At 50.2% G+C, this 142,318-nt stretch overlaps 1 protein-coding gene across 2 annotated transcripts; it reads right to left on the bottom strand.

Annotated features, from left to right (window-relative positions):
- Positions 1-64,507: 64,507 nt before the first annotated feature.
- NFATC2 (nuclear factor of activated T cells 2) lies at positions 64,508-135,280 on the bottom strand. Of its 2 annotated transcripts, XM_066330951.1 has the most exons (10): positions 134,223-135,216; positions 132,782-132,950; positions 120,333-120,535; positions 117,679-117,851; positions 105,958-106,098; positions 94,827-94,882; positions 94,258-94,384; positions 92,101-92,784; positions 69,137-69,224; positions 64,508-64,850 (listed from the first exon to the last, which is right to left on the bottom strand). In XM_066330951.1, the coding sequence occupies exons 1-9, from the start codon at positions 135,128-135,130 to the stop codon at positions 69,181-69,183; spliced, it is 2,505 nt and encodes an 834-aa protein (XP_066187048.1). In that variant the 5' UTR covers positions 135,131-135,216; the 3' UTR covers positions 64,508-64,850; positions 69,137-69,180. The 2 variants fall into 2 exon arrangements, with proteins under 2 accessions (XP_066187048.1, XP_066187049.1); XM_066330952.1 differs by lacking the exon at positions 69,137-69,224 and having other exon boundaries at positions 134,223-135,280.
- Between the last annotated feature and the right edge of the window lie 7,038 nt (positions 135,281-142,318).

Raw genomic sequence — 142,318 nt, 5'->3', positions numbered from 1 at the left:
GGAAATAGTTTTGTTTCTCATCTCCCTCTTCTTCTGCCTGTAGGTAAATTCTCTGGAGGTTCTGTTTGACACTTTGTGGATCTCGATTGAACGGCTCTTCAGGGTATTTGTGTTAAACACACAACTCGTTCAGAGGCTCCGTGAGGTTTGAAGAGCACAGAGGAAATCAGATGGGAGGATACACTGAGTGCTTTTTGTTTTAAAAAACGCAGTGCTATGGTAGGAACAGTTCTCATTTTGCCTTTGGAGATTGAGATTTAAACCAGTGATTCGCTGGTTCTGTCTGGAACTTTTCCCTCCAGGAGACAGGAGGCTGAAGGAATCGTGTCCCCTGAGGATTGGTTCTCCAGATCTGTGATTGTGGAGACAAAACCCTGTGGATTTGGGTGACTTTCATTGTCTGGGCTCAGAGGCACCAGATGACACAGGAATCTTGGCTTCTCCTGGTTCTGGTGTCCCTGTGTCACCTCTGGAGCCACCATCAGCTCCTTTCCTGCCCTGAGGTGAACCTGTGCACACTCACAGATGTTCTCTTGGGGTTTCTCTCACACTCCCATTGTGATCTGGGGGGTGGAACGAGCTGGGAGCTGAAACACTGAATTTGTCTCCACAAACATGAAGGGAACAGCTTCATTTTTCCTTTTCTTTGCCTGGTGCATGTTCTGAATTGGAAAAGCGAGAGCTGGGGAAATTTCAATTAAATCTGAAGCGAGCCAATACATTAATTAAAAAGGAGTGCTGATGGTCTTAATTAGCAATGTATGAACACGCTGCGAGCAGCAGAAGTCCTCCTGAGTCTCTGGTCTGATTCACCTGTACTTAGCACTAATTAATGAGACATTGCAGTCATTAGTGCTTTTTGGGATTTCTCGATAGGGAAGTTAAGTGTGTGGACTTAGAGCCAGGATAAGGTCTGGGGGCTCTCAGAATTATTTCCCTGATGATGAAGAGGTGCTGAGCTTTTTTTTCCCCTCTGGTAGGGTGAGGTGGCTGCACCAGATGATTTTTTAAAAAGGATGTTCACATGGAGAGATGTTTGGAAGGCATCTGCTAAACACACATCTGTCATGGCAGAAGAGCAGCCGTTTGTCAGCAGTGGCTATAAAATTATTAACTTTGATCTGTCTGGACAAGAGCTGGGGTGTGTTAAAAGATGGATTTTATGCCAATTAAGACCTTCCACCCTCAGACACTTTAATAAAATTGAGAAGCCACTCGAGCATTCTCCAGAGCACCTTTTTGATTTGTACCAAGTGCTTCATTTAATGACCCCTAATGAGGCAGATGCTGAGTTTCAGTTTAGGTGGAGCTGGTGCAGACCTCATCTCTCAGAAATCATCTCATCTCATCTCATCTCTCCATCATCTCAGAAACCAAAATAAACTCTGGGCTGTGCTGTACTTCTGTTATCATGACACGAGGGTTCAAGGCTGATGTTGGAGCTGGTTTGGTCTGGTTTGACCTCTCTCTTACTCCATTTAACTTTCCACCGAGTTTCTATTTGAAGCAGGACCAGCTGTGGATGGTGCTGGCTCCAAAACTCAGGTTTAGCTCCACGTGCTCTGCAGGGGCCTCCAAATCAGAATTATGTCAGAGGCTCTGTGTGCTCCTGGCATCTCCAGGGATGTTTTCCTTCCTCCTGTCCCCGGGGGAGTTCGGGAGGTCCTGGCTGGTCTGGGGAGTGATTCCTGCCCCTCTCCTGTGCTCCTCAGGGAGGGGAATGTTCTCCAGGCAGCCCAACCCCTGGGGAACTTCCCGGAGCAATTCCAGCTCTGCTCTCACCCTGGGCTCGGCAGGAGGATGGGAAGAGCAAAGCCTGGCCGAGGGGCTCTGAAGGGAAGCCCTCTGCTGCAGGAGGTTTCTCTGGGGATAAAGGGAAGGCAGCACTCTGGAATGTTCCTCAGTCTGACACATCAAAGGTCTCCCTGGGCTGTAAAGAGCTGCACATGAACTCCTCCAGCACCTCTGTCTGCAGGTGGGTACAGAGCTCGGAATCTGTGAGCCAGCTGTGGCTCCATCCCCCTGCAAAAGCTGATGTTATTGCACAGTTATTGCACATACACACCCCAGATCTGTGCTCAATGGGCACTGGGAAGGTCTTGTTCTTGTCTCGCAGAGTTTCCTGAGCTTTCCAGGAACCCCCTGAAGCCTTTGGTTCAATGGCTGTCTGCTCCTCACATCTTCACCAGCAATGATGAAAATCGTTCAGAAAGGGGTTAGAAACAAATATTCTGTTTTCCAGCTGCACCGTGTTATTGGATCTGGCTTGATTCTGGGAATTTAGCAGCACCGAAGAGATAAAACCATCCCCACAGAGGATTCTGCCTGGAAAACACAAACCTCAAAAGCAAGAACATGAATAAAAGTGTGTCTTCAGCACGGAGGGTATTTGCAAACACAGAATAAATGCTGCTTTTCAGGGCACCAGCTCTCGCAGCAGCATTTGTGTTTTCATTCCCATCCATCTGCTGAAGGCTCTGTCCCTGTGTCAGAGCCTCCCAAAACTTCTGGGTCCTCGAGTCCTTCAGTTCCAGCTGGTCCTGGATGTGAAACCTCGAAGGTGTGTCACACAAGGTGCTGCTCTGGGGCAGGGAAGGGTTTTTCTGTGGCATCTCCAGCGTGGAGCAGGTGAGGATTGAGGGGTGCAGCTCTGTGCTGAGCCCCGCTGTCAGGGCAGGGGCTCTGGGTGCTCCCCTGGGCGGTTCCTGGCTGCAAACAGGAGAAATGATGAACCTCAGGGGGTCTCTGATGGGAGCTCACAGTGCTGGGCTGGAGCTCTCGAGGTGGACATAAAGGCACAGATATTTAACTTCTCATTTTTATTTGGCCTAAGGAACTTCTTGGACAGAAGCGGATGTTGTGTTTGAGTTCATTAATGGAATAGGCTCTGGGTTTGCTCAGTTGCAAGAGGCTGCCTGCAGGATTTTCGTGCTGCTGGCCCTGAGCTCTGGGGCTCCCAGCAGTGGGAGAAGGTTCTGAGGTGGCTCTGGCAGAGCTGGATGGAGCTGGCTGTCGGTGGCACTGTTGGGGGTATCCATTGCAGCCCCATCTGTTGTTTGCAGAGCTCTGAGCAGGGGAGCTCTGGGGTCTCCAGGCACGAGAAGGAGAACCATATGGTTCTTGGTTGGCAAAATCCTCCTGCACACACGAGTCTGATGAGGAGAGCTCGGGTTATCTGGAGACTTGTCAGGAGATGTGTCATCCTGGGGCGTCCCACCTCGGTGGGGCTGAGCCAAGTGACTGCAGGGAGAGGCTCTGTGCGGGGGAAAACCTGCAGAAACCCACAGCCCAGCCTAAAGAGCAGCCCTGAAACCAGAGCTGTGATGGGACCAGCAGTGAGCCAACCTTGGAGCTGGGTTCCTGGCAGCTCAGACCAGCCCCAGGGCCACAGCACTGACCATTTCCACGTGAATTCCTGCCTCTTTCTGCAGCTCCAGCCCTGACCTGAGGGCCGTGGCTGTCACACGCTCTGCTGAAGAGGAGGGAAGATTTCCTCCCTCCAAGGTCAAAGAGGAGGGAGGATTTCTCACCTCCAGGTTCAATGGTGGCAAGTCCAGCCCGGAGGTGTGTAGGTGCTCGAGGCATCCTGGGGAGCCTTTCGGGGAGCAGCCCCTGTCCCCTGGAGCAGCCAGCCCTTGTTTGGGACCAGAGCTGTCAAAGCTCCTGTCTTCCAGCAATAACAAAGGCGTGTGCTCAGCAACAACTTGTCTGGGCCAAGCGCCAGCTGAGGAGTTCTAGGAACTGTGACAACAAAGTGTTGGGGCTCCTCGGGGGAAAAAAAACCATCTCCTGCAAATGAACAAGCTGATTTCAAGCTTTAAATGGGGAAGAGCTGAATGCTGAGGAATCCATTATTGATGAGCTTGGTGCCTCTGAGGCACAACTCGGTGGGTTTTGAACGCCTGCTCGGGCTCTTCCCAGGCCACGAGCCACATCCTGCTCTCATCTGAGAGATTTCCCACCTCTGCTGCTTGATCCGTGGGCCCTTTCACCACTCACCTGCAAATTCTCCAAAGCCCCTTGTGTGAGCCTGATGCCATTTAAAAACGGGCAGCTCCTGTAAATAACACCTGATTTTTTTTTTTATTTTAAAGGAACCTTCAGCTAGATGCGTGTTTTCAGAACCAGATTTATTAAAATAGACGTTCTGCACACAAACTGAGCAGAGAGAAGGCTGGTAGCAAACTTCTTAGTGCCCTGTTTGATGAGTTTTGTGTCTTGTCAGGGCTTCAATCACTGAAATGTGGAACACAGGGAATATTGTGGATTGTGCAAGGCAGGGAATGGTTCTGGATGCTGTGCACAGCTGGAACCAGGAGCCATCAGCACAGCTGGACGTGCAGAAAGAAGCGCCAGCAGAGGATTTCTGCTGTGCTTTGTGCAGGTGTGCAGCTGCCTGCCCCTGCCCTTGGCTCACTGAGGGCTTCTCAGCTCCTTCTCTGGGTTTGGCAGCGTTGGGTGCCCGGCATTTTTTGGGGAAAAATCCCCAAAATTGGGTCCTGGCATTGCAGGAGCCCCCTGGGACCTCTGAGCTGCTGCAGGGACAGGACAGAGGGGCTGGGTCTGTCCCTGCCACAGCAGCCAGGGGCTTCAGGTGCTGCCCACGGACCTTTCTGAGCCTTTCCTGGACCTCATCTGTGAGCAAACTCTGCTTTTTAGTCTGCAAAAGAGGATTTCACACCTTGATCCCAGCTGAAGCAGGATCAAGCCCAGCTGAATGCCTAAAACAGCCCCTGCTCTGATAACCCCTATTCTGCTGAGCTGCCCTTGGGGAGCATTCCAGGGCCCAGGTCCATCGTGCAATGTTTGAAAAGTTAATAAATTCTAGTGCAAACCAGTGCTGCTGAAAGCCTCAGTAAATATTAAGACTCCACTTTCATGAATAACTCCTGGCTGGGATATTAGTTCTAATTCGAGAAACCACCCCTTTCATCTCCTACCTAAACAGTTCTTTATATTTGGATCAAGGTTATGTTTTACTACACACTGCACAAATGTTTGAGGAGATAGAGTTTCTTCACCCAGAAGCTGACAGGTTTCTCCATAAACTCAGCCTTGCTGGGTTCACAGAAAAATATTTATCTGCTGAAGGAGAGAACTTGAGTGATCACAGTCACTGCCATGGGCACCATTAATAACCACTGCTTTAATATGGCAGAGAATTAATTGTTAAATAGAAGCAGAGGTAGGGAGGAGAGGGAACCTGACTCATTGTGAATCTCAAGGTGAGAGCAGTTTGAAGCCACTGGAGGGAATATTACAGGTTGTGACACCTTTAAGGCTGTGTCCACTCTGGTTTTTCCCTCTAGTTGTGCATCACCAGAGTTTCCTCTGGAGCCATGAGAGAACCAGATCTGCCCAGGGCTGATCAGCCACACACAAATTCAGCAAATGGGATTGTTTTCCCCTTCACACCCGTATTGAGCGCATTGATCCCCAAGAAAATTAGGTTTCGGGAAGTTCAAGTGTGGTTTAATGTCCCGGAGTGAGATGGATGTTTTCCTGCGGCCCCACCGCTCAGTGACCACCGTGGGCAGATTTCCCCTGCAGCAGGAACAGCCCGTGCTGCAGTCAGGGCCGCAGTGACCCTGCGGTGGCTGGCAGCCGCACAAATCCTGTTTGCCTTCTCTGAAAAGCCATAAAGGCTCTGGCAGGGACAGGGAGCTGTAAAGAGCAGTGCAGGGGTGGGTGAAAGCAGGATCTAAGACAAGTGGGCAGCTTGGAGATGTTTAGATGCAGGTTATTTGTTGCAGTCACTTCTCTGTGTTTGAGGGCTCCTTTTCAGAGGCAGGGCACAGTGCAGCTGCGATTAAAAACTTGAGTTCACGCTGAATTCCTGCCTAAAACCGGAGCTTTTTGATGCTCATTGCTGTGACACAAACCTGAGGGTTGGTAAATGCCCCTGGCCTGTGCCACAGACACACAGAGCTGGAATAAACTGGTGTGCATGAGCAGAAAGCTTTGTTCTAAAATCTCCTGATCTCCTATAAAACACTGTCCCATCGGGATCATGCCTCCAAACTCTCCGGGCTGTCTGCAGAGGGCAGGGGCCAGGACTTTTCTCTGCCCACCTCTAGGGAACAGCTCAGTAAAACATCTGCTCAGGCTCAAAGAGCCACCCCCAGCTTCTGTAAAATAAAAGTTTTGCTCCTCTGAAATGCAGGAGTAGGGCTGGATTTCTCCTTCCTGGAGGGCTGAAGTTCAGGGTACATTTTATTCAGGGTATATATGATATTTATATGTATTATTTGTATATATTACAATCTCCAGTTCTTCTGAAAGGCTGCTTCTTCCTGCCACCCTCCCCTCGGCAGGAAAAATGTCCACTGCATGGCACAGGCTGCAAATTCTGAGTCTGCTCCTTGTCATCCATTTCTCTGCACGTCTGGCCTCCAAAGTGTGAACTTTCAGCTTTGCTCCTCTTGTTTAACCTGAGTTTTTCCCCCTGGAGAAGAGAACCTGAAGGCAGTTGTGACTTAGATGAGTCACATTTAATTAAAGCCCTGAAGAGATGTGTTCTTACATGGTTAACTGCCCACTTTATTGGGCACTTAATTTAAATCCCTGGAGAACCATGAGAAACTTGATTTAGTGGTGTTTTGGGTTTTTTTTTTTCCTTCAAAGCTTTGTAATGATTGTGACTTGGGACTCCTTGTTCTTGTTTCTTCTTTTAATTAAGGGCTGAAAGCACACATTGTCGTATAACATCTGGTTCTCTGGAATTTGGGCTGGTATTTTGCACTTTTTTCAGCCATAAATAATTTAATGTCTCTTTAACATTGCCAGCTCTGAGCGTTTCTGCACCAAATTTTATCACCAACACTTCGAAGAGAAACTTCAATAAAACTTTTACATTTATGCCCAGAAAACTTCTGTCCCTCACTCGCTGCAAGTGTCAAACAACAGTGCTTAGGGATTGCAGCCTCAATTCTCTATTTCTTCATTACAGAATTTCATATTCTGTGCCTTTTACTACCTTCTCCAGAGCAGCTGTCAAATCTCAGCCTCCAGGTCCCTGCTGGAACGCCAGAAACCTAGATTTAAGATTTACATTTTCCCTCCTGAGGAGATGTTGTTTATTGATGATTAATCAGTTTGTGACACTTTGGGGAAGTTTTTTTCTTTGCTTGTGGCTGCAGCCTCATGAAGCCTCAGCCTCTGAGGGAAAGGATTCGGTGTGTTCTGGGGAGGTGTGAAATGTGTGCTCGTGTCAGCTCAAAGATCACCCAGAGGGAAAACGCCGGGATCTGCTCCCAGCTGGGAAATGAAACCCAAATCAGGGATCAGTAGCAGGATTTCCACACTTCTGTCCCAGGAAGCAGCTCCCCAGCAATGAAGAGATGAAATGAAGCTTGGAGAAGATGCTGGTTGTGTTCTATGAACACTTGGGGTTAAATCCAACCCTCTGACACTGCATTTACCGCTGCAGACAGTAATGCACTGGTATCTTGGCATTATTTTTATTATTTTATGGGCTTACAGAGCACCACCAGAGCTGGTTTGCAGGCAGCAGATGGGTTTTTTCCCCCTTTGTCATTGTCACTAGAAAGCTGAACGCTCATGGAAATAATTTGGATCTGCACCTAACTAATATTTGCCCGGGGAAATGGAAATGTGCTCAGTTTCCAAACATATCGGAAATGGGAATTAAATTCTAGCGCTTGTCACGTCATTCTGGCCTCAGAAAAGCTCTGTCTATAAGTAATTATTTGTGTTTCTGTGATGGGTGGGCTCATTTCTAAGAACCTGGCAGGTGTTTGATTGGAATTGATTTCACGTGCGAGACTTTTGCCTGGTTTAATTCTCCCTTTGTGTCCTCATTCTTTATAAATTGGCAAACTGAAAAGGCAAAAAAAAAGGAAAATCTGATCAGGAGCCAGGAATGTACCAATCCTCATGTGCTTTTTTCTGTCTGCAGCAGCAATGGTGGAGCAAAGGATGGTCAGGGACAATGAGGGGGGGAAAGCTGCAAGAAATTGGATTAGAGCACCCAGGACACGGAGAGCCCCAGCAGCTCCCAGTGCTCTGCCTTGGGATGGAAAGAGGTGCTGAAACAACCTCCAGTCTTCAGGGTGTTGATCAGTTTAATGAGATCTTTTGGTGCTGGGAGCTATAATTTATTTGTGAGTCTTGAAGGAAATAAGCCACAGCAAACAGCTTTGTGCAGGAATTGTGGTGCTGCTGGTGCTCAGCTGATGAGAAAACCACCAGAAAACGGGGAAGAAGCTTGGGCAGGCCTCCAGAGGAATTGCAGGAGAGCTCCAGGCCCTGGGAATTGCAGCTCAGTGTTCAGTGACTCTGCTTAGATGGGGAAGAATTGGGACTGGCGAAGAGGAGGGCAGAGCTCTGCCTGAGATGCTGGAGGATGTAAAAAGCCGAGAGCATTTGGCACCAAACAGGAGGCAGAGGATGCTGTCTTTGTGCCTGGCAACTTCTTAATAGCAGCTCATGGGGATGTGGAGCTGCAGAAAGCAGCAAAACCCGAGTGAGGAGCAGTAAAGAAAAATCATCCCTCATCCTGAAAGTCTGGAAATCCCCAGACAAACCACCAGGTTCATTTCTTTCAGCTGAAAAGGAGACTAAATCAGTCAAAATGTATCGGATATCTTTATGAGAAAAACCACACAATGGAATTTCCCGAAGTTTTTCCAGCCATTTATTTGCTCACAGGACACCCAAGTGGTGCCCAGCACGAGTGGGACACATCTGCCTGGTCATTTTCTAGTGGCGTGGCACAAAGAGCTGTGAAAACCAGGGAAATGAGCCCCCTGCTTAAACCCTGGGTGTTCTGGGAGAAGAGAAGGTCTCCTGGGTGGTGAGCAAATGTTTCTGAGCCTTCTGGGGGCCAGAAGAACACACCGGGGAGGACAAATGATATTCCATCTTCCTGAGACTGAATTCCTTTTCTAAAAGTGGTTGCTAATGCTCTCTCGCTGTGATATTTTAAGACCTACTCAAATGAATAACTGCTATACTGAAGAGCCTTAATTACTGGAAGCTAATCCAATAATGAGTCAATGAGTGACCTGTTCCATGAGATGGTGAAGTTCAAGATGGTGAAAGATCTTGTTGGGTTGTTTTTTGTTTTTTTTTTTTTTTTTTCTTCCTAAACACAAATTACTGAAGGTTGATTTCATGCAAATGAAAAAAATCCCCAACAAATTAATGCCAGCGAGGCCTAATTTATGGATTTTTCCCATCTGTTAAGATATAGCTTAGATATATATATAAATATCTATGTGATTATACAGAAGCAGAGAGCTGAAAGCACCGAGTGATTTGTGAGGTGCAGCTCCTCCTGATGAAACCCCAGGCCATGGATTTGCTCCTGGACGTGTTTTGGCAGACGCTGTGACACCTTTTGCAGAGCTCTGTGTCCCCAGGGGCTGGCGTGATCAATGCCCATGGATTATCATCCTTCTCAGCTTTTGACACCTGCACTTTTCACTGCAATAGGGAAGGTAATTGTGGCCTCACAGGAGCTGTGTTAGTCACAAACCACTAAAAGCCAATGTTGTACCTAAACTGGGACAAATCCTTTTGGATAATAAATCGTGTTCCTGTCCCAGCACTGGAGTGCAGGAGCTGCTGTCCCCTCTCCTGTGGTGGGCTTGGGGCTGCTTTAGGGCAGGTCTGCTCAGCCAGAGCAGCTTTGGTGTTTGTGAAAATAAAACCTGCAGCTCTTGGGTTTTATTTTATTTTATTTTATTTTATTTTATTTTATTTTATTTTATTTTATTATTTATAATGCTGGGCCTTTCCCATCTCCCCTCAGAAGGAATCTCTGCCTTGGGGTGTTCTCAGCACCCCCTTTATCCAGAATTACTGTCACAGACCCCAGTCCATTTGTGTTTGTGTCACTCCCAGCTGCACCTTCTCTCCCTTTCAGCTGTCAGTTATCCACCAGTTTGAGCACGTTTAACACTCTCCATCTTCACTCTGGAGAATGAACCTTTTCCAAATAATTACTCCCACTCATCTCCAGAGCAATCGATGGAGCGAATAAACCCGGAGCCTGCCAGGGCTTTAATTCAGCCCCATTTCACAGAAAACGTTTTGGGAGGGAAATGAACGGACCCAAAAGCAGGACTGAGCTGGTGCTGTGGCAGCAGGGACCTTCCTTGTGAAGCTGTTTGTGTCAGCACAGAAATTTGGGGATGCTCCACGCGTGAGCTGCTCCTCAGCCCTGCTCCTTTTTAAGGCTGAGTGGGAAAAGGAGGGAGGCACCAGGGGCCTTTGCTGCTCTCCCCACGCCAGGGATGACTTCTCTGAAGGGTTATCAAAGAGGGTGGATCATGGTTGACATGGAGAATTTCCCCTTTCTGATGTTTTCCTCCCCTGGTGCCACATGGACACGTTTTCCCCTTGGACTGCCCGAGGCAGCTCCTCATCCCCAATAAACACGTGGAGGAGAAAACCTGGAAAGAAAAACATCCTCCTGCAACTACAGCTCCTCTCTGCTTCCTCGCAGGAGAGTTTGGTGCAGTTTGGTTGCCGAATGTGGCAGCTCAACTCCATCAGATGAATTATTAATGCTCTGCAGGCTGCTGCTTTCAAGTGGCTGAGGCGAGGCAGCTTCGGTGGGGCGTGTGTAACTTCAGCTCTCAGCGGCAAAAAATAGACTGCAGGCCTCAGAGGAATGGGAAAAGCTTACCAGACTATTTCTGTCAGCACAGTTTTAGTCCCATTATGTGTTATTTTGTCAGAGTGGATGGGGTGGATTGTTATTTTGGACCTAGTGGGTGCTCTGCCTGAAAAACCACTGCTGTTTCCTTTCTATATGTCACAAGCTGCCGGGAGTTTGGAGCGCCACATTTCCACATTCCATATTTCCAGGGCTGGATCCATGGCCAGGGGGAGAAAACCAGGATGCTGCGCCTCTGCTCCAGGTCCCTTTGCATCCTGAGCAACCACAGCTCCTGGGGACGGGATTTGTCCTTCATTAACACCTCAAGGTCAGACAGGTTGAAAATCCGCCTTTCTCTTGATTAACCTTTTCTCACTGCTGGTATTTAATTGGATTAATTAATCTGAGCACACAAGGCCTCCCCAAACCTTCTGCAGCCCCTGTGCTGCTCCCCTGGGCCAGGGGCTGCCTGGGGGCCCTGGGCTGGTTTTCCCAGAGCTTTTCCCAGAGCTCTTAGTCACTGATCCAAGAGAATAAATCCAGAGTCAAGAGGGATCATTCTCTTGCAGGGTCTTTAGAAGTGTCCAAGGGTCCTCACACAGGGTTTATGTGTTTTGGGGGCTCTTCCCTGCGCAGGATAAAGGCTTCTTTGCCCCCTTTGCTGCCTCACTGCTGCTCACTTGGGTCAGGTTTTGCCCAGTTCTTTATTTTTGCCCAGTTCTTTACTCAGCATCATTTCTTAGGCTGAGGGGTTTGTTACCAGCACCAAGCTGGGATAGAAATGAATTAACACACATTTCCTGGGCTCCCATAAGTACGTGGAAATGCATTTGGCAAAGCCAGTGGGCAAAGCACTTTCTAGTTTTTTTTTGCCTTTCACATGGGATTTGTTGCATTTTGCGTGTGAATAAAAAAAATCAATATTTGGGGATTTGTTCTGTTGGCAGCGTTTTGTGGGTGATGCTGAACACACTGACCTTGTCACACTCAGGTCCCACTGGCCCTGGAGATTATTTGAATGCTCTTTTTTCCCTTTATGCCAGGTTTTATTTTCTGCCATGCTCAACATGCTGGTCTCAAACATTTCCCTCCTCCTCTGAGGTAGACGGTGGCAGAAAACATCTCAGTTTGTTTTGTCTTTGGTGTGTTTTATTCCCTTCCTGCCCGGGCTCTCAGATTTATGGGGTCTGGAAGGAAAATTCCCTGCCCATGCTGTGCTTTGCCAGAGCCTTGCCCTTCTCTTGGTGCAGTGCATCATCCCCCTGCAGGTTTTGTGACATCTGGTGGCTGACATATTTTGAGAGATTTCAAAAATTCCACATGAATCATTTTATTTGCTTCCTCGTAATTTTGGATGTGCCATCTTGTCAGCGGTGCTAACATTTAAGCTCTCTTTTAATTTACACTATTAAGCCAGAAGGAAAACAATCAAATACAGCAACCCAACGTGGATTGTCTTTATTTTCAGCTCCTGTGTTTTGCTGATAAATTCCCTCACAAGCCATTCCAGGCAAGACATGACCTTTTTCTTTCCCTGTGCTTATTAAATGCAACAAATAATAGAAGTTCACGAACCCCCCAAAATACTGCTAGGAGTAATTTTATTTTAATAATAAACAACTTTGCTGTGAATGGAGGGGCACGGAGAACAGGAATCTCATTTTGCTCATTTTTGAGGAAGCTCTGCACCAATTTGAGTTATTTGCTCTGATTTAACAGTAACCTGTCTCCCCCCAAGCAAAGACAACTGTGATAAAAATGAGCAAACAACTTATTTGTTTCCACTTCCCGTGTTTTTATTGTCAGCTCCACCTCCCACTTTTGTTCTCTCTGAATTTCAAGGCTTCACATCTGGTCCTGTGTTAATTGCCCCTAAAAAAAATTAAAAATATCTGTCTTTATTGGAGGAATCACAAATCTTGTAATCTGCCGTAGCTGCTAATTAAATTACAGCTGACTTTTGATGATACAGAAATAAACATTTCCTTTTGCATTTTATTCTCTCTTTTCCAAAGGAGCCGTGGAGATTCTGTCCTTGCAGAGGCAGAGCCCGACTGCAAATGCCAGGGAATAATTTTACATTAAAATGATTTCTTTCAAGGCAAAAAATATCTTCAAAGCGAAGGTGCAGAGAGAATTTGGAAAGGGATGTAGCAGCTGACTTGGGTTGGGTTGGTTTGTTTTGAGGGGTTTTGAGGGTTTTTTGTTGGTTGGTTGGTTTTTTTCTCTTCTTTTTGGTAAGAATGAAAATTTTCTCTTTCAAAATTTTCCTTTATTTCCATGGTTTCATGAGCCTGGCTTTCTTCTGTTGGGCTTGCTGCTCCTGGGAGATGTTTAGAGCCGGATCAATATTAGAATTCAATATTCAATATTAGAATATCATTATTCAATATTCCTTTGAACTTCGGGGTCTGAGATGAGAACTCTGGCTCTGGTTCCCAGTGCCTCTGCAGAATCAAAACCTGACACGGGTTTTGCTGGTTACTGAGATCGATCTGGGGAAGTTTTTGTTCCTCTCCAAGTGATGACCTGAAGGTTCTGAGCTTTTTCTTCACGCCACATTCAGTTCATGGATCTATAACTATTATTATTATTATTATTATTATTATTATTATTATTCAGGGAAAACCTTTCCCACAACCATAACAACATTTGACCACGGTATTTTTTCCTCTCTCTACAAGAACATTTGCTGAAAAATACATTGTTTAACCCCCTGACTCGGTGTAAATCACAGTTTTAACCCACTTTCTTGGTGTGGAGAATGGTGGCTGGCCTGAACTTGGCCTTTCACCTGTGTGGAATGAGGTGGGAGCTCTCAGGTGAGCCCTGAAGGAGGTGAAGGGGCTGATCCCTGCAGGAATTCAGGGATTCGTTTCTCCAGGCTCCGTGTGGGAGCAGAAGTTTGTTGCAGCTCGTTGACTGCAGAGGACAAGTTTGGACCGTGGTGTTTGGAGTCCTCCTCGCCAAGGTTCTCCCTCCTTCTGAGAGAGCTGGGGGAAAATCCCTTTGGCCAAAGTGGTCCCTGGGAACTGGAGCCCTGGGAATTCACTGCTGAGTCCCTGGGGATTTGCTCTGACCCCCAAGTGCCAACTTCCATCTGGAGGAGTGTGAGGGTTATCCAGGAGCAAACCCGTCATTGCACGAAGAGGGAATTGCTGCTGTCCATTATTTTAATTCTCCAGCCAGGGGGCAGCTCCCAGCTCAGCTTTGTCTCTCCCCTGTGGCCCAGATGAGGATTTCTGGGGCTGAGGAGGGCAGAGGTGAGGCTGTGCCCTCAGGGGTTATTGTCCCCAGTAACCAGAGAACGTGGGGCTCTGCTGATGAGCTCTTTTCACTGTTTTAAGCTGATGTTTTATTTTTATCCAGACCTTACCAGGATCTTGTGGCAGTGCAAGTGCCTTTTGAAAGTCCTGTGATCTCCCCGCTACGTCCCAGCACTGTACTTCATGGCAATTTAAATGGCACAACAGATTCTGCTCACCCTTTCTGACTTTCTCTGAGAGAAATGTATCAAATTCCAGCCCAGAAGAATTCTGTCTTTTGAGATCCATCGATTTATCCCTCATTATGTAGCTTGGAAAAGCTCTTCAGCAACCCTTGGGATGAAAATCTCTTGAATCTATAGAGAAATGATTTTGCTGTTGCTTCACATGCTTGACTTCAGTTGGCTTTAAGCATCAGTGGAAGCTGCAGCTGCTTGAGAAATGAGGATGCAGGATTTTGAGGTCACATACCTGTGCTCTGCTTTTTCCCTGCCATTTCTCAGTAAAACATTCACATCATTCCCTGCCTGATCCACGGGAGGAGTTCGTGGCCCTGAATGCACAAGCGGTGTGTGGGTAAAAAATGAAAAGCCGTTTATGGACACGCAGGGCACAGAGACGAGGAGCCTCATCCTGTGCCAACGCTGTGCCCTCGGGTGGGGCCCTGAGAGTCCCAACTCAGCCCCACAAACCTGGGAATCAGCTGGAATTTGGGTGTTCACTGCCCTGTCATCGCTGCTGTTTGTCACGACACACATCCATTTAGGCTCACAATAAAGAAAACCAGATGAGTGAAGGTGCAGAAAACAGAATTTGAAAAAAAAAAAAAAAAAAATTGAAGTGAAAAATGAGATTACAAAAAGCTGGTTTTGCCAACTTCCCAGGCAACTGGAATATGAAATGGTCTAACATCTCCATGTATTAAATGAGATTAAGAGCGGGGTTGGAAATGGAATCAATATAGATTTCAGGGGATGAAAGGATTATGTGATGAATGAAAAACAAAACTAAAGGTGCCAAGTAAATAAAATACTTCCAAAAACCAGACTGAAAGTTACCTCGCTGTGGCCTTTCTGCCAGAGGATTTTCTCTTTGGCTGACTAATTGTATCCGTTAATTACATTTAATGGTGGTGGGAAACGCACCGTGTTATTTGTTTGAAGTTTAGCCCAGGATTAAGGCAGCTGCAGGAGTCCAGGAGAGCTGGGGACATTATCAGGTCCTTTTTTATCATCTGCATGTCTCTGGGCATTACCTGGTGCAGGTGAGAGGTCAGTCCAGCCCCGGTCAGGGACGTGGGGCTGGTGACAAATGGCACCAGGGGGTGAAGGCCACCAGTGTCAGAGGGGGGGTGCTCACAGTGGAGTGGGCATGGAGCTCTGGGGACAGAACTGTGCTCACCTGTGCAAGTTCTGCTGCACACCTGTGTGTGTACTGTGCACACCTGTGTGTGTGTGTATGTCCTGTACACCTGTGTGTGTGTGTACTGTGCATGTCCTGCACACCTGTGTGTGTGTACCTGTGCACACCTCTGTGTGTGTGTGTGTGCACTGTCCATGTCCTGCACACCTGTGTGTGTGTACCTGTGCATGCCCTGCACACCTGTGTGTGTGTCTGTGTGTACTGTACATGTCCTCCACACCTGTGTGTGTGTGTGTGTACATGCCCTGCACACCTCTGTGTGTGTGTGTGTACCTGTGCACACCTGTGTGTGTGTGTGTACCTGTGCACACCTGTGTGTGTGTGTATGTCCTGCACACCTGTGTGTGTGTGTGTGTGTGTGTACCTGTGCATGCCCTGCACACCTGTGTGTGTCTGTGTGTACTGTACATGTCCTGCACACCTGTGTGTGTGTGTATGTCCTGCACACCTGTGTGTGTGTGTATGTCCTGCACACCTCTGTGTGTGTACCTGTGCATGTCCTGCACACCTGTGTGTGTACCTGTACCTGTCTGAGGGGGACTCACGTGCACTCACACACCTGAGGAGCGGAAATGTAACTTTCTGTGCTCTCCTGGGATCCAGCTCCAGCTCCTGGTCACGACCTGTCCTTCCACCCCCTCCCTGAGCTCTGCGCTGATGTTCCTCTGCTCCTCACCTCACCTGGGCTCTGCCCAGGGGTTTGCCTCTGGCAGCTCTTCCCTCATTTTCCCTTCCTCTGTGCAGTTATTTCCCGTCCCTGTGGGGAGCACCGACCCCAAATCTGACCCCACCCGCTCTGGGATGCCCGCACCAGGCAGGTGAGCTCCTGTAGCCCTGTGGGAACAGCGTTCCCTGGAAAGGAGGGTCTCAGCTGCCTCACAAACACCCCCTGTGCTCCCACGAGGAGAAGGGGGACAAGGGAGGATTTTCCATGACCCTTTCAAGGAATGAAGCCCTGGAAAGGCTGAGGGCACCTGGTCCCTGGAGGAGCTGCTCCTGAGGGAGCTGAGCAGGAGCAAAACTCTGGCATTTAGACAAGAAAAAATGTGTTTCAAACCCTTAAAGGGTTTTGTGTGGCATCTCTGCAGGCACAGGGAAAGGTGGACACAGGAGCCATACCCCAAGATTTCTGTGTTCCCCCGAGGTTCCCCCAGTGCAGGAGAGCTGCAGGCAGCGATCCCTGTGCCTGCTGCGGGGTTTGCAGGGGGCTCACACCGTGCCCGAGGATGATGGAAGGATGGATGGATGGATGGATGGAGGGATGGATGGATGGATGGATGGATGGATGGATGGATGGATGGATGGATGGATGGAGGGATGGATGGATGGATGGATGGATGGATGGATGGATGGATGGATGGATGGACGGATGATGGATGGAGGGATGGATGGATGGATGGATGGAGGGATGGATGGATGGATGGATGGATGGATGGATGGATGGATGGATGGATGGATGGATGGAGGGATGGATGGATGGAGGGATGGAGGGATGGATGGAGGGATGGAGGGATGGATGGATGGATGGATGGATGGATGGATAAATGGATGGATGGAGGGATGGATGGGTGGAGGGACGGACGGATGGATGGATGGACGGATGGAGTCTCAGTTCTAGGGGTTAGTTTTGGTCGTGGGCTTATTAAGGAGATTTTCTGGCTCATTTCTCTTGCTCAGAGTTGCCCGGCTCCAGGCAGGGTGAGAGGCAGCTCTCAGCAGTGCCAGGTTTTGATGGCAGGGACTGCCGAGCTGGGCACGAGATTTCCTTCTACAAATGGCTCAGAGGGAGGGAGGATTTACTCTTGTAATGTGCTCAGAGGGGGAGAGAAAAGAGCAAATGATTAAACAAGGACTGCAAAGTCTCTTCTGTTTGATCCTGACACAGGCTGGGGCAGCCTTGGTGTGAAATTGCCCCCTTTAGGTCTTTTCCTGTGCCGTTTGCCAGGATTTCTGATCCTCCTCTTCACGGGTGGTGGCTGTGCGTGCCAAAAACATCTTTAGTGGAATTACCCACTGCTTCTGCATCGTGCCAATGAAAGCTGTGCCCATTCTTTGTGCCCCACTCTGATGCCAAGGCCTGTGTGAGCCTTGAATTCGACGGGGAAGAAAAGATCAACAATGGAATACTCCTTCTGCTCGGGATTCAGGGACATCCGAGTTTCCTTTGGCTCCTCTTTCTAAAAACAGAGCAGCTGCCTGCTCCTCCCTTTCCTACTCCTCCTCTCCTCAGCTTGGCTGCTTTCCTCTTCCCTATTTTGGAATGGAGATCAGGCTGACTCAGAGTGAAGTTTGTCAGATCCCGAGGAAAATAACTCACAACTGCCCGGCGCCGCTGTGATTGCTGCTGGGTAATGGCTCAGGGAGAGCTGGGACAGGAGAGAGCAGAGATACTGCAGGGGAGAGCTGCTGGCACTCACCTCAGCCTTTGCCTCACCTCGGAGACCAAGTTCAAATTAAATTAAATCCACCCAACCCTCATAAATCCTCTTGCACAGTTTCAGCGTGAGCCGCCCTGGAATGTTTGAGGCACCTGCCTTGAGAAGATTCTTTTGGCTGTGCAGCCCGAGGAGATGAGACTCGTGGGGTTTGGATGGATGCTGCTGTTGGATCAGCAGAGATGTTGGTATCAAAGGCTGCGAGTCAAAACATCCTGAGAAATCTGTCTGGTTATGGAGGGCTTGGCTTCGGCTCCTGCTCGGAACCCAAAGGCTTTGAAAAAACAGGAACTTTCTGTGTGACAGGAGCCAGGATAGAGAAGGGCACTGTGACCTCCAGCCCTCTACAGGAGATCTGTGATGGTTCTGAAAATATGAAAACAATGATGGCTTATCTGGACCCGTGGGGTTGGCAGAGGCCGCAGGGAGAAATATAATTTGCCTTTCAATCTGCAATCACGTGCGATTGCTTGTCTTTGCTTTGAGCAGAACGTATAGCTCGTTGTCATGGCACTCATTAAATGCTGCTTTTCTCTCGGCTTTGCACCATTTTTTCCCAGAGTTGTGTTTTATTCATTCTTTATCATTCTTGATCAGTAAGTGCAGTCTAAAATGTCACCTGTGGTTGCTGCCCTTTATTTTCCCAAGGCATCCCAAACTGTGTGGCTTGTTCAGTGACCTGTAACAAAGTCCTGTTAAAAAAACAGCAGGAAAACCAGGAAGGTCTATGGTTCAAACCTGCTGAATGTGGTGGAGTTATCCAGGATATCCAACCAAATCCAGCCTGGACATCCCCGTCTTCTTCATTTTCACTGGCAGCTTTGAAACCCTGAATTGTAGGAATTTATTTTTTGTGTGCCTGCGGTGTTTGGGGAGTTTGGGGAGCAGCAGGGACGGGGGTGTGGCCCTGGTTTGTGCCTGAGGTGTTTTGGTTTTCTGAAATTTTATAAGGGAATTTTCTGTAAACAAGAGAAATGTTTTTGTAGCTGTAACTTTTTTTTTCATCCCTTTTCCCAGGAGGGATTTCTCCTTGATGTCCCTATGCTCTGAGCAATGGGAGTGAAGAGGTTGGTCTTTGTGTCACCAATCAGATTGGGCTGTGTGAAATGGTATAAAAGGGGGACACATCCCAAAAATAAAGGAGTCATTTTCAGCCCTCTGAACTCGGAGTCTGTGTCACTGCGGTGCCCAGGGCAGGCTGTGAGCAGGGCTGGGCACTGCCCGTGAGCTCACTCCAGCAGCAGACACCCAAATGTCACAGCCTGGGGCTGCCAGAGGTGACAGAGCCCACAGCGGTGACTTACTTACCAGAGTAAGTACTTACTACAGGGAGTAACCTTGGTGTAGTGCTAACTGCCTGTAGGACAGTGACAGTGACCTTTCTGTGAGCCAACTCTGTGTAACACAGTGTGAGTAACCTTTGTGTAGTGCTAACTCTGTGTAATTCAATGTAACCTCTGTGTAGCACTAACTCCCTGTAGCACAATGTGAGTAACGTTTGTGTAGTGCTAACTCTGTGTAACTCAATGTAAGCTTTCTGTAGAGCTAACTCCATGTAGCACAGTGTGAGTAACCTTTGTGTAGAGCTAACTCTGTGTAACTCAATGCAGCATTTCTGTAGAGCTAACTCCATGTAGTACAGGATGAGTAACCTTTGTGTAGAGCTAACTCTGTGTAACTCAATGTAACCTCTGTGTAGCACTAACTCCCTGTAGCAGAGGGTGAGTAACCTCTGTGTAGCGCTCTCTCTGTAACTCAGTGTAACCTTTGTGTAGTGCTAACTCCCTGTGGCACGGGGTGAGTAACCTCTGTGTAGAGCTAACTCTGTGTAACTCAATGTAACCTTTCTGTGAGCTAACTCTGTGTAGCACAGTGTGAGTAACCTTTGTATAGCGCTAAGTCTGTGTAGCACAGGATGAGTAACCTTTGTGTAGCACTAACTCCCTGTAGCACAGGGTGAGTAACCTCTGTGTAACGCTCTCTGTGTAACTCAATGTAACCTTTGTGTAGTGCTAACTCCCTGTAGCACAGGGTGAGTAACCTTTGTGTAGCGCTAACTCTGTGTAACTCAATGTAACCTCTGTGTAGCACTAACTCCCTGTAGCACAGGGTGAGTAACCTTTGTGTAGCGCTAACTCTGTGTAACTCAATGTAACCTCTGTGTAGCACTAACTCCCTGTAGCACAGGGTGAGTAACCTCTGTGTAGCCCTAACTCCCTGAAGCATGGTGTGAGTAACCTCTGTGTAGCCCTAACTCCCTGTAGCACAGGGTGAGTAACCTCTGTGTAGCGCTCTCTCTGTAACTCAGTGTAACCTTTGTGTAGTGCTAACTCCCTGTGGCACGGGGTGAGTAACCTTTGTGTAGCACTAACTCCATGTACCACAGTGTGTGTAGCACTAACTCCCTGTAGCACAGTGTGAGTAACCTCTGTGTAGCCCTAACTCCCTGTAGCAGGGGATGAGTAGGGGAGCTCCCCGCAGGGCTGTGCCCGTCCCCAGCCGTGTGCCATGTCCCCAGCCAAGGTTTCTCTGTTCCTGGTGTCCCCAGGCCGGGTCCCGAAGGCAGCGGTGGCTGTAACCCCCCAGGCTCCTGCCTTCATCCCGAAAAATCCCTTCACAAAGATCAGCCGGAGCCGTCACCTGCAGCACACGTTGTGTGTGGGATGGGGACCCAGAAGGACACCGGCGGGAATTCGGTGATTATCACCGCTGGCATTCGGGAGAATTGCCAGGCAAATAAATAATGGAGAGAAATGTCACTTAGTCAGCTTTAAACCTAACGACAGCGTCCTCATTATTCTATTGACTCAGTGAGAGGGAAGAGCTGCGTGAGGGGAGGAAATGGAGAACTGAAGACGATCAAAGCGGCTCAGAAGCATCCTAAACTCCCCGGTGGTACCAGTTTAGGGCTGGAGAGGCCGGGAGGGGACCCGTGGGGGCTCAGAGGGGATTCAGCAGCGTCATCACAGCACTCGCACTGATCTGGTTTGAGAAGAGGAAATGTTGTTTCTCTCAGCCCAAAGCCGCCCTGGGCAGTTCCCTGTGGTACCCAGGCCCCTGGGGAACCGCCCCGTCCCTGCAGCCCTGGGACGCTCCTCTGCTGCTCAGGGCTGAGGGGCTGCATTAAAGCCACCAGACACCCCCTGACCACCAGCGCTGCTGGTTCTTAGAGAGGAGACCAAACCTGGGGCTGTGTTGGAGTTCTGGAAAGTCAGAGTTCAGATTTTAGTCTATAGTAATATGTGCGGCAAGATGGAGGATTTGGGGCATTGTCTGAGTCCTTCTTCACCTTCTTCTTCACCTTCCTCTTCCTTCTTCTTCTTCCTTCTTCTTCCTTCTTCGTCACCTTCTTCTTCACCTTCTTCTTCCTTCTTCTTCTTTCTTCTTTCTTCTTCCTTCTTCTTCACCTTCTTCTCCATGGCTTTGGGTGGGTTTCTGTAATTGGGTGAAAACGGTCCCCATTTTGGGCCTTGGGTGGTCATTATTGGGTCAGAAATACAAATAATAGAGGTGTCACCTCGTTTTTGAGTAATTAGCACTTAAATAACCTGGGGAAGAATCAGAATCACTCCGTTTCACCTCATTTCTCAGACTGCTGGTTAGAGCTCATGGCTGGTGAGTCTGTAAATGGATAAGAAACAATAAACACCCAAGCCCAAACTCGATCCTTCATTTCCAGAGTCTCTCTCCCAACCCCAGCACAGAGAAGAAGCAGCCAGACCCAGCACAGGGCTGTGTTTTGTGTACCAAACCCCGAGTTTTTGGGCTGGTTTCTCTGGGTTTTGAGCCCTGCAGCGTGACCCTGGGGACAGCAGAACCTCCCTCTGCCATTTCTGAGGCTCTGGTGGCCCAGAGGGGGCTGGCGGCTCTGGGGTCTGGCACAGGATCCTTTGCAGTGCCAGGGTTTGGCCTTGCCCTGCTGCCCTCCCTGCAGTGCCTCTTTGGCAGTTCCATTTCTCAAACCCTGAGAAAATGCTGAGCTCTGGAGCTATCTGCTGTAATAATTATTATTTTTTTTTTTGCTATCTCCCTTTCCTTCCACTGCTGATTTGTGACTCCTTTCTCCAGCGATTTATTTTCTGAGCCCTAGCAATCAGTGGGAGAACCTCTAGGAAAAAAAATGAGGACAGTTATTGTGCCGAGCCATTATTTGTCTAAAAATACATTTTAATACTTAAAAAAAAAAAATAAAAACAATAAATGGCACTAGACATTTTCCTTTGAAGTGTGCTTGTCCTTGGGAAACCCCCCACCATTTCCAGGAGCCTGTTTTCCCTCTGACAGCGTGTGCTGAGTTAAAGTGAGGACAGGAACATCTGAGCAGCTCTCTTTGTGCTGCTTTTGCTCCGTTATTTCCACTGGGCTGGAGGGAAAAGGCTCGGGACCTGGTGCTTGAAATCCCACTGAGGTCTTGTCACAGCTGCGTGGGGTCATTTGGGGTCAAACAAAGGGAATCATTTTCTCCCGTTCTTTTATATACAATGACTTGTCATTATTAAGAAACAAATAAAACAAGTATCTCCTTAAAAAAAAAAAAAAAAAAAAAACCAAAAAAACAAACAAAAAAAACCAAACAAAAAAAACAAACAAAAAAACCAACCAAAACCAACAACAACAACAAAAAACCACGGGGAAAAAAAAAAAAAAAGGCAAAAAAACCCCCCAAAACCTGTCCATTTTTTTTTTTTTTTTTTTGTGGTCAGTGTTTTTTCTCTCCAGTCGGTGCTGAGCTGTCACTGCTCTCACAGCCTGGGTGAGCTTTAATTCTGGACTTTACTGTGGGTGCTGTTGACTTTGTGAAGCAGAGTAAAACAATCGCTGTCACTGTGGCCTGGCTTAGAGCAGCTCACAGCAGGACTGGGAATTCAAGGAGTGGCTTTTTTGGCTTTCCCCATGAATCAAATCTGAGGACGATGGCACTGTTCTTTCAGTGCAGCCGCGTTCTCTGAACGTTGGTGGATTTGTGAATTAAAGGTTTTGCCATAGGGAAAATCATTCCAAAGGTGCCATTCCAAGAATTCCAATTGCTGTCCATTATCTCTGGGGAGGAAACCCGGTGTGGTCCCTGCAGGTGAGATCCCTGCAGGGGGAGGTTGGTTGTGCACAAAGTGAAAATCTCCTCGTGGTAAAATTCCAGAGTGAACCAATCCTGTCTAGTTGACATTTCCTCTGTTGTTTTTCCTGCACAAAAAGGATGTTCTCGCTGTTCCAGCGTTTAGGCTTTAATGGTGTTGCTATTTTAGCACCTGGGAATGGAACAGCGGGATGTCAAATACTCAGGAAATGGGAAAAATGGGATCAGCCCTGGTTTGTGCTGAACCAGATCCTGCAGAGCAGCAGCACCAGCATCCACCTGCTTGTCCCTGTGCCTGGATCGTGTGTGGGGTGCTGGGGCTTCCCGCTGCCTCTGGTGAGGTCTGGGGTGAAATGTGGGCCACCTGAACCCCGCAGAGGGGGGCACCTCTGGCTGCTGGGACAAACTGCCCTGATCCACCCACGGCAGTGTGCTCAGGCAGGTGACCCTCTCCTGCGGGGCTGGGTGTGGGGAACAGCAGCAGAACGAGTTGAGGAGCCCAGTTGGGTGCTGATGAGCCCCAGCTCAGATAGATGAGGCCTGAAGAGTTGTTTCCAGGTGCTGTTGTGTTGGCAGAGCTGGGGGGTCTGTGCCAAGTGCAGGTGACAGCACCTGAGTGCACACTGCAGGACACTGCCCTTATAAACCCCTCCTGCAGCTGATTCTCAGGCTCTAACCCCTCCAACTTCACCCCTTCCATCTGGCAGGAGCTCTCTGAGGCCGCCCTTTCCTGCTGCCTGCGGAGGGTATGAAGGGAAATGTCACTGCAGAGGTGGGACAGCTCCGTGCTCTGTGTGTCCCCTCCGCGAGGGCTCGGCCTCCAGCTCAGGTGTCACTCCCCAGATGTGCCTCTGAGATGATTCTCCTGAAATGAGACACATACAAAAGGGAAATGTTTATTTTCTGCTCCGTTTTTGGGCCCAAGGGACCCTGGGCACTGCCATCCTTTGTCTCCCCCACCACAACAACAGCTCCGACAATCGAGAATTTTCTCCCTCTCTCACCCTATTAAACTGCACAGATCTCGTTGTTGTTTTGGTTTGCTTCATTTCATGGTGGTTTTTTTTTTTCTTTTCTTTTTTTCCCTGTCTTGAAAATTCCATTTATAGAGTGGCTGGCACAATTCTGCTGCCACTTCTCACGATCTAGCTGAGCTGATGGCAAATTCACAGCTCTGAAAGCACACTGAGAGGATGGAGAACTAAATACTCATCATGGGTACTTGGTATCTCTTAACCCCAAAGAACCCGGCTGACAAATTCTGATTTTTGTGTGAATTACGGGGGGGAGCACCTTGCTGGGCAGGGAAAGTGGCAGAAAATCAAAGCTGCAGTTCAGAGCCGACGTCCTAATGTGGGATCTCAGATTGCAATTTCTGCTCACACACGTGGTCATTTTTATCCCCACGGAGCATCTGATGGAAGCAAGAGTTGCTGTAATTGGATTCTCTTCCCCTTCCTGGTACTGGTCATGAATTTAATTGAAATTCTGGTCTTTTTAATAATTATGGAGAAATCATCCTTCCCCCTCCCCTCATTATTTATGCTTCTAATGTGAACACAATGTTCATGTAAAAAATTGAATTTAAACCCCCTCTTTCTGGAGCATGTCCGAGTTAATCAGTTTAAACCCTCCTTTCAAGCTGAGCAGCAGAAAACACTCTGCCCTTTAAGGGTAAAGCTCTGTCCAGCACTGAAGGGTTAAACAACTTCAAGGCTCTCAGACAAGTGGAAGAACTGAGGGAAAGAAAAGTATTGGAGGGCTGGAACTTGATGGTCCTTGAGGTCCCTTTGAACCCAACTCATCCTGTGATTGTGTGACCCCCAAACCAGCAGCACGGACCTCCAGGGAAAACATTGAAACTGATTCCTGTTTTATTGTGCCGCTGAGTTTGAGCTGGAGAGGCCAAAAAGTGTCTGTGCTGGGCAGACTGGGGCTGGGGACTCATCTCATGTGTGAACACACGGGGAAGGAGCGCGGAATGGGAACGTTCAGCCGGGAGAGGCGGCAAAAAAACCCCAGAAAACAACAAAAATAAAAGATAAGAGAGAAAGGGGGAAAAAAAGCCCAAGTGAAACAGGAATTTCTCTTTTTTTGTGTCGCCGGCCAAACGGCAGAGTCACCTGTTCAGGTGTGACAGAGCTGAATGATCTCATGCCCTGGAGGGATCACACGGCCCCTGGGGCTGAGCAAAGCCCAAATCCTGCTGTGCCAATTGGGGAATGCCAATCAGCGGAGCAATTAACGGGGCCGCGGCAATTAACGGGGCCGCGGCAATTAACGGGGCCGCGCTGCCGCAACAGAACTCACAGAGCCCCTGCGGCTGCGGCTCGGGAATGGCATCTCTGTGGGGAGAGAAGAGGGATTTCAGCCCCAGAACTGGGCTGGTCCCGGGATGAGCCCTCCTGGTGATCCCTTCTGGTGATCCCTTCTGGTGATCCATTGTGGTGATCCCATCCCGGTGATCCCTCCTGGTGATCCATTCTGGTGATCCCTCCTGGTGATGATCCCTCCAGGTGATCCATTCTGGTGATCCATTCTGGTGATCCCTCCTGGTGATCTCTCCAGGTGATGATCCCTCCTGGTGATCCATTGTGGTGATCCCATCCCGGTGATCCCTCCCGGTGATCCATTCTGGTGATCCCTCCCGGTGATGATCCCTCCCGGTGATGATCCCTCCTGGTGATGATCCCTCCTGCTGGGCATGGCTCTGAGGCCGCTGCTGGGGAAAGGCCAATGCCCCTGACCCAAACCTCTAAACACAACCGAACCCCTGCTCATCTACATTTTCTTTCATCAGAAAATCGTGGCTTTTCGGGAAGGCGCCCCTCTGAAGCTCAGAATGCTGTGGTTAATCCTGTTACAGACATCCCCCAGCAGCTTTCCCTTTCCCCTGTGGCCCCAGGGCAGGGGCTGGGGCTGCTGAGGCACACGAGCAGCTCTTTATTTTCCCTCCAGATGTGGCTGGAGGTGCCTCACGGGGACTGTCACCAGCAATAGCCCCAAGGCTGAGCTCTGGGAACAGCCCTGCTCTGCCTGTCCCAGACAGGGCTGGGGGCTTCTACAGCCCCTTTTTGGTGTGTCTGGTAGGGGCTGAGTGTGCCACAGCCTCCGCCTGCGGCTGCTGCATTTCGGGCTAAAGTTTGGGCTGCATTTTGGGCTAAAGCTCCAAGACAAGGAGTCAGAAAAACGGCAGCCAACGTGCCCAAAGTGGTCCTTGCCAGAGCACAGGCTGTGACCGTGTGATCCAGCACTCGCCAGGGGTTGGGGCTGAATCAAATAAGAACTGGTGACTCATCCCTTCGTCTTCAACTCTGAATGAACCTGAGCATGAAATTAAAACACGAGTAGCTTCCCCCACCCCGCTTTAATTATTTCCACATTTCTCTGTAAATCCTGATTCCTGTAAACTCAGGCTGGAGAGTCTCTCACCACAGAGAAACCTGTGCTCAGGATGCATCTGAAAGCAGAAAATCCATAAAACTCTGTAAGGAAGTTTGTTCCCAGGAGGATTCTGCTCCGTGTGGGGCCAATGTCCCCTTTCTTCTTCCACTGTGTGAAATATTTAATCCTACAAGTGCTGAGAAGTCCTTTTTTTGTAAGGACTAAAACCATGTGGGTTATTTTACCTGATATTATTAGAAGCTGGTCAGGACTTGCCCATCATTTTTAATAAATCTGCAAAAAAAAAAAAATCTCCAAGCCAAGAATTATTCAGGCAATATTTCTTCTGCTTTCATCAACTCTGTTTTCTCGATGAGTTGGGCTGAAGGGGCTGGGGGATGATGCAGTGACTGCAGGGCTGGTGCAGAAGTGCCATCGTTTCCCTGGGCTCCTCCCTGCCCGTGCTGCTCCTGCAGCTGGAGTTTATTTCTGGAATAGTTTGGGATGGGATGAGCTCTGTGTGACCAGGGGCCACCGCTGCAGCTGCTGACTGTGACCTCGAGCAGAGGGACTCAGACCAACACACATTTTGTGTCTTGCTGCCATTGCCCACTTTCCTTCCCCTGGCTCAGGGAGTGCTCAGGGGTCAAACAAAACCCCCCTGTCCCAAACCCCAGCCCCTGGGTGGAGGTTGAGCTGTACCCAAGGACCCTGCCCAGGAGTTTGGGTGCCCAATTGAGGGCTCAAGCCTCTCTCCACACACTCCCCATGGCCCTTCATGGTGGACACGCCACAGGGCCGCAGCCACACCCTTCCCTGGGCCTCCTTTGGTCCCCAAACATCTGCTGATGTTCTGCAGAGGTGTGCATTATCTGTGCATTATTTCCCTGCACACCTCAGCTCTGCTGTAGGATTTATACCAGAGCCTCCTCCTCTGCAGTGCCCAGTGCATGGGATAGTTCCCTCCCATGAAATGCTCTCTTGGCACTTCTTTTGATCCCAAATCTCATCTGAGAATCTCTTTTATTACCTGTTTAATTTCCTTTTTTTTCTCTTCCCCCCTCTCAGCCTGTTTTGACCATTCTGCTGACTTTGTGACTCCGTTATTTAAGCACGAAGAACATCTTGGGTAGAGTTTTATGAAAGCCGTGCCTTGGCATGCCTATTAACAAAAAAAAAAAAAAAAACCCAAAACTCCCAAACAAGATTTGTATGTGATACGGCAGCACAAAGATTACACTGCATCTGGATTTCAATTAAAGAGTAAGAACATCAAAATGAACAGGAGGCAGAGAGTGCCAGAGGGGGCAGAAGGAAAAGGCAGCACTGAGAGGAGAGTGGGAAGTTTGTAATGAGAGCACAACCTGATCCTTGCGAACACGATTTGTTATTTCTCCTCCGGCGTTGCCCAATTTAATAAAATCTGGGAGAATTTGCAGCTCTCCACGGCCGCTGGTTCTTAATGAAAAAAGATGAAAGAGATCCGAGATCTCTGTGTTTGCGACCTCTGAAAGGGAACCTCTGTGCCTCAGAAACTCTGCCTCTGCATAAAAACGCCTGGGAAAGGGGATTCTGAAAGAAATCCCCATAAAGTTTATTCTCGTTTTATTGGCTGCTAAACCTAATAGTCCCTGTATGCTCTTGGCTTCACGTTGACGTTGGAGAGCAGAGTTTTTCCAGGCATCTGTCTTCATTTCTGGCTGTCACCGTGTGCTGTGGGCAGCCCAGGGTCCTGTCCCCTGCTGCAGCAGCTCTGCCTGGCTGGGGTTTGTGTCTGAGCCCTGAGATGCTCCTCGGGGGTCTCACAGAGCTCCTGCACAGCTTCCAGGTTAGCCCAGAGCTCACCAAAGGGGTTCCTTTAAGCCCCTGAGATGCTGCTCACAGAGCTCCTGCTCAGCTTCCAGGTGACCCCAGAGCCATTGGTGTCCCTTTAAACCCCGTGAGATGCTCCTCAGGGGTCCCACAGAGCATCTGCACAGCTTCCAGGTGACCCCAAAGCCCACCAAAGGGGTTCCTTTAAACCCCTGAGATGCTCCTCAGGGGTCTCACAGAACAGCTATACAGCTTCCAGGTGACCCCAGAGCCATTGGTGTCCCTTTAAACCCCTGAGATGCTCTTGAGGGGTCCCACAGAGCTCTGCACAGCTTCCAGGTGACTCCAAAGCCACTGGTGTCCCTCTAAACCCCTGAGATGATCCTCAGGGGTCTCACAGAGCTCCTGCTCAGCTTCCAGGTGAGCCCAGAGCTCACCAAAAGGGTTCCTTCAAATCCCTCGTGGTTTGGAGAAGCCAACCTGGGGCACAGGACTCTGCACAGACAATTTCCTGTCCCTTGGAGGCTGGGAGACGTTTACACCCCGCTGTAACAAACCCAAAGAGCAGGGCACAGTTTGTTGAGCCAGAGGCAAATGTAAATGACGAAAGGCTGCTGTGTAAAACTGCATTAAACACGTCCCGTTACATGATGCAAACCACATCATGGAGCTGCTTAAACATAACGCTCCTTTCATCCCTCTCATTCCTTGGTGATTTAAATTTCTATCTTTTATGAGACAGGAAAATAATAAAATATTAATTGCACTTGTGAACACTAATGTCCTGTTATCAATACAAAAACCAGAGATAAGATAACGTCTCCAGGAGGGATGTAGATCTCTAAATTGTAGATCTAAATGTAAATGTAAAATGTAGGTGTCTGTAGCCAGGAAGGGAGAATCTCTTTGCACCCTGGGCTGACCCAGGGCTGAGCCCACCTTGGTGTTTGCAGTTCTCCAGGATGTTCTCCAGGATGTTTTCCAGGATGTTTTCCAGGATGTTTTCCAGGATGATCTCCAGGATGTTTTCCAGGATGTTCTCCAGGATGATCTCCAGGATGTTCTCCAGGATGTTCTCCAGGAGGTTCTCTAGGATGTTCTCCAGGATGTTCTCCAGGATGTTCTCCAGGATCTTCTCCAGGATCTTCTCCAGGAACCTCCAGGAGGGTCTCCAGGATGTTCTCCAGGATGTTTTCCAGGATGTTCTCCAGGATGTTCTCCAGGATCTTCTCCAGGAACCTCCAGGAGGGTCTCCAGGATGTTTTCCAGGATGTTCTCCAGGATGTTCTCCAGGATGTTCTCCAGGATGTTCTCCAGGAGGTTCTCCAGGATGCTTTCCAGGAGGTTCTCCAGGATGTTCTCCAGGAGGTTCTCCAGGATGTTCTCCAGGATGTTCTCCAGGATGTTCTCCAGGATGTTCTCCAGGATGTTCTGCTCAGCTCTGGGTGCAGAGATCAGCCCTGAGGGCTCCTGGGCACTGCCAGACACCCACTGGAGCACCCCTGGGCCCGCTTTGGGAAGGGTGAACGCTGCTGGGGCTCTCTGGGAGGGGCTTGGGGTGGTTTTTCTCTCGCTGCTGCTTTTCCCCTCTCTGCAGGCGGAGCAGAGCACTCCTGTGCCAGTCCTGCACAGCCAGCCCTGGCTCAGCCCTCGCTGCAGCCTTCACCAGCTGCAGAGGGAGAGACACCTCCAAGAGCACAAACAGTAGGTGGGTTTGTTCTGACTTGCTGCTTAAAAACGGAGTTGGGAAGGAAATTGATTTCCCATCTCCCTCTCCCAAAATAAAATAAAATAAAATAAAGTTTTTGCTGTGGTGTAAAAAGGTCGGAGCTGTGCTGGAGTGAGGCTGAAGCCTTGCAAAGGCTGGAGGGAGAGCAGCTGCTCTGCAAAGGGCACCTTCCCTGGGCTGCTGGTCAACCCTCTGGGGGAAAGGAGCCTGGATGTGCCCAGACACCCCACAGCAGCCAAGGCACAACCCCGGAATTCTCTGAAACTCCTCCCAGGTCTAAAATATTTCCAGGTAATCCCTTCTCAAACCCTGATCCATTACTCTGGTTTATGAGAAATTGGCATTTTCTGAGGGCTGGGTTGATGTTTTTTCCCAAGTAGACCGAAGGCAATCAAATCCTGTCGTCACGCCAGAGCAGAGAGACTCGTCTTGAAGGAAGATCTATTATTTGTGGAGAGAAAAGTCTTCCCATTTATTCTCCACTATTTATGGTGCTCTCATATCCTGCGCCTTGTTAGTGTGGGTTCAGTGGAAACCATCAGCCAGCTCCAGTGATAAACTATTGATCTCAAAGCAGAGCAGGGCACAGCCAAAGCAGCATAAAACACAACTCACAGCGCCAATTAAAAATATTTACTGCGCTGCACTTCCTATATGGAGTTTAAACACAGCTTCTTCATCTTCTTGGGGTTCTGCTTTGCATAAATTTGATTACGATTTGCAGTTCCCGAAGGCAGGGAGCAGCGATGGCTGGGATGTGCTGGGAGGGATTGGGAGGCACCACAGCTCTGTTGGTTTGTCTGTTCTGACCCCACACTCTCCTTTGGCAGCGTTTGGGGACTTTGGTAAATACACAGAATTTCCTGGCTGGAAGGGACCCTCCGGGGTCACTGATCCCTCCCTGTGCCCCAGGGCATTGTCCAAATTCCTGGAGCTGTGGAATTCCTGAATTCCTGGGAATTGCAGAGGGGAGCACCAGAGGTGCATCCACTTACCCCCTTCTGGGACAAACCCTCCTGAGGAAATTCTTGTCAAGGGAACGGGCTCAGAAATGAAGAATTCATTCGATCACAGCCACCCGTGGCCCTGGCAGCTGCTCTTTGGAAGGAGGGTGGAGAGGAGGGTTCTCCTCTTCCCTCTCCAGTGTTCCACCCTGCAGGAAGGTGATGGGATCTCAGCTGCTCAGAGCCCTGACCTGAGCAGGGGGGTTTAACACAAATCTCTGCCAAATTCTGGATTCACACCCCCTTGCGTTTGAGGAGCTCTTCAAGGTTCTGTCCAAAATGTCAGAACCGTTTCCAAGAAGTGTTCAGCTGGAGGCGTTTTCTGACCTCGGATGGCACAAATCACAGCACAAACTTCCTGGAAGTTTTAGCAGCAGCTGAAGGAGCCCGAGGGCAGCGCTGCTCACAGCCTTGGGCTGCATCTAGAGCAGACCTGGAAAAAAACCAGATTTCCCCTCGCTTGAATCCCTTTGTGTTTTGTGCATGCAAATCTCCTTTTCCTCAGCATGACTGTGCTTTAAGCTGGTGTAAACCCTGCCCGGCCCTTTGCTCAGCTGCTCCCTGTTCCCCAGAGGGTCACACAGGATCCCCAGCTCCTCTCCTCCTCGCTTTGTGGGGCTGGGAACACCCAGCAGGGAGCCAGGGACACCGTGGGCAATCCACGGGGAACCTGCTGCCTCTGGGACACCTTTGTCCCCTTGTCCCCCTGAGATGTTCCGAGGGGTCCAGGGAGGAATGTTCCGGGGGTGATTTTGCCCAGCTCCTCTCTCAGGATTTTGGTGCACTTCCCATGATCATCATTAGACTCGTGTGGCTGCTCAACCCCTACGTGCTCCACATTTGTGTTTTTCCTCCCACCTTCTCAAAAAATAGATATTTCGGCGATCTGCAGCATCCCATTTGTTGCTGTGGAGACGGTTGTGATGTTGCCAATGGAGATGAGACTTCCCCGAGAAGCTCCAAAGAAGGACAGGGCCATGAAGTGGGGCTCTGCTCCTCTCCTGCCCCATCCCTGCCCCATCCCTGCCCCATCCCTGCCCCATCCCTGCCCCATCCCTGCCCTTCCCTCCTCCCCCTGCTGCACCTTGAACTCCGAGTGATGCTCAGATCCCTCTTCTCTCCCAACCCGAGCCCGTTTGGGCATCACTCTGTACCTGTGGCAGATGCAAATGGCCTCTCATTAGAGGAAGGCCACGGGGCTGCTGTAATGATTTGTGGATTCTTGCCACGCTCCTTTTACAACTCCACGGACGCCCTTTGGGCTGTAATTGTGTGGGAAGGCTGCACCCCAGGCACAAGCGGGGCTAAATTGTCTCATATTCCCGGGAAATGGCAGTAATTTCCTGCCTCTCTGCGTGGGCAATCCCAGAGCAAAGTGACAGGCTGGAGGGAGGCGAGGGAAGAGGGATGGGCAGAGTGACAAGCCAGTATTGCTCCTGCTGCTCCTGCTCCGTGTCTGCTGGGAGCACCGACGCTGTCCTCACCCTGCTGCTTCCCCTCGGAGCTCCTGGTGGGAAGGGCTGGGCTCCTGGCCACAGAGGAGCAGGAGAAGGGAGGGGTCGGATGGTGGCAGGGACCTGGGTGCTTCTGCCCAGCAAAAGCTTCTCCCACCAGGGAAGGAAGGTGCCAGGGAAGGATGGAGCCCAGGGAAGGAAGGAGCCCAGGGAAGGAAGGAGCCCAGGGAAGGAAGGAGCCCAGGGAAGGATGGAGCAGGGAAGGATGGAGCCCAGGGAAGGAAGGTGCCAGGGAAGGAAGGTGCCCAGGGAAGGAAGGAGCCCAGGGAAGGAAGGTGCCAGGGAAGGATGGAGCAGGGAAGGATGGAGCCCAGGGAAGGAAGGAGCCCAGGGAAGGAAGGTGCCAGGGAAGGAAGGAGCCCAGGGAAGGAAGGAGCCCAGGGAAGGAAGGAGCAGGGAAGGAAGGAGCCCAGGGAAGGAAGGAGCCCAGGGAAGGAAGGAGCCCAGGGAAGGAAGGAGCCCAGGGAAGGAAGGTGCCAGGGAAGGAAGGTGCCAGGGAAGGAAGGTGCCAGGGAAGGAAGGAGCCCAGGGAAGGAAGGAGCAGGGAAGGAAGGAGCCCAGGGAAGGAAGGAGCCCAGGGAAGGAAGGAGCCCAGGGAAGGAAGGAGCCCAGGGAAGGATGGAGCCCAGGGAAGGAAGGTGCCCCGGGAAGGAAGGAGCAGGGAAGGAAGGAGCCCAGGGAAGGATGGAGCAGGGAAGGATGGAGCCCAGGGAAGGAAGGTGCCAGGGAAGGAAGGAGCCCAGGGAAGGAAGGAGCCCAGGGAAGGAAGGAGCAGGGAAGGAAGGTGCCAGGGAAGGATGGAGCAGGGAAGGAAGGAGCCCAGGGAAGGAAGGAGCCCAGGGAAGGAAGGTGCCCCGGGAAGGAAGGAGCAGGGAAGGAAGGTGCCAGGGAAGGATGGAGCAGGGAAGGAAGGTGCCAGGGAAGGAAGGTGCCCAGGGAAGGAAGGAGCCCAGGGAAGGAAGGAGCCCAGGGAAGGAAGGAGCAGGGAAGGAAGGTGCCAGGGAAGGAAGGAGCCCAGGGAAGGAAGGTGCCAGGGAAGGATGGAGCCCAGGGAAGGAAGGAGCAGTGCCCTGGTGATGCTCATGGGTCATGCTCAGCCACCAGCTGCTCTGGGAAGGAAAATCCCAGCTCCAAGGAGCATCCTGAGCAATGCAGCTTTTCCCCTGTGTGAAGTTTTACAGGAAATTCCCAAAGGAAGGAGCTCTTTGGCCCCGAGGAGGAGGAGGAGGAGTGCTCGGGGAATTCAGTGCTGGTTCTCCCTGGCAGCCTCTCAGGCTGCCTCAGAAGGGGTTTGTGCTGGGATGGAAATTGGCTTTCAGCTGATTGCACCAAAACTATGAATCAACTGCAGCCCATTTTTAATAATGAAAAACCGAGACATAATCAGAAATATATTCACAGTGCTACAGCTTGCAGTGATTTTATGCAGCAACTGGTGCCTGCAGCCTCTTTTTGGACTCATATTCTCTATCATGCCTTTTTATTTATTTTTTTTTTAAGTTTAAGCATCAGAGAAGAATCCAATATTGAGAGCAGTGGAGTTGGCAAGAGATGGAGCTGGATGCAGGGATTAACAGTGCTGGTTTCTGTGGCCTGGTGGGGAGAGTTTCCTCTCCCAGCCCCAGGTGATCAGCAGACACCAGAATTTGGCCAGACAGGACGTGCTCCCCACATCACCCTCCAAAGTGGTGCAGAAACCCTCCGTGCAGAGAAGGGGAAGTACATTTTACCTCTCCTGAGTGCAGGAAGACGCCGTGCAGCACTGACAGGAGCGTGAGTTACTATGGTGATGAGGGCGACAAACCAGATGGAAATAAATATGTGTATAATGCCTCTGAGGTAGGATCTGACAAAAAAAAGTGGTGACCTGTTTGGCTGGGACTTGGTGGGGGTTGGAGTGTGCTCCCTTGGACACATCCTGGGAGTCACAATGATGGATGAGAGGCCGTGGTTTCTGTCAGAGCAGCGTCTGAAGGCTGAATTCCAGATTTCTGCCCCGTTCCCTGCGGGCCTTGCCGTGCTTCCAGCTCAAACATCTCCCCACCCTGCCCTTGTCTCCTGCCTGCAGACAGACTTTGGGCTTTGCTCAGACACACAAAGGACAGGGAAATGAATTTCGGGTTCCTCACAGCCCCCAGGGGCTGGATGCTCCAGGTTCAAACATTTTCTGGGGGAGAAAAAAAAGAAGGGGGATTCCTTTTTCCCTCTGCTTTCTCCAGCTCTCCCTGCCCACAGGTCACTGGGCGGTTTCCAGCTAACCCTCAGCAATGGCTCAGGACTCGTGTTTGCTCCCAAGGTGTGAGCACGGAGGTTTTCAGAGCAGTGGCACGTGTGTGTTTGGGCTGCTGCTGGTTCAAAGGGGACCTCCCGAATGAGAAGGTCAAGGTCCAGTCTCTGATGAGGGGAATTTCTTTTCCTCCCAGCCCATTCTCATTTCTCTGCCATTCCTCAGCAGGAGCTGCTGCAGGGATCCTCTGTGCTGCGGAGAAGGTGGGAAAAGCTGCTTTTGTCAGGAAAACAGGAGTGATGAGGCAAAGGGTGAACCAGGAGCTGTTCTCTCCCCGGCCAGAGCAGGATCTGAGTGTGGTGATGGGAACGAGTGCTGAGCCTTCACAGCACCCTCTGCCCTCATCCCCACAGCTCCTCGGTTTTCTCCAGGAGAAAACAACCGTCTGTGGAAAAGTGGATGGCTTTAAGGGATCACAGCAGCTCCCCAAGTGCCCAGCTCCCAAAGTGCTGCTCCACGGGCAGCAGCTGAAAAGGCAAATTTTCATCTGTGCGTAAAATCTGAGTTTTATTTCCCCGTTCAGAGGTTTGTTCTCCCAGAAAAGCTCCTGTTGGGCTGCACAACCAGCATTTTCCGGGAGGGTTTCAGCCTCTCTGCAGGTGCCAGCAGGGCTGGTTCTGCCCCTGTGTGCTGCCAGGGGGATCTCACCGCCCTGGGGACACCTCCAGAGGGGGGCCACGGAGCCAGGGAGGGTCTGGCTGGACACAGAACCCATCAGGAGTTCAGGAATTCATCAGGAATCCAGGAATTCCTCGGGAATTCAGTTTAGCCCCCCAGGGCAGAGCCTGGCTGGATCAGGGTGTTCATCCGGCTGCTGGGGCTGGGCACAGTCGGTGTTTGGGCTCACCCAGAGCCGCTGTGGCCAGAGCCAATTCCCTGATTTATCCCTGCGCTGGCACTGCTCGGGCAGATGAATCAGAGGAAGATTTGCATTCCCTAAATTTAGCCCGTGCGGCTCTGTAGCCAGCCCTGTGTGCCTGGTGGCATTTGCATTCGCTCACATTCAGCTCCGGGAGGTGCAGAACGTTTTGGGTGGAGCAGGACCCCTCGTGGCCACTCCATCCAAATCCGGATCCGAACCCCCCAAAACCCCTCAGCCTCCTTTGGGGTTTGCTGGCAGGGGAAGGCTGCTCCAGTTACAGCAACAAAGTTTATAAAGGGCATTAAAACACCCCAATTACAGAGTTCACACCTCAGTTACCCCCACGAGGAGCTGCTCTGGTGTAATGGCACCAGGCTGAACCCACAAACCAACCCAACCAGCGGAGTTCCCTTTTAAACCTCTCTAAAGCTGCGTTTCCAAACTGTCCCTCAGCCTTCGTTCCCATCTCTTCCATGAAATGTAATCGCTGGGTTTTTGTATTTATTAATTACCATTAAAGGTGACACAGGGTCTCTCCCGTGGGGTCCCCCCGGGGCTGGAGCTGTCCTGGGCACCCTGCCATGGGCACAGCGTGTCCTGCCATGGGATTTGGGTTCCAGAGCCCCCTGCTCCCTGCTGCTCTGCACTGGGGGAGCCAGAACTGCCAAACCCCGGGGCTCTCACATCCCCATGTATCTCAATCCCCGTGTATCTCACATCCCCATTTATCTCACATCCCCATTTATCTCACATCCCCGTGTATCTCACATCCCCATGTATCTCACATCCCCATTTATCTCACATCCCCATGGATCTCACATCCCCGTGTATCTCACATCCCCGTGTATCTCACATCCCCGTGTATCTCAATCCCCGTGTATCTCACATCCCCGTGTATCTCACATCCCCATGGATCTCAATCCCCGTGTATCTCAATCCCCGTGTATCTCACATCCCCATGGATCTCACATCCCCGTGTATCTCACATCCCCGTGTATCTCACATCCCCATGGATCTCACATCCCCATTTACCTCACCATCTGATTTCAGCCAGCCCCGAGAGCCAAAGGAAGCTCACGGGGCTCTGAGTTGTTTTGGAGGAAATTAATTCCCTTTTTCCATCCCCGTTGGCCGCTGTGAGCTGAAGTTATTCAAGCAAAGGCAGAAGAAGTGGCAGTGGTTGGGCGCAGCAGGAATTGACCCCACTAAAACCAGAGTTAGCCTTTCAAACTGGGGATGTCACTCTGTCAGCTCTGGTGGCTTTTGCTGCTCTTGTGTCCCTGTCCCCTCCGGGGCTGGGGACTGGCAGGGCTCTTGGCACACATCTGGGAAGCATCGCTGTCCTGCCACCGAGGGCCCGGGCCCTAAAGAAGATGTTCCTGAAGCTTGAAATCCCATTTGCAATGCAAACGGCACGATTTGTTCTGCCTTTATAGGGAATTAATTTGCGATGCTGGCTGCTTTGTCCCGATTGTGCGTGTGAATAATGCTGCAGTTGGGTGGCTCAGCGTGGCAAAGATCTGAGTCACAAACACGGCAGGGGGAAATTAAAAATACACCGCGGTGAGCGGAGCAGCTCTTCAACTTCCTCACTCTTTTTTTTTTTTTTTTTTTTCCATCAGCCACCTTCAAATTATCGGGCCACGGAGGAGCCTCTGCCAGGCTCTGAGGGATTGATGCTGGTTTGCTCAGTTCCAGGCAGATTTTTAATTACAATTAATCAGAGGTGACCTAAGGGGTTAAATTAACTTCCCCAAGGGGATCAGGAGCTCTCCTGAGTGGACAGGGACAGGGACAGGGACAGGGACAGGGCAGTCTGTGCCAGGCTGGGGCAGGTTCTCTCTCCTGCATGGACAAAGCTCCTCCTGTCTGCTCCTTCACCAAAGTTGTCATTTCATGACAGATTTCCTTCTGGACATGTGGAAAACTCTCCACCGGAGCAGTGGGTCCTCAGTCCAGACAGAGGAAAACCAGCCCAGGTGATCTCACAAGTCAGCATCTAACCTGCTGAAAGGTGCCCTTCTTTTTTTTTTTTTTTTTTTTTTTTTTTTTTTTTTTTTTTTTTTTTTTTTTTTTTTTTTTTTTAATTCCCTACTACTTGTGTGGGTTTCCTCCTTTAATGCTACTTAAAATTACTACTTAAAATACTACTTACTTACCTCCTTAGAGTTTTGTTTTAGACTCTGTGCTGCCTCAGCCTGACAGGAGAAACACCTCGAGGCTTTCCTGTGATTCAGCTGAATAACAGTGTGATAAACGTTTGAAAAGTTGTTCTCAAAAGGGTGCAAAGGCAATCAATTCCGTCTGCTCGTGCAGGAGGGGGCTGGTATCAGCTGATTTCAGAGATCTGCATCTTTCAGCAGCTGTAACAAGAACATGTTCTGGTCTGTGACCTTCCCAAACTGGAGCCTCTCTGCCTCAATTGGCATTCCCAGGATTTTCTGACGAGATTTTTGGGAAGTGCGGAGAGGTTTGACTTCCTCTGCACACAGAGATTCTGCTTTCGCTGGCTCCCTGCAAACAGAGGCTTCAGAACAGTCACATCCCCTAATTATTTAACTTTCATTAAATCCCTGGCTCCTTCTGCAGGATCTGCCACGGATAAAATTCTGGGAGCGAGGAAAAGGATAAACCCATCTAAACCCATCTTTTCCTGCCCGGTGCTGCAGCCTGGGCTGTGCTGCTGCCTCCTGCCCCTCAGCCCGGCTCCTGTGCAGTGCCCAGGGGAGCTGAGGCAGCTCCAGCAGCCCAACACTGAGCCCAGAACCAAACCTGGTGAGCAGAACAAAACCTGCTCCAGCAGAACAAAACCTGGTGAGCAGAAAGGCAGCGCTGATGAGGAATTGTCCTCCAGCTCCCAGCAGAGGCCGGTGCCTCCTGCGCTGATGTGCCTGAGGTGGCTGGAGGCAGAGTTATTGTGATGTCTGACCTAAACCTCACTTCTCACACCTAAAGCCGCCTTTATTCCCGCCGCAGAGGTTTTAGCGGGAGGAACGGAAGACAAATCGCTGTCATAAAAGGCTCATCTGCCTCCCATCACGCTGACATTTCAGGGTGGCACACGTTAAAGCTCTCCTGGGCGATCCAGAGACAGCAGGAGGTAGAAATTCATAACGAATGAGAGTTTTGGTGATTGAGGCACCCAGGGGAGAACCAGCTCCTGAATCCTCCCTGTGTCAGGGCCAGGGGATGTTTGCCCAGAGCAGCCTTCAGCCTCTGCCTCCTCCAGAGAAAAAGGGAAGTGTTTATATCAAAGAGCACAATAAGGAGTTTACAATGAGAAATTGTGAAGCAGATATGTTTTATTACACATATTACATATGTTTTATTTTAATCCACAAACCAGGAGTACCTGGTCAGGACAAGGTCCAGCTTTAAATAACCCACAGCTCCCAGGTTTAAATTAATCACAAATTGATCCTACAACCCCCACAGCTCCCAGGTTTAAATACAACTGACCCCAAAATCCCACAGCTCCCAGGTTTAAATTAATCACAAATTGATCCTACGACCCCACAGCTCCCAGGTTTAAATACAACTGACCCCAAAACCCCACAGCTCCCAGGTTTAAATTAATCACAAATTGACCCCCACAGCTCCCAGGTTTAAATTCTCATTGAGCCCACAACCCCACATCTCCAGGTTTCAATGAATCCCAAATTGAGCCCACAACCCCACAGCTCCCCACCCGCCCATTCCCCGCCTTCTCCCTTTCCATATTCTAATTTTTAGCTCCCACTCCTCCTGATGTTATGAACTGGGCTCTCGGGAGGAAGGCCAACGTCTTCCTCAGGGTGATCTTCCCTCCCGGGCAGGTGCAGTGGAGGTTTGGCTGTTTTCCAGGTCACTTTGCTCTTGCCAAAGATGAAGAGCTTGATTTTGCTGGATTGAAGCCACCAAGTTTTCTGCTTTATTAATTTTTGACAAATACTTGGGTCTTGATTTGCCGAGTTCCAACATTATACCTCTCACCTGTAGGACTTCCACTCAGTAACTAATAACCAGGCTTAATGGCTGATCTTCTCTGTGTCCTCAGTACAGGCTGCTTCTTTACTCCTATAAAATCCCCAAAAGCTGTATTTTTATATCTATAAATGTCCCCGTGTCAATTCTGCCTCAGTGTGTGGTGCTCCTGGCAGGGAGAACTCCACAGGCAGAGAACTCACCTGGCCCAGGTGAGCTGGGGCCTCTGGGCTGCACTGGAATGAAATTGGTAAGGAGTTTGTTTTCTTTGAATTAGGAAATCCAATCCCTCCCATCCTGGTCCCTGGAATCTTTGAGGAGCAGCACTTTTAGGGAGTGAGAATTCCCCAGCTCCTGGTTGTTGGTCGGGAGGGGACAGGCAGAGAGTGCTCCTTGTCCCCAGGATGGGACACTGAGGCGTTCCCACGGCTGCAGGAGAACTTAGCACAGAGCAAAACGTGTCACATGGGGGTGACACACCTGCCCTGGCACCTGCAGCCCACAGCCCACAGGGTGGTTTAGATATTCCTGACTCCTGATTACATTCCTCACTCTGGACCGGCTCAGAGACTCCTGCTGAGGGATGAGAGGCGTGCAACGGGAATTATTTTGTGCTTCAAGAGGTTTTTACTGGAGGAATTGCCACTGGAACTGTGTGACAGGGGCGATGCTGGCAGGGTTTGGCAGGTTTTTGCAGGTTTTTGCAGGTTTTGCAGGTTTTTGCAGGTTTTTACAGGTTTTTGCAGGTTTAACAGCTTTGACCAACAAAAATGTCCCCAAACCCAATTTTCCTGAGCCCTGATCCTCTGGGGGCTGTCCGAGGGAGGAGGAGCTGTCCTGGAGCTCTGCACGGAAACGCTGCAGCTCCTGGGGAGTTTGCAGAGCTCCTGTTTTCCAGGTTGCTTTTCTCACCCAGAACATCATTTTCTGAGCTCTGAAAGGGTTTGATTCCCAGCTAAGGGATGTTCTGGGAATTGTTCATCCCCCTGGGGGTGGATCCCTTGCCCTGCCAGCAGAGTTTGCTGCAGTGGGGGGGAATTATTTGGTTGGAGGCAGGAGAGGTTCTCTTCTGCCCTTTTTTCCGTGTCGGGGTCAGTTTGGATCCCAGCAGTCTGATATTTCAGTATAAATCTGAAATATAAGTATGGGAAATGTCTAACTCTGAAGCACGTGGACATGGTGTGGTTTGGACACAGGATGGCTTCAGATAAATAACATTTGTGTTCTCCAGAGGAAGACATTTTTAGAATTTTATTAATGTCTTTGTCCATCAAAGTTTAGAAGTTATTTTTATAGGGAAACTGTCCTATGCTAAATGTTTGAGGCTTTCACAGTAAGTAACAGTGTGCATATTGCTACTGCTATTTAAAACCTAATTGCTAAGATTTATTGGGGAGCTGTAAATCTTAAAGACCAGATTTGTTCTGTCTCACCGTGCAAGTTTCATTAAATCTGTGATCACAATCTCATCCAATAAAGAAACTTTTCTCCACTGATCCCAAGCACACCTTTTAAGACAATTAACTTGGCTCAGCGTTCTGATTTGATCTTAAACAGGAACATATTCTTTGAAAACGATTTATTGCCTCCATTTCAATCAATGCTGCTGTTAAAAGAGCACTGGGAGAGGAAAGCACAGATGTCATGCGAGGTAAAGAGTGAAACAAGGCGGTGAATTTAATAGGAAAATGCAGGAATGAGGATTGGCAGTGGCAGGCTGAGCCAAGGCCTGGGTGCTGGTGCAGACACGGAGGGTTTGGGTGTTCGATCACAGCAGGACACGGATCACAGCGGGCTCAGGGAGGAGGGAAAGGGGAAGGAAATCTCCCGGAGAGCTCCGTGTGCTGCCCTCCGCTCAAAAGCCTGCTCAGGGCTGAGGGTGGGAGCAGAGCTCCCCTGGCAGCCTGGCACAGCTCCCTGAGCTGGAGGTGACAGTCCCTGCTGCTGGCCCTGCCCCTTGCTGCCAGCCCTGGCCCCACCTGGCCCTGCTGGGGACCCCCAGCTCCTGCCTCCTCCCTCCCAGGGCAGGTGTGACCCCAAACCCACTGCGGCTCCACCATCGCTTGGAAAAAACCTCAGAGATCATTCAGCCCTGAGGAGCAGCAAGAGAGGAAGGTGAAAAGGAGAGAGAGGAGGAAAAACCAGCCAGGAGCAGCAGCAGCAGCAGCCCAGATGTGTCCCCAGGGCGCTGGGGGTCCCACCCCAAAGGGAGGGCAGTGCCAGGCTGGGGCTGTGCTGTGTCTCTGCTGCTGGCAGCCTGACAGGCAGAGGAGGATGATGATGATGATGATGATGATGATGATTATTATTCCCTGAGCTGAGGAATCATCCTACTCTTGAGAAAACCTGTAATAACTGGGAGCAGCACGTGGAGCTGCTGGAGCCGGGGATGAAAAGCCCCTCTCGGAGCAGGGAGCCGCTGTTGGATTTATTGCTAACAATTCCTGCCAGGGCCATCCTTTGCCATCCCTGTCCCCGGGTTTTCCTTCTCCAGCTCTTCTCCCTGCTGCCCACAGCCCCTGAGGCACCCAGGGCACCTCGAGGTGAGGATTTGGCTTCCCTGGCCACGCTGGAGCTCCTCCAAAGCCACCCAAAGCCAACACCACCAAAGCCCAGGCGGTCTGTGGATTCCAAACACGGACAGCTGGCAGTCGTGGACTTCCAGACTCAAAGAGCCTCGTGTTTGCTCGGATTTTACCTCCAGCTAATCAGTTAATTGGAGTGAAGTGCTCTGAGAGGCACACAGCCCTCTTCTCCTGATGAAGAGAGCTCTGTGCCAGCGGCCACCCGCAGCTCCCGGCCCCTGGAATGACAAACTGAGGGGACACAGCAGCACAGTGTGACACGGAGGGGGTTCAGCGCAGACACTGGGCAGGAATTGTTCCCTGGGAAGGTGGGCAGCCCTGGGAGGGAATTCCCGGAGAAGCCCCTGGATCCTGGCAGTGCCCAGGGCTGGCTTGGAGCAGCCTGGGGCAGTGGGAAATGTCCCTGCCATGGCAGAGGTGACACTGGGACAGGTTTGATGTGGCCTGCAGCCCAAAGCACTGCTCTGTGCCACGCCCTGCGGATCCCTCTCGGGCTGGCTTATTTATGAAGATGGAATTAATTCAGAAATATGAAAAGAATGGGAACAGGCACAAATACGCCGATTGATGCATTTAGCTCTCCTCCCACCATTTCTGATTTCCCTCTTCTTCCTCTCCCCCCATCCCCTTGAGCAATTCAGAACCGCTGCGTTTCAGTAACAGCTCAAACTCCAGTGAGTTCTTCCAGAGCAGCCTCCTAAATCCTCTTGTGGCTCTTCCCAGATGTACAACTGCTTTTTAAGTGCAGTACAGCAGTTTATCCTCCTTTAACCACTCACCTCACCGGCTTTGATCTCGGAAGGCTGAGATTTCAATACTAAATAAGATTATAAACCTTTGTTTTTAAGAGGTTTCACAAGCCCCCCAACGTTTGCAGGGAGATCTCCAGCTCTGGGAGGTTGAGTTGGCTTTGGTGAGCTCAGGTCTGTGCTCACACCACTGAGATTTTGCTCTGCTGGTCCTGGGCACAACAATCCAAGGGGTTTTCCCAGTGGTCAGAGGTCCTTTGTTTTTTCATGGTCCAAGGTAAAATTCTGCCCAGTGTGGATGTTATTGAGACAGTTTTTGGTGTTGGTTTTTTTTTTAAAGCAGAAAAGGAGGTTTGCTGTTTTTAATTTGTTTTTCCTGATCTGTCTCAGAACGAGATGAAATCCCAGACCTTGCTGAAAGTTGCCAAGAAAGTTGCCCAATAAGTTCTTTCAGAGCTGGTTCTTCCATAAAACTTTATTTCTAGAATTCTGGTTTTGGGGTTTTTTGGTTTGGTTTGGTTTTTTTGTTGTTTTTTTTTCAGCTTGAATCCTGGCGGGATGTTTTAGGCAGCTGCATTTTAATCTTGAGCATTAATTAACTTGCTATAGTACAAAGCAGCAGAAGCATGGATGACAATACTAATGAAAGTAATAAAACCAGATTAATGGCTAGATCCAAAGAAACAGAACCCTCTGCCTCCCCGCAGACACGGACATTAATCAGATTTCCTTTGTTTCTCTCCCAGGGTGGGCAGTTTCTCCCACCCCACAAATCTCTGCAAGTGCCAAAGTGTTTTGATATCTCATGCCTGGTTCCAGTTAGAGCTGCAGGCAGAAACTGGTGAATGCAGTGAAATATTGTCAGAAATATTTGGGATCTGACAGGGAAAGTGAGAAACCAGCAGCATCCATGGGGTTTGGATTTCTTGAGGTGACTGAAGAAGAGGAGCTGCTTTGCTCCTTGGTAATTTACACCCAGTGAAGTTCTGAGGTTGCTTTGCTTGGGTAGGAGAGACAAATAGAAATTTTCAGTATTTAGCCAACAAATTTAAATCCACAGAAATGGACCCAAAGTGGTGAATTAGGGACAGGGATCTGCTGGTTCATGGGATAATTCCCACAGGAGCAGCTCCATCCCAACCCCTCCCTGGGCTCCAGGACAGGGATTTGTTGGTTCATGGGATCATTCCCAGAAGAACAGCCCCATCCCAACCCCTCCCTGGGCTCCAGGACCGGGATCTGCTGGTTCATGGGATCATTCCCACAGGAGCAGCCCCTCCCTGGGCTCCAGGACAGGGATTTGTTGGTTCATGGGATCATTCCCACAGGAGCAGCCCCACCTCAGCCCCTCCCTGGGCTCCAGGACAGGGATTTTCCCCACGGAAACAGCCCCAGGACCATCTCCAGCCCTGCTGGGGCTTGGCTCAGAGTGTCCCATGCCGGCGGCTGGTGCAGCTCTGCTCCAGATGTTTCTGTCACCTGCTGGCTGCACATCTGGCCCTGACCCTCCAAGCCTGGCAGGAGCAAACCCAACCCCTGCTGGTCCTGCAGGAGCAAATCTCATCCCCAGGTAACGAACCTGGCCAAGGACACGAGAACCTGCACCACCGACTGAGCTTTAATAGCGGTGACATTTGAGCTCCCAATTAATGAATGAATAAACGAGCTGCCAGCCTGCAGCAGGGCTGTCCTTTGTCACCCAAGGGGCCACCTGGGGTCTGTGGCCTTTCTGCAGAAGCCTCGGGATCCACAGGGAATGAAGCCCTCTTGGGAGGGAAGAGAAACTGTTGGGGAAGATGAATCAGGGAAACCTTATAAATATAATTGCTTAGCAAAGATTCTGAAAATATGAAACCTGTAATGGGGATAGAAATGAAAGGTGACTTTGAGTTGTAGGATACTGAGTCTTAGTTACTATAGAACCTGAAAACAATGGTCTGGCTGCAGGAGAATCCCTTTGGATTGAACAATCCCTTTCTGCTGGCTGAGGGACCCAAAGGTCAATGCAGCAAAACAGAAGTTTAAAGAGTAGTTTTTAGAGTTTAAAACATAACACAGAATGGTGATATAGCAGTTCTTACAGGCTGTGTGTAGATTCTATAGGATTTTGTGTCTGGTGTTGGTTGGTCACTGAAAATTAGAATATTCATCACAAAAGGAGATAGAATGGATTGTAACAAGGACCTCGCTCTCTTACCTCTTCCTCCTCCCCTTCCTCTTCCCCCTGCTCTCACTCCCCTGCTCTCTCCCCTGCCCTTTGCTCTCTCTCAGCTCTCCCCCTGCTGTTCTCTCTCCCTCTCTCTTTGGGATCCCCTCCAGCCCAGGCTGGTGGCTGAAGGCAGGACCTTTTTACCCAGACCCTGCAATAACCCCACATGTTCTGGAATATCCAGGTGGGCAGAATTCCTTGTCCCAGCCGTCTGTGGATTCACCTACAAGAAACATCTCAGAAATCCCTATTTCATGTCAGAGCCCGGCACAAAACCTCCTCAGAGCACACAGAGAAATAATTCGTGCGGTTAGCAGCCGGCTGGACTGTTTTTAGTTGACTGGCTGGATGTATTTGCCGGCTTTGAAAAGGATGCCAAAGCTCCCCCTGAATGCAGGGAGCTGATTTCCCCCTGCTGACGCTTTCCATGTGCCGGGCAGTTGGAGAGGTTTTTCCCTGAGTTACAGAAGGAGAAGGTTCCCCTCTGGTGGCTGCCAGGGAAAATGGCATTTTCTGCCTTCACTTCCCGAGGTGCGGAGAAACACAAATGAGTTATAGAATTATAATTTCTATAATCAATTATCTAATAGCCTCCAGCCCAGCACAGAGCCTCGGCAGCCTCTGCCCTGTCTGCTCCAGGGAAAGGGAACTATTGGAAAGGAATTGACTGAAGTTATTTAAATGACAACTAAAAGTCACGGTCTATATCAATAGTCAGAAACATTCGAGGTGAAGAACAGATTTAAAGCTGGTTTGCATTTGCTCTTTTAAAGGGCTTTCTTAGCAAATGTTGACTTTTATGTGCTGGATTTATTTTGCTCTATAAAGTCCGCTCTCGGAGAGGAGAGCTGATAGACAAATGTTCAATCCATTCTCCGTTCAGAGCAGCAGCTTTTCTGGTTTTATTAGGACAGAAACGCTGGAGAGCATCTGTTACTCACAGGACACCTGCTTCCGCTTCCAGCTGGTGTCAAACTGCTTTTGGGCGAAACCTGAAATCCAATTTAAGAGCTTTAAAAAACAGCAGCTTAAAATTATTAGCTGAAAGCTGTCTTGGAATCCTTTGGATGCATGAGGAGGAGAAGCCATAAGCTCACGCAGGCACAAGCTCCAATTAAAATGAGACTTTTTTGGGGCAAGGGGATTTTCCCCGAGGTCAGTAAACCCAAGGGTTTGTCTCCCATCACTGTGTGTGCCAGAGGTTTGGAGCCCAGGGCACTCGGCCTCTCACACCTCATTTGGGTGGACAAACGGCAAGAGGAGGAAGAAGAGGGGAAGTTTTCTTGCTTTTTCAGCTCCTGATTGGTTTCTCATTGAGCACAGATGGGCTGAAACTGAAATACGCTGAATTTCCTTTTCTCCCTGTTCCTTCTCCAGGCAAAGCTCATTTACTCATTTAACTGTCCAGCTTCTTGGAGAATTACTCCCTTGACTTCCCTTACAGTATCAGCAGCACCGAGGCACTCTTTGAGAGTATGTAAATACTTTATACAAAATTTAAAATAGCCGCTGTTTTATTCATGCCTCAGTCTAAGCTGTTCTTATTTCATATTTCCTCTTTAAATTTGCATATTCTTAAGCACCCTGAGAGGATTTCAGCAGGAATTTCCTTATGGAAAGGGCGTTCAGGCCTTGGAACTGCCCAGGGAGGTTTGGATCCCCATCCCTGGAGGTGTCCCAGGAATTCCTGGAGGTGGCACTCAGAGCTCTGGGCTGGGGACAAGGTGGGGATCAGGAACAGCTTGGATTGGATGGGCTGGGAGGGTTTTTCCAACCGAAATGATTCTGAGAGCTTTATTTGAATAATAAAGAGCTTCACTTGGATATATTTTTTCTATGATATATTGAAAAATATAAATAATAAAATAACAACTGGAATAGTCTGCCCAGGGAGGTGCTGCAGTCACATCCCTGGGTGTGTTTAGGACAGACTGGATGTGACACCTTAGTTGAGGTGTTGGGGCTGGGCTGGACTCGATGATCTTGGAGGACTCTTCCAACCAGTGATTCTGTGATTTATTTCACAAACAATTGCAGAGGTCTCAGATCCTCACTGGAAATGGAGAGCAGCAGCAACTGGTGAGTTCTTCCCTTCTGCCACAAACAGCCTCCCCACCCGCTCCTCCTGCCCAGCATCCTCTTCAAAAACCTTTTTTTGGGGGGTAAAAGATGTATTTAAGCCATCCAGCTTGGAAATTTGGGGCTACCCTTAATGCTTTGTATGAGGTGAACCCGTGTTGTGCCTTGTCACCGTGCCCAGGGACACACGAGGTGTGACTGGGGCTCCTCGGGGTGAAACGAGCTGCAGAACACAAACTGCTGCTCTGCTCCCGCTGAAGCAATAATTTATGCTTCCAATTAGGCTCTGGTTTACAAGAATGATGAATATTCACATTTGAAATAGCCGAGGAATATTGAAAATGTCTGACAGCTTGATTTGTGCCAGCTCTGGGGGTTTTTGGGGGGGATGTTTTCCTCGAGGTGCTGAGTGTTCTCAGCATCTTCTGCCCATCCCTGGAGGTGCCCAAGGCCGGGCTGGACCTGGGGCACTGGATCTGTCCCTGGCAGGGGTTGGGATGGGATCCCTTCCAACATGTGAGCTCCTTCAAAAGGGTTGAGCCATCTCTAAAAACATTTTCTGTTGGCCCAATCCCGCGGACTCCGAGCCCCAGGCGGCTCTGGAGGGACAGGCTGGGAGCTGATGGATTCCTCACCTAAACGGATGGGACAGAGCAAAGGGGAGCGTGAGGAAGTGTCCCTATCCCTGCTCCATGGGCCGGGAATGGCCGGCAGCTCCTCATTCAAAGGCACACAATGGACGGGTGGGTGCCAGATGCTGGAGATGCCAGAGATGGGATTTAAACCCAGATGTCCCCAGCGCCAGCTCAGCACTAACCTCGTGGTTCTCCATCCTCCCAAAAGCTCTTTCTGATTCATCCAGGACACTTGGCCTGCCCTAGAGACGCCTCAGAGAACTCCACGAGTTCCTGGTGTAAAAATGCCTTCTGCTGTCCTGTTTATCTCCTTAGGAAAGGAGGAGTTCATCCATCTGTGAGGTAAGAGAAGAGCAAAACAACAACTACAGAGACTTTTCAGAAGTTGCTGTTCTGTTGTGCCTGAGATCATTTGCCAGTAACAGCTGAGAATTCTTTGTTAGGAGGAGTAAATCTGGTCCCACCCAACCCTGCAGAGATTTCAGGTACTCTGCTGTAATATTCTATTCCTCACTTTCCCTTCGTTTTTGATGCATTTTTAAACATTGCAGATCGAGGTAATTGTATTGTTTTGAGATTGATAAAAGCCCTTCCTCACACCAGAATAAATGGAGCCTCTCTGGTGGATACAATTGATCTGGTGTTCAGCAGAGGGACACAGAAAGGAAGCCACTACCTCAAAAAAACACAAAAAAAGGGAAAGGAGGGGGGAATCTGAGTCCTGAAGACTGTGAGCTTTGGAGCATAAATTACAATGGGAGTTTATGGAGCCCTTTGGATTAAACCAAAAGCCAGCCCCATTAAACCCAATGGAGCATTCCTAATCTGACATGTTGACAAGGACAACCCTGCCTCTTCCAAAAGGGAGTTTCAACTGGATCCAGATTTATCCAATGTTCCCAACAGGGGCTGGGCTGCCTCCAAAGGAAGTGAGCCAGGCCAAGCAGTAAACAAGATGCACATGAAGCAGTTTGTGCCACGAGGAAAACTTCCAGGGAATATGCAGAGAGGAGAGGGGGAGCCAGCAGAATCACAGCCCAACATGTCTCTCTGTCTCCTCGTTATTACATCCCGTTCCTACTCCTTTGGACAACCTAAATGAGGGTTTCCTCCCCGCCAGAGCCTTCTGCTCATCTCCTCATCTTTTCTTCATTTTTTCATCATTTTGTCACCCTGGGACCAAGCTCTCAGATTTCAAGGAGACCCTGGGATTGGTGTCCTGGAGAATTGGGGTTGTTCAGCCTGGAGAGGAGAAGCTCTGGGGTCACCCCACGCAGAACCCACAAAAGGGATGGACAGAGACTATTTACAAGGGCCTAGAGAGACAGGACAGCATTTCGAAACTCAGAAATCTGTTCCAGAGTTGTGTGTTGCCTTTCACATTGAAATTTTGTGTCTCACATCAGACGCCAGCCGTGCTCTTTGTCCCTGAGCTGTGTCGTTTGCAGTGACAACTGGATGATAATGGCCACGTTCTGCTGGAGTGTGACACTTGAAAGGAATACTCAAAGGGAATTAAATGTGAAAAAAAAGATTACTGCTGCCCCTTGCAGCAGGGAGAGCTCTTGTGAAGAGATAGCACAGGACAAGGCTGCAGGATGGGAACTGCTCATAAAGCAGAGAAGTGACAGTCAGTGATTTGATGGTGTATTCCCCCAGCCACGTGGACTTTAGCGGCACTTTCAGGCACTGCCAAGGACGGGTTTTTATCCCACGTACACAAATAGCTGTATGTATAGATCTCCACGTACACGGGTAGATAGATGTGTGTAAAACCCCACAAACCCCAGCTGCTTGGCCTGTCTGCTGGAGATTTATCCTGACCAGGTTACGGTGCATTTGCCACGCGCTCCAAGGGGTTTTTGTTTGCTTGTGCTTTTTGTAGGTACTCCAAAAGCAGCTGGATTTGGGGATTGAAGCAGATGCAAAAATCTGAGGTTGGCCAGAGCACGACTTGGGAGTGAGAGGTGTGAAACACGGAGCAGGACCCCTGCAGCAGCTCTGGGGAGATGCCTTCTGACCTCAGCCTTGGCAGGAAACTCCCACTTGAGGCTTTGGCTCTCCTTCCAAGGGGGAATGTTTAGGCCAAGAAGGACCTGGGATCTCCCAGTCCCTGAGGAACCAACAGAAGCAGGTTGTACTGAACCTTTACTGGAGAGGTGGTTTTTAGCAGGATGAGAACAAGTGGTGCAGGTTTGGGTGTCCCGGGAGAGCAGGGAAACAGGGAGATCCTGCTGGGCTGGGGACAATGGAGGGATGGATGGAGGGAGGGAGGGATGTTGGGAGGGATGTTGGGAGGGATGGATGGATGGATAGAGGGATGGAGGGATGGAGGGATGGAGGGATGGATGGAAGGAGTGAAGGATGGAAGGAATGAGGGATGGAGGGATGGAAGGAGTGAAGGAGGGATGGAAGGATGGATGGAAGGAGTGAAGGATGGAAGGAGGGATGGAAGGGGTGGAGGAGGGATGGAAGGAGGGATGGAAGGAGTGAAGGAGGGATGGAAGGATGGATGGAAGGAGTGAAGGATGGAGGGAGGGATGGAAGGAGGTGACTCAGCAGTGTCTGACTCATCGGGGCTTCCCCGGGCTCAGCAGGGCTGGGGGTGGATGGACGGGATCAGCTCCCTGACCCTCAGGAACAGGAACAGCCTCCCTCCCGCGGGGCTGGGACACCCACAGGTGACAAGCAGGGCAGGGATGTCCCCTCCTACAGGACACTGGTGACGGTGGCTGCTGGGAGCTGCGTTTGCTCCCCGGTTGCAGGTTCCCTGCAGAGCCTGGGAGCGGCTCTGCTCTCCTGGCATCACCCTCCGCTTCCACCCACCCCTGAAAATCATCTCTGGCCCCAGTTGGAGCTGTGAGCTGCACCACATGCTCCAAATGAAGTGCTAATTAAATACTTGTACTTAATGCAGACAGCATTTCTTTGAGGAGGCTGTAATGCACTGCAGATGTCCCGAATCCCTCGCGGAGCAGCACGGGGAACAACGTGCTCCCTGTGTCCCCCTCCGAGGTCAGGACGGGACACAGGTGGGGGTGACTGGTGGGTTCTGCTGCTGGAACAGCCCCTGACCGACCCAAATGCCCAAATTTGTCCTCCCACAGGGATCCTGGGATGGGGAATCCTGCAGGTGCTTCCCTCGGGTGCACACTTGGACACGTGGGAGCTGCTGAGCCAGGTGGGCACCCAGGGCCTAAAGAAAAGAGGGGTCAAAAACCCAAAAAAAACCCCAAAAAAACCTCCTAAGGGAAAAAAAATCCAAAATCCTAAAGAAAGCAGGTGAGACCTGGGGGCTGCTGCCCCACGGGGCCTCGGTGTCCTGCTGACAGCGGGTTCGTGGCTGGGGCAGCCCCAGTGCAGACAGAGCTGCACACCAAAGGCACTGGGAGCCTTGGCCTTGAGCACTAAAACCCTTTCTGGCAGCAGGAGAAAGGCTGAAAGGCCAGCTCTGGAGGAGCTGCGTGGCTCTGCTCAAGTCCTTGCCACGGAAATCCTGTTTGTTCCTCCTGTCCCAGGGTCAGCAGGCGCGGGGCTGGGGCGAAGAGCCCCGTTCCCCGGGGTTTGGAGTGTGTTGATCCGTGTGTCCAAGGCCATCTCCAGCCCAGGCTGCCTGGAGCAGCTGCTCCCCACCAGGGCTCTGCTGGGCTGGCTCCAGCTCCAGCTCCAGCTCTGTCCTCAGGGAAGGGCTGGAGCAAAACTGGGAATCTTTGTGCAGAGCCAGGCTGGCCTCAGTGAGACAAACACGGGGCTGTGTGTGCTCAGGGCTTCACTCCCAGCCCGGATTCTGCTTATTGTGCCCTCTTACACCAGTTATTCGTGTTATTTAATGCTTTATTCTTATTTATTGTCCTTACTGAGTGAAGGCAGCGTGTTTCCTTGCTGGGAGAAGGAGCAGTGCCCAAAGTCTGCAGGTGAAAGAGGCCAAGAGTCTGAAAGCTGCTCCTCTGGACATCCACGGACCATTTCCTCATCTCTTTCAAGACCAATGCTGGGAGTGCTTTTCAGGGTTCTGTGCTCTCCTGGCAGAAAAAGGAGGTAGAAATCCAAGATGCTGCAGGAATAAGAGGAAGGGGGAAGAGAGAGCAGATGGTGAGGTGGAGATCTTCCCTTAACCGAATATTGCACATTGAGGACGTGAATTCCATTGCCTGTTGCTATTTATTGTGACCACACAGAATTATTTAAAGTATTTAAATGGCTGTAGATTCGGAGATGAGTCATGAAGCAGAGCAGATCTTTTATCTGTGGCCGTGCTGCTGAATGGTTTCTTAGCAAGACCCTTATCTCCAGACCTTCTCTGTTTTAATGACATTGCCATTCTCAGGTCATTTTGTTATAGAGAGAAGGACAAAATCAATGAAACTGATGCTCCTGAGGCTCTCTGTTATTACAGGCTCAATATTGCAGAGAAATTCCAAATTTTCACTGGCCAGAGAGGACTAACTGAGAGAGAGGGTTACCTCCTCACTCTGCTTTCGTGGGACATTTCCAGGGGGGAATTTTTACTGCTCTTGGTGAGCAGCAAAATTTGAGTTCAGGTCTCATTTTACACATCTTTGGCCAAGAGTGTCATCGGTGTGACAGTCCCTGCAGGTTTCCTGTGTCTGGGAGTGCAGGGGAGTGTTCCCAGGGCTAAGACCTTCCATAAAAAAGAATCCTGCAAAGTTCAATTCTGCACGTGGAAGCGGATTTGATTTTCCAATCAAATTTCAAGTTCATTTCTCCTAATATTTCTGGCTGGGACAGAGCAGAACGGGCTGAGATTAGTGCTGTAAATAGGATCATTGAGATGGGATGTCTCCTGACACGAACTGTTCTCTCCTGCCCAGAGGCCAGGCAGCCCCTCAGCCCTGCTGGAACCCTTTGGCGTGCTGCTGGGGCGGTTTCCTCTGCCCCCAAAAGAAGAGAGAGTTTGAGAGAAGACAGATCCTTGTCCCCAGGACGCTGCTGGAGCCAGGGACTTCGAACAGAGGCTGCTTTTGGACGAGGGATGCTGCGGCTTGTTCATGCTGGAGAGGGAACTGACTCATCACTTCATCAATCCCGCTCCTCTGCCAGCGCAGCACAAAACCTCTTTTCTCATCTCACTCTCTCTCTCTTCTCCTTTAGAGGGGTTTGGAGCTGCTCAGTCTCCCCCGGCCCAGCCTGGTGACATTCCCTGGGGGATGGAGCCCTGAGCATCCTCTCGCGGCCAGGGCAGGGACCGACCCCAGCTCCTCACACCCAGGAGGAGCCCAGGGCAGTGTTTTGGGAGCAGGGGCAGCAGCAGAAGGCTCTGGCCATGGAATTGCCGCGGCAGCCCGGGGGCCCAGCCCTGACCAGCGTGCGGGGGATTTTGGGGAGCGTGCCAGGGCTGCTGGGAGAGCTGCAAGTGCTCCTCACATCTGCCTCTCATTTCCATCAGGGCTCCTGGGGAAAAGCCAACTCATCTCCAGCGCTCAGGGAGGGGTTTTTTTTTTGGTTTGTTTGTTTTCAAGGGGCTGCTTTGAGCCAACTTCGGTACCACAGAATTAGTTTTAATATATTTTTTTTTCCTCCCCCTGAATTATAAGTACTTTTGGATACGGAGTATTTCCCAGGGATCTTAGGGGGAATTATTGTTCACCATTATTGGTTTGTAGTGGTATCTGTGTGTTAGGAAGGACCAAGAGCTCCCTGCACCAGGGAAATCCAGTGATCCCCTCGATACCAGGGCTGCTCCTGGGAGGAGCTGCCTCTGCTCCATCCCCTGCAGCCAGGGAACACAGAAAGTTCTCCTTCTGTGAGCACCAGAGGAGGAGTTGTCCCAGGTTTTATATGAAACTTCTGGCACTTTGCTGGGGCTGGTGTCACATCCTCCTCCCTTTGTGCTCTGGTGGCAGATGAGGAATTGGCTCTGGAGATCCGTGGAAAGTCACTGTTCCATCAGGAGCTTCAAAGGGGCTGGGGAAGGATCCATCTGTGACCCAGCCACCTCAGGCTTCAGGGGACAAGTCTGGTACCAGGAAGAGGAGCAGCAGAAGGGTTTGGATCACGGAGTTTTCACTCCTCCGTGGCAGTTTCTCTGTGAGCTGCAGTCACAGAAACACTGGCCTGGAACTAACCCAGCCTGCAGGAAGGCTTCTGCTATTTCTTACTGCCCTGTGTTTATCCAGGGCTCCTTTTGCTATTTAACACGGTTTGAAAATCAATCTTTAAGCGGAGCACACGGTTCCTGCTGCAAACTGCTGAGCCCTGGAACAAGAGTGAGGGGCACATGCATCCCACTGCCAGGGAAACCACACACCAGGGCACTGAGAGCCCTGCCCAGCCACACCTCGGGCCCTTCCCCCTGGATTTCATCAGAATCAGTGCAAAATCAGTGTAAAATCCCCGCAGTCACCCGGGTTGTGTGTCACACACCCTCACCCACCCTGCCCTCGGGACTCCTGCCACCCCAGGGGGTTGTTTTTGGAATTTTACTCCGTTTTACTGTGGATATATGTGACCTTTCAGACTGCTGAGCTTACACTCTTCTTTTTTTTTTATTTTATTTTTTAGTTATAATTATTCTGTAGCTGGTGATTTATATTTCCTACAGCTGGTGGGTTTTTTGGCTAAAGCTGCAGGCTGCAGTGATGAAAACCCAGGAGCCCCAGCCCTGCTCTGCCAGCAGGTGTGACAGGCATTGGTTTGGCCTGTCAGAGAACTGCGTTAAATCTGTGCAAATAATGACAGAGAACTGCTTTAAATGTGTGCAAATAATGACTGTGTGCTTGTAGGGCAAAGCTCACCCCTCTCTCTGCTGCGTGGCAGAAGCTGAAAGAGCCTTTAGTGGACAGGTTAAAATCCATCATTCCTTTCTGCTTCACTGTCTTTTTGCCATCCAAGGTGGGAACTGCAGGGTCACCTCCTCTCTGCCCTGCAGGGAAAGTGGAACACTCAGAATTTTGCGTCTCTGCCTGTTTCAGTCTTTGTGGGATGTTTTATGGGGCTGGGATAATTTGGCCTGTCTCCTGTGGAGTGTGTGTGTGGTGGCATGAGCAATATAAGACAAGCAATTTTTAGCTTTTTAAGGATCTCAATAGAAATTCGACGTTTTTCATTGAAATCTCTTTCCTTCCTCCGTGCTTGGCTTTCCCAAAACGGGTTCTTTTTTTTTTTAAAAAAAACCCCTCTTTTTTAAGGCAGGAAGGAAAAGCGTTGAGCTTGTGTCTGGCCCATTCTGTTTGAACAGAGCCCTGTGTGTTACCCCCAGCACACAAAGGGGCTCTGTCCAGCCCCAGCTGGCTGAGAGGCTCCTTGTTCAGGGGCTGCATCCCTCGTGCACATCGCTGAGAACCGGGGCACGGAGCAGGGAACGGCCCGTGGTGGGAGGAAGGGCTGGGCTCCTCTCTGTGCGACAAGGAGCAGAGGGAGATGTGCCAGCCTGCCTCTGGTGACAGTGTCCCAGGGATAGACCAGGGCTCCTCAGCTGCTCTGGACACTGGAGTCCCCTTTGGGAGAGGGGATTTGGGAGCTCAGTCCAACGCTCAGACATTTCTTAGACAGTAAAATGGGTAAAAAGGAAATAAAGCTCCTGCTGCACCTGCTCATGGGAAGCCTCAGGACCTTCAGCAGGCCAGGAAGGCACAGGAACAGTTTAGATCCCACAGGAACAGTTTAGATCCCACAGGAACAGTTTAGATCCCACAGGAACCATTCCACATCCCACTTGGCTCATTTTGTCCCCTCAAAACAAATGCCAAACACGTCAGGAGGGATGCAGGGCTGGATGGGGACTGTGATTTTGGGCTCAGCAATTCCTCCTCCTGCAGGGTCTCAGACCTCCCCTCAGCCTCTGCTGGGGCTCGGCGAAGGAGCAGCAGCAGCTCTGGCTGTCCCCAGGAGCCCAAAGGCTGGGCTGAGCTGCAGGAGCATCCTGAGCTGTGTCTGCTGCTGCCTCAGCCATCTGCAGAGTCCACGGCAATGTTTGCTCAGCAGCCAGCTCCTGAGGAAACCCCAAGAGTCTTTGTGCTGGTGGTTTGTGTCAGAGGAGGCACTGGCAGCGCTGGGGAGGAGAAGCTGTGCTCCTCGCTGTGTCCAGCTGCTGCTCTCCCCTCACCCTCACTGACTCACGCTTTTTGCCATCACAATCGCTCTGTTTTCATAAACAAAATGAACTGCGCTGTGTTGGTTCATTAGGGGGCTCCGAAGTCTCTCAGCAACCAGGAAATAGATTTGGTGGGATGAGCTCCTCTCGCTGTTCCCCCTCTTGTCTTTTAACAGCTAAGTTAGGGAAAAAGCTTTGGGGAAACGCTCTCGGGGGGTCAGGCTGTGTGTGCAGCACCTCCAGAGAGGGTCACTGGCTGTCAGCTGTGTCTGTGCAGCTCAGGGCTCGCGCTCTGGGGAGGGACAAAATGGCAAATTTTCAAATTCGCACAGGGATGTTCTGGAGGAAGTTCAGATGGCACAGGGAGGAACTGGAGGAAGAGGGACAGGGAAAGAAGGAGGCTTGAAACGAGGTGAGCAGGGCACAGGGAGGGTCCTGGCCAGTGCCAGCTGTGCCCTGGGGTCTGCCATGGCCAGTGTTGGGGTTCCCATGGCCTGTGTCACCCCTGTCCCCCCAGGTTTGCCATGGCCAGTGTCACCCCTGTCCCCCAGGTTTGCCATGGCCAGTGTTGGGTTTGCCATGGCCAGTGTCACCCCTGTGCCCGGGCTCTGTCCCCGGGCACTGCTGAGCTCAGCTCCCTGCAGATGGCAGTGCCACCCTGTGCTGCAGCACCCCGGGGACCTCCATCCTCCCTCTGCCTCTGTGTGTCTGACAGCAGAGTGCCTTTGTTCCAGTGGCTGGAATTTGGGCTGTGCAATAAAGAGGTACCTCTGGCGGGCAGCTCCTGGCAGCTTCTGCCACCACCTCCCTTCCCCAGGGCTTGAGGGTGAGTGATCCCTCACCACCTCAGCACTTTTGGGGGCAGTTTTGGGGGCAGTTTTGGGGCAGTTTTGGGGGCAGTTTTGGGGGCAGTTTTGGGGCAGTTTTGGAGCAGTTTTGGGGGCAGTTTTGGGGGCAGTTTTGGGGACAGTTTTGGGGACAGTTTTGGGGCAGTTTGGGGCAGTTTTTGGGGCAGTTTTGGGGGCAGTTTTGGGGGCACTTTTGGGGCAGTTTTGGGGGCAGTTTTGGGGGCAGTTTTGGGGGCAGTTTTGGGGGCAGTTTTGGAGCAGTTTTGGGGGCAGTTTTGGGGGCAGTTTTGGGGGCAGTTTTGGAGCAGTTTTGGGGGCAGTTTTGGGGGCAGTTTTGGGGGCAGTTTTGGGGGCAGTTTTGGGGGTAGTTTTGGGGCAGTTTTGGGGGCAGTTTTGGGGGCAGTTTTGGAGCAGTTTTGGGGGCAGTTTTGGGGGCAGTTTTGGGGGCAGTTTTGGGGCAGTTTTGGGGCAGTTTTGGAGCAGTTTTGGGGTCCGTTTTGGGGCAGTTTTTGGGGCAGTTTTAGGGCAGTTTTTGGGCCATTTTTGGGGCAGTTTTGGGGCAGTTTTGGGGGCAGTTTTGGGGGCAGTTTTGGAGCAGTTTTGGGGCAGTTTTGGGGGCAGTTTTGGGGCAGTTTTGAGGGCAGTTTTGGGGGCAGTTTGGGGGCAGTTTTGGGGGCAGTTTTGGGGGCAGTTTTGGGGGCAGTTTTGGAGCAGTTTTGGGGGCAGTTTTGGGGGCAGTTTTGGAGCAGTTTTGCCCTTGGGCTCAGTAGGAGCTCAAATCCTCTGCTGTGGCTTTGCCTGCCCTAAATAAAGTTAAGTTCAGAGGAGCAGCCAGCGCAGACAGGGCACAGGGAGGATGAGGATGATGTTGGTGTTCCTCTCCCCTGAGCAGCTCCCTTGGTGGAGCGTGGCCACCTGAGCAAGCCAGTGATGATGTATGGGGAGAAAAATCTGCTCTGGGGCTCCTTCAATGGACTAAATCACCTTTGTGCCTCAGCACAAGCAGAAGCAGCTGTAAATGGAGTATTTACACGGCGGAGCACGAGAGTGCTCACACCAGACCCAGATGTTCATTAGCAACTGGGATTTTTTCTCCCTGAAAACTGGGAAGAAAAAAAAAAAAAAAAAAAGTCAGCTGCGTTGAAAAGGGTTACAAAAGGGCGAGTTAAGTCCACCAAATCCAGGAAATTTCCCGTGAAGACGAAAAATCTGGGGTCTTGTTGAAGTCCTTTAATTCGGCCCCGAGACATAAATGAAAGCCAGGGGATCAGGTCAGGTGCTCTCAGCCCCTGCCTGTGGAATTTCCAGGTTCAGTCACTTCAGTTTTCCTGTTGCTGAATAAAGCTGCGATGCCGTGTGCCATATATTTGCTGATCATAAAGCGTTCTCTCCCAGCCAGGAACAGCTCCTTTGTTGGCTCAGCCAGTCTGGTCCATGAGGCTCCCAGCCTTTGTGCAGGGCTTGGAGTTAAGAACTTCCACATGGGCCCTGCTCTGAGGCTTTTGGGAATAAGCAAAGCACTTGCTCCACGGCCAACAAATGCACGGGGATATGGTTTGAATTCTCCGGGTCGAAATGCGAAGGATAATGTTGATTTTGTGAAGGTAAATGTCTTTAATTGGAGGCTGCATAAACCGGGCTCTGGCTGCGCCGTGATGGGCTCTGGGCAAGGCGCCAGCACAGCAGTATGGAAATGGCTCTTTTAGCGTCTCCAGCAGAGAAATGCAGAATTCAGATTTACATTTTTTAAAAAAAGTGAACTGGAGTCCGTCCCCAGTCTCTACAGAAGCATCTACTGCTGCAGAAGGACTTTTGCACGGAGGGGAACTCTGCTCTGTGAAGGCCAAGGCTCTGCAGGAGCTGCTGCTGTGGATGGTTGGGGGCTTGGTGGTGGGAATGGGAAATGAAAAGAGGGAAAAGGGAGGAAATGAAGAAGTCTCAGCGTGACTCAGCCTCATGCACAGCACCTGGGTGGGATCCTGAGCCAGAGGGGAGCTGGGCAGCTCATTAACGATGAATTAATGAGCTCCATTTGCTCCATACTCTGCGATCCTTTCCCACAACCCATTCCTGAGCATTTCGGAGGGTGACAAGGACAAAAAGAAAATATGAATCTCGTCAGCCCCCTGACATTCATTTATCAAAGGTGTTTAAGAACAGACCAGACACTCTTGCAGCAGATGATGCCCTTTCATTTATTGCTAATCTACCATAGTACAGGCAATATATAAAAATACTTTACAGATAGCAAAAAAAATCATTACATTGGAGGTTAACAACGTTGTTGCAGGAATGTGAGTGATATAAACCCCTTTTCAATTGTGAGAGTTGGGTTTTTGACGAAGCAATTTGATTCAAAAGACATCTCTTAGGATGGAGTGAGTGACAAGTGCTCACCCTGTGTCTGTTAAAATATGGCTTTACCTGAACATCCAGGGCAGGGAGGGCTGGATTTGGGGGAGAATCACTCGATAATCACACACTCAGATAAAAATGTGAGTGCCAGCAGTGCTCAGGTGCTCTGTGCCCAGGTGCCACCAGCACACAGAGCAGAGCCCACCCTGCAGCAGCTGCTGCTTCCAACAGCACATCTGGGGGCTCCTGGGCTCTACAAACATTTACTGTTCATTTCTGACACTCCAACATTCCCCTCTGACATCCAGAGTCCTTCTGGAGCCTTCTGCCCGAGGTTATTGGGTGAGGTACAGAAGGAAACTCGACCCTCCCAGGGAACTCTTTGCATTCCAGATCACCTTTTACAGCACCTTCAGGTGACGGTCCCTGCAATGTGCAGGTGCTAATCGATATTTTTGTACTCCTGAAACAATTCAAATGGCCAAAGAAACCTGAAACAGCCCCGAGTGGGCTGGACCCTGGCTGGAGGCTGCAGAAGCTGGTGTCAGCCGTGACCCGTGTGGGTTTAATGCAGCAGACACTAGAGACACAGAGGCCAATCTGGTGTCAAACGTTCCAAGGGTGGATCATCCCGTCTGAACTGAGATGAACAGAGAATTCCAACCTCCCCCTGTGATGGCAGAGGGCTGCCTCCCAGCTGAGAAACCACTGCGATGAAATGAGGAAAAGGGTGGATTTCTGGAGATTTTGACCATTTACCCCATCGAGACCCAGCAGTGGCAGCTCTTCCTATTGCACAGGAACGTGGAACACAAATAAGGAGCACTCAGAAGTGCAGCTAAACTGGAACATCAGCTGCTTTAAAGTGGTGCAAAAATGATGGGGATCTGAATCAGTTTAAGGCTTGAAATGAAGACAGTCGTTTTCTGGAGTCCCATCTGGCAGATCATTGTTCCCTATTAAGTAGCAATTTGGAAAGAAACGCAGGGGGAAAAGTCAGATTGAAATATTTAGAACCATATTTCTTAAGCGTTTAAAGCTGTCTTTGAAGTCTTTGGGAAATTTATCAAATACATCTTTTTTTTTTTTTAGGACAACAATAATTCAACAACAATTGCATAGAAAAGTAAAGGCATTCAGCAAATGAAAACTGATCCTTTATAAATACAAAACCGTAATCCCAAAGTTGCTGCGTATTTGGTCAGATAAAAAAAAAAAAAAAAAAAAGCACAGTCACTTTTTTTTGCAAAGATATGGATTACAAAATACACTTTTTTTAAAAAAAAAAACCATGCTAGCTACTTTGAGAACTGGTTTAGATATGTTATGAAGCAGCAGCTCTTTATACAATGGAGAATAACATAGTGCTGGGTTTGGAAATCTCTCCCTTCAGGAGATGCTGTGTTCCTACGGGGAGAACGAGGGATACGTATTTACATGGATACAAAGAAAGCAAGTGCAAAACCCATGACTCTTCTACATTCTTTCTCCCAGTAAAAACAACATACATGAGACACTTTCACTCCACTGCTGTTGCTCAGATCTTACATTTTGCTCATTCTCATGGAGAAAAACAAAACCAGGACTTTTGCATTTCACTGTGAATATCTTCACAAGCGATTCCTCTCCTGGCAAACCCGACTTCCAACACTCAGAACTGACCAAAAAAGAATAAAAAATAGAAATCTTCCTGATATCTGCCCACTCCCATTCCACTCTCAGACTGTTTACATATCATGAATGATGGTTTTTATTCTACCTATATTTGATGCAGAAGTTTATAGAAGCTCATCCTGTATTCGCAGCCAAAGCTCGGATGGAAAAATGGAAATTAAAAAAAAAAAAATACACACATACACATAAACACACACACACACAGAGGACAAATTAAAAAGAGATGAACTTTTGAGTTCCAACACGCCCCATGAACTTCACATGGCGCAGCTTTGGATGGAAAACGCATTAAGAGTTGTTCACCCTGCAGACAAGACATTTGCAGGCCTTTGGTACAATGGCAGGAAGGCACTGTGGTGAAACATTCAGAGAACTGAGGAAAGAGAGAATTTCCTCATGTGCAAATATGGCTATCTTCCAGATAAAGTGAGAACAAACTGCTCACCAAAAACGCCATTAACTCTTCCAAGGTTCAGCTCGTGCTTCCACAGAGAGGAAGTCGTATGAAGGGACAGCAATGCTAATACTGGAAAAACACAGCTCAGCAAGGACAGGAAATAATTTAGTGCTGTATATATTGAAATTCTTCAGCCTGGCTGTATCATTCGAACGTAGCGGTTTCCTTTTTTAAAGAGACAACAAAAACGCACAAGGCTACGGCTGAGGATGCTCCTTTGCTCCGGAAATAAATACAAAGTTGGTTGAAGCCGAGTTATTTAATTACTGCTGCATGGAAAAGCAGAAGCCTGAGCTCCTAAAATACAGAAGAAGTGGGGCGAAGGCTCCTGGTGAGCTGCTGAGTGCTGGGAGCAGCACAGGAGGGACCCAGCGGGGTACAGGGTGTTCGTTCCTAACCAGGGATAAAATAAAACAGCCACAGAGAGCAGGGCACGGCCTGGGCTGCCAGGGACCTCAGACATCACCCAGGGCCACCCCTGCCACGGCAGGGACACCTTCCACCAGCCCAGGCTGCTCCAAACCTGCCCTTGGCACTGCCAGGGATCCAGAACAGCCCCAGCTTCTCTGGGAATTCCATCCCGGCCCCTCCCCATCCTCCCAGGGGGGGTTTATCCCAATTTCTGCTTTGGAGCTTCTCTCTGTCAGTTTGAAGCCATTTCCTCCTCGTCCTGTCACTACCAGCCCCTGGGAGTCGTCCCTCTCTGTGTGGGTGTGTGATATAAATGACATTGTGCACTGTATATGTACACAGATTAATACCTATGCATTAAAGGTGAGGGGGGAATGCAGCCAATGCAAGCGTGGCCAGAGCACATAAAAAAACTCCCTTTCCCCCAAAAAATAAAACCCAAACAAAAAAATCAGCCCCAAAAAACTAAAAAAAAAAAAAAAAAAAAAAAAAAAAAAAAAAAAAAACCAAAAAAAAAAAAAACCACCAAAAAACAAAACAAAAAACCAAAAAAAACCCAACAACAACAACAAAAAAATAAAACCTAAATCCCAATCCAAAAACCCCAACTCCCCAAAATAAATCCAGCACATCAAAACCCAACCTGTGCAGCGAAGTGCCTGAAGAACACACAAGCACAGTGGAAATCTGGTGGGTTTTGGTTGCAGAGGTTCATTACTGAACAGCTCCAAGTCCAAATCCAAGGTTTCAGCTACTCCTTCCTTTGGGGGGTTCATTTGTTAAAAGGACATTTCAGCATCCACAATCCAGAAAGCAGAATTTAAACACTGACCTTTTCCTTTGCTCAGATCTAAGACTAGATTTTATTCCATCCCTCCTTTCCTAAACTGATATTATCTAAAAATAAATTGGAAAAAAAAAATTATTCTCCTAAACTGATGAGGAATTGCTGCAGACAATCACCTCTGAAAACACCTTCATGCACTTCTCTTATTTAAAATTATTTAAAATCCAGCAAGAGAGAAGGTTCTGTCAGTAATGTGAGGACTTTTTTTTTCCTGTGGATGGGTTTTTGGGTTGTATTTTAAATTTCTCCCATACTTTACAGGTTGGATCATGGAAAACCTTTGCTACATCCAAGTGTGAAACCGGGAGATGCATTTGGTCTGTTCTTTCACTCAGCTACAGCAAAGAACTTCTGACAGGCGACTTTTGGCCTTTCAAATATGTCAGAATTGTCTAAGTCACCAGACTGCACTAAAAAAACCCTTAAAATGTGTCAGACCCTGGCCCTGTGACAGCCTCTGACAACCCAAAGCAGCTCTGGGAGGCGTGTGAGCAGTCAGAGCCCTGCCGAGTGCTGGCTGACAGCAATTCCCCTCTCCAGCACTGAGAGCCTCAGCTCTCTTTCTGAAAAATTAAATTTTGTTTCACTCCAAGTCAGCCAGTCAATAAAAGCTGTTTTCAGCCCAGTTTGCAGGTCCAGGCTGAGGCTTGGCCATGGCACCTGCAGAGCTCCCAGGGACCAGGCTGAGGGCTTTGGGGTGGTGGGAGACAGGGAATTCATTCCAGGGGAAAGATTTCCACCTCCCAAAGCACAGAGAGAAGGCAGGCTGAGCCATTAATGCCACACTGCTTAATTATGTGTCATTAACGTGCAGGGCTCTGCTCTGAGCTGGGCTGAGCCTGGAGCTCACAGCGGCTCGTGGCAAATTCACATTCCTGTTTAAGGACAAACTTCAGCTGAGCCCCAGGTCTGAAGCACCAAATGCTTCTGGCTCCCCCTCTAAACCCCAAGACCCTGTAGAGTTTAAGCACCAGTTTTTAGTGAGAGAAAATAAAAATCTTCCTGATTGTCCTGGAGAGACGTTTGTTGGACCGAGCACGTGCTCTGCAAAATCTTTCAGGGATTGTGCAAAACCTTTCTGGAGACATTGGGGAACCAATTCTGAGGCTGCTCTGCTGCATTCCCACCCCCGAATTCCTGCTGTGAGCAGTGGGCAACGCTGGTATTCTGAACTGAAAACTGGATTCATTTCCCTGTGCTTTTCTAGAGCAGAGCTCAGCCTCTGCATTCCTGAAAATATCAGCATTCCTTATTGATAAAGGCAGGAAAGATGACTACGTAATTCCTAAAGTATTACGGTTATCTTTTACTGTACACTGATTACCCAGTCAGGAAACCTTTTGATCCCACTGAGGAGGCCCTGACTCCCCTAAAAATTCTAAAGTGTAGCTGTCCAACTGCAGGTGGCAGTGGTTACCTGGAATGTGCTAAGCTGGAGTCAGGACAGGATATTCTAACACACGAAGCAAAACATAACAGAATACCAACTCCCCTGGAAATTTCCCCTTTCCAGGAACTGCTGCTAGCTTTTGCAAAGCCAAAGAGGCCAGGTGAATATAAAGAAAGTGTATATTTGCTCTGGAATGTATGGCTTCTGTAAGATGCAATTATTTTCCTCTGCAGCTTGGGTGAGTAAATGTTCCAGCTGCTAAATGAGACAAGTTACGAGCCAAGAGCAGGTTCTACATGAAAAGAAACAGCAACAATTCGTTAGAGAGAAAATACCTAAGATGTGTTCATACACTGCCTAAATACTACGAAGGATCAACCAGAAAATCTTTGGATTTGCTGTGACTCTTATATATTAATGTCTTGGACCTGGGGTGATTTTACCTTGGGACAGGCGTTGCAATTGCTGAATTGCTCTTTTCACTGGTTGGTTATGAGAATCCCTCTCCTTCAAATTCCTATCCAGACTGAGAGGAAAAACGAAGAAAACTCCTGGACTGAGCTGACATCTCCTGTTGGAAACACCAATCCCAGTGCTCAGAGCAAACTGGTTTTTGATCCCAGCCTGGATGAAGGCTGAGCGAGCTTGGGCTGCCTCAGTTTCCTACAAAAAAATAACATTTCTCAGGAGGGCTTGGAAAGCTGGAGGGCAAATCCTTGCTAGTGACCTGCAGGACGGTGTGTTTATTCCTCCATGGAATATATATTACTCTTAGTTCCCCTTTTCCCACCCCCAGTGTCCACCCCGGGCTGGAGCTGCTGTCTCCATGGACAGCCAGATGGTTTGCAGCAGGCTTCAAGTGTTTCCTCAGACAGATGCTCTGCTCCAGGAGAACAATGTGATGTCTGGATGAAAGGAAGGGTGTCCTCCGTGGTGTTTACAGCCAGAGGTGACAAGCTGCTCAGCCAAGGCTGTCACTTGGTGCCAATTCATTGTTCCTTGCACTGAGCCTCTGCCTGGAGGTGAACCGCGAAGGAAGCCAGAGGTTGCAGGGGCACTGGAAGGATCTAAAGAGGTCACTCGTGGAAGGATTCGGTAAAAGTTGTCTCACAAATCTCTTCTTCTATGTCTGACTTCTGGCAGGGAGTCCAGAAAATTCCTTCCTGATAATTTCGTTAACTGGCAAATAAAAAGAAAGAGGAGGAAACATTAAAGCACTTCCAACATCACCACAAGTGAAAAGTAAAAGCAATCCTCGGGCAGTCGAGCTGCAAACATCCCCTTCTGCATTCAGAACTTCATTTTGGTTAAATAAACACACATTCCCTCTGTCACAGACACTGCCCTGAGCCCAGCGAGGAAAAGAAAGAAACGTCTCTAGGTATCTAAGCTTTTGAACGTTTTCACTAGGCTGAAAAAAAAAATATTTTAAAGAGAAAAAAAAAAAAAAAAAAAAAAAAAGCCAGGTTTGGGGGAAATACAATGGAGAGTGATGAAAACACAGAGACTGCAATTCTGGTGCAAACGTTTGCATTTGGGTGGTTTATGTTTGGTAATTTTTTATCCCACTCTAGACTCTACCTGCTTTGCATCTTTAGTATCATTTCTCTGCAGAGTGGAGCACAAACAACTTGCACGCAGCACCAGGGGACTGTGAGGGGCTGGGCATTGTTAATAAAGCTCAAGAGAAAGACCCTGAAGAATTTTGTCTGTTAAAAAAGTCAGAACAACATCACTTCATTTACAACAGCCAATGTCTCCTGGCAACTCTTCACACTCACTTTGCCTAAAGCACCTCTGGCACCTCCTGGAACAGAATTGAGGTGCTCCCTAGAATCTGAGAGCAGGAATCTCTGCATTTTGATTAGGAGAGACCTAAACCATGAGCATTTTGATACAAAACTCCAGATCTGCCTCTTTTGGGGCTCCATTTCACCTGCAGCTCCTCGGTGCTGTATTCATCAGGGTGGGGAAACTGTTCAGTGACTAATTTGCCTTAAAAAGCAGGAAAATCAATTTTCTGGGTTTCAGACCTCGGATCCAAATGACTTCTCCCTTTTGATATTTAAGGGCTGAAACAGGGACTAACTCAAAGCAAAGGAGGCCCTCACCCAAAACTGATCCATCCTCAAGTCTGCAGCTGCAACACTCCTCTGTATTCTATCCCATTTCTAATAAATGTTTATGACAAACAGTAATTAACATAGTATTAATTAACATAGTATTAATTAACATAGTATTTCACCACTTCCTCCTATCTAACAAACCTGGTGCCCTGTCCCTGGCAAGTCTCTGGGAAGGGGAACACGTGAATTAGTTTTTAATGGTTATGACTCATGGTTTGAAATCTCCTTCCTCTCTCTGAGATTTGTCTCTGAGAAAGTAAAATCTGTGTTTTCCCAAAGCTCCATGTTGTTACTGGATGTGGAGGGGGCTCCAGGAACTCCAAGCTCAAAACTCCCACCAGTAACATCCCAGGGCTCAGCTCTCTTTAATTGCAGCTGGGAAATGTGTGATTTTGGAGCAGGCTGGTGCCTCCTGGAGATGATTTGGGCAGGGAGAGCAGACCTCTCCTGCTGCCCAGCACCCTGCTGCCTCTGCCAGCTGCTGGTTTGGGCTGAGCGGTGGCCAGCCAAGGAGGTGTGGGGTGTGCAGTGTGCAGTGCCAGGCAGCAGCCAGAGGGAGGGGAGGTTGGTCCAGCCGCAGCCACAAGCTCAGCGCTCACTCAGCTCTGCCCAGGAAATGACAGGAGCAGCTCTTCAATGGAAACTCTGCCCAGTTAAAAATAGCAGCGAGGTAAAAGCAGTGGGCACCCACTGCTGGAGGGTCATTTCCTCCCGAGAAAGCAGTGGGTTGCAGGAGGTTTATTGTTTGGCAACACCTTTGTTCAGGCTACCAAAAAATAGCACAGCTGAGTTTTATCTGCTCCTTTTCTCTAACACAGTCCTGGAACTATCAGAGCCAGCTGCCGTCGGCACCCAGGAAGGGTTAAATACCCGGTGAAAGGTGAGCACATCATTACATGGAGCTCACTGCGGAGCCTTTGGAGGGGTCCGGATTGGGCTGCTCCCTGCCTGGGGCTGCCCCTGGGCAGGTTGATGCTGTGGTGAAGTGCTGACTCAGCCTGCAAACTTCACTTTCCCTGCCCCGAGGTCAGCAGTGGCTTCTGTGGGCTGAGGTGACAGGGGGCTGCAGCCTGAGCAGGGTAAAAGCTCAGGGGAACATCAGAGGCACGAACCCCAGGGCCAGGCACACCCAGGACTGCTCCCTGCCAGCTCCTCCACCTGCAAACCTGGGGTCTGTAACAACCTGAGGGACGAGACTCCCTGTCATCAGCTGGCCTGGATGTCCCACAGCCACCCTGAATGTCACCCAAATCCAGGTGCTGGGAGGAGTGAGAGCTGCAGGTTAAGCTGGGCATCACTAATGTGTGTCACTGTGATCCCAAACCCCTGGTGTGTGTCACTGTGATCCTACATCACTAATGTGTGTCACTGTGATCCTAAATCCCTGGTGTGTGTCACTGTGATCCTACACCACTAATGTGTGTCACTGTGATCCCAAACCCCTGGTGTGTGTCACTGTGATGATCCTAAACCCCTGATGTGTGTCAGTGTGATCCTACACCACTAATGTGTGTCACTGTGATCCCTGGTGTGTGTCAGTGTGATCCTACACCACTAATGTGTGCCACTGTGATGGATCCTAAATCACGAATGTGTGTCAGTGTGATCCCAAACCCCTGGTGTGTGTCACTGTGATGATCCTGAATCCCTGATGTGTGCCACTGTGATCCTAAATCCCTGATGTGTGTCACTGTGATGATCCTGAATCCCTGCTGTGTGTCAGTGCTTGTCCCAGCACTAAAACCTACAACCAGAGTCCCTAAACCAAAGCAATCTGTAAATTAACAGGAATGTAAATTAACAGGGATGGGTCCCAAGGCACGGCTCCATCCCCAAGTCTGAAACCAGCTCCAAGGCTGGTGAAATGCCACATCTTTGGGGATGTGCTCCAGAGCTGGGAGCTCGTGGAGCCAGACCGAGGTGTAATCTGGGTTTCACCAGAAGGCTGAACAAAACGAGCAAACTGAGCTCAGGGGGAGCCCAGAGCCCTGAACTCCCTCCTACTCATCTCTTGTTTAGTGTGGTTAAAATCTCAACTACCAGTTGTCACGATTTGCTCATTTGTAGCCGAGAGAAGCTGGAGATGATGTGATTAACAAATAAAACGCTGTTGTTTAAGGGGCCTGCCACTGGTTGCTCTGGAGCACACTGCTACTGATCCACTTAACGAGAGAGAACTGATTAAACGAGGCCACAAGCACACACATGCAAAGATAAGGAAAGATTCAATCATAAAATAATAATAATTAAAAAAAAGATATTGAAATGACAGCTGCCATCAGCCACCCAGGCCAAGGCTGGGCACTTTCAGGGTGTCCTGTGTCACAGCCTGCTGTGGCAGCAGTGGCACAGCCCTGGGGATGGCCAGGGAGGGACACCAGGGAGGTGACCCAGAGGCTGCTGCAGTTGTGGGGCAGTGAGCCCCTGCTCCAGCCCCACAGACACCCTCACATCCCCTCGGCTGGAAACGGGGGACACTGCGCTGTGTCCCTGCAGCCCAGGGACAAAGGGAGCCCTTGGAGGTGGCAGTGTCACCCTGTGAGGGTGCCACACTCACACCCCTCTGCACTGTGTCACCCCACAGATCCCCCTAACAGGGATGTCCTGGGTGTTCCAGTGACAGTGACCCTCTGGGGACAATCCCACAGATCCCTCTGGATATCAGGGATGTCACTGGGTGTTCCAGGTGACTATGACCCTCTGGGGACAACCCCACAGGTCCCCCTAACAGGGTTACAGGGATGTCACTGGGTGTTCCAGTGACAGTGACCCTCTGGGGACAATCCCACAGGTCCCTGATATTACAGGGATGTCACTGGATGTTCCACAGCCCCTGTCACTGACAGGTGACAGTGACCCTCTGGGGACAATCCCACAGATCCCACTGGATATCAGGGATGTCACTGGATGTTCCACAGCCCCAGAGGTGACAGTGACCCTCTGGGGACAATCCCATGGATCCGCCTGGGTTACAGGGATGTCCTGGGTGTTCCAGTGACAGTGACCCTCTGGGGACAATCCCATGTGTCCCATGTGCTGCCATGCCCAGGAGGAATTTGTGACATGCAAAGCCAACCCCTGGGCAGGACCAAAGCTGAGGCCGGGTTGCAGAGTGCACAGCCCCACCTCTCCTTCCCTGCCCACCACGCCCCAGCTACATCACAACGTGGGGAAGAAAAAGAACGAGGGGGGAAAAAAATTAAATAGAATCAACTATTCGAAACCCTCTAGGCCAAATAAAAAGGGGGCATGACTTTTGAATTGGAAAAAAAAAAATGAAAATAAATAAAGGTTAAGAGAAACACACAGCTGGAGAAAAGGCAGAAAAATACCAATTACCTTTCTTTTTGATTGCTTGGATCAAAGATCACAGTCATTCTTTTTCATATAATGTTTTGTATCCAGCTAAGGTGTGTATCTATCAGCTCTGAAAAAGATTTGCAAAACCATTTTTGAGAGAAAAGGTAACCTTTGAGCTCTGCTGCATGGCCGAGTGTTACAGCCTCCAGCTACTCTTCCACTTCGGGGGTTAATTTAACAGAAGGACATTTCAGCACACACAACACACCAGGCAGAACTTCACCACTGACTTTGCCCTTGGCTCACATCCAGTAAATAGATTTGACTTTTTCTCCCCCTCTTTTCTCAACTGATATTATCCAAAAATGAATATTCAAAAACTCTCACTCCTAAATCGGTGACAAAAGGTGAAAAGTTGATTCTTTGCTCTGAGACTCCAGACGTCCCTGGGAACCAGGACAAAGACTCTCACTGCCTTTTGTAAAATCCACTTCTGTCCTCAGCCCAGTGCCCGAATAAATCCAACACACTGATGGCACATCCACAGCCCTTTGAACTGAGAGACCCAACCACAGTGGCTCTGAAAATCAGACTTTGCCTCAATTGCACAGAAAAGGGAAATCTGGGCAAAGAAACTATGAAAGCTACAAACTTTCTTGTGTTTCTTTGCTTCAAACACAAATAAAGTGAATTATTTTCCTCAGGAAAAGGCAGTATTTCATATTTCCTGCCTTTTTTTTTTTAGGTTTTCTAATATTTTTTCGATTTCTTTTGAATTCACAGTGAAAGCATTTGGCCCTCCTGCAAAACCCCGTGGAAATTAAAAAAATAATATTAAAAATAAGAATTGCAATATTAAGAAGCAAAAAAAGTGCTTCTTAAAAACCAAGTTTTCTGAGTGCAAGGCTCAGAAGTGTCTTTGCTGCTGGATTTCAGGTGACTATATATAGAAAAGAAGTATTTTACTTGGCTCCCAGGGATGGTGCAGCCACGTATCACAGCCTGGAACCTCCCACTCAGCACACAGCCCATTTTATGTTCTGCATCCTGGAAAATCAGCTTTCGCACAGGAGAGCACAGCAACTCCTCGACTGGGAAATCCCAGTTTGGGGGCATCAGGCACAAGGAGCCCAATAAACCGTGCTGGGGAAAAGCAGTGGGGTTGTTTTAGCAATTAACAGCAATTAAAGGCTTTGTTTCCCCCCAGGAAATGAGGATTTGTAATCACTGAGATGTTCTCAGCTGCAAAGGTTTAATCACAGCAAACCCAGGGTTTGCTCCTCACTGAAATAACGCCAAAGATGCTCCCTGAACTCTTCTGCACTGCCTGTGACCCGTGGAGTGTGTGTGACCTGTGAACCTCCTCAAACCCCTCCAGCCCAACGGCAATCAGGTCATCTCCATTAATTAAACTCTGGGAAGAGGCTGCTGACCCCAAACCAAGTGGGACTCAAGTCCCAGGGTGAATTTTTGCTGTAGGAGTATCAATAGGCTCCAAAGCCATTGGCATCTCTCCATGAATTCAGCACCATAATACAGATATCTGATGGAAAACAGAATCGAAATAAAACGCGTATTTTTGGCTAAAGCCCATCCCGACTGAAATCAATATCTGCACTGCTCTGGATTGACAGGATCTGGATTGCATTGGTGACATTTAACCATCCTCCCCTCGGATTTCAGTGCAGTGCCAGAGTGAGGTGCAAAACAACCAAACAATTGGTATCTCTAACCAAAATGCTGAACAGGAAGCTGGGTGTGACTGCAAGAAAAGAGCAAAAAATAAAGATAGCGTTTCTGCTAAAAAAAAAAAAAAAAACAATGCCCTCAACGCACTGGAGATCAAAACTCGCAGGAAGGAAGTACTCAAAACACAAATCTGTCTGTGCCACCACCTCAGGAACGCTGAGGGTTGGCTAAGCACTTTCATTACTGTCACTGGAGTGCCAGAAAAGATGCACAGCCACTAGAGAAGTGCCCTGAAGGTGGCAGGGAGCAGAGTGACCCCGAGGGGAGTCGGGGACTCCAGGGCTGTGTCCTCTCCTGCCCCATGGCCCTGGCCACAGCCTCCCTGAACTGTCCCAGACCTGCTCTGGCCTCCAAAGCCCCACAGAGGCCCTGGGGTCACGCTCCTGGAACTCAGATAATCCCTGCTCAGCTACGGGCAAAGCGCCTGAGAGGAGGATGAGCTGCGCAGAACCAGCTCCACCCCGCAGCACATCCACTCTGCGGGGATGGAGCAGAGAGCAAACCCTGCCACGAGTCCCCGGGGGCTCTTTGAGGGTCCTGAGGTGGCACTGGAGAGCCTTTAGACCCCAAAGCACCACCAGGTGCTGAGGTGGCCCAGGCGGCAGGAGAAGCCCAGCACGAGGGACACGTTCTCCTGCAGAAAAGCTGCCAAAGGTGTCCCAGGTGAGCTGGAGAGAAGAGCCCCGAGGCTGGAGGGTGCCATTTGTGGTGCTGCCACTTACTGAACCCACCTGATCCCCGTCTGAATGTCCGGGGAACCAAGGGGTGAACTTCTCCACACCCCGGGACACGGGCTTGGTGTGGTGTCTGCAGGACACACACCTGAGCTGGGCTCCTCCTGGGCTCTTGGCTGCAGCAGCAACACAAAGAGCAATTTCTGCTCCAGAGGGTGAATTCCCGTTTGCTCGATGGATTTCAGGTTTTAGCCATCCCTTTTTCCCTCAGACCATTCCAGGACAGGTGGAACCCCTGCCCACACGTGGACTGGAGGAGGACAGGGCACCCTCAGGAACAATTCCATGCCCTTCTCCTCCTGCCCCAGCAGGCTTCAGCCAACGCCTGGGGCTCACACTGAGCTCAGGCTCCCTGAGCTGGCCTCAGAGGGGCTGTCACCCGCCTGGAGCAGAGCTGGCACAGGCACCCCACCAAACTGGGGGGTTCTGTGTAAATCTCACTCTCTGGCCCCTTTTCCTGCCCTGTCCAGAGCACTGCAGACACTGAGAGCAAACCCAAGGACGGTGCTGAGGTGACACCTGGGGCCAGGCGCTGCCCTTCCCACCTCACCTGACCAGACTGGCCCTGAACACCAGAACACCAGCAGCTACACGAGCATGGAACAAAAGCTGATGTACTCCTGTCTGCTGGGACAGTGATGGATATCCTGTCCTCTATCAGACCCCTGAGGTGTGCTCAGCCACCCCACAGGAGGCAGGAAGGGGCTGAGCAGCCCTGTGCAGCTCCCCCACTCTGCCTGGGGAAGAGAACCTTGAAAGTGGAAAAGCAGCTCAGCCTGGGTGTGAGGAGGAACTCCAGGCCGCCGTGGATTTGGTTTGTAGTAGCTTTCCATAACAAAGTCTTTTTTTAACTGACTTTCTTTCTGCTCACATATATTTAGACCTGACTTCCATCTGATGCCAGAGAGTTTTGGCTGCAGTTTGGGAAGGGACACGTGTTTGAGTCATGGAGTTGGCTCTCTCCAGTTGATGGTTAGTGAGTTACTGAGAAAAGATGAAGCTTGTATTTAGCTTCAGTTTACATGCAACGAGACCCAGGAAAATATTCCACGCAGAATGAGCACATAATAAATAAATACACACACACAAAAAAAACCCAAAAAGCCAAAAAAAAAAAAAACAAAAAAAAACCAACTTAGAGCAGAAAGGCATGGAGTTGATTTCACAAACCACATTATTGGCTAAACCCACACAGAAATATTAATCTGATGGACTGAAGCTTTAGAGACCTCATTTTGTCCCTGCTACCTCTTGGTTGGACTCTGCTGGTGCAGAGCAAAGGGTGAAGTGTGCTCAGGTCTGGTTTACTGCAGAGCTCTGCTCCTCCTGCATTTGATGCAGAGCTGCTGAGACAAGCAGTGCCATTGGGTGTTAAGATATATTTCTTTTAGCTCAAAAGCAGCACAGCCAAAGGGGGCTGGGGATGACGTTTCCCTCCAGCAGCATCTCAGGGTTTAAAAAGTGATGAAATTGGTATTGGATCCCACAGCACCTCTGCAGCAGCAGCTCTCTTTATCTCTTTATCCACATGTCACTGTGCAGCTTCATCCTTCTCCTGGAGTTAACCATTGACTGGGGCAGCGTGAGTCATTCAGCAAAGTGACTCAGAAAGAGAGAGGAAAGAGAATGGATGCAAGAAAGTCACTTTTTTACAGGAAATAATTGGAGGGGGAGGACAGAAGAACAGTTACAGCACGTTCAGGATTAGCTGAAAGTACCAGAGAGGCAACACTGCTGCTTTTTCATTTCTGTCACAAAGGAACAACCAGAACAAATATTTAACAGAGGGGAAACAAACCATTTAACAAATATTTAATTAAGGGGAAACAAACCATATTAACCTCCCCTTTAGGCAGTTTTGCAGGGGATGAACAGTCAATAATGGAATCTATTTCCCTCCCTTGAGCTCTAGTGCTTATGTCTATTAATCCACAAAACTATTCCCTGGCTCTGATCCTCTGGCATCTTTATCTTGGGCTGTGTCTTCGCTCTGCAGTGTCCCCTCTGGAGGGGCACTGCACTCAGCAGAAAATCCCTGTCCTAACAGGAAAGAGGCACCAAGTGTGAGTGATTCTGCCAGGCAAACCCAGCTCCCCTCTGGCCCAGACATGCAGAACTCCCTCTGCCTGCAACTCCTCTGCTTTACCAAGAGCCAGCCTGCACAAATCTGTTCCCATCTGCTGCTTTTCCAGCAGGACTGTGGGCCACAGGCACCACCCTGAGCAGGGGAACAGCCCAAATCACCTTCACACACGGATTATTTCTCCGTTCCACCTCCACGTCCTTCCACAAATGAGTATTTGGGGGAAGATTCTTCCCCCCTTTGGGCAACAGGAGTGCAGCACTTGGGGGCTGCATCACTGCTCCAGTCAGCTGGAAAACATCCAGACCATTAAATACTCAACTGGTTACTGACAGAGTGTCACAATTCCCATCTAATAACCTCAGGGAGGTGCCACATACGAGATAATGTGTGTGTCTGCCCACATCCAGCTGTTTGCTCTTATGCTGCACTTCCACTGGAACTCCTTTGAGGGGGGAACTGGTTTTTTTAAACTTTGGAGTCAAAGCCACAACAGAGTGTTGGGGTTTCTACCATCAAATAATGTACTAATAAAAATACTGATGATACAGTGGGGCATTTGTATCAATCAGAGAGCACGAGACAAAGCTAATTATAGTAGACACGGATAACTGGAAAAAGGAGAGCAAAAAACCACGGGGAGCAGATCCTGTAACTGGTTTTACACCTGGCCTCAGAAACATCTGACAGCAAACAGCTTGAGAGAACCAGAAAAATGTTATCTGACTTCAGGCTTTCAATCTGACTCAATGGCATGAATGAGGAAAATTCTGTTCTCACTGCGAAGAGAAGATGAAAGAGAAGAATAAAGGATGAGAGGAAAGAGAAAAAAGGGCTGTCACTTAGCAGAAACACAATGAGCTGCTCCATGTCCAGTGGAGGCTCACCCTCAGTGAAGTGCAGCCCAAACTGCTGAGCTCGGGCAATTCCCAACCTCACCACAGCAGCAATAACCTACATTTGCTCAGAAAATCAGCCCTCAATTACTTCCAGATCTCCCTCAATTAGCGCAGATATCCCGATTCCAGATCAAGACGTAGGAACCACCACCCCAAGAGACCTGCCCCGGGGAACCCTCCCTGGGATTTAAGGATGAGCCATCCCCAGTTTTCCAGCTGTGAGCTCTGGGTGCATCCCCAGGCAGATGCTGTGCTCAGGGCAGAGTGCCAGGGGCAGGAGCTGGGATACCTGGCAAACCCATCCTCATCCCTCCCAAGCTCTCAGCAGCTGGGTAACCACATTCTGCCTCAAACACGAGCCTGCTCACGGCCAGCTCAGAGCTCTGTGTCTGGGGCTCATCTTGAACCCATTACTCTGCATTTCGCCGCGCACACTGCTCCACTTCCTGGGTGACTTCCAACCCAACAGCGGGAGAAAACAGCCTCCTGCCGAAAATCGAGATAAAACTTGCTGACGTTGGACATGATCTCATCAGAGCACAGCACACATTCAGCAGCAGCTGGCAGGGAACGTGGAGTCAGGGGGAAAACTGTTTGTCCTGTGGTGGGGAACCAGCCACGGACAGCTGGAACACCCAGCAGCAGCAAGGGCGAAGGGCAGAGCCCCAGAGTGTCTGTGAGCAGGGCTGGGAGCAGGATGGGTGCCCAGAGTGTCTGTGAGCAGGATTGGGAGCAGGATGGGTGCCCAGAGTGTCTGTGAGCAGGATTGGGAGCAGGGTGGGTGCCCAGAGTGTCTGTGAGCAGGATTGGGAGCAGGGTGGGTGCCCAGAGTGTCTGTGAGCAGGGCTGGGAGCAGGATGGGTGCCCAGAGTGTCTGTGAGCAGGGCTGGGAGGAGTTTGGGTGCCCAGAGTGTCCATGAGCAGGGCTGGGAGCAGGGTGGGTGCCCAGAGTGTCTGTGAGCAGGGCTGGGAGCAGGATGGGTGCCCAGGAGGATTTGGGAGCAGGGCTGGGAGCAGGGTGGGTGCCCAGAGTGTCTGTGAGCAGGGCTGGGAGCAGGGTGGGTGCCCAGAGTGTCTGTGAGCAGGATTGGGAGCAGGATGGGTGCCCAGGAGGATTTGGGAGCAGGGCTGGGAGCAGGATGGGTGCCCAGAGTGTCTGTGAGCAGGGCTGGGAGCAGGGTGGGTGCCCAGAGTGTCTGTGAGCAGGGCTGGGAGGAGTTTGGGTGCCCAGAGTGTCTGTGAGCAGGGCTGGGAGCAGGGTGGGTGCCCTGGATGTCCATGAGCAGGGCTGGGAGCAGGGTGGGTGCCCTGGATGTCCATGAGCAGGGCTGGGAGCAGGGTGGGTGCCCAGAGTGTCTGTGAGCAGGGCTGGAAGGAAAGTGGGTGCCCAGAGAAGAGAAATGCCCAGCTCACGCTCACAGCCCAGTGGCACCACACGGAGCCACCACGTCCCTGCAGCGAGGCCACATTCCTAAAGGCATTTTGGTCCTCACCCTCACCTGAATCACTGAGATCAGACACCCAGGCCCAGTTCAAAGCTCAGACACAGCCAGGGACAAGCACACGTCACCCCTGGCTGTCCCCTGGCACTGCAGGGCTGCCTGGCAGGGAGCATGTGCCACTCTTCCAACCACTCTGAGATCCCTGCTGGCATCCCCGAGCCCAGGGGCAGCCAAACAGGCCTGGGGCAGGGGCAGGAATTGCCCAGATACAACAAAAATGCCACATCAAGGGGCCTGAACGTGGAAGAGATGGGAAAAACCCCAGAGGCTGCCTGTTTCTGCTTTTCGGTCAAGAAGCTCAAATTTGCTCGAGTTGAGGTGGGTGGTTAAACCTCGGTGACTTCAGAACAATTCACGCTCCAGTGGGTGCAGGGAGAGGGCAAAGGGAACAGCACAGAACTGAAAACTTGCCCTGTGTTGAGCTGACAGCCAGCAGAGGCTGGGGACAGCCCCCTCCAGCAGAGCTGGCTCATGTCCCACGGCCAAGTCAGCAGCCACCATCCTGTGCCCTGCCCTGCCTGGGTGACACACGGGTCACCCCACGGGGCTTTCCTTGGGGTCCCCTCCAGAGCACTGTGAGCAACCCCTGAGCGTGACTAATCCCCACCGAAAATCATCACCGAGTTTATCTCGGGGCTGGAAATCACCCGGAGAGTGCAGGCAGCCCCCAGCCTCCAGAGGGTCTGCTCACTGCGGAGGGTGGGCTTCTGGCCACAAGGAGAGGCAATTCCTGCGGCTCAGGAGGGTCACTGTCCCCAGTGGGGATCCCCCCTCTCATTTCCAGCTGCCCAAAACCAGCCCCAGTTGTTTTGTTTCTCTCCCAGCCCGTGCCCAGCATGGGCAGGGACAAGACACCAACTGCTTTGGGCTTTTCTTTTCCTTCATTCCAGAACGCCATCTGCAGCCAGCTGCTGGCCTTTTGGGAATCTGCTGGGCTCTGTTTGCCTCGTGGGGCTGATGCTCCAGCTGCAAACCCCTGTCACCAGAGGTGACAGCCTGTCCTGAGAGCACCCTGGGGTGCCCTCACCCTGATGGGGCTAACCTCCCGTGCAATCACACCAGGGCACCGTGGAGGCTGCACAAATATGTACTCCTCCATAAAACTGCAAACCATTGTGGCATCGCTGCCCACTTTCTGGTTTTCTGCTTTTTTGCAGTTTTAGTTGTTGGTTTGTTGTTTTTTTTTTTTTTAAATCCCATCTTGTGATGGGAAAAAAAAATCAATGCTCTCTGAGATTTAGCAAGAGGACAGGCTGGATCAGAGTGCCTTGAGAGGGCAGGGAAGACTGCAGAGCTCCGAGGGGTTTGCTGAGACTTATTTCCAAGGAACACTTTTTTAAGGCGCTGTGGGTTATTTATGTGAAAACATCATCAGGCAAAGTTAAGGGACAGAACTTTACTACCTGAATAATCCTTCCATTTGACAGCTGAACACCACATCCCCCAGTTTTCTCCACAACAATTCCATGCTCAGTTCCTCAGGGATAAAACCATCCACCCCTGACCAGCCAGGTAAATACAAACCACCACCAAATGCAGCACAAAATTCGCCTTCACGTCTTCCCCCTCCTGAGCAACCACGGGAACAATGAGGGGTGATTAATAACCCCTCATCATTATATTTATTAAATAAGCTATAAAAGGGAGTGTAAATGATAGAGGAGAGTGCATTTGGAGCAGTGCTGGGGGTTCTCCCCTGCCAGGGGCAGGATGACCCCGGAGGCAGTGATGCTCTGCAGGGCCCTGGGGGGAAAAGGGATGCAAAATCCTCCCCAGAGAACCCCCAGCTCCTGCAGGGTAGTGCCAAACACTTTGTACTTCAAATTAAACAAAGCAGAAAAGAAAATACATGGTGTGGGGCTGCTTGGAAGGTCACAGAGAGAAGGGACTACTCCAATTTCCCTTTTACCTGGAAAGAAAAATAAACTGGAGTGGGAGGTAAAAAAAATAACAACCAACAAAATAATCCCCCCACCTCTTCTAAGGGCTGGAAAAAACCTGTCTGAGAGGGGAGGTAGCTGCAGACACCTGGTTGGACAGTGTTTTGCATCCCCCACAAGGAGCCTTGCTGTGCTCTCAGCTGGGCTGGGCGAGGAGCAGAGGATGTGAAGCTGCCTGTGCTGTCCAGAGGATGAAAACACCACTGCTGTTTATAGAGGGAAACCCAATTCGTCAGCCCAAATGAATTCCTGGGCTAATCCATGCAAGCTTCATGTTTTCCACCAGCCCCAGCCACTGTCAAGACTATCTTTAGGAGGCACAGTGTGTTTGGAAAGGAGCAGCTGGAAAGAGAGGACGCTCATGCCAGCTTGGAAGGCTTTTCTGCTATGGAAAAACAGGAATGCTCTCTTGGGTCTCCCCACCAAATTAAAGCATCTTCATCCAGAGCTCAGCCACGCCAAGCACAACAAACAAAAGAGGCTTTCCCCAACTCTCCTGGGCAGCCTCGCCGGGGCTCACAATGGTTTCCATAGAACTTGTTTTGCTATCACAACACACTGGCTCTGGCCGGGCGATGGCCGCGCTGTTTTCGAAACACAACAAAATCCATTCCCTCGCTCATTGCTCTGCCAGAGCTTTTTTTTCTTTTTTTTGCCTCATGCAGACAGGGACTCCCCAGTAAGGAGCGTGGTGTGGTGAGGAGACAGGCTCTGCCCTGTGCCAACCTTTCATCCTGCCAGGCTGAGCCGGGGCACTGCACCCACCACAAACCCCAGGCAGCAGCTCAGGAGGAAAGGAACGGCTTCTTCTGCTCACACAGACTGCTGGAGCTGACAATTCCTGCACTCTCACCGGGATTAAGGGCTGGGTTATCTGCCAGGGTGCTGGCAGAGAGGCTCCTTCCAGCCCCTGCACAGACACTGGTCCTGAAAGCAGAGATGAGTTCTGCATGACAGAGGAGGAGCTCTTAGTGCCGCACCTAAACCAAGACTGTCACCTGAACAGCCTGAAATTCTCTGAAGTCATGATCCTGATCTAAACTTTGCATTCATTTGGAAGAGCTATAAAGTGTAACCAAGCACAAAACGACGGCCCAGAGATAGTAATTTCTAAAACAGACACAGCACTAGGGTTGTGCACTAGTATTTAATAATAGCCTATAAAAATGGTCCTGAAGAAAAACCTGTATAAAAATCAACGGCATTTTTTTAATAAAGAAAACATACCTTAAACCACCACTAAGTTATTGGGGGTCTGAAGGTGCAGGATGACCTGAGATGAGGCCTCAGGTGACCCAGCTGAACACCCCTGCTGCAGTCTTAGGTGCAGGAAGGACACAGCACCCCACTCACAGCACAGGAACCGGGGTGCAGGACAAATCAGGTAAGAGAAAACGTAATGCAATTTTAAGGAAGAAAGACACACAGCCCAAACTACAACTAAAAAATGCAGCTGCTCAAAGCTTCCCCTCAGCTTTGCCTCAGTCCTGATTTAAGCCTGGATCTGTCTGCAGTGTCCAGACTATTTTCAGCCTTTGCAAAAATCAATTTGTACAGAATTCCAATAACTTAATCTGCAGTGACCTGAACTGGGGCATTTCCCTGAGTCCCAAGCTCACTGGAGAGCAGGGACACTGCAGCAGAACAGCCCTGTGCACAGCTGGCCACAGCTGGAAGCCCACAAGTGGCTGATGAAGACCCAGCACTGGGAGCTTTCTGACCACAAAGGGAATGCAATGGCTGATTGTCCAGCACCCAGAGCTCTGGCCCTGTGCCTGTGGAGTCTCCTGGAGCTCAGAGCTCACCAAAAAACTGACTCTGTGCTGCTCATAATGACAGATGCTGAGCCCAGGGAGGTTTAACTGTCACCATTTACTGTCACCATACTTTCACCATTGACCCCCACACTTATGAAGTGGTTCCCCCTTCTTTGAGTCATTCTGCCTCTTTCCAGAGAAGCTTAGAAACCACCTAAATAAACCAGCCCCCATCGAGACACTGCAAATGTCACAGGAGTCATTCGTGTGTCTCACGATCTGTCCCACGTTTGACTCGGTTCATTCATGGCTGATGAAGTCATTCATCATGAAGAAAACCAAAGCAAACCAAAGCACACCACAATTTGGGAATCTCTGACTGGATTCCCCCGGCAGAGCTGATCACAGGGAACCACTGCAAACTCACACTTCTCTCATTTACTGCTGCTCTTGCCCCTGGCCCAAGTCACTCCTTGGAGAGTCAGAGCGAGTCACCAATGAGTGACAGCAGGACCCTGCTGCAGGGACATCACCCCACAGCTTCTGCAGGGTCTCAGGCTGTGTTTGGTGCACAACCAAACCAACACCAACACGGCCAGGAGCAAGGGGCAGCCCCTTCTGACCTCCACCTTCCCACCTGACAATAACCCACGTGGGAAAACTCCCCCTCAGCTGGAAGCCCAGCACTCCAACATCCACAGGCAGAAGTCAATAATCCTCACTGCATCTAGCTCTGATTGCAATCTCACTCTAAAGAAGTCGTGTTTGTCCAGCTGAAGGCAGAGTTCAGTTTATATTCTGGAGCGTGAAGTTTCCAAATTAAAAATCCACAAAAGGACACGGCTTGATTAAAATGGAGTTTCCAAATTAAAAATCCACAAAAGGACACGGCTTGATTAAAATGGGAACAGCGTGGATTAGGAGAACCTGTAAGAAGATGGGGAGTGTCAGCCGGGTTTGTCACTGGCTCAGTAAGAGCCGCTCATGGTGAAGCCCTTTGATCCTCGCCGGTTTGACTCCAGCTGAAGATTTAACTCTTCTACACCCAGCACTGGTTAAATCCAACTCCAGACCGAGTTTTCAGTCATTTGCAGACCATCAGTCATGCAAATTTGTAGATATCAGCGTTTCAATCCCAAACAGACTGCAGCATCCCTCAGAGATGTGCACACAGACTGGGGGATGTGAATTCCTGCAAAACTGGCAAAACTTGGACTTCAGGTTCTAGCGCAGACCCCTCTCAGAGCCAGGAGTCATCTGGGAAATTCCCAGCTGGATGTAAGCCCAGATCTCTGTGCCGGCAAAACGGAAAGCCAGGGGACCGGGAGTGATGATTCAGGCACGAGTGCATCGTTTTTACATTTCAGGTTTCTCCCTGGCAAACACGGACAAAGCTGTGTCAGAGTGTGGAAGGCAGCACCTGCCTGCGAAGCCCAGCCAGGAGCTGACCTGCTGAGGGGAGCTTTCTGCTCCCCCAGCTGTCCTTCCCCTATCCCTGGCTCTCGCCCTGGCACAGCTCCAGATGTGCTGCTCCAGATGTGCTGCTTGCTTTTCACATCACAGGGGCTGCAGTGACCCATGAGGTCACTGAGCACAGCCAGCCCAGGATCATCCTCAGCATCTGCCTCAAAAACACCTCCAAGCCTCACTGCACCCAAATGTGAGCACAGGAGTCTCTTGGAAGTGGTGAGGAAACAGCCATAAAGTGGTTGGGCCAGAAATAAAATGGGTGTAAGGCCAGACCAGCCTCTGCTGGGCAGAAAAGCAGCTCTCAGTGCTCTGGGTTCTCCTAAGGAAACCAACTCGGATGGTTCATCCTCGTTTTCTTCATTTAAAAATGCCCAGAGGTTTCTCAATAAACACTGATTATAAATTCTTGTTATATTTCCATATGTATAATTAATTATAATTAAATAATTACTTATTTATCAATAATAATTACTAATAAATAATTACTGTTATTCCTAAATAATAGGTAAAAACAGGTGGAAAAAATTTGATTTCAATTTTAATTTTTTTTTAATCCATTCTAGGGCTTCATTCTTGTGAGACCAGAGGTCTAAAAGGTCCCCCAGTAACCATCTCTGCTCCCTGGCAGGATGTGACCTGAGCTGAGGAAGTCTGTGCCAGTAACACTGAGAATCCAGGCATTTTTCTGCAGCAGAAAAACTTTAAGTTATAAAGTAGAAGACTTTATAACTGCTTCTCAGTTCGCACCAGAAAAAAGACTGCAGATCTTTAAGATGGTTCTTCTTGCCAGGCACATTGATTTCACAACAGTTTAAAAAAAAAAAAATAAAAAGTGCAGATGTTTTCCAAACTTTTCCGAGCAGCTGCAGCTGCTCCCAACATTTCACAGTGCAGCTCAGAAAGGACTCGAGTTGCCTTCTCCAGAGCCATTGCAGGAGGAGCTGAATCCTCCCGATTATTACACGGAGCTTTAAGGGGAGAAAAGACCTTTTCCCCACCTCTGCACATTCCTGACACGAACCCAGTTTGGACCGAGTGGAGCTGTGAGGAGCAGCAGTGCCAAACCCTGGCTTCAGGGTGGGTGACTCAGCCCTCCAACAATCAGGAGACTGCGTTTTAAATCATGCAATCAAAACCTCCCGCCCCTAAAGTTGCATCATTTTTTTTTTTTTTGGTCTGTCTGAATTTTGAAAGCCCCAAAAATATCCAGGTTTGTATTTTTAGTTGTTCTGTTTTTTTGTTTTTTGTTTTTTTTTTCTTGGATGGGACATGAAAAGATCAGTAAGAAAAGTCACCTGCATGAGGACTTTTAAATTGCTATTAATATTCCAAGGACTGCAATGAAATTGCAAAGAATCGGCCAAAAGCCTGGAGCTGCCGTGTGCATGTGAATTAGCTCGCTGATTAATTAATACTAAATTACAGCGTGCTCACTCTGAAGGGGAGCTGAAAGGATTTTATCCCCCTCCCTGTCAGTGGAGGCAAACACACACCTTGCTGCAGGTACAGCATCCTTCAGCACTGAACCCAGCTCAGTGCATCCCCTCTGCTGGGAATTACTGGGATTTATTTCGAGGTGGCCACATAAAAATCCCTCCTACTTCTCCTTACATTTGTATTTATTCTCTCAGCCACAAACCCCCAGCCCGAGCAGAGTCACCCCAGCACAAACCCCTTCAGTGGAAGAGCTGCTGGAGGTTCCCTGGCTCGGCCTGAGCTCTGCTGATCCCAGGTTTTACACCAGCAGAGTTGTGTCTGTACCAGGGTTTGTACCCATAAGAGCTGTGTTAGCAAAATAAACCCCAAAAAAAACCACCCCAAGCACCTTCAGCAGCCCAGCTCTGTGCTGAGCTGCTGGAGGGTAAAACAAGCCCTGCTCGAGGCTTCCACTCCTCTGCTTCAACACCAAACGGAGAATTTAGCCCCAGAACGAGTTCAGCCCCTTTTTCCTGCTTTGCACGGGGTTGTCACAAATCATTTCCTAGCTGCACATCTCTCACCACCGAAGTCCCCACTTTTAAAACCTGTTGTCAAAACTCTTGTGATTTTGACTGCACTGCAAGAATTTCTGTGTCAAGCACCCAGGCTCAGCCCCAGCTCCTAAGAAATCCCTTTTCCTCACACACTTGCTCACACAACAGCTTTGCTCTGGCCCCAGACCTGTCCCCAAGGAAGGAGCCTGTTGGAAGGCAGAGAAAGGGGACAGGAGCTCTGCAGACCCCCCCTTCACTGCCACATCTTTTAGCCACTCCTGCACACCTGGAAGTTTGGGATTCCCCTGGAAAGGGACACTTTTACCGCTGAATTTTGCCTCAGCTGGAGCCAAGTCCCTCAAAAGCTCTGATCCTGCTTCAGCCAGAGCTGGGGACAAGGCTGTCTGCCTGCTTCTGCAGTGGAGGAATTTGAATTCATGACCATTTCTCTGCACTGGAGTGAAAACTGTTATTGTTATTATCCCTTTAAATTGAAAGTGGATTGAAGGAATAAAAGTAAATGTAGGGTCTATTTTGGCAGATGCCTCCCACCAGATGGGTGTCTATGGTCTCCTTTGTGAGAGCTGTCTGCTGCCCGTGATTCAGACTGTCTCAGGAATGCCACGAGCTTGGAGTAAATGGACAGCAAGTCTGGGAAAGGACTTTATTGTGGTTTAGAAGCTTTCAATTCCCAACTGCACGAACAAGTTCTTTTTTTTTAATTTTTTTATTTTTTTTAACCAACCCTTTGCCAGTATTTCAAAGCCACCACTGAAAATGGCCTGTTGCCTGCCCAGAAGGGAGTGCTCTGAGCTGGTAACAGGCAGCCCACAAAGGGGGCACCTGGGACCCCTGCGAGGGGCTTTGGGGACTCGGGGCAGAGGCTCTGGTGGGATGCTGCCCACGGAGGAGGAGCAGTGCCCAGTAATGCCCAGTAATGCCCAGCAATGCCCAGCAGTGCCCAGCAGTGCCCAGCAATGCCCAGCAGTGCCCAGTAATGCCCAGTAATGCCCAGTAATGCCCAGCAATGCCCAGCAGTGCCCAGCAGTGCCCAGCAATGCCCAGCAGTGCCCAGTAATGCCCAGCAGTACCCAGCAATGCCCAGCAGTGCCCAGCAATGCCCAGCAATGCCCAGCAATGCCCAGTAATGCCCAGCAGTGCCCAGCAGTGCCCAGTAATGCCCAGCAATGCCCAGCAATGCCCAGCAGTGTCCAGCAGTGTCCAGCAGTGCCCAGAATGCCCAGCAGTGTCCAGCAATGCCCAGTAATGCCCAGCAGTGTCCAGCAATGCCCAGCAGTGCCCAGCAGTGCCCAGCAGTGTCCAGCAGTGTCCAGCAGTGTCCAGCAATGCCCAGAATGCCCAGCAGTGTCCAGCAATGCCCAGCAGTGCCCAGCAGTGCCCAGCAATGCCCAGCAATGCCCAGCAGTGCCCAGCAGTGTCCAGCAGTGTCCAGCAGTGTCCAGCAATGCCCAGCAGTGCCCAGAATGCCCAGCAGTGCCCAGCAATGCCCAGCAGTGCCCAGCAGTGTCCAGCAATGCCCAGCAATGCCCAGCAGTGCCCAGCAGTGCCCAGAATGCCCAGCAGTGCCCAGCAGTGTCCAGCAGTGTCCAGCAGTGCCCAGCAGTGCCAGCAGTGCCCAGAATGCCCAGCAGTGCCCAGCAGTGCCCAGCAATGCCCAGCAGTGCCCAGCAGTGCCCAGCAGTGCCCAGAATGCCCAGCAGTGCCCAGAATGCCCAGCAGTGCCCAGCAGTGCCCAGCAATGCCCAGCAGTGCCCAGCAGTGCCCAGCAGTGCCCAGAATGCCCAGCAGTGCCCAGCAGTGCCCAGCAATGCCCAGCAGTGCCCAGCAATGCCCAGCAGTGCCCAGAATGCCCAGCAGTGCCCAGCAGTGCCCAGCAATGCCCAGCAATGCCCAGCAGTGCCCAGAATGCCCAGCAGTGTCCAGCAATGCCCAGCAATGCCCAGCAGTGCCCAGCAGTGCCCAGCAGTGCCCAGAATGCCCAGCAGTGCCCAGCAATGCCCAGAATGCCCAGCAGTGCCCAGCAATGCCCAGCAGTGTCCAGAATGCCCAGCAATGCCCAGCAATGCCCAGAATGCCCAGTAATGCCCAGCAATGCCCAGCAGTGTCCAGCAGTGCCCAGCAGTGCCCAGCAGTGCCCAGAATGCCCAGCAATGCCCAGCAATGCCCAGCAGTGTCCAGCAATGCCCAGCAATGCCCAGCAATGCCCAGAATGCCCAGAATGCCCAGCAATGCCCAGCAGTGCCCAGCAGTGCCCAGCAGTGTCCAGCAGTGCCCAGAATGCCCAGCAGTGCCCAGCAGTGCCCAGCAGTGCCCAGCAGTGCCCAGCAGTGCCCAGAATGCCCAGCAGTGCCCAGCAGTGCCCAGCAGTGCCAGCAGTGCCCAGCAGTGCCCAGAATGCCCAGCAGTGCCCAGCAGTGTCCAGCAGTGCCCAGAATGCCCAGCACTGCCCAGAATGCCCAGCAATGCCCAGAATGCCCAGCAGTGCCCAGCAATGCCCAGCAGTGCCCAGCAGTGCCCAGCAGTGTCCAGCAGTGCCCAGAATGCCCAGCAGTGCCCAGAATGCCCAGCAGTGCCCAGCACTGCCCAGAATGCCCAGCAATGCCCAGAATGCCCAGCAGTGCCCAGCAATGCCCAGCAGTGCCCAGAATGCCCAGCAATGCCCAGCAGTGCCCAGCAGTGTCCAGCAATGCCCAGCAGTGCCCAGCAGTGCCCAGCAGTGCCCAGCAGTGCCCAGCAGTGCCCAGTAATGCCCAGCAATGCCCAGCAGTGCCCAGCAATGCCCAGCAGTATCCAGCAATGCCCAGCAGTGCCCAGCAGTGCCCAGCAATGCCCAGCAGTGCCCAGCAGTGCCCAGCAGTGTCCAGCAGTGCCCAGCAGTGCCCAGAATGCCCAGCAGTGCCCAGCAATGCCCAGCAATGCCCAGCAGTGCCCAGCAGTGCCCAGAATGCCCAGCAGTGCCCAGAATGCCCAGCAGTGTCCAGAATGCCCAGCAGTGCCCAGCAGTGCCCCTGCTGCAGCTCTGGCTCCTAATGGGCTCTGCATGTTCCTCGCAGGAAACGCTTTGTGACACAACTCGCCCGTGGGCACTTACTGCACCAATTAAAGATTCCTGAGCTCCAGAACAAAGAGGTGCCAGTGGCACGATGGTTTTAATCACTCGATTCATTTTCTTCCTTCCTCTCGCTGCCGATTTGGGATGTATGGGTGGCTCTTTTTCTGCCTTTGTTTAATGCTTTGAGGCTGCTGGGGAAAGGGCAGCCCTCGAACGGGGCTGGATCTGTCTGAACTTTTTAACAGGGAATTGTTTCTGGAGGTGAAGAAGGAGATCAGATGGAGCCCGCTTATGACAGTAAAAACACTTAATTCTTACTCAGGTATGCAAGTGCAGGTTTTGTTCTGAGTGTGTGTTATTAACACAAATTAATTGTCCAAGAGGGAAGGACAAGGCACTTTTAAATTATGGTGAACTGAAAACCAGGGAAGTTAAATACTTTGCTGAAAGACCAAACTCAGACTGAACCCAGACCTTCCTCCTAATGGACTGATCTTTCTACTTCCTGCCAGCAGACTTCAGGGTTTTGGGAGCAGAACCACGTTTTTGTTCTCTTTTTATTCTGCCTCTAGAAAAGCAAGACACAGGACAGGGGCATGGAGATCCTAACACAACCCAAACCCACGAGAGCAGAGACCCAAAAATAAAGCTGCAGTGTACCAAGGGAGTGCTGCACGGTCCCACAGAGAACAGAAAATCTGTAATAATGTGAGTCAGAGCAGCAGGAATGAGCCTGATGAACACACAGATTTGCTCGAGTGTTGGAGCAAAATGTTTTGGAGAACACAGAGGCTTCACTCTTAGTCAAACTCTGCCTGAGCAGAAGTGACCACACCTTCTATGCAAAGTAGCTCTAATTAAAAACAGAGCGTGGCTTCTCAGATGCAAATTATTGCTGGAAACTGAACCCCAGCCCATTAGTGGGGTTCAAATTCACCCCCATTACAAACGCCAGGAAACAAGAGCATTTCCCCTCTGCCCTGCCTTGCTACTTAACTCTGCAGGACACGGGATGAGAACGACAAGTCACCTAAAACATGTCCCTAAAGCCACCATCCTCTGGGCAGTCTGGGGATGGGCTCGGGACATCAACCCTCTCCAAGTGTTTGGAGAGAAAAGCAGTGAGGACCAGCAGGACCTGTCCTGCCAGTGCAGCTCCAGAGGGTGTCCCCTGGGACCCCCAGGGCTCAGTGTCACCCTGTCCATCCTCGGGCAGGGCTGGGGAGGACCAGCAGCACGCTCAGGATGTCCAGCATCCATCCAGAGCCTTCAGGACTGGCCAGCAGCAAGGAGCTCTGCCCTCTGACAGTCCCAGCAGAGTCCTCCCTGCCCAAGGACAACAGAGCTGGCCACAAAAAAAAACCCTTCCTCCTTTTCCATCAGAAAGATGGATTCATGAATTTCATCTCATGCCTCTGTGGGGACAGACTGGGTGTTCTCTAGGCGCTGAATGAAAGGACACACAGAGGAAATGTGGGCATGTAACACACTCTCACGGGGCTGGCTGAGCAGAACTGCCCCAGTGAACACGCAGCTTGTCAGGGAGCTGATCTGGAGCGCTGGGTGATGAGCAGGGACCACAGGGCACATCCTGCACAGCCGCTTTCTAAAGAAACATCTGACGTGGCTGAAGTTTTCTGCGAAATACCTGAGCTCCCTACAAACCATCTCTGCTGATCAGCAGCCTGATAAAGCGCCGCTCACCATCTGCCTTGCCCTTCTCCTCCCCATTACTGTGCACCAAAAATAATTCAGAGCTGCTGGATCCAGCAGACACCTCGGAGTGTCAGATGTGGTCAGACAGTTGCTACGTGAGTAATGACAATCATTTTTCTTTGCAGAGAAGATCTCGACCTAAGGCAGGCTGAGAGCACTCGGGCCATGATCTGTGCAGGGAATTGAGCCTTGTGCCTGTGTCCCAGGAGGGGAACTGGCCCATTCCAGTGTCCCCAGCCCTGGGTCACCCCCTCTGGGGACTGCAAAGAGCTGCACTTTGTGCTTTAGAAGGTTCCTCTCGGTGCTCTGAGGGCGCTGGAGGAAGGACATTCTATTTGTCAACCTGTTTTTGTGGTTGTTTGGGTAACTTTTACCATCGTGGGCGGTTCGGTTGTGAATGATATTAAGATGAGGCCTGGGCTGAAATGAGCTGAAACTCTGTCACCCCGTGGCTTTCACTTGCATTTGGGGCTGATCACTGCCTGGACACCTGCTGATCCTCCTGACACTCGGGGTAATCCCTGAGTCACCCCCAAAGCAATTCCAGCAATCAATCTCAGAGGCAGAGGTGTGTAACCAAGGTTTCCCTGTCCATTTTTCATGAACAGTCCCTTCCTCTGGGGATTCTTCAGAGTGTTTGAAATCAGAAAGTTACACATATATCTATGTCACAGAGAAATCAGGAGTGTGTGTAATGTGTGGCAATGCTGAACTTGCATGAGCCCCTGGTGGGTGCACATCCAAATCCACCCTCTGTGGCTGGGAGTGGAGTCTTCCTGGAACCCTGATTTGGAATTCTGCCTGGGAAGCTGCGCCACAGGCTGGGCACCTCCTCCTGAGGCTGCAGGAGGAGCAGAGGGGCCAGCGTCTCCTGCAGGAAAGCAAGAGGCAGCTCTGTACATCTGCAGCAGGGGCAGAAAGCAGCTCCAGACCTGCTGAAATCCTCCCCAAGGGGCTGGGGAGGGCACAAAGCACTCCTGGCACAGGGCAAAACCCATCTGAGGAGGTGGGAAATCCTTGGCAGCCCCTGCCTTGGGCTGCAGCCAACCTGCAGAGCTCACAGACCTGGCACCCTCCTGCACAGGGGGAACAGCTCCTGTCTTTTCCAGGTTAAATGTGCTGAGTTCTCAGTGTTTTGTGCCCTGTGGAGCAGCGAAGGCTCTGAGCAAAACCAAACCACGGTCTCAGGAAGGACAAATGACTTATTGGCACTGCAGGGGAGAGAAGAAAACAACGAGGGGTCCTGCCATCAGAGAGGGGTGAAGAGAACTAACAGAGGTGTCAGCTGGGGGATGCTGGGCTCTGGCCAGCCCCAGGACAGCCCAGACACCCTCAGTGTGCCCACTCGGAGAGGCACCAGCTCCAGGACGAGGAACAGCCAGCCTGGGGCATCGTCCCAGGAGTTTGTGGCAAAGCTCAGGATAGAAACAAAGCCCAGAACACTGTGGCTGAGTGCTCAGCAGGGGCAGGAGCCGAGGAGAGGAGGCCACAGGAGCACAGGGACAAAAAGGACCGTCAGCAGAACCGTGCAGAAAGGAGAACAAGGCAGAGCGAGGAGGAACACAGGGGAAGGGAGGAAGAGCAAAGGGAAGTGAGAGGCAGCAGCAGTGATTGCCCAAGAGCCTGGGCAGCAGCAGCAGCAGCTCCTCTCGTGCCAAGGTCACAGCAAGACCTCTCAGCTCACTGTATCCCCCAAGAGCTTTCTGGATAAAAGGGATTTCAGGGCAAAGCCTCCATAATCCGTTGGGTTTGCTTCCTTTTAATGCTATAAAGCACAAACCTAAACTTTCTAAGTCAGGAAAAACATGGCTTTTGTTATGTTCTGAGTCACTCTCCCCCAGCAGCAAACAATGTGGCTTTTCAAGTCAAGCCCTGAACGTTTCAGAATGAAATGCTTTGCGAAGCCCTGAAGTAAATCACAATTCTCCAAGTCACACTTCCAGCTGAGGTGAACTCACTGAGGTCACACCAGAGACTGATGTGCCCCACCTTGTCTGATTTGGGTGCCGTGATTGATAAACCCATCTGAGGCTGGAATCAGCTCAGGATGATCCAGTCAGCCAAGCACAAGTCTGGGGGTTCACTATCAGCTGCTGCTGTTCTGATGGCTCCCTCGGCAGAGAGGTTGGTGCATTCCTGGTGAGCTCTGCTGCAGTTGGGTCTCACTCCTTCAAAACTCAGGAAAATTAACTCTGCACTCCATCTTGGGGGTTCTTTTAAGTCTATTTTAAGACTTTTAAGTCTGTGGGACTTTTAAGGACTATGGCTTGTCTTTGAAGTTAGTTTTTACTTCAAGATTCTTTCTCTTTTCTTTCTTTCACAAGGTGTGTACCAAGTATTTTTAGAAATGTGGAAGAATCTCCCAGCTTCTCATATTAAAAAGACCCTAAATAAGTGTTCAGTTCTCCTGTCAGAAAGATTTTTTTTGCTTTGTTATCATACCCAATTCCCTGAAAGGAAATGATCATGCCCAGTTCTCTGAATCTCCCAAGTTAAATTTAGAACACCAAAATCTCCTGCTCAGAGGAGGGAACCGGTAAAAACCCTCCAGATTTTACTGTGATGGCACCAAAGCTGCATCGAGCACTCTGCAGACACAGCTGATAGAGGAAACCATCCCACCTCTGCCCACAAACCCAGCAGTGAAGGCTGCACACCCTCACAGCACTCAGCACCCAGGCTGAAGAAAGTCAGAATGTCACAATCTCACAAGTGCAGGCAAGTGCAGCAAAAATCCCAAATTAATGGGTGCCTGGAGCACATCGTGGTGCAGAGGCAGGAGATCGAGGCTGGAAGTGAGAGGAGAGCAGAGTTCCCACACGTGACAGCCAGGTCTGCACTTCCTGCACAGGAACATCCTGCATTTGCAGCAGTATTTCCAGCAGCCCCACTCTGCTCCCACTAAAATCAACGTTGGCTTTGCTGCTGCTCTCTGGGATTGCAGTGTCCAGCTCCACCATTAATTCAGCATTGATTTCCTCCTGCCAGAAACATGCTTTAATAAAAGAACTCAATCAAGCAGATTGCCAATAGCTGCCTACCTAAGAAAAAGCAGGATATGTTCAAAGAAAGCTTCCCTCTAACTTATGGTCATTCCTAAAGGCTAAATCAGCTGGCTCACAACAAAGGCACAGCATTGTTTTACTTATCAATGTCCCACTGTTCATCTAGAACATCTGCCATGGTTTTGCCTGCAGCACTACCCCATTCATTACAGGCCTTGATAAATTGCTCAATGGGCTTTTTTTTTTTTTTTTTTTTTTGGTACAAAATGTACAAGGGCATTTCACGAAGTGGACTTTGCCCTGATAGGAAAAAAAAAATAAAATAATATAATAAAATAATTAAGTTTCGTTTCGGATCCGCCATTTTCCAAACTGGCAATGGGAACCTTTGGCAAAGGGGAACAAAATGGGACCAGCTGAAGCTGGCAGCTGAGCCTGTGCTACAGAGCAAGCAGAGGGCTCCTCTGGGTGAGGGGCCAAAGGGCTTTGCCATCTATCAAAAATGCACCTAACCAGAGACCCAAATCTGGCCTGAACACACAGCAAATGTCAGTTAGGGACCCAAATCCAGCCTGAACGGCCACAAAATGTCAATTAGGGACCCAAATCCAGCCTGAATGGCCAGGAAATATCAGTTAGGGACCCAAATCCAGCCTGAACAGCCACAAAATGTCAATTAGGGACCCAAATCCAGCCTGAATGGCCAGGAAATATCAGTGAGGGACCCAAATCCAGCCTGAACAGCCACAAAATGTCAATTAGGGACCCAAATCCAACCTGAACGGCCACGAAATGTCAGTTAGAGCCCCAAATCCAGCCCGAATGGCCAGGAAATGTCAATTAGGGACCCAAATCCAGCCTGAATGGCCAGGAAATATCAGTTAGGGACCCAAATCCAGCCTGAACGGCCACGAAATGTCAATTAGAGCCCCAAATCCAAGCTGAACACACAGCAAATGTCAATTAGAGGCCAAACCCAAGCTGAACACACAGCAAATGTCACAGCCATCAGAGGGCCCACGCCGAGGAACGGAGCGACTGAGAACTCTCCCCTTGTCCCCTCCCTCCAACAACTCACCCCCGAGAGGGGCACAGCACTTACCATCGTCCAGGTAGGCCTGGTCCAGGTTCTGCTCCTGTTTGATGGTCACCCCAGCTGGCAGCACGTCCTTGTGCTCACTCCCTGGTGGCCCATTCTTGGCTGCTCTCTGGCCCTGCTGCTGGATCACCGTGGGGTAGGAGCTGGGGCTGAGCCTCTGCGCCTGGCTGGCCTGGGGCTGGCTGGACCTGCCCACGCTGGAGGCGAAATTCTCGCAGCACATGATGTGCTGGAACTCCTGGTGGCCGCCACACCTCAGCTGCTGGTTGGTTGGCGAGTAGTGGATGACAGGAGAAGACTGCTGGTGGCCCGGGGAGTGATGCAGCACGGCTGACGTCTGGGCTGGAGAACCGGCGTGCACCAGCACCGACCTGTGGGCGTCTGCAATGGCAACTGGGGTGGCCATCAGGCCGGGCTGCTGGTAGCCCAGCTGGCTGGGGCTCAGGCTCTTGCTCCTTTGGTAAATCACAGCCGGGTTCTGCTGGTGGTACCGCGAGTCGGGCGACGAGAGGCCCGAGCGCAGCTGCTGGCAAGGAGCCATGGTGGCCACCAGGCAGGAGGGGGACTCGGTGGCCATTGTGTGCTGTGAATAGTAAGGCTGTGTTACTGTCCCCAGAGCACTGTGCACTGGATTGCAGATTAGGGCTGGATCATAGTCATCAATGGGCTCTGTTTTGATGGATGGTACTAGAACAAAGCATGCAAAGGACGTTATTCGTAAGGAGCGGAGGACAAACAGAGAGGTTTTCCTTTCTTTTATAAGATTTGTGTGTGTAAATTCACATGTCACAAGCGCTGAGTCTAATAAATCACCCCCCATGCAACCACGGGAAAGATTCTTTAAAGCACTAAGAGGTTCTTGAGAAATCTTAAATGTACTAACGAACCACAAATGGCTAAAATCGAGAAATTCAACACTTCAGCTCCTGTTTTAATTCATTTAAGGGCCCTTCTGGAACATAGACAAAATAAGAAGTCACAGACAGGTGTTTCAGGCAGCAATTCCATCTCAAAGGAGGCTGAATCAATAGAAATCCCAGGACATAAACAACTCCCCATCTTTCTGTCCAGCATTCAACAAGTGACCAAAGGCAGAGCTGAACTATTTTAGAGCTTTTGTTTCTGCTCCACAAAGTTTCCTCAGTGCTGAGAGCTGAGGAACTGTCTGACACCATCATTTAAAGGAGCATTATTTAGTAAGAATTGTGTGAATTCTGGTGGGGTAAACGATGGTCCTCTACATTTCCAATGACCTTTTTGGTCAAATCTTCCCCGATACTCACTACAGAAACACCATACAATGGAAATCGTGCAGCGCTCCTGCAAAATTCCTTTTTGGAAGTAAAGATTCCTTCTCCTAAGTGCTCTGTTTTATGGATTGTACTGAGATGGAAGTGTGCTTCTCAAGACTATTCCAGAGCAGCAAAATTTAGCAACTACACAAACCCTTCACATTGGTGCTACCCTGCAGAGTTCATAAATTCAGGGAGAGGAGCAGAGATTTTCAGGCTGGAGGAGACCAAAACAAGAGTCTCAATGAATGTCTGCCTCCCCTCAGGGACAAGTCAAATTAAGACATCATTTGAAGCTTGAATAAAATCTGGTGCTGTTATTTTATGCTTTCTGCTTTCCACAAACACAATGCTCTGATTTTCTCACAATATTTTTTCTCCCAGCCAGAAAGCTGAGAAATTCTGGGAATCTCATTAGTAATCCTGTTGCATTTATTGTGACATGGCTCACCAATCCCCCAGGGGAAGAACATCAGAAAAAGCATTCATATTTTTCCTCAACTAGCCTCATTCTGAAGAATATATATTGCTGCCCGAGCCCTTTCCCAGATCTGATGTTTTCTTATTGCTGGACACGTCAGAGAAGGCAACACATGATTTTTCAGAGGGTCACATCATGTCCCAGACTGAGCCTGTTCCCACTGAGCCTCTTGGCAAACTTCCACCAAGTGAATGGGGCAGAGATGAAGATAACTGACACCTCAAACCGAGGGAGATCCCTGCTCATAAATCACAGGCATCCTTTAAAAACGAGCAGCTGCCGAGAGCTGAGCTGAATTCAATTAGATCCTCAAAGAAGCGAGCGGAAAATCAAACCCCGCTGGTGGAATCCGTCAGCGAGAGGCTCAGAGGCCTGAGGATGGATTACCTGGGTGGTAGGTGAAGTGCTGGGGCTGGCTCCTTTTCCTTTTGCCGTTGATGACGTAGAAGTTGACCTTGACTGCGGCGCGGATGTGCTTGTTCCTGTACTCGGGGATCTCCACGAAGAGCATGCTCTGAAAGAGCCCAGGGGACGGCAGGGAGTCACCAGCTGAGCCTGCCCAGGGGCTCCTGTGTGCCCCTCCCCTTCTGCACCTCCAGGCGCCACCAGAGGAGCCTCCCAGTTCACCCCAGTATGAGGGGATGAGGACAAAGGGGCAGGTGGGGGAGAACCAGGAGAGTTTTGGTACTGGTGGGTTGGTTTCTGTGGGGTGTATCCCTCCTGCACTTGGTGCTGTCCTGAGCTTGGACAGAGAAAGTCTCAGCTACAAATAAACCACGCAGAATGATGGCAAATGCAGGAGCACTGCAGAATTCCCTCTTTTTGTCAGAATAACCCAACTATCCTTGGGCTTTGCTGCTCTTTCTGCTCCTGAGATGCTCTTTGGGAGCTCCCCCTTGACCACACCCTGCCGCACAGCAGCTGCAGCAGAGGACAGGCAGTGTTTGCATACTCACAGGCTGGCTCTTGTCTTTGTCCACCGTGGCCTCCATTTCCCAGATCTGCTGCCCATCTGGAAGAATATCACAGCATTAAAACCTCCCTGTGGGATTTTTTTAAAGAAAGAAGAGACGAGAAGAGAAGAGAAGAGAAGAGAAGAGAAGAGAAGAGAAGAGAAGAGAAGAGAAGAGAAGAGAAGAGAAGAGAAGAGAAGAGAAGAGAAGAGAAGAGAAGAGAAGAGAAGAGAAGAGAAGAGAAGAGAAGAGAGAAAAGAAAAGAAAAGAAAAGAAAAGAAAAGAAAAGAGAAAAGAAAAGAAAAGAAAAGAAAAGAAAAGAAAAGAAAAGAAAAGAAAAGAAAAGAAAAGAAAAGAAAAGAAAAGAAAAGAAAAGAAAAGAAAAGAAAAGAAAAGAAAAGAAAAGAAAAGAAAAGAAAAGAAAAGAAAAGAAAAGAAAAGAAAAGAAAAGAAAAGAAAAGAAAAGAAAAGAGACAAATCAAGGGCATTAAGCTAACAAAGCTCCCAAACTGGACTTAATTTCAAGCACCTTCCCAGCCCTAACCAAAAGTATTTCATTTAAACACCCCCCTGAGCGCTCCTCCAGCCAGGAAAGAGCTTACACACATATTAAAATTCAATGCTGGTGTAGAAATTAGCCAACCTGAGGAATGAAATATTTAGCCCAGGTGCAACATCTGCTTTTCCCCAGGCCTGAGCCCAGGCAGCCTGACTGGCGGAGGGCTCCAGAGGGCCACAGAACTTGTTCATGCTCACACCAGGTCAGCAGCTCAGCAAACCTTCTGCTGCCTTAAGCCACTTGGACTCCCACAGAACGCCACTGACAGCCCTAAAGCCGTGGTAAAACACCAAATATTCACTGTACCCAGTGCAAAAGCCCCTCAGTGCACGTGGGACAGCCTGAAGCACTGCCAGCCTGGCTGCCCTGAATGATCACATCCATGCAGCTCCTCTCCATCCAGTCACACAGAATTCTGTTTAGAGAGGAAAACACAGTTTGATCCCCCTGTATGGAATAGCTGCACAGTAACCTCTGTGCTGTAAGAGTGTGTCAGAGGGGACAGGACCTTCATTCACAGACTGGCTGCTTCCTCTGGTTACAAATACAGCTTCTTAAATATCTTAAAAATCCGGTCTCTTAAATGTAGAAACATTTTTTTGCAGTGCTTCCCTTAAGTTTTTGTTTTAATTTTTTTTTTTAGATTTTAATCTTTACCCCTTTGATTTTCATATTTCGCTGAGCCTTTTAGCCTTGCAATTTGCAGATGAAAAGTACTGATGGGGGAAAAAGAACTCCCTCCTATCTTTCTGAAAGCTTTGCTTTTCAACTGGCCAGGAAACACATATCCCAAGGATCTGATGGATGGGAATGCTGCAGCCAGGAGCAAAGCTGCTCTCTGCTTTAGGGGGAGCAGCTCTGGGGCTTCCCCAGACTGAGCAGGACGAGGAGCAAAATCTCCTAAACGCAGTCCTTCTCACAGGGCTTTTTATTTTTCCCAGCTCTTGGAAGTTCTGCAAGAGCTGCTTTTGTCCTCTGTTATTTAAGCACTTCTGCTTCTGGCGAAAAGGGAAATGAAAGAGTATTTTTAAATTCATTTTGCATTTTTTTTTCCCCTCTGTTGTTGTGCTCTTTGTTCTGCGCTGGGCCCAGACAATGAGCTGACAGATGTGCTGAGCTCAGGCAGCTCTTCCCCAGCTGGGCTGAGGGACAGGACACAGCCCTGGGGTCACTGTGTGGGACAGAACACACACCTGGGACACCTCTGCTCGCAGCCCTGGGGTCACTCACTGCATGGGACAGAACCTCACCTGGGCAGAACACACACCTGGGACACCTCTGCTCACAGCCCTGGGGTCACTGTGTGGGACAGAACCTCACCTGGGCAGAACACACCTGGGACACCTCTGCTCACAGCCCCGGGGTCACTCACTGCATGGGACAGGGCAGAACACACACCTGGGACACCTCTGCTCACAGCCCTGGGGTCACTGTGTGGGACAGAACCTCACCTGGGACACCTCTGCTCACAGCCCTGGGGTCACTGTGTGGGACAGAACCTCACCTGGGACACCTCTGCTCACAGCCCTGGGGTCATTGTGTGGGACAGGGCAGAATACACACCTGGGACACCTCTGCTCACAGCCCTGGGGTCACTGCATGGGACAGGGCAGAACACACACCTGGGACACCTCTGCTCACAGCCCTGGGGTCACTGCATGGGACAGAACCTCACCTGGGCAGAACCTCACCTGGGACACCTCTGCTCACAGCCCTGGGCTCCCTGTGTGCCCCAGCCCTGGGGACAGGACCTGCCCAGCACCCCACACCTGGGACACCTCTGCTCACACACTCTGGGGCCAGGCAGTTTTTTCCTGGAGCCCACAGCTCACATCCCTCCCTGGGGCTGGGCTCCTGGGGCAGGGGGCTGCCAGCCCTGCTGGGCTCCCTCAGCCCACCCTCCTGGGCAATGGCACAGCCTGTATTCTCCTCTCTAAACAGGGAGCAGCTGAAGTGTGGCTCCAGCAGGAGATCCCAGGATCCTGGGCTTCCCGGGATCTCCTGCTGGAGCCACACTTCCAGCTGCTCCTGCTGCAAGGACTGAACAACTCTGATTTCTCTCTCTCTCTCTCTTATTTGAAGTGTGAAGTCCCCTCCTGTGAGCCAGTTGTGCTCTCCACCGTGGCTGCTGGGGCTGGGCTGGCCTCAGCAAAGCTGTGACACTGCAGCCAGCACATCCCAAGGGACTGCTGCAAAGGCACGGGAAATATTCCATTAAATAATGTCATTTCACATCCACTTTGGCCAGTGCTATATTCAATGCATGCCCCTGGTAATGCAGCCAAATCCTCGCTGCTCCCGAGACAGAAACAGGAAAGGGGGAAGCCAAAATTCTGGGGGTTAATCCAGCAAATCCCTGTCTGATAACGAGGCAGCAAATGCTCAGTGGGGAGATTCCTCTTCTAGGTGACCTTGGAGAAAAGAAACCATCACAGTGTGTCTTCAGGAACCTCCCCACGCCCCTAAACACACCAAAAGACGATTTTTTAGAGTTCTCTGAGGAGCAGAGGAGGGAAAAGGAAACAAGAAAATACGTCACAGAGTAAGAGCTCTGATAGAGACACACACATCAGGGCTGTCTCAGCAATGCCAGATGAAGATGTCCTGACAGCAGGGACAGCCAAGCAGGAATATTTCACCCTGGTTTTGCTCCAGGCAGAATGTTTTCATCTTTGTTTCTGCGCTGCTAAATTCGAACAGTGTGTGCAGCTACAACGGCACTAACTTCACAGAGAAGGTGGGAATCAAAAGGATTTGTTGGTCCAACATGCAAAAACTAAAGCAGAAAGGGGCCTCCAAGTCATCTGCCACATTCGAGCAGTCTGTGGAACACATGCAACCACAACCACAGGGGACTTGATTTAGTAACTGAGCCACTGAAATTGCACTAAAAGCTAATGAAGCCAAGCATAAAAATCAAATGATGTTCAGGGCTGGCTCCAAAGTCTGTGTGGGTCAAGAGTAAGAATGGGAAAAGGCAAACAAGAAATAAATGTATTTGGGTTTATCATCCCAACCGTGATAGACGCTTCTGTTTGGATAGAGTCCATATTTGTGGCAGCTACACAGGTTTTTAACAGATCTGTCAGCAGCAGCAATCCCTGCTCCTGGAGCACTGAAGCCCTGTTGGATTTAACCACTCTGCACTTCACTCCCTGACCTTTATGCTTAAATATGATGATGTGGCTCCATCTGTCTCACTGCTTCACTTCAGCTCGAGACAATCAATATTTGCTTTTCCTTTAACCGCTCTGGATATGCACATTATGGGGAGCTCTTGGCAGAAGGATGAGGGAGGCTGGGAGGAAAATGAAAAATACAACTGCATTCAGAAGTCTCTCTCTCTCTGCTTTAACCTGTTCTTTTTCCCGGTAATGAAAAGAAAACTTTTGATTATGCACACTCTGGGAGCTCACGGAGAGCAGGAGGAATAAGCTGAGAAGTCTCAGGATCATTTCAGGAAATTCAGAATAAAGAAAACCTGCTCTAAGCTGTCAACACATTTATCACCTTTAGAAAGTGCATAAATGCAATTTTTTTTTTTTTAGGAGGAAATTAAAGTGGATGTTTGGAGAAAGTCCTCAACAAAACCAAGATTTTTATTGTAAGGATGTACTAAAAATCCTAAGTGGATTTTTGGATCCTGAGCTCTCCTGCAGCCAGGGCACATCCCCAGCACAAAACCTGTCCCACCAAAGGCCCTTCCCTGGAATTAGGTGGTGTTTGGGCACCAGAAATGTGTCCAGCTTTGAGCAGGAGGTTGTGCTCAACCCTTAACTACCCCGTAATTCTGTCATGCCACAAATGAGCCAAACAGCTCCTGCCTGGAAACCAAGAATGGCAAACCCCAGCTTGATTAATAATTTAATCTAAAGTCTACAAGTGCAGATAGCTGCTTATTGCAGGGAATCAAACCTGCCTCAACAATGGACAGGACAGAATTGGACACAGATCACTCAGGAGCCAGGTCCACGTGTGTGGTGCCCTTCAGACTGCACCTCCACCACTGGGAATTCAATCCCTGCCTCTGGAAAGGGCAGAGAGCTGGACTCAGGATGATAAAACATTCTTGGATTTAGACCCTGAGGTCTTTAGCAGCCACGGCTGCCTCATGCAGTGTTTTTACTGTTGTGGTTCCCTGCTCATTTCATGGTTTGTCTTCGTTGGCAAGTCTTTAACACCACAGGTCAGTGAAATGTTCAGGAAATAGAGATTTTTGTGCTGCTTCAGGGCTCTGAGACTCAGCATTAAACCCCGAGGAGAGATGTGATTGTGTCAGCACTCTTTGGGGGAATGAAGGAGCTGCTGGGAGAAGGTAATTCTACCCTTTCTAACTGGAACTGCCATCATACCAAAAGTCTTGCTTCAAACTGGGGGAAATCAAAACGTCACTCTGCATTAGGAGCGTTTGGGGTGATTCTCTGCAGCCCCTTCTAGGACTTTTTTTAATTAGCCAATTAAAGGTTTTCTGAACCAGTTACAGCCTTTACACATTATTCAGGATCCCTGACTCATGACTTTGGGGTCGGTAACTAGCAGAGAAACAAACTTACTGCTTTATTTGAACAAGCATGACTGATGGACTGAGAGGCTCAGGAAATGTTCTTTGCAGCTCTCTGCAGCTGAAGACTAAATATACTATTGTGCTGACTCTGGATGGGATTCCACTGCCTGCATGTGATTTTATGTACAAATGTACATTGCTTTTCAGTCAAGCATCACACAAATTACTTCCATGAACAACCTGTTGCTGGTTCCCCAAAGAAACGAAGCCTGGTGAGCAGGGGGCTGTGCCTGCACATCTCTGCACAGTTCCCCCCGGAATTCCTGCAGGGAATTGTCCCCACTCACTCTGTCTCTTGGAAGGTCTTCCAATAAAGCACGACACAATTCTCTCTGTCAGCGTTTATCAGTAGATGACAGACACGTCTGGAGAACAAAGGAGGGTTTTCAGAGCCACCCCCAGAAGAAAGGGAGAGCAGGGAATGGTTTCCAGCAGGACAAAACCACTCTGGAAAGCAGAAAGCTGATGGGGAACCCTCACTGAGAATCTCTGCTGCTCGGGACAAATTCCAGACAAATTCAGGGACAAATTCTGATTTCAGCTGGGAGGTAATTCTGCTCCTCAAGTCAGCACAAGGTTGCTCAGATCTGGTCCTGAGCAGCTGCCTCCTTCTAAGCTCTTACTTCAAAATAATCTTCAAACTTCACAGCAAACACAGCATGAATGTATTTAAAACTCCTGAAAAGAACTATTAAATTCATTCCTGAGCCTCATTTTCACGGATTTCTTTTTTTTCCTGAAGCAAGGCTGCCCACTGCAGTTAATGGAGCTGTGTTTGCCATGGGCAGAGGCCAGTGCCTTCACTGCACTGAGGACAGAAGTTTGAGTCACAGAGATACAAGGCAAGGTCTGGGAGGTAAAAGGGCAATGGATTAGTCATCCACCAGCCAGCCCAGCCCCAAATCTGACATTTTGCACTGTGAGAACAAGTCTAGAGGAGATCTCTCCCCATCTATTGTTGCGGAATTCGACTCCCATTAAAACACAACAGAAAGACAGTAGTTGAACAGTGAAGCAGGATTCTCCCTATTTCATTCCAGAGCTCCTCCAAACGATTCCTTCTGCCAATTCATCAGAAGAGATTCGTTGTTGTTTTAAAGATTATAAGTGTGTGTTTGTCTGTGTGTGTTTGTGTGTGTGTGTGCAAATTATTAAACAAAAGCTTCTCTCAAAATAAAACCACTGGGAACCTCCGTGTAATAAAATGAGTCACACCAGGATGCGATGACTAAGTGGGAGAACAGGGAATTCCACTCCCCATGCCAGCTCTCTTCAGGATCAATTTTCTGTCAACAGGTGATGGGAGCTTGTCTCTGCCTTTTGTTTACGCCAAGAAGGATGATTATTTTTTTTTAATATTCTCCCTAAACAATTAAGCTGAATAATCAGGAGCAGGCACACTTCCATCAGGCGCCCCCACAGCCCACAGTGAGCCAGGGGATCCAGGCCAGTAGTGGCTGCCTGTGTTAATAAGGATTTACCAGCTGTAAAATTCCAAAATCTTGTGTCATGCGGGGAAACCTTCCAAAACACTGGATTCCACCCTGTCTCGCTGAGTCTCGAACAGCTATGGCAACTCCGTTTCTGCAGCCACACTCGCCTGCATTTTTCTCTCTGTGAGCCTTAGATTTTTTCCTGTTTTTGCAGTGTTTTTCTGGAATCCCCACTCTGGGGCAGTTTGGGGAGAAAGCTTCGGTGGCTTTCAGCAAGGAGAAGGCACAAGGTGCCTTTAGAAACCTTCTAATCTGCACCACAGAACCAAGCCAATCCTGATTAACACTCGTTACCCTCACATTCAATATTTAGAGTTGTTTATTTGTTCAAGTAGCAAACATCTCTTCTGAATGAACCTGGGAAAACGCTGCAAGTTTTTTTAAAAAAGCTTTTTGTCTATTTTTATCTTGAATTTGCCTGAGAAAATTGCATCATTAATGTCACGTTATTAAGTTCACAGAGTTAACTGCTGAAAATAGTTTGTTATTTTCTGCACTCCCCAGGAGTTTTTGGATCATTCATGAAACTGTCAGACTACAAAAAGGGCTTCAGCTCCCTGTTTGGAGCACGGGCAGGAACTGGCCTAGCAGAAAAGGGGAACACTGCTGTCAAGTGCTGGAATTTCCTTTCACCTCTCCCACAAAAAGCATGATCCTATCATCAAACCAATCCAGCAGCATCCTTCTCTTCACACTAAAGCTGCCCCGATGCCATCCCACCTCCTCAGTGGGCTGTGCTGCAGAGTCCTGCAGCATTCCCGGAATCCCCTGGCACATCCCATGGCATTCTGGGCCGTGACATCGAATTTCTGGGCACGTTTTTGGGCACTGTGCAGACCAAAGCCTCCAGCCAGCAGCTCCACACTGAACAGCACAGGCTGCCCCTGCCCTGGCTGAGCTCTCCTGCAGCCAGGGCACATCCAGGGCTGGGACACATTCCTTGTGGCACTGTGGACACCACACCTGGGGACCCTGAACCTGCCCCAGTTCCAAGGGCACAGGCAGCTCCTCTCCTCACCCTGCTGGCCCAAGCTGGAGCCTTCTGCTGGAGGCACTCCAAGGATGGACGCCGTGTTTGGGTTGTTCCTCCACCACCCACATTGTCCTAGCGATGATTCACGGTGTCCATGTGGCCACCAGAAGAGTTTGGCAGGGGAGATCACAGTCCATTTGCACTTTTCTCCCCGAGAAACACGAACCTCCTTCTCTCACTGACAGCAGGGCAGCAGTAACCAGGACACAAATGGGAGTAAACACAATGCAACCAGCATCTGACTTGCAAATTACTACACGACAATTAAAATAAATAAAAAAGGGGGAATTCCACATCTCTTCTTTTTTTAACTGCGCTGTAAGATCTGGGCCCCAACCAAACATTAACACCCTTGACCTTCACCCTGTTCCAAGTCCTTGATAGTTCCAAGCCTGCTTTTCAAGCTTTCTCTTCCAGATCAAAATTAAAAGAACACACTCCAATCTAGTTGCTTCCCCTGACCTACTTTAATTTAGCTGGGCTCAGTCACATCTCTCAAAGTTCAGATCTCATCAGCCAAACTCTGCTTTTGTGTGCTGGGCTTAGGGAATTCACCAGTTCCCCTGGCTCCCAGCAGCCACATTTCTCTTTCATCGGCAAGAATTAACCGTAAAACGAACTCAGGACTCGAAGGTGTGCGTGTTGATCAACTGCAGCGTGTAGAAAATTAACGCCATTTATGCTGAATGTTCAAACACGAGCACTTTATCCCCTCGGAGCACTGAGCTGCAGCCCCTCCACTCCGTTTCCTGCTGCTGTTTCCTGTCGTGAGCTGCAGCTGAGGCTGTCCCAGCCCATGTCCCTAGACAGGTCCCGGCCACCACCGCCCGCGGTGTGACACGGGACACTCACTGCCACGGTGACATCCCCCTCAGCTCAGGGCACTGTCCTCCTTTCCCAGGTATTTCCATGGGGAAAACGCACAGACCTGCAGTTGTGTGAAAGGACAAGTAAAACCTGCCCGTGGCTGCTGGTGGAGACACGTGTTTTTGTCCCAGATGTGGGCAGAGGATGGTGGTGAAGGATTGTCTACAAGATCCAGAGGAAATGGAGAGAGGCTCTGAGTGTTCCCCTGGGGGGTGGCACCTGATTTACTGTTGTGACCCCAAAGAGCAGCTTCCTCAGTTTAGTAAAGTGACTGTCGCCCTCCCAGCACCAACTTCACCCAGCTCCAAGGGGCACCCAGAGTCTGCGGAATAATTAACAGGAGAAAATCTGCCTGCACAAAAATACTTGCAGAAAGATTTTTATTTTTTTTTTTTTTGGGTGGGAGGAAAGAGCCTTGCTCCTCTCACCTTAAACACTGACCACCCAAGGCAAGGAGCTCTGTGGAGCCTGCTGTGCCAAAAGCTGTGGGATGGTCACCTACAGCGCTGCTCTCAGCCTTGCTCTTACCAGAACAGCTCAAACCGGGGGCAAAAGTGGGAAATCCAGCCCCACTCGCTAGCACAGGCAAGGCTTGTGAGCTGGTAAAGTGAAACCATAAGCAAACCGAGCTTCCCCTGCATCTTCCTGCCTTGACAGAGGTGTGATTGTTTCACAGGGGCAGAGCTGGGCTAACATCCACCCCCGGAGCGCTGCCTGTGCCTCAGCCTGACCCCGAGCAGCTCATCTGCACTTTCTGCACGGGCTGTGAGGGCAGGGCAGCCGTGGGTGAGCTGCTGCTGCTCCCAGCCAGGCACTGCTCCATCCCCAGCAGCTGGGCTCTGCCCTGCAGCCCCAAGCCATAGAAACCACCAGCAGACATCCTCGAGAGATTTAGAGCTGTCTAAAGTGCACAATGAGGGAGGCTGAAAGTCTCAGGCGCACAAGATGCTGATTTTCAGGAGAGCTGGCACACTCATCAGCCTCTGAGAAGCCAGGCACAGAGCAGTCCTCAGTTTGCTGCACTCAGCCCATGCATGATCACATCCAGCTCAGCCTCTTAACCTTCTCCACCTTAGGATACAGCTATCCAATAAAGCAATCTTCAGTGAAAAGACTGCATTTCAAAGATAAGCCCCTCAGGGCTCCTCTGTCAGAGGTGCTGCTGCACTGTGGAACACACAGAGAACCCCTCAGTGTCCAGAGCAAACCACACAGCCTCCTGATCCAGCCCAAGGACTGGACTCTGGGCCTCCCATCCTCGAAATTCCCCTTCTGCCAGTCATTTATTCAGAGCCCAGCAGGCTGAGGCTGCCTGCAGAGGCCGGGGACAGGCAGGATATGGAACACCAACAAGCAAATCCCTGCTCCAGACTGGGCACTGCCGCTGGGATAAGTCCTGTCTCTGCCCTACCAGGAGGTAAAACGAGGAAAAAAAAAAAAAACCTGCAGTTTCCCCAGCAGCGAAGAACAGCTTTAGATTTAGTGTGGAAAATGTTGTTGCTCTTTTTTACTGTCTCACATCTCTTCCAGGCAGAGCCTTCCCTGCTCTTAGGCGGAAACAGGGGCAGGGCATTTGGGACGGTTCCTCGAAATGGCATCAAGAGCTGCCTCCTCTGAGTGCATCATCTCCTGTAGCTGCTGTAAAACACTCCTGGGACAGGTGGCCCTGCAGGCAGCCAGGATGCTGCCATGTACCTTCCCCAGGAGCTGCCAGCGTGGAACAGTGGCAGCACAGCGGGAAGGAATTAATCCATGGGCTTGAAAGGGAAGGGAGCGTGCCAAAAGAATTCCTCTGAGTGCACAGGCTCCTCTGAGCCTCTTCAGAGCCTTTCAGACCTGCAAAAAGCAGCCTGGCTTGCTGCTGGTGTGTGTGAGAAGGAGCTGGGAGCCACAGAAGGCTTTTTTCCCCCCATGTCACTACCTGCTGCCCGTGGAGCTTCATGAATGTACATTCATTTTTGGCTCAGTTCTCACTTTTTTTCCAGTAGCATTAATGCACATGCTGCTCACTTGGGCAATGAAATATCTTAAACTCCTTGCAAGTCACTGGATGTGTCACTTAAGATGCTTCTACCTCAGTTCACCGACAGAAAACTTCCCAAGTTTTCTTAACAGCACAAAGGGAACACAAAGTTTACAATAAAAAATATGGGAGGGGAAGGGATGGGTTCTTGTATCTCATTATGTGTATGAAAATAATTTGATATAAAAAGACACATTATATTTGTTTTTTCTCCACAGATTTCTGAAGGGAAGAAAACACAATCTTTGCCTGTAGTTCACATCAATTAAAAAAAAATGTTCATTTCAATGACGATTTCTACAGTAGCATTCACTCAACACGAGATTCAGCAAGCGCACAGGAACATGTAGTGCTCATCTCCTTTCTTTGATACCAAATCCTGCCCCTGCTGATTCCCAGTGCCTGGATTCTTGTGAAGCAGCAACACAAACAGCTGCTCCCAAGTCTACCTTTACTCCCATGATTTTACTTCCATGAACTTGACTGGGACTACTCACTTGAGTAGAGTCAATCAGGAGCACAAATCTTATGACGAGATTTGGCACTCCAGATCTGCCCTGTCCCATTAGGGAAAGTCAGGAAAAACCTGCCTTACCTGATGTTTTCTCTGTGAACACCACCTTGGACTCTGCTGTGAAGTTCTGTCCAGTGAGGATCATCTGCTGTCCTCCATAAACCAGGCAGCTGTCAATGTCCTGTCTTTCAACCATCGGAAGCTCATGAGCAGACCTTTGGGCTGTGGACAAATTGCAAACATGAATGAACCCGACTCTGTTTTACCAGGACTTTCCAAATCTTCCCAGAACTACCCACAGATCGATCTTGTCATCGTTACCATCCGCTGACTGCCAAAGCAGCTCCTCCAGGGCGCTAAATTTAGGGCTGAGAGGGAAAAATAAACTTACTCAAGGCATTTTATTTGGAAACATTCAGGAGTTGGCTGCAGTGGCTCAGCTGTTGCTGGCCCTGCTCCTTGTCCTTGAGAAAGGACAGCTCGGATGAATGAGCTGAAACTTGCCCATGCCTGTTTCCAAGTCAAGGGCCAAATTTTCAAGTGCAGGCACACTGCAGCCCCAGAGCCCAGAAATTCCACCTGCACAGAGGATTCCACTGAAGAGCACCAAATTCCTTTGGAGGGGGAAAAAAAAGTAAAAATGAACCGCTTCTCCAAAATCCCAGTGCCTCCCCCAGGACAGGGCCTGGCCCAGGGGTTGCCAACAACAGCTCCACGTCCATCTCCCTGCGCGGGCACCGAGCCCTGGGCTGGCTGCAGGGACAGCCACAGAGCCCCAGCCGTGAGCAGGAGGGGTCACACCAGGACTGCTGCAGCCCAGGGCTGCTCCAGGCGTGTTCTACAGAAGCCTGCACATCTGAGGAGCAGGGCCCTGTGTCACAGCCTGTGTGTGATTATCAAAGGCAAGGGGAGGAAAGGTGGGGTGGGATCCAGACGGACACGGACGTCACCAAGGCTTTCTAAGGTCTTTACTGTTCTTGGCCACGAATTTGGAGGGTGACTTTAGCAAGTTATTCTCTCCTCCCCCGGCCAGAAAACCGGGACAGCACCATGGCTCCACCTCCTTTCCTGTGATGCCATTCAAACAGCACGGTCAGGAAAGCTTTGGAGAGCCCTGGTCACCATCCCAGGTCCCCATCCCTGGTCACCATGCCAGGTCACCATCCCTGGTCACCATCCCAGGTCACCATCCCTGGTCCCCATCCCTGGTCACCATCCCTGGTCCCCATCCCAGGTCCCCATCCCTGGTCACCATCCCAGGTCACCCTCCCTGGTCACCATCCCAGGTCACCATCCCAGGTCCCCATCCCTGGTCACCATCCCTGGTCACCATCCCTGGTCCCCATCCCAGGTCCCCATCCCTGGTCACCATCCCTGGTCCCCATCCCAGGTCACCATCCCTGCAGAGCCATCCCCAGTGTTTGCTCTCAGGCAGCAGGAGCTGAAGGAAGTGAAGATGTGAGAACTGTTCCCTACAACACAGAGACAGCTGGAAAACATCAGGAGCTTCCCTGTGAGCAGAGCAGGTGGGCAGCAGCTTGGGGCTGGTGAGCTGCGAGTTCATGACCTGCCCTCAACCTCCTGCAGACTCATCCAGCCCAAGTGGAAAGGCCTCCCGAGGATCCTGCTCATCTCTTTCCCAGCTGCCTTGGCTGGGTTTTAGCTCTCCCTGACAGAGACCCTGAGCACTCGTGTCTTCAGTGAGCCCCGCTGGCTGCTGAGGCAGAAATGAGGAAACGTGATGCTGGATGTGCAGTGACTCACAGCCAGGCAGGCTGTGACCTGACCTGCCACTGCTCTGCTGCCTTCACAAAGACGGAATTCTCTCCTCACCTGGAGAAAACGCTGGAAGATTTGGTGGGAAAACTCAAGCATTAAACCTTTCATAGAAACTTTTTTAGCTCTGCTGAAGCCTTCAGTCACGAGACAGAGATTTTTGTCTTATTAAAGAATAGAGGTAATTCTAATTCAATAGCTGTAAGTTTCTTATGCCATTTAAAGGGCATTTTTGACATCTATTTAAAACTACCTTAGGACTCATTGTTCAAGTATATAACATCTGGGCTAAACTGCCAGTAAAGAATATATATTCTGATTATTTTCAAAGAAGCTGATAATCTGTTTCATGTGGCTGTAGAATTAATTTCTTTCCAAAAATACTAACATTTTTGATGAGTTCCTAATTGGATTTATCACAATTTATCACAGATCTGTAACCCCAAAGGCTTAAGGGTAAATAGCAACCATCAAAAAGCATCTCCACAACAGTCAAAAGAAAACATTTAAGTATTTAAGCATTGCCCTGGACACTCTTTATTCCTATTCAATCACCAAAATTCACTGCCAAAACATCCCAAATCATCAAAATTCCAGATTTACCTACATCTCTTTCCAGCTCCAGTGTGTTCACATGGAGCTTGGTCCCTGCCATCCCACAGATCACTGGTTTCCAAGGCTTTTTCAGCATGAGGAAGGACAAATTTTAGCCTGGAAGTGACTCTGCCTCATCTCAATTAAACCTGGAGCTGCTGGCATGACTCTGGGCATCTCCAGAGCTGAGCCTGCCCCGAGACCAGAGGAGGTGCCTCAGATGTGCTGCAGCATGATCCCACCTGGAGGAGCCCAGCTGAGCTCTCCAAGAGCAGACACCACACTGAAGGGTCTCCCCTTCTACCTGAATTCTTCTCCTCCCTTTGGGTGGTTTGAAATCCTTCCCTAACAATAAAAACCCCAGCCACTTTTCATTTTCCAAGGTCTCTTTTTTTCACCCAAGAGTGTAAGAAGGCTTCACCCCCTTCCCCATTTCCACCAGTACAGAGGTCCAAGGTTCAGTGTGGAGCTGCCTCAATAGGATTATTTTTTTTTTCCCTCTGCAAGAAATATTAATTGCTAATAAATCCCCTTCCTCTAAGGCTCATGATGGGTGCACTGCATGCAATAATTTCACACTATTCCTTCTCTTCCCCCAGGGGTTGGCACTTCATAAAGTGACCTACAGCTACTGGAGTTTATGAGCTTTGAATAAACAAAACACTGTTGATTTAACCAGTTGGGGTGTTTACTTTCAATAGCAACAGTTACTGACATAAGGCAGCAAAGCAAATGCTATAGAAATACTCACACTTGGCCTGAAGCAGTGTGTCAACCTATTAACAGGGGACATTATTTTTCTATTTTATTTGACTGTTTGCAAATCAAGATGTCATGGAGTCGTGGTGCCAAGGAACACAATGCATGCAGTGACACAAGACAGAAAGGGAGGCACAGTCTGGGAGCCCTGCAGCCTGCAGGGAGCAGCCCCTGCCCACAGCCCACCCAGGCTCCCCTGCAGCCCCTCCCTGGGCCAGCACATGGGGAAGAAGGAGGTGGATGGCCAAAATTTCCAGGCCAGCAGGCTGAACTCCTCACATGGGTGCACAACTGACCAGCAGGGACTGTGCCAAGGCAGCCAAAGGTGGGTCCTGCTTGTCCACCTGCCCACAGCACCTCCTTTTGCAGCAGAAAGGAGATTTGGCTTTTAGGCAAACTAAAAAAGGTATTTTGAAAAAAAAAAAAAAAAACTGATTATCTGCAGAACTCTGTTGCAGCTCCAGATGTCCCCCACTAGAGTGTCACCCATTGCTGCTGGGAGGTGACAAGGGACAATCTCAGCTGGAGCAACCTGGTCTAGTGGCAGGTGTCCCTGCCCATGGCAGGGGGTGGCACTGGATGAGGGTCCTGGGGACAATGACCTTTTAGGTCCCCTCCAAGCCAAGACCTTCTGTAATTCTGTGATGAACTCCTGCTGGAGTGCAGCCCCTCCACACTCCCCCCGACACCTGCAGCACTGACTCCAGAGCCCAGGTTCCCTGTTGTCTCCCTGACAATGAGATTTTATCTCTGGGATAAGATCCTCCTGAGCAGGAGGAGCAGGACCGAGGCTCAGTGAGGACAAAGCCACCAGTACCTCTGATTAACTCACAAACCAACAACCCAAAACCGTGGCTGTTTAGGAGGGGTGGGGTCCCAGCTGGCACCCCAGTGACCTCACCAGAACAAATATCCAGATCCCTCCCTGGGCACCTCTGTCCCTCCCCTGCCCAGAGCAGCCCCAGCTTCACTCACCACCCCTGACACGTCTCTCCAAACCTCCAAAGGCTCTTGCTGCAGCCACTGATCCTGCCGGGTTTGACAAGAGGAGATAGAGCAGGATGTCTGCTGCTAAAACCCCCTGAACCCTTGGAAGCAACAGCAGAGGTGTAATTTGTTACAGGATTAATTCTTCCACCTGAGTGCAAACCTCAATGAGCCAAAGAAAATATTTCATTCCTGCTGTCACCCTGGGTTTATTTACCACGGGCTGCCTGAGGTAGGGCTGACGGGAGCAGAGCTGCTGTGCTCAACACTTATCCAGCTTGTTAATGTCTGAGAGACTCTGATCCCCTCCATCACTCCCTGAAGCATCCTGAGCTCTGCAGTGGCAGGAAAGACAAAGGCTGGGAGGACCAAGGGCAGGAGACACCTCCAGCAGCCAGGGAAGCACCAGTGACACAGCCTAGAGAGAAATTTCTGATGGGATAATTTACCTCCTGGCAGGAGCACGGAGCAGTGGAAGGCTTATGAACCAAGGAAATAAAGCAAATTTCCAGCTCTCGTGGGGAAACCTTGAAACTGTGGTCTAAACACTCCGAAAAAAAAGAACGCAGTGTGACTGACAACAGTTTCTAATTTGCTGCCAGCAAGACTTAATCAGCAGTTTGTGCAGAGCCATCCAAGCAAAAAAAGCACCAAAAATAGAGAGCTTTTCTCCACCTCCTCCTCCTCAGATGATTTATGATGTCCTCGCCAAGGAGGAGTGACAAGCCCCGATGGCAGCAGTGTCAGACGAGTGTGGCACTTTCTATGAACTGCAGCCAGCTCACCGAGGCAGAGTGTGATGAATGGCAGGAAACCCACGGTTCACCCCTCTGTCACTCATCCCTGTGGGCATCCACAGCATCCCCCTCAGCCCCCCGTGCAGGGGATGTGCTCAGCAATCCATGGAAATCTCACAGCTCCCTGTGCTCTGCTGGGGGTTTGCTTTTACCACCAGCAGCACTGGAAACAAGAGCTAAACAGGAGTTTGCTCCTTCGCTCCGACGCAGATTTTTAAAGGCTGAAATATTTCGGGTGCTCCTTCAAAGTAGCAAAAGGTTGTCAGATTTAGCTTCTATATTCTGTGCTTCAAGAGAGGGAAAAGGTTCTTTAGAGAAAGCAGCGGTTTTTCTGACAGCTGCACTTGCACTTGACTGTCTCGGAGTTGAAATGAAAGGGGGGGAAAATTCCTTTAATTCAACTGGAAACCATGGTACTCCCATAATAATCATGGCTATGGTCAAACTTACAAATAGGTATCTCCCAAGTGCAAAGAGACAATTTGTTTCTGCTTTTCTATCTGCATGAAAGCAGGGCTCCTTCTTGCCTGCTGCTGTGCTCCAAGCAGCACAACTCCCAGCTGAGGAAAAGCGCTGGCTGCCTTGCCAAGACAACATTCTTTTACATGACTAGCTCTTTCCTCTGTAGTTATTAATGTGTCACAAATCACAGGCTCAGATTGTCTAATATTATGGGAAAATCTACTAGAAGGAGAGAAAAATAAAGGAAACTTCCAGGGAAATTGATTAAAGGGAAATAAGAAATTTGACCCAATTTAATGGAACAAAATACGGTCAATAATAGAAACTATTTAAAGTCCTCTCGATGGACACACGGTTCTTTAGCAATAAGTTTTGTTTGTTTTGCCACCTTGGAACATCTATTATAAGAACAAGATTTTAGCCTCCTTCTCTCGCGCCAAGTGCAATTTAAGTTTGCATTTTAAGGGATTCAGGAGCACGGCTCAGGGTCAGCAACCACGGATCCTACCAAGCAAGGACTGGGAGAGCCTTTGGGAGGGTTTAACAGCATTCAGCAGAACAAAAACCGGGGCACAGTGGAGGACACTCCTGAGCCTCACACTCAGACATCTGCATGAGGCAGTTTTTGGGTGCTGACACGGAGCAGAATAAGTTACCCCACTACCCTGGATTCCACCCTGCTCCTCCTCTGCTCCAGGAGGCTCCAGTGGAGGAGTGGAGACACAAGTGCAGATGTTGGGGCACCCAGCCTGAGCCCCCAGAGGTCGTGACAAACCCACTTCTTGGAGAGGCAGCCCAGAGTCAACACCAGAGACCTCCCACTCCCCAAGGAATGAGCTCCAGCTCTTGGTGAAAGGCAAAGAAGTTACAGGACTCGTCCTCATGGCTCAAAAATACCAGTCTGCAAGTGTCCAACCTCTGCAGGGTGATTTTCCAGGGGGCTGTGTTTGAGGGGACGGGTGAACTCGGTCACCCCTCAGCTGCAATGCCACCAGCAGCTGTGTCACAGCCCAAAAACTCACCCAACACCAGCTTTGGGTCCTGCCAAAGCACCGACCTGGCCAGGAGGGATGAGGGGACACACAGAGCCCTGAGGGGACAGGGGGACAGATCCAGCAGGGATGGACATGGGTACACACAGAGCCCTGAGGGGACAGGGGGACAGATCCAGCAGGGATGGACACATGGACACACAGAGCTCTGGGGGGACAGGGGGACAGGTCCAGCAGGGATGGACACACAGAGCCCTGAGGGGACAGGGGGACAGATCCAGCAGGGATGGACACACAGAGCTCTGGGGGGACAGAGGGACAGATCCAGCAGGGATGGACACACGGACACACAGAGCCTTGAGGGGACACAGAGCCAGGTCCAGCAGGGATGGACACGTGGAAACACAGAGCCCTGAGGGGACACAGAGCCAGGTCCAGCAGGGATGGACATGGGGACACACAGAGCCCTGAGGGGACAGAGGGACAGATCCAGGAGGGATGGACACATGGACACACAGAGCTCTGGGGGGACAGGGGGACAGATCCAGCAGGGATGGACATGGGACACACAGAGCCCTGAGGGGACAGAGGGACAGATCCAGCAGGGATGGACACGGGGACACACAGAGCTCTGGGGGGACAGGGGGACAGGTCCAGCAGGGATGGACACACAGAGCCCTGAGGGGACAGGGGGACAGGTCCAGCAGGGATGGACACACAGAGCCCTGAGGGGACAGAGGGACAGGTCCAGCAGGGATGGACACACAGAGCCCTGAGGGGACAGGGGGACAGGTCCAGCAGGGATGGACACACAGAGCCCTGAGGGGACAGGGGGACAGATCCAGCAGGGATGGACACATGGACACACAGAGCCCTGAGGGGACACAGAGCCAGGTCCAGCAGGGATGGACACATGGACACACAGAGCCCTGAGGGGACACAGAGCCAGGTCCAGCAGGGATGGACACATGGACACACAGAGCTCTGGGGGGACAGAGGGACAGATCCAGCAGGGATGGACATGGGGACACACAGAGCTCTGGGGGGACAGGGGGACAGGTCCAGCAGGGATGGACACACAGAGCCCTGAGGGGACAGGGGGACAGATCCAGCAGGGATGGACATGGGGACACACAGAGCCCTGAGGGGACAGGGGGACAGGTCCAGCAGGACACTGGGCTCTGCAGCCCACACATCTCCCGTGGGGTTTGCTGCCACTTTACACCATCAATTATTCCTGACTCAGCGTGCACCAACACCAGGAGAAGGGATTTTTCTCACCTTCCCAGCACACACCTACAACTGAGTGGTTTCCCACACTGGGCTGAGAGATGGCCTGTTGCTGCAATTATCAGAGGCAGTTCAAATGCTTTTGCCTCCTCAGTGGCTTCAGGATGAATCAACAGGCAACAGCAGAAAAAAAAAAAAAAAAAAAGAAAAAAAAAAAAAAAAAACACAAAAAAACTGCTGAATTGTGCAGGCTTGTCTGGGTCTGAGGTGCATTTTAAGGCACAAGTGATCATTTAGCAACATCTCACCCTCTCTGTCCTCCCACACAGCCGCCCGGGGAGGAACTTGCTCCGGATGATGCTTTGAACCTGTGAAATCCCCTCCGAAAAATCTGTCAAGTGCTGAATGTGACACAGATGAGGTGGAACCAAAGAGCCCTCTGAAAAGCAGCTATTTCACAGCTCTCGCTTCACTGCAGCTGATGATCTGCTGACACTGGTGGGACTTCCTCGGGATCAGCTCCTGGGGAGGAGAGCACTCTGTTGGCAGTGCTCAGGGGGAGCCCTGGGAGGGGAATGAGCCCTGACCCTGGAGCTGCTGCTCACCGAGCCTTTCCCAGAGGGAAAACATCATCACTGCTACTGGACAGCAGGGATCCTGGGCACAGTCCCGGGGGTGAGGGTTCTCAGCTCAAAAAACACCCAAACCAAGCAGAAAATAAAGGGGGTAAAAGTGAATGGCAGCAGCACAGAAGGTGGGACAGGAAGAAAACACTCCCCAGCCCCAGTGCCTCTTCTTGGCAAGGCACTGAGCTCACCTGGGAGCCCTGCAAGGTGTGCACACGGTCTGGGACAAGCTGAGGTTCCCACTCCAGTGAGGTTCAGGCTGCATTGCTAATGCTAAATTACCATTAATGAGCCCACTGATGTTTTTAAGGACCTTCCCAGAAGCGGGCTGAGATCAGGAAGTGCTACTGAAATACAAAACCAGTGCTAAATATGCCACATACACACAGTAAATGGCAGCTCTCATTGCTCCAGATCACTTCATCCCCTGCTTCCTCGAGTTCAGAAAAGCACAGTCCTTAACACATCTCTGCACACTGCCTCTAGATCCACTATTCCAAAAATAAAACTCTTACTGTATTTCCTTAGGGATCAAATACATTTTTTTTCTTGTAGGAGCTTGGCTGTCTTCTATGCAGCCAACAGTTTAATACTTTAATTATTAAAAAAAAAACAACTCCACTAACAATAAGCCACTTATACTGGTATCTCACTCTTGGCTTTTTTATGCCCCTAAGACCCATCAATGCAAAGACATCTCAGAATAAATGCCTCAACATCTCCACCGAGGCTCTGCCACAGCAGTCACTGCACAGGCAAATTAGGTGTGTGCACACAGCCCAGAAAAATGCGATTTATTCCGTGATTTATTCTGCAGACCGTGCCCGGATTTCTGCTGGAAGCGCAGTGATGGGCACAAACACAAGGTGCCATTGTGGAAGGGCCCTGGAAAGGCCTGCCTTGCTCATTCCTGCTTTTCCTGAGGAGAATTTGAGCAGGTGGGGGATGATCTGTGGGGCTCCCTGTGGGATCCAGGCCAGCCTGCTCCTGGTTTGGGCCGGTGCTGTTTTCCTGCCCACAGGGTGTAGGAGTTACACCTGCAGCTTGCCCACCCCAGGAGCTGCTCACTGAGCGCTTCCTTCAGCAGATGGACCTTTGTTTCAGCAGGGACACGTTTGGGGTGGAGGCCACTATTGTTTCAGCCATCTGTCCCCACAGAGGAACGGGACAATTTCCTATGGACAGAGGTGGTGGCTGCTCCCACTGCTGTCCCTTCCCCGTCACAGTGCCCATAGCCCTCACCCAGCTGCTAAAACGCTCTGGCAGCTGGTACCTTCCCAGAAACACTGCCAAGAGATCCTTCACAGCCACCACCCTGTCCCAGCCTCGCCCTGGGTATTCACTTGTGCTGCTTTTTAAAGAGCTGCCATGGATAATTCACCAGCCAGTTTTCATTTCCCACCCAGAAGTGGCTCCTCTCATTCCAAGCAGTTGTGTTAGAGTCAAGTTTGCATCTCAACAAATGCACCTCACACCATGAGAGACCCAATGGTTTTCTTCACGTGACTTATGGCAAGACAGGTTCTGCTAAAGGGGTGACTCATTCAGCAAAGGCAGAGGAAAACTGTTCACTATATATTTGTGAAATCCCCAAACCACCAAAAAGGCACCATGTAACAACAAAAAGCATCACAGGATGCACAGGAACCAGCAGAGTGAGCAGAGCCCTTCCAGAAATGACTGTGACACGAGGGGCCTCATCACGGGCCTCTCTTTCTCAGGATCCAGTCAGTTAGAATGAGTGGGAGGTGCAGGTTCTGAGCTCACACCCTGATGGGATTTGCACTTCAGAAATCAACACTGCCAGTGTTCTTCCGTCCCTCGGGGGAAAACCAGAACAACCCGTGTTTTCCCTGCCTCAGCCTCCTGAGCTGTGCCCCCCTTGGCACTGAGAGGCAGGAAAAACAACGCTCAGAATGCACCTGAGCCTCAGAACCAAAGCTGTGCTCCCACCACAGCTCACATCAGAGCGCTCTGGTCACTCCTTTGGCACACAGGACTGTGCCTGGAGCAAGCCCAATTCGGAATTTAAGTCTCCAGCCACCTGCCAGTTTGTGGAGGACAAGTTCTGATGGTGCCTCACCCGAAATAAAGCCAGTTTTTTCTGTTGACTTGGGAGAAACAGTCGAGAGGTGTTGTTCCAAATGACCAATCATATTCATTGCACCAAAACATTGTATAAAAACAGTGTCTCTGTCAATAAATCCCTGCTACAACGCCTTCTGGAGAAACCAGAGTTTTTACCTATTGATATTTGAGTCATCCCAAATCCTAATGATAACTGTATGTTATCAGCCCTGATATTTCTGGGGCTGAGAGATTTCAGCTGCTGGCACCTGCTGACTTTTTCCCAAGGAAAAATTGCTCAAGGAAGCTTCTCCTCAAAACAACCCTGGCCAACAACTCTCCTTTCTCAGAACAATCCTTCTCCAGGTGGTGTTTGGCTGTTTCTCTGGTTTAACCCATGGGATCAGAGAGGTGTCGTTCCTATTCCCCAGCCATGGTCAGTCTGTGTGGGAACACCTTATAAAAGGTGATAAGAATTAGACAATAAAAGCCTTTTTTCTGTGCTCTTCGCCTGCTGAAATATTTGGAGTCTTTCACCTTTCTTTCATGTCCTACAGTGACAACTGTACTAAAATCCCCAAATCTACGTGTCCAAAACTCCAAGAGGTGAACAAACACCTGCTCACCACAGAATCATTGGGTTGGAAGAGAACTCCAAGGTCATCGAGTCCACCCCAGCCTCAACACCTCAACTAAACCCTGGCACCCAGTGCCACCTCCAGTCTGTGCTTAAACACATCCAGGGATGGTGACTCCAGCGCCTCCCCAGGCACTATTCCAGTATTTAATCACTCTTTCCGTGAAAAACTTCTTCCTGATATCTTCCTGTCCTTCCCTCGATGGAGTTTAAGCCTGTCCCCTCTCGTTCTGTCAGCTGCTGCCTGGAGAAAGGGACCAACCCCCAGGTGCCTACAGCCACCTTCAGGAAGTTACAGAGAGTGAGAAGGTCACCTCTGAGTCTCTCCTGTTTCATTCCTGTGGAGTCCCTTGTGCCATTAAAGGAATTTCCAACTGCCTTGCCCTGGAAAGGTGAAGATCAAAGATACCCCTCCCAGGTGTAACAAAAGGCTTCTCCCCCATGGCTCAACATTGTGCAATCTTCTCTCTGGGTTTCACAAGTCCATCACTCCTCCTGTGGTATCCCTTTTCCCTGTTTTCCCATCGGCTATGGGGCCTGGTGTCCTGTTCTCTCTTCCCTATGGTCACCTGCCCCCTGAATCCCCTATGAACCAGTCTAACTGAGAAAAACCACGTTCTCTCTTTTTGGCTCCGGATTTCACCTTTAACTCTTGGAATAAACACTTGCTGGAAACTGATCTGGGGCTGGGAGCCTTCTGCCTCTCTGAGCTGAGCCAAGCCTTGTGAGGTGTGTGGATGTGTGAGCTCTGAATGGACTGAACTCTCCTCGAGCAGTTCCTCCACTGCAGAGGCTGACCGGGATCTGATCTAGAAAAGCCTTAGCCACTCTCCAAAAAAAGCCACACTGCTGCCCATCCTCGGAGGGGTACTCACAGCACTCGATGGGGTTGGAGGCGGCCTGCAGGGACACCACCCTGCCGCTGGGCTCGGGGATGTGCACGCGGAAGACGAGGCGCACGCGCGTGTTCTTGCGGCCGATGTCGGTCTCGCCCTTGCGCAGCTCGATGTCGGCGTTGCGCAGCTTCAGGATCCCGGCGCAGTCGATGCTGCAGCACACACACACAAACACAGAGAGAGCCCTCAGCACCTCTGCTCACAGCGGGGTGAGGCATCGCCCTGATCTTGTTCAGCCTTCTGATGGTTGCGTTTTCGCGCTGGAGTTTCTCGCAGATTTTCATGCGATGTTATGGGAATTGTCCTTCTTGTTTTGGAAACTATTCTTGATGTTAACATGCCTCTCTGGAGGAAGGACAGTTGACAGACTTCTTGTTTGACCAGTGGGGTCGGAGAGGTGTCAACCCCATGGTCCAATCCCTGATCAAACTCCAAAACCTATAAAAATCAAAGTCCCAAAATAAACGTCCCTCTTTTTTCCTCTGACACTGACTGTGTGAGTGTCCTTTTCGTGTCCACCTAGTGACACTGATGACCCCCAAGGACCCCAACACACAGGGCACCATCTGTGTTTTGCATGGGTGATGCTGTTTTACACCACAACAACCCAGACTCTGAACTTCAGAAGGCTGAAAATGACTGTCACCAGAGGACACGAAATGAAGGACACACACACAGTCAAGTTGTCAGGGTAAAAAAGAGGGGAGTTTATTTTTCTGCCTCGATTTATAGAGATTTTGGACAATGACCAGGGATTGTAGGATGAAGGTTGCCACCTCCCCAGCCACACTGATCAAACCAGAAGTCCATCAATTGTCCCTCCTCCACAGAGGAATGGAACCATCACTTTGTTTACCTGAAAATCTGTGAGAAACTCCACTACAAAAATGCGAACATCAGAAGGCTGAAAAAGATCAGGGCAACAAATGACTCCTTTATTTTTGGGATGTGTCTCCCTTTTATACTATTTCACACAGACCAATCTGATTGGTGACACAAAGACAAACCTCTTCACTCCCATTGGTCAGAGCAGAGGGACATCAAGAAGTCCCTCCTAGAAAAAGGAATAAAAACATAGGTACAGTGTACAAAAACATTTCTCCTGTTCACAGAAAATTCCTTGGGAAAAGAATTCCAGAAAATCAAAACACCTCAGGCACCAACCAGGGCTACACACAGGGTGGCTGCCACTGCCACAGCTGGGCTCTGCAGCCTGGCCCAGGTCACTGTGTCACCCTCCAAAGCCCTGGGACATTTTTCCCAGGCAATGAAGAGCCTGGCAGAGCAGAAATTCCTTCTCCCATTCACTGTGTCCCTGCACAAAGGGAGGGTGCAGGGAGCAGGATGGGGCTAAGCAGCAGTGGAAGGATTAGGATTGCTAAAATCAGCACTGCAATTTAATATTCGGTGTAAGTGCAGGTTGGCTTCTCTAGAGTCCAGTGTAACCTTGCAAATGTGCTTGTGTTAGGAAAATGTGACAATTATTTGTCAAGCTCAGCAACCGTTCTCAGCGCAGGCAGTGAGCACTGCTATTAAACAGGCACTGCCAGCCCATTTTGATATCAGTTCTAAAAACACATCATTTCTCTTCTTTTGATATGAATTAAAATCACATTTGGGGAGGTATAAGCCCCAAGCTGCTTCCTACAGCCACACTGCTCCTTGCCCTTGCATGTGTTCAGGGCTTTATTATTCCAGGGTTCCTTGTAAGGAATGAGGTATTCCTTCTAAAAAAATATGAAGAAAGAACGTGGATTTTGTGATGAAGTAGGGGGGCTTAAACACATAACTGCTCTGCCAATTTTGTCAGGATCCTGTGAAGGATGGAGATACAGCTCTTCCCTCTGCAGAGCAATCACTCTCATGCCTGGCACACGTTCAAGCCTGAAGTTTTCAGACTGGTGCCCACTTCATCCCTCTGCCTCCATAAAACTGGAAGGAGTAATACAGACAAGATGTGCCTGTACTTGCTTTTCTGTTAACCTATTGCAAGAGGAGATTTCACGGCCAGAGCACTTGGCTGAGTTCAGAAGAGATGTTTTGTACTCCACTAAATGTTGTAAAATCCATCCCACACCTTTCCTCTGCCTGCTGCCCCTGCTCCTCACTGTGTCCCTGCAGCACAAGGACTGGAGAATTCCAGTCTTCTTCTCCTGAGGGCACTACAAACCCATCCTGACTGTGAGGATGATGGATTATTACTGAGACCTGGATGTCTCATCCCTGGAAATGTCCAAGACCAGGATGGACAGGGTTTGGAGCATCCTGGGACAGTGGAGGTCCTGTCCATGGCAGGGGGTGGCACTGGAAGAGCTTTAAGGTCCCTTCCAACCCAAACCATCCTGTGATTACAGCACAGTCACTGCAGAAACCGCCCCACAGAGCAGAAAGGCTGCATGGTCACCTGATGGATGGGAACTCCCCCAGCAGAGCTTTAACCCAGGTGTTCCTAGCTGGCTTTGTCTTTTAAAAGGCTGTTTTTTGCCCTCATAAATCACCCCAACGTGCTGGAAAGGGGGAATCCCTCCAGAGCATCATTATTCCTTCAAGCTCCTTCTCCTTCCCGAAGAGAAAAGAACTTCAGCGCCAACTTTAACCGCCTCAACTCTGCCAACAAAAAGAAATCTACTCACGTGGCCTTCATGTTGTTCTTGGGTTCCAGGGGGATCTCCAGCACTTTGGTGTTGCCGATGATCTTCTCGTAGCTGGTGGTGGTGACTGTTTTGCCCGTGATGCGGTGGACCTGGTAGAAGGCGTGGGGCTTCAGGATGCGCTCGTCCGCCGTGCCGATGAAGATCTGCAGCCCCAGGGGTTTGTTCTCCATGTACCCGTGCAGCTGGCAAGACATGAAATAAAAAACCTGCTGTCACACCGTGCAAAGGGCACGGGCCTGCAGTGCCTTCGGGGAGCCAAGGAGGTTGGCAGATACGTGGAGGTAAAGGGAGGAATCTGTCTTTGATTCGCTGCTCTGAGAAACTCATCCTTCCCTCAGGTGGTGGTTTGTGAAGGTTCTGGCTTCTTTTTTTCCTTGTCGAGGTTGGGGTTAATATATGGGAAATGAAGGTTTCGAGTTCAGATTTGGGTGTTTATTATTTCTTATCCATTTACAGACTCACCAGCCATGAGCTCTAACCAGCAATCAGAGAAATGAGGTGAAATGGAGCACCTCTGACTCTTCCCAAGGTTGTTTAAGTGCTAATTACCCAATAACGAGGTGACATCTGTATTATTTCTATTTCTGACCCAATAATGACCACCCAAGGCCCAAAATAGGGACCTTTTTCACCCAGTTACAGAAACCCACCCAAAGTCATGAAGAAGAAAGAAGAAGAAGGTGAAGAAGAAGGACCCAGACAATGCCTCAAATCTCCCATCTTGACTCACACACATTACTAGACACTAAAATCCCAAAATCTGAGTTTCCAGAATTCCAACATTGGTTCACCTTCAACCATTCCTCTCGCCCTCCATTAAAACACCACCTGTTCAGGTAAAGATGGCACTTTGGGTCTGGGACTGAAGCACAAGGATGTCTTAGCTGACCTCAGAGCCTGGGGTTTCTAGGCCTCAAGGACACAGACTCTTCTGTCTTATTTTTTAATAAACACCATTTGCTGCAGGGAAACCAGAATGCCTCCACAGACCAGGAGACAAGGAAATTTCTCCTTCTTTATTAACGTTCAAAATTACAAATCAAACCATTCTAAATTTCTCACATAACCAAAAATGAGAACCAGACATTTATCTACCGCATAGCCAGGGATCGAGCTGAAAGGGAACTTTATGGTCTGAGACATGCTAAATTTGTTTTCAATTACTCTGTCCACATACAAAACCTTGATGAAGCCATACAAAGCAAATAGTACTGAAAGATCAGAGAAAAGGAAGATTAAGCTAATGGTATTCATGGCCAAACCAGAGGGTTTTTTTGGGTTTTTTTTTTTCCTCTTTTTTTTTTTCTTTTCACCAGTCAGCAGGAGGTATCCTTGCACAGAAGGATTAATTCCCCCCTGGAAGGGGACCACATGCAGCATCAATGCAGTGCTGGCAGCCTTCCTGCAGTATGGCAAATGTAAGGCGACACTCACTCTCCAGAGCTATCACTCCTCATCCAGCACATACTTTGGAGGCGCACAAAGGCAGGGGCTGTGCCCCAGAGACCCCTCCAGCCAAGGCCCCAGTGAGCAGCCTGCCCTGGCATCAACAGCCCCATGAATAGCTCCATTGAAGGCACCAGGCCCTAGGCAGGGCTTGTGCAAGAGCAAACTGCAGAGCCCAGCCCAGGCACAGCCCAGACACCTCTGACACCTCACTGGCACCAGAGTTCTGGAGTGGGGAGGTGGGAATGGGGCAGGAGGATCTGTGCAAACCTTCAGGTGCAGATAGGGATGGAGATGGGGCAGGAGGATCTGTGAAAACCTTCAGGTGCAGATAGGGAGGGGATGGGGCAGGAGGATCTGTGAAAACCTTCATCTGGAGATGGGAGCCATGCTCAGAGCACCAGGGTTGGTACTGGAGACACAGCACGGCCAGGGAGGTGACACGGCGTGGCCAGGGAAGTGACACAGCACGGCCAGGGAAGTGACACAGCACGGCCAGGGAGGTGACACAGCACGGCCAGGGAGGTGACACAGCACGGCCAGGGAGGTGACACAGCATGGCCAGGGAGGTGACACAGCACGGCCAGGAGCACGGCCAGGAAGGTGATAAATACAGCAGCCGCCATGGGCACACTGAGAAATGGACAAAAAGAGTGAGAGGTGAAAGGCACCAGAGGCCAGAATGACAGATCTGCTGGAGGAACCAGCCCCTGCTGATCCACAGCCCGGATCCACTGGGAGCCACACAGAAAACTCACCCTAAATCATGGGACTCCCAAAATCCAACATTTCCTGGCCTTCAGTGCAAAGCCATTGTATCACCAAAAGCCAGCCTGTCTTCACAAGGGGCGAGGGGGAAGAGCAGTTTTTAAGCACTGAGCGTGTTTATTGTCCTTCCTGACAGAGTAATTCTTTGTGGATCCAGCTACAGCAAGGAGAGGATCCTTTGGACAGGAGGGGTTATTACAGGGACAGCAAAGCAGCTTTTGCTCTCCCCTCTGTCCTGGCAGGACAAAATCCCAGAGTTATGGGTGGGAGACTGAAAAGGAGGAAAACAGATAATAAATTACAAAAGAAAATCTGCCCCCAGTGAGCACAGTCAGTAGCAGCTGTAACAGAATTGGCCACATACACAGGGTTTAATACTGGCCACCTTTAAAAGTAATTTTAAGTGGTGTTTGCTCATGTACAGGATGAGTTCCCAAGACAAAGCTGTTCCTGGTTGTCCAATAATGTGCATGTCTGTGGCTGTGTGTTGTATAAATGCATACAGACCTAAAGAAGAGCGGAATTGATTCCCTGTTCATATGACAAGGTCTGTATTATCTGCTGGCCCAGGGGAATAAAACACACAGAAAAAGGCCTCCTGATCCTCCACAGAACCAGACTTTAAATCAGTTGTTTGCTCAGTGGAAGAAAATGATGGGGTTTTTTGTAATTGATGGTATTATGGCAGGGCTGTGGGATGACATCATTGTAAAATCAGAATCGCGTTATAAAATGCAAATAGAAAGAGAAAAGAAGAGATATAAAATAGTCAATTGTCCCCATTTAAAAGGGTTTATCCTTGAGCTAACCGATTACATTTTCAGGGCTAACATTAGGTGATGATTTACCACAAGCATTTCCATCTACCTTCCACTTGCTACAAATGAGCAGCTCACAGAAACACTCCAGGAGCTTTAAAACCAGAGTTTTACACTCATCTTCACCAGCAATGCAGCACAGCTTTGGTCACATTGCACAAGCTCTCTCTTGGCCTGCACCAGGGAACAGTGATGCTCAGCAGGGACAGAGTATTTGTGCTGCTCTTTTACAGAGAAAATTCACCGTGAGCTAGAGTGAAAGAACACACCAAAGCTGTGCCTCAGAGATATGTCTCTTCTTAAAACTGAGCTGTTAAAGATTGGCAATGAACACTCACCTCCACTTTGCCAGGCAGCTGCTTCAATATTTAACCAAAGCACCGATTTTTCTTTGGAGAAGCAAAGGAGAAATTTGACCCTCAGACAAACTTTGAGAAGTGAAGATTTTAAATGCTTTTTAAAACACTAACTTTGAAATTCGTTTTTTCCTCCCTTAGCAGCAACCAAGCTGCTCTAAAATCTGTGTTTCAGTGTTGTTCCTCTGCTCATCAGAGCTGCTCCCTCCAAACCCTTCCAGGGGAGCAGCAGCCCCACACCAAGGTGTGCCTTCACTCCTTCTCACTCTTCTTTCCATGAGGAAAACTAAATCATCTGGACTTCAGTTTCAAGGGAGTGAGGATCAAGAAAGATTTATGAACGCAGAACTCTGGGAGGAAATATTTTTGTGTATTATAAGGTGACCTATTCACAATAAAACTCCCCCAAACTGTATACAGATCGAGCTGGAAAAAACCCAACTCCTTTGAGTCACATTTGCCACAAGGGGAAAGAGAAGCCAGACATGATGTGTACCTTTCCATACTCTATTTTGGGACTTTAAGATCCTATTTCTTTCAGTTGAAAGATTTTTCTTAAACTTTGCCTTTGCCTAACTCTTACAATATTCACACAGCCAGACATGGGCTGGTCTGTGACCTGAGGAAATGCAAAGCACTTTAGCAGATCAACAAATAACATCATTCAGAAAACAAGGAGACTTTTCTTGTTTGCTCTGCTACCATGATTGGGTCTCTAAATAAACTGGAAATGTGTGGCACGATTAAAAGCATCATCTCACCTCTGCAGAAATCCAATTCATTCTGCACTCCACGCGTGGGTCACTACCAGCCAAATTTGGGGAAGGGGGGGATTTGAGTGCCACTTGAGGAAGGCACCTGTGTAATTCTGCATTGCACAGAATGAGCTGAGGTGCCCTTGGCTGCTGAGTTTGTCCATTTGCACACCCAACACCACCCCTGGGGTGGCACCGCAGCACTGGGAGCACACATCAGGCACATGAAAACACTTTCCTCCCCCTGCTCTGCTCCAAAACTCAGTTTGTCTCCTCACAAACTGAGACCCCAGCTCCAAATACACCTCACTTCAAGCCAGAGTTGTTAATTCCCTTCTAAACCATTCCCTGCCCAGTGCTGGGCTGACCCAAACCCAGGGCTGGCAGTGCCCTGACTGGGGACATGTGAAACACAGGGTCACCTTTGCTGTGCTGCACCAAGAGCAAATCTCTGCACAGGGGAAGGCTGCAACACTGCTTAACTGGGCTAAAATAAAAACTGACAGCAGAGGCAGAAAGCAAGGCAAATTCTTTAAAGATTCTGTAGGTGATTACCTGGAGATACAACACATCTACATAGGGGGAACTCAGTGCAATTTTGAAATTTAGGTATTTCAATCTGGGATACGCTTTCTCGAATTTAAATACTACTATAATTTATGCAGAATTACGTTATTAGTAGGAAAAAAAAAGAGATTCATAGGAAATTAGTAAGATAACTTTTTCATTCTTACCCAGAAGGCAGGCCAGAGAGGGGCAGTGATTTCCCAGGGGATGAGCAGCCAAAGCCCAGTGAGAAAGCCGTGGTGGCTGTGCCCTGCTGCAGGCAGGGAATGCTGCCAGGGAATGCTGACCCCATCCTGCAAACACCCCAAAGTGGCACTTTGGGCACCACTCAGCAGCTGCAGCACCTCAGTTCCCACAGCACTGCGAGCTTTGCATTTTCATTTCTGGGCGGCAGTGCCGAATTTTCTTGGGGATTTCTGGTTTAGCTGTTGCACGTCAAAAGGCTCCGTGCAGCGCTGGGCTTTGCACGACGGAAGCAGCAGGATCTGCAAACCTCAGTGGTGTCTTTGAGCAGCCCCAGTAAGACCCTGGGTGAGGCCAATTGCTCTAGAGAGTGAAAGGGAGTAATTTATTTCCCGTTCACCCCAACAGAGCCCTGCCTGGTGGGCATTTAGGTCTTTCTCCCTGCGATGGACAAAGCTGCATCTTTACAGCACCTTCCTGTCCAGACAACGTGAGCTGTGGCCAGGAGGAGAAGTATCAATGTGGGCAGTTGATTCCCTGGGTGTGGGGGTTTGATCTGCTGCGCTCCTGGAGCTCAGGGGGACACGGGCTGTGCTCCATGACTGTGCCTCCCCACCCGTGTGCATGAACCTCCCGGGCTGTGCATGTGTGTGATTGACACCAACCATCCCATCCCATCCCACCCCACCCCATCCCATCCCACCCCATCCCATCCCATCCATCCATCCCATCCCATCCCATCCCATCCCATCCCATCCCATCCCATCCCACCCCACCCCATCCCATCCCATCCCAAACGAGCACTGTTATAATCGTTGGGGGATTAATTAGTTCTTTTTAGATAAATACACTGTATAAAACATACACTGTATTAAATGCCTCCATCTCCTTGAAATAAAAAGTGATGGTGCAACTCTAAGTCGTTTCCAGGAATAGGAGAATCACAACTGCAAATTAAAAGGAGTCTCCTGAAGGAGATGGGTGCTCTCCAGAGATGGGATTGCCAATGTGGTCATCACCTGATTGGATCTTATCTCCATCAGACCAGTGGGGTGTGAATGCCAAGGTCCCAAAAATCCAATCAGGAGCCCCAACACTGCCTGGAAAACCATTCCCCAGAGCAGCAGAGGGAAAGAAAAGAAATATGAATTTGAAACACCAACAGAGTGCACAATGGGGTGAGGCAACTTTTGCCTTGAGCAAGAAAAACTGTATAAAACTGGACTGTGCATGGACAGAATTTGCGACCAGGGAGGACACGGCACACTGTGGGATCTGAGCTTCACCCAGCATCGATCCCGGGCTCCGTGCTGTCCCATGGATTCTGCCTTTTCCCATAAAATTCTATTTCGTGGAATTTTATCAATAAATTGGCATTCTTTTATGAAATTAGACTCGCTATTTATAACAAGCACCGAGCGGTGAGAAATCGCTTCCTGCCGCGGCTGCCTTTCCTGCTGCTGTGCCGGAGATAAGCGGCGCTGCCAGGCTGCTCTGCCCCTGCCCTGCTCCTTCCACATCCTCCCAGGTGATGTTCTGAGCCAACAGCCTGCTCCTGTCCCCTGTCCTGCTGCAAGCAGCTCCAGCCTCGGATGTGATCGTTAATCCCCATCGTTAGAACCCGCTGACTGCAACCATGTCAAGGGTTGTTTTATTTTTGGGGGGGAGATCTTTGCTCAACAATGCTCACACCGAGATGGAAAATGTCACTGCATTGTCTCGAGGAGAGTGGCATATCAATAACTGTCAGGAGCTCAACAAAGACCTCGTCCAGCCACTGCATCATGTGGCAGCTCCTCTGCCTGCTTCACTTAGAGCTGACATTGAGCAACAAAGCCGAGCGCTCTCACATGGTTTTGTTCAACTTAATGTACTTGGGACACTGCGAAAGAACGCAAACCAGAAGGAAATCTCTGCCTCAGTTCCTTTTGCTCCTCACCAAGGCTGTCTAAAAAGGCCTCTGAACACAATCCTTTGAACATCTGATTCTGCTAAATTATGATTTTTTTTTAAATGATACTCAGTTTCTTAATTTGGTGACTGTTCAGTCAAAATTCCAAGGGCTGAATCTCCCTTGCTCTGCTGGTCCTTACAGTAAATACCAACCAGACTCCCAGTGTCCTGCTGGGATCTCTGTTTTCCCAGCTCTGGGACAGAGAAGCAGCTCCTGGGAGAAAGCAGTCGGGAGGTTTGCTCCTGAGTGACCCCACAGCTCAGTGTAAGCGAGTTGTTTCCTCTCTGGGCTGCAGTTTCCCTGCCCCTGGGAAGAGCTGAGCCTGTTTTCAGGATGCTTGGACTATCCCAGGTGACAGATTTAAAGCAAACACATCTGTCCAGTGCCCGTGTGCAGGGAGGAGGATTTGGAGGTCTCATTGTCACAGCTGGATAAGAAATCCGACTGTGTCATTAAAGCACTCCCATGGCACACTCAGGACTAAAGAGTCAAACCTCCCCAGCACGACAGAACTCGCTATGCCACGAGGCAATCGGGGTGAAAACGGGATGATTTTGACACAGTGACACGGGGCTCTGGCACCAGTTAGCAGAGCTGGTCCCTTGCCAGCTGTCAGAGGAGCTGTGGGACCAGCCCCAGCCCTGCAGGACAGGAGCTGAGGGTGACAAAGCAGAGCTTTTTTAAAACCTCACCTTCCTCTGCCCCACTCAGCTCATCCTTCCCCAGGAGCAGCCCTCTGTGCAACCCAGGAGTGGCACAAAGCCTGACAGCAGCCACGGGGACAGATGTGGCAGCACCAGGAGCATCCTGGAGGCGAATCCCAGCCCAAAATGATCAGTTTAACTGCACTGAACCACTGAACCAAACCCCCAGAGCAGAACCCTGTGCCAGGGCTTAGTGCTGGGTCTCCTGGAAGGTGGCTGTGGGGCCCAGGAACCCACCACGGCCTTGGCTCATGGACAATGGATTGAATGTCAGCCACATCTTGAAAATACCTTGGCCAAAAACCATTTTTGTGGGGGAAAAAAAAAAAAAAAAAAAGGGGGAAAAAAATAAAAGAAAAAATAGCAAGCCTCAGGAACCTCTCTCCTCCCCAGTTTCTTTTGTGCTGAAACCCACAACATGAGAGACAATTAGAGAGAACAACTCCGGTCTGCTGGAGGCCTCAGGGTTCAGCAGTTGTCTCAGAATGAAAGAGAGACCCCAGATAATTTTCCCTGAGCAGCAGCAGGCAGGAGGAGCCCTGAGCACCCTGAGCTGGGTGGGAGCCCTCCCCTGCCATGGGGCACTTCCAAGTGCCCAGACATCAGCCCTGAGGGAGCAAGGGAGAGCTGGAGGCTCAGCTGGGCAGGGGAGCCCGTGAGCAGAGAGCTCTGGGGTGACTTTAGGGGACACTGCCCAGCCTGTGTGAACCCCTCCTGCAGATACTCCAGCACACCCTGAATGGGGGGAGTTCTGTGCTGGAAGTGTCCCCACAGCCACAAATTCCAGCTTCACTTCTGACCTCCCCAAGCACAGTCCTGCAGCGAGAACCTACAGGAAAGAGCAACTAAATCTTACATCTGCCTCATCCTGGAGTGTTTCTAACCCACAAAACGTGCAGAGCACAGGCATCCCCCTAAACCAGCTGGTACATGCTGCTTCCCCTCTCCTCCGCCAGAACTCCTCTCCAGCAAAAGCAAAGTACTCTGAATCAGGCTCCAAAGTCTCGGTGACAGCTTTTTATTCACCTCTACCTCAGAATTACAGCCCTGCTTGCAGCACAGCACAGGGGCTGCTGACCCACCCTGACATTTGATGGCATATTCGTTCTGCAGAGAATTTCCCAGATGCAGCTAAAATCTCAGCTTTGGCCAGTGCACATCAGTCCCTGCACACGGAGCAGCAGTCAATAAATCCACAGCAGAGAGCTCAAAGCTCAAGAGGCCCCCACAACGATGCCACTGTGCAAACAAACCCTGCAGGTAAATCCGGTGTGAAAGGTGCAGGTGGTTTGAGCTGAGGGCAAAGCCCAGCCCCAGAGCAGGGAAGTGACGGCCACAAATCCTCCTCCCTGCACACGGGCACTGGACAGATATGTTTGCTTTAAATCTGTCACCTGGGATAGTCCAAGCATCCTGAAAACAGGATCAGCTCTTCCCAGGGGCAGGGAAACTGCAGCCCAGAGAGGAAACAACTCGCTTACACTGAGCTGTGGGGTCACTCAGGAGCAAACCTCCCGACTGCTTTCTCCCAGGAGCTGCTTCTCTGTCCCAGAGCTGGGAAAACAGAGATCCCAGCAGGACACTGGGAGTCTGGTTGGTATTTACTGTAAGGACCAGCAGAGCAAGGGAGATTCAGCCCTTGGAATTTTGACTGAACAGTCACCAAATTAAGAAACTGAGTATCATAAAAGAAATAAAATCATCATTTAGTAGAAGCAGATGTTGTGCAGCAGCAGGCGGGTCCAGCCCAGCCTCGCCCTGCCCAGGGGCCTCGGGAAGGTGGGAAAAGGACAAATTCAGGTGCTGGATGTCCCCTGGGAGGGCTGCTCAGGGGTTTCAGCAGCAGCGGCCCCACGTGTGAGAGAGAGCGCGAATCACCCCACCGAGCTGAGATTTGGGGTTGAGTTTCCATCAAAGGCTCTGGTTTCACTGACACACCAGTGAATTAGCTGAATGTTGGAAGTCACATACAGTTAAAAGGCAGAGCCCCATGGGAAGCCCAGGCTAAGAAACAATGTCTCCTTTGACTGCGAAACCACAAGAAAACACAGACGGCAAAATTCAGATATAAAAGGAAAGTGGAACATATGTTTGTTGTTGTAAAGCAGCTCCTGTGAGCTCCACTAACAACTCTGCCATTCCAGCTTCTTTTTAATAAGAAAAATAAAAAGAGGCAGTGAAAGTCACCACAATTTTAGAAGTTAAAACCCAGGGGAAGGCTGGGCTGGCTGTGCTGAACAGGAGCCCCTCTCTGAGCAGCTCTCCTGCTCCAGGAGCAGCCTGGCACCCAGGGGTGCAGGGGCTGGGGGTCCTGTGCCTACCCCTCACCTGAGCACTGGGCTCCTGCAGCCCCACTCTGCTTTTGGGTGTTGTACCGAGGCAAACAGGACTGAACCTCTGCCACTGCACTGCAGCTCTGTGTCTGCACTGTCCCCTCTGTCACTGTCACCTCTGTCACTGTCCCCTCTGTCCCAGTCACACCCCCAGGCTCTGCTCAGCAGCAGCCACTGCCTTTCCCACTGGACAGCCTCTTCCACAGCCCTGGCTGCAGCAGATGGGCACAAAGAAGCAGCTTTGAGAGAAAAGATTTGGGAACCGAAGGTGCCTCCCATGGTCTCGGTGACTGAGGATGGAAGGAGCACGGAAATTTCAGCTCTGTCCTTGCCACAAAGGATCTCCTGGCTGTCCTCAGCACCTGAACACCCAGGGGATACTCACTCCCCTAAAACCTGAGTGTCTCCACAGTTAACACAAGCTGTAGGTTCCTCCAAAGAGTGACTGCAGCCCCTGAGCTGGGAGCCTGTGCTTCTCCATGTGCTTCTCCATGTGCTTCTCCATGTCCTTTTCCATGGCCCTGCCACCACGGGACATGAACATTCCATGGCATTCACGGCTTCTCCCCCTGCTCCTGGCCCATTCCACCTGCCCCAGCTCCCCCAGACTCTTCTCCTGCCGTGCTTGGAGTGCACAACTGTGCAGAGCCTTGAGCACAAACTCTCGGGGCTTGACGTGTGAGGAAGAGGAAGCAGCATCAGAAAGATAAACCACGAGATAAGGCTTGGAGAGAGCTGCTGGTCTGTAGCTTCAGAGCGCCCAAAAGAAGAAATCTGCATGCAAAATGCGCTTGGCAAAAAATAAATATTGCATGCCAGCACCTTGCTGAGAAAAGCAGCCAAGAGCTCTTCTGCCAGCAGCTTCAGCTGGGTAATTAGTCAAGTGGAGGGTTAATTGAGGGCACTTTTTTAAAATCAGATTTGTTTCAAAAGAGATGGTATTTTAGAAAAATATTCTTCTTTGCATCTGACAAGAACACAAAAGTTAAATTTCACTGAGGAGAAAGAAGGAGAGGGGGAAAAAAATCCCTTGAAGCCAAATAACTTCTGACATGAAAACTTTGGATTTTACTGGCCTCCCCCAGCCTGAGATGTCATAAACCATACAGGTGCAACTATCTCATTGCTTGGCATCCACATGAACCTGGTTATGTTCAAGTGAACACAAATTTGACAACTACTCCCAGCTTTACAATAAACCTTCAGAAAGAAGCTGTCCATGTTTTCCCCAGATGCAGGCACAGCTGTGCAGAGGCACATCTGCTCAGGGAATTAAAGTGGACATTTGAATTTATACTTTCAGATCCTGCAGCTTGATGGCAAATTATGATAAAACTAGCAATATTGGTTCCTGTCTTCAACAGAAAATATAAATGCCTCTTTGATTGACACTGATTGCAGGAAGGAAACAAATTCTATTTCCCCGTGTCACAAGAAACTCCTTCATGGCAATAAGGCCCCTGTTGATGGGAATACCTCGGGAAGGTAAGTGATACTGCAGCTGCAAGCAAACTGAGCAAGGAGCAAGTGCTGATTAGGATCATTCCTGCATCTAGGTAGCTTCAAACACACCACAGGAGGCTCTGAGCTTGTCAGACCCAAACCAGAAAACCTCCATTAGTGAGCTATGGCAAACGTGACTGCTGTTTAATATTACCCTGCACCCTTTACTCAAATACCCAGTCCAAGCATGTAAGTCCAGCTCCATCAAAGCAGACAAATTCATTGATTTAACAATTTATGGCTTGATTTTAAAAGGGGGTGAGCCTGCGGGGGAATATTGAACATCTGTTTGAAGTTATGCACAAATCAACCCGGTGAAATTAGCGGTATTGATCACATGCTTGAAGTTATGCATAAATGTTAATGTTTTCCTGGTTCCTGCGGGCCCTGAGTGTGTCAGGAACATCTGTGGGATGCAGCCCAGCTTTGTTCAGCGAGGGCTTTGCCTGGGGCTGACCTGTTCAGCTCCCACACATCATCCCAGCACTCTGCCCCTGACACAGCCCCGGCCTGCCTTTGGCTTTCCTTCAGGAAACACGGGCTGAGAACAGGGGAAATGAGGGAAATGACTGATGTGCCCCCACTTGGCTACGCTGCAGCTACTCAGCCAGTATTTCATACCACTCTCTGAAAGGTGAAGGAAAAGCTGTTCACACTCCAAACAGAAGAAGGGTTCAGCTCAGTCACCTCTCAGGTCAGCAAAGGGACGAATTCGTTCTCTCCACCACTGGCAGCCTGAATTTTGCTCACTTGTTTCAGCAGCGCCTTCCCAGGCACCTTATGACAGTTATCAGGGGGATCACACGAGGTTTACCCAGCCCAGAAAATGCAGCCAACACATCATCCCACACTTCTGAGCTTCCAGAAGCCAATCCAAACCGCACCTCCCCAAATCCTGCACTTCACCGCGCCTCAGCCCCACGCCCTTTACGCACATCCAAAACCGCAGAGCGTGCTCCTCTTCCAGGGACAACCCCCAGAAAGCCTCTCAGAGGTGAACTTGCCCCGGTTTTTCGTGCAGGGAGGTGCCCAGTGCCTTACCTGGACCACGGGGTGGCCGCCGGTGGGAGCCTTGACGGCGCCGCGGCTGCCCTCGGTCTCGTAGTGCGCGCGGTGGTGGGGCTTGGGCTGCACCTCGATCCGCAGCTCGTACGAGCCAGACTGGCTGGACAGGGGCCACTCCAGGGGTGGCAGAGACTGCACGGGCAAGCTGGGGCACACAGAGATGGAGAGAACATCAGGGATAGGCCAGAGAAGGTGGTTTCTCAAAGCCCCTGATCCCTCCCGGCGCCCCACGGAAACGTTCAGGTGTCTGCTGCGAGCTCCCGTGAGGTTGTGCTGGAAGAGCTCAGGTTTGACTGCAAACTCTGCTGAGGAGATGGCAACTTCAGTGTGCCCACCTCCCTGCAGAAGAGATGATGTTTGTTTCTTAAACAGAAATATCTGTAGCAGTTTCATTTTCTCAAAGATGTCCCTCTTTTATCTAGCTGTTGCTGTGTGTCTCCAACTTGGATCACAGAATAAGTGTTGTGAAATATTAACTCCGTTTGGCATTACCTACCAGCTGTGTAAATTAACAGATACAATTTCCATAAATATTAATTAAGCTGCACATCAATAAAATGCTAAATATCCTTACCTGGTACTAGTTTTCCTGTTACAAAAATACATAAGGGTTTATGACATGAAATGAATACCCTGCAATGTACAACTAAAGGCTGCACTGGATTTCAGAACACACTTTCACTCTGTGAGTACAGGCTGCTGCCAGGACCGGTCTGACAGGCTGAGGGAAGTCACAGCCTGTGCTCTTTCACTCACAGTTTGTGTTTAGCAGGTCAGGAACACCCTGGGATAACGTCAGTGTGGGGACAACCTCAGTGCCAGCGGGATGGCACTGACAGGGTGCCAGCACGGACTGGCAGCAGAGTCACACCCTTGGCACCCTCGGTCCTGGCAGATGCCACACAGCCAGACAATGCAGGGCTGAGATTTGGGCTGAGGGACAATTGACAAATTAACAACCAACACTAAGTCACTGGAGTGGACTGAAGGCTCAGTCTGACCTGGAGCAGTGAGCTCTGCTCCGAATCAGGCATTATTTAAAGCGTTTTCATCCTTGATGGAAATTTGTAAGTGACTTTACAAAAGCAATCCCACCATTTTAAGAGCAGCAGGATGGCACCAGAGTGCTCAGCCTTTGTCAAAGGCTGTCTGCAATCTGCTATTTAGACAAAGCATTTGGAAATTTGAATTTGTAGTGTACTGTGCTATCGATGAACCTCTTTGGTGATGTTTCTTCAAAACCCTGACATTTTCATGTCAGAACCCTAATGGACCAGGCTCCCATTAACCAGTGAGCACCCAGCTCTGGCCTGCAGCAGGACCTGCCCTAGAGAACACTCCCTAGGGATCCCCAGCCACGACAGAGGACACCAAACCACGGAAAACCACGGACAACACACCCACGAGGATTCCATACCTGCAGATGGGTATCGCGGGCACCAGCTGCTTTGTCCAGGACGGAGGAACCAAGAGGATGGATTCTGGGGCCGAGTTTCTCCTGTCCTCCTGCTCGCAAGGCCCGTGGAAGTCCACGGTCTGGAAGACGTGGCACGGAATGCTGTTTTTGTGGGAGGACATGGACGGAGGGTCGGGGCTGGTTTTCCAGATTTTGGTGGGGACGCCACAGGAGGGATCCGCAGGGAGGCTGCTCATAGCATCCATGGGAAGGGCAGCGCTGGCCAGCTGCGTGTAAGTGACTGCAGAGGTGTCTTCCCTCGGGGGGATGCGAGGAGAGGGCTGTGGAGAGGGGCTCCGGGAGCGCCCGGGAGAGGTGGAAGGCAGCTGAGCGCCGTAGAGCTCGGTGCAAGAGAACCTCCGTTTTGCACCTGGTGACGAGGACCTTGAGTTGGGACAGGGTGATGGTGAATGACGTCCCAAGCAGGCTTCCTCCGTGGTGCTTGTTCGTGGTGACATTATTGGAGAGGTTCTAGGAGAATAATGAGTATGGATGTTTTGAAACTGCGGACAAGGGTCATCACTAGGACCATTATTTGGTGAAACACATGGTGACGTGCAAGGAGATAGATTTGTCTCTGAAATGAAACTTGCAGAGGAGCCACTACTAGCTGGGCTCAGACACAGTGGTTCTCTGTAGCCCTCAAAGCCAGGGACAGGCAGGGTAACCCTGGGGCTAGTGGTGGCTGAGTTTGACTGATGTTCTACCAAAAGAACATCTGCGTCTCTGCTGCGGAAGGGACCCCCTGAATGAATCAGTTCATGATATGGAGTTATTTCAATCCTAGGGCTCGGAGCAGAGGCCCCTGCAGCGTTGGCAGGGTGTGTAGGTGTTGGCCCTATGCTATCTGGCTGTCCATATCTGCCCATGGGGTCTGCAGCAAGGCTAGAAAAAGGCAGGGGGCATGGCTTGAGGCCACAGTCCAAGACATCATGAGCGTATGTAACTCCAGAGGGTGGGCTGTTGGTTTTATGTGGAGTCGGTTCTTCTGGAAAAAGAAGGGTCTCTTTAAGACTGTAAATATTGTTACAGAGGCCGAGCAATCATGGATTAAAAAATACGCGTATTTATAAACTGGTTGTGATCTGATATCAGCTTATTATTTAATTCTTTTTAACTGCAGTTAATGCCTGTGAGAAGTACTGGATTAAGAGCCAGGGAAGCTCAAGTGCTCAGGGCAGGTGCAGCATGGACAGGAGCACTGCAAACACCTCCAGCAGGGCTCCTGCTGCCTGAGCCTCACCTGAGGCATCACCTGGACAGGTGAGCAGCGTGTCAGCCCCTCTGCCCACGGCAGGGCTGCCCTCCTGCCAAGGACACCCTTAGTGACACCTGGGGTGCCCTGACTTTGGTCACATTTTGCCAACTGGGAACTGGACTGAGACCAGCACATCACAAAATCAATTCCAAACAGGGCCTGCATAAAACCAAATGTTGAGGAGCAGCTTTTGGAGAAGGGAGAAACACCTTCCTCACAGAGCCAAACGCAGCCAGGAAAGGCTTCGTGGCCCAAAGCTGAGCTCAAACTCTTAAACTGAGAAGTCAGTTCTGTGTGGTGATTTGTTTGGCTCTGCATCACGACAGCAAGTTTGGTGACAGGTTTCATGTGAGTCAGAAAACACGTTCACAAATATTTGTTAGAAAAGAGAGCGAGGGAGGAAGAATCCAGCCCTGTGGTTAAGGGCAATGCCATTCCAATTTCAGCCCAAGGAACACTTTCAGACAGGGATTATAAAATACACAATAACAACCTCAGTAGAACCCTGTCTCTGCTGGGACCAAACATCCTCAATTTTCAGAGATTCCCATTTGGCAGACTATCCCCGGGTTGCAGAGCACAGGGATGCTGGCAGGGAACACAGAATTCCCAGCAGCTCTGCTGGGCCCAGTTCCAGTCACACCCAAGGGTGTGCAATGGCAGTGGCATCCCAGAGAGCAGAGCCATGGCAGGTATTCCCATGGACATCAGCCCCTGGAGCTGCCCCAGCCTGGAAGCTGAAGAATATTTGTCATCACACAAAAAAACCATGCAAAACATTACCAGGATTTGTATATGTTTTTAAGGATTTCAGTGTGTCCAGCAGGAAATACCAGAAACAGCTCCACAGTTTGGGATTCATTCACAGTGTCTGCTTGCTCTGGGCACAGATCAGTGCAGGTCACAAGCAGAGGGTTTCATTTAAATTATTTAAATAATATTTAAATTTTTGTTCCAGCATTTTCTCTAACTCCAACTGGCCATGAGACAGCAATTCCCATGAGAAAATACCACAGAGAAAACCAGGCAGGAGCTGACTGTGCTTTCTGTCAAAGCAGCAGAAGTTCCTAGTGAAACTTTTACATGCAGAGAGATTTGGACTTATTTTCAGGGGCTTTCTGTTCATTTTTAGGAACTGCTGAGCCTATTCCTGTTTAGTGGGAAACCCCAAGGGCCGAGCAAACAAACCAACACACAGAAGGTCTGGGACAGGAGGGGAGCTGCACAGCACAGTCCAGCTTGCACATTTCTTAAGGTTCCCTCTGGCTTTTAATCCCAGCACACAGCTGTTTTGGGGATGGGAAAACAGCAACGAGTCACGGAATTCTGAGCCAAACGTATTTTTAGCGCCGTTGATTTCAGAGCTCTGGCACTCGGGAGCGGTGTGTCATCCCCATCACTCAGGTCTGACACATCCAGCCTCGGGATTGCTGCTGAGATTCCCTTTGAACGGGACTCGTCACGTCTGGGGAATGAGCAGAGGAACACACCCCCCACAGCCTCAAAGCACGCTGCCACCGCTCTGGGGACAAGCACCCCGAGCCCAGCCGATGGCAGGGGACAAACCCAGCAGCAAGCAGAGGCAGGCTGGGGGCCAGGCTCCGGGCAGGATCCGTGCGGTGCCCAGCAGGAGCACAACACCTCTCCAGGCTTCACCTCAAGGCACAGGTGAGCCTTTCACCTGCAGCTAAAGCTGCCCCATCGCACACGTTAAACTGAATTTTCTGTGCCAGGTACAGAACCAAAACTCAACACGCCGAGCAGCAAAGCCAGTGGGGGCAGGTTCATGTTGAGGGGCACGGGAAAAGCAAATGTATTTGTATACGCACGTGGAATTTTAAAAGCCCGCTGAGTAACAAACACACCCCTCACTCGCAGTGACAGCCCGTCCAAAACCGGACTCCAGACAACCCACACTGTCTCTGCTTATCCCCGAAACCCCGCGTCTCAAAGAGCGCTTTCCCCGCTCCCGCAGGTGTCACTCCCAACGCTCCCACACACACACAGAGCAAGCCGCAGCCTGTCCCGGCCTCCGGGACACAGCCGGCACCCACAGCCCCTGTGCAGCACCAGCATTTACTGGCATTCCCCGCACGGCACGCTGTGGGATTGCTGCTCCGGGCACTGCCCGCGATGCCCGGGGCTCAGGGAGAGATGCTGCAGCCCTGACTCATCGCACGGCTTCGTCAGGAGCCCGGCCCGGGCCTTTGGGGAGCTCTCCCGGCCCCGCAGAGCCGCACAATGAAGTCACTGTCCCGGCCCACGCCGGTGACGCCGCGGTCGGTCCCCATGGTAACGGCGGGGATGCTGCGGGGCCAGCGCTGACCTCAGCCGGAGGGATGCAGGGCACGGCCGTGGAGCTGCAAGTGCTGCTCCCGCTGATAAACCGCTCCTCCGTGCAAAGCAGCAGGAGTTCTGTTTGCTTTTTGTTGGGGTTTTTTTTTGTTTCAGCAGGAGGGGACCGGCCGAGGCAGGCTGGGGTCAGGAATTTGCTCGAGGAAAGGGCAAAGCAGAGCCAAAATTCCCAGCAGAGGAGCATCAGCACCAGCAGCAGTTTGCCTCTGCAAACAGAGTCAAGCCCCTGCCTGTGTGAGGCTCGGCTGCTCTCTCTGTGCCCTCGCAGAGACCAGTATTCGGTCTCTGAAGAACCCGGTTTGGGCAGGGCTGCAGGAGCCCAGGGCAGCAGAGCTCACACTGCTGGCCCTCTGCCACACTGGGCACACAGGGACACAGCCCTGCCACCTCCAGCTGGGCTCCCCAAGGAGCTGCACCCCCTAACAGGAGAGCAGGGACATGAGGGATCAGCCCAGCAAAGGGCTGAAGTGACCTGATAACAGACGCCTCAGAGATACAGCTTTGCTCCCAAGGCTGTGCCACCTTCAAGAGTTCATCTATTCCCGCATATGGCATCCCAGAACACAGACTGGAGTATTCCAGCAAAGGACTGTCCTCTCCACTGCTCCTCGGATGGAATCTCTCAGACAGCTCCAGCACGTCTCCCCTCCCTGCACTCAGGCATTTCCCAGCCTGAGCTTTCACTGCTGATTCACCCTCTGACTCAGTACCAAGAGATGCTTCTGCTTTGACAGGGGGTTAAAAGAAAGCGAGTTTTGCACCCAGGCAGCACTGGCATCTCCTCAGTCAGCTTTACTGTCACCAAACATCCTTTCCCGTGTCACTCAGCTCCTCTCCCCAGAGCACTCTGAGCCCTCCAGGATCCCACCAAGCTGCCACCTCTCACTGCCCCTTTTCCTCACAGGGAATGAAGCAGGGTTCTGGATGCTTCTGTACTGCAAACTACCACCAGAGCAGCTGCCCTGGCCGGGCCAGGAAGGATACAGGCAGCTCCATCACCCCTCTGGAACAGGCAGGAAGGATACAGGCAGCTTCCCCACGTGGAGAGCCCAGGGAGAACTGAATCGCAGGTGAAAGGCACGTGGGGAGTTCAATGTCAAAGGACTTGACCCCTGATTTAGTAAACTCCTTTTCACACGTCTGTGAAGGGCAGAGAGGAAAGGGAAGAGGCTCCCGAGGTTCCCTGAGGCCAGTGGGAGCACACGGGGCTCGGTGAGGGTCACTCGGTGCTGTTTGAAAACAAGGCAGCTACTTCAAAGCCAAACGTGAGCGTGCCAATTAGCATGAAATTAGGGGAGAAAGGCTCACCCAGCGGCTGCGGTCCACGCTGGGTTTATCCAAACCATCCTCCAGGAAAAGCTAAAGATAGCCCTGTGCAGGGCAGGGGCACGAGCTGGGCTTTGACCTCGCATCCGCTGGCTGCAGCCCTCGGGATTTAACTGGAGTCCCTTATTTGAATAAGTAAAAGAGTCGATTTTCTTTTTTAATTAACTTGCTTATTGTCATTTGAAGGGGCCAGCTCAGAGCTCCTTTGCATTTTTCAAAAGCTGAGTCGTCTGTTATTTACACTAACTGCTTGGAAGCTCCAGTTGAGGGCCGGTTTCCTGAGTGAAATCTGGAATTCTCTGGTAGATGTGCATATTTGTTTCTTTATGGCAGGGCTGAACACTGCCTCCTGTGTTCCTGAGCCAGCCCCAAGACCCAACTGCATGCACTTTCAGGGTTTTTTTTTTCTTTTTTTCCCTTTAATAGCTTTGCATCTGGGAGAAGAGAAAAAAAAAAAAGGAACGAGGCAACTTATTCAGGGCTTGACACCTACAAGACGTGGCAATGTCCCTGGGAGCCTGTCTACATCCCAACAAGCATTTGGAGGAATATTAATATTTATGGCTGCTCCCTGCACTGCACACACACAGACCTTGTAGATTCGTATCACCAGATGAAGTCTGAGAGTGTAATGAGCTCCAGCAAGGGCCTGAGCCTAGAGAAAATACTCTTTCCCATCTGCACTCTTACGTGTTGTCTCAGGGCAGGATTTCATCGGGAATCTTATTTTTAAACACAGGCTTTGTTTGGGTTTGCAAAACACCCCTCAGAGGACCAGCTCCCAGAAGGGTTGACCTCAGACATTAAAAATGAAGTGGCAGCTTTCCCCCTCAGCAGATCATCACACGGTGAGTGCCCAGCAAACCTGCAGGGAGCTGCTGGAGCAGAGCACAGTGTGGATTTCAGTATTTCGTGTCTCACAGCAGCCAGTAACAGGCGTTAGGGAAGAACACCCAGAGCAGTTATCAGAACTCAGAGCAGTTATCAGTTTTCAGAACCCACTCCTCTGGGAGCCCTGTTTGTCGGGCTCCGTTTGGAAAGGCTCATTAACTCACGTGTCGTGTCTGAAACGAGCTAAAATTTGGGATACCGCTACCCAACACCTGCACAGGAACTGTGCAGGGAATTCAGACAACACTGCTTTGTTTAAAGGACATGGAAAACATCCTCAGTGGCCAAATAAAATCACAGCTTCTACCTGAAAGCCGTGGATGCCTCGCACACACTCCCCAAATCCTGTCCACCTGGGCAGGCCCCTGAATTCTGCAGATGTTTTTTGTTTGCAAATCCTGAGAAGATTGCTAATTAAAGTCTGGCAAGTAAAGGTAAAAAGCACTCTCTACAGGATTGCTGCTTTTGGAAATGGCTGGCTTCAAGAGGAACATCTAATATTAATAATATTGACTGCAGGATTTCTGTTGACCCTTCTTTTCCCTGTTGTTTTGCAGCAGTCCATGTTTTGGCCCAGGCACACACAAGCATGACTAAATGCCAGTCACTTTCAGGAAGGATATTTCTGGCATCCCCATGACAACAAGTTGAGATATAGGTCCTGCTTTTAAAACACAACCTTGGATGGATACTGCCGAATTCCAACCTTTTAAAAAAATCGCTTATCAGGAATAAACGTTCACCCCAATCCACTCCTGGAGCCCAAAGTTTCCATTTTTTTAAAATTTAAAAAAATCCCTTTTAGGATTTTAGCTTATAGAGTTGTTATTTTAGGACCTGCCACGAGCAGTGGGTGGAGCAGACCAGGCTGGGAGGGCTCCAAATGCAGGAACCAGACTCAAGTGCTGGGACTCACTCCTTTGGTTTTGGTTCCACTTTGAATCCTCCTCTGCACGAGGGACTCGTTTGCTCAAAGTGCAGCTCAGATGAGGCCAGAACTGCACATGGACAACGAGCATCACTTACCAGCACCATGTGGATAAAGCCCTTGCTCAGAATTTGACCATTTTCTGCTCTCATGTAAACACACTTTAATCTTTTGTACATTAAAGGTTGTGGATGTCTCCTGGATTGCTCCCAGACTGGAGCTGGTGCCTTTTCAAAGCCAGGGACAATGTTCTCCAGATTACAATGCTCACATAGATGGTTGGGATTTTATTTTTTTTTTAATGTTAATGATTTCCATCTTTGGAACAAAATTACTGCTGATTATGGTTTCCAGTCATTCAAAAGTGAAGAAAGCAGGCTCGAGAAGGAAGTTCCTTCTACAACAAGCACGCACTGCTCTGCATTTATGTGGTTTGAAGATTAGACTTTCTACCACCCACCTACATCGGATTATATTCTGTAGAACCTCCCACTTAAGGCTTCACAGCAGCACTGACTACTGCAGAGATGTGAACACACCAGCGTCTGAAGCTTTCACTGATACTCAGTGTATTTTCATTAAAACCATTAACCCCTCCCCATCGTGGATTTATTGTAGCATATTTTGATCTACACGAAACCTTGAAAGAAAATTCAGCTTTGTCCATCTGATGGCATGAACCATCCTCAGTCAGCTTTGACAGCAGTGCACATCTGCACACTTAGACAAGAACAGAGAGAATAAAACTCAGCAACAGCTCTCCATTCCACTAATGACACCACGATTCAGGCCTCAAAGGTCTCCTCCTTGGGAGGAACACAACATCTCTGAGATGCCCCAGGGAAACACCACCTCTCCACTGTGCAGGAGCAAAACCAAGGTATCCTAGAGACAATATCCCAACAAGTCATCCCTCCGGGTCCTCTCTTTTTGCTTTGTCTGGTTTACAGAAATCTCTATTTTACGGGAAGCATCCCTGTTTAATACCGCCAACAGACACAATCACCATCCACGAAGTCAGGGAACACCTGTCGCTGCACTTTTAAGTACCACAGCACAAGCTCAGAAAAGCAGAACAGTCTGCAAATCTTTCCTTTTTTCCGCCCTCCATTCGAACACAAACCGGCGGCGTGTGTCCGCAGGCTGGAGGCGGCTGTGCCCAGCCCGATGCCATCCCCCGGGAGGCTCGGCCACGGCCGGCAGCGGCGCCGGGACTGCGCGTCCCGAGGGCTGCACGCCCCGGTGCCCCGGAGCTTCCAGAGCCGGCTGTGCCCATTGCTGCCCCGGAGCTTCCAGAGC

Source organism: Sylvia atricapilla, chromosome 16, assembly GCF_009819655.1.
Source record: "Sylvia atricapilla isolate bSylAtr1 chromosome 16, bSylAtr1.pri, whole genome shotgun sequence".
Classification (NCBI taxonomy): Eukaryota; Metazoa; Chordata; class Aves; order Passeriformes; family Sylviidae; genus Sylvia; species Sylvia atricapilla.
The sequence above is the reverse complement of the archived record's forward strand: the minus strand, read 5'-3'. Positions and strand labels throughout refer to the sequence as shown.

Coding starts and splice junctions, on each gene's coding strand:
- NFATC2 (XM_066330952.1), bottom strand. CDS start 135,130: ATGGGCAGATATGGACAGCCAGATAGCATAGGGCCAACACCTACACAC. Junction 117,852..120,332: donor AAGAACAACATGAAGGCCAC/GTGAGTAGATTT, acceptor TGTGTGCTGCAG/CATCGACTGCGCCGGGATCC. Junction 94,883..105,957: donor GTTCACAGAGAAAACATCAG/GTAAGGCAGGTT, acceptor ATATTCTTCCAG/ATGGGCAGCAGATCTGGGAA.